The following is a 144179-nucleotide window of genomic DNA, read 5'->3' as shown; positions in this document are numbered from 1 at the left end:
TTATATAAAGGAAAATTATTTCAAATGGACGGAAGACTCGGATAATTGTGACAACCTGCTTGATGTTCCGGGAATGACACCTTGTACTTGTGATGGTCCCGAATGTACACCTAGTACCCGTCATGATCATCGAAGTACATTCATCCAAGGCCGCTATATTTTCCTACAGTTCACCACCCAATGTCAGTTTATACCAAGAAGTGCTATCAATTTACGTGTTTAGGAAATCATAGTGTTAAGTAAATAGTGTGGGCTTTTGAGATTTGCGAGCGAGACCGAAAGCGCATTCAACTGATAGATGATTTCAGTTAAGAAGTAATTTCATTGAAATGTATATCGACTGGTTTATTCAATATGTCAACTTGAAGGGTTGAAAGAAACATTTGTCTATTTGATGTGTTTAATTGTGAGGAAATCGGTGATAATGTCATCAGCGAATTAAATTGTTCAAAGTAATCGTTTGAACGCATGCTAAATATCATTTATACAACTTTTTCAATCGGGATGGACACATGCTTATGTAGTCTTACAACCCGTGGTAACACGTGACTCTGGTGGAGCGAGCATGGCATTCCAAACACAAATTGGTGATGAAAGGCACGTCACGAAATTGAAAAATGCCCGGTCACGTGATAGCATGACGTCCAGCTGCGTGGACAATACCATGATGTAATAAGGAACCCACAAGCATCAATACTACTATGACAACTCCAATAAACTCCATTGTTCGTGAGGTGTCGGTTAAAATACTTGGCTTCAAATGTATTACAAATTTGGTTTAATTTAGCGTGGTTAAATCTACAGGTAACAGAGATTTACATTGAAAACACTGCATGGTTATCTCCTTTCTGCCATGACGAAATTAAATGTCAACTGTTTAGGGTTAGCGAAGATAGTGAGTGAAGCGGCGTAGGTCAAGTCCAGTGTTATGAGTGGGTTGTCCAACTGAAATTAGGAAACACCCATGAGGTCTCTGTGCTCACCTCACGAAGGAAGAATAGGTATAAACACTATCTATGCTCATTCCACGAAGAAAGAGACGGTGTAACACTCTCTATGCTCTTCCCGTTAAGGAAGAGAAGATATAAACACTCTCTATGCTTACCCCCTGTAGACACGCTATATGCTTCCACCATGAAGGAAGGGAAGATGAAGACACGCTGTATGCTCCTCCCATGAAGGAAGAGAAGATTTAGACACGCTATATGCACCTCAAGTTAAGGAAGAGAAGATTTAGACACGCTATATGCTCTTCCCGTTAAGAAAGAGAAGATTTAGACACGCTGTATGCTCCTCCCATGAAAGAAGAGTAGATGTAGACACGCTGTATGCTCCTCCCATGAAAGAAGAGGAGATGTAGACACGCTGTATGCTCCTCCCATGAAAGAAGAGGAGATGTAGACACGCTGTATGCTCCCCCCATGAAGGAAGAGAAGATTTAGACACGCTATATGCACCTCAAGTTAAGGAAGAGAAGATTTAGACACGCTGTATGCTCCTACCATGAAAGGAGAGGAGATGTAGACACGCTGTATGTTCCCCCCATGAAAGAAGAGGAGATGTAGACATGCTGTTTGCTCCCCCCATGAAGGAAGAGGAGATGTAGACACGAAATATGCTCCTCCCATGAAGGAAGAGAAGATTTAGACACACGGTATGCTCCTCACATGAAAGAAGAAGAGATGTAGACACGCTGTATGCTCCTCCGATGAAGGAAGAGGAGATGTTGATTCTCTATGCTTCTTCCATGAAGGACAAGAAGACAACACAGAGACGCACCCTTGTGGCCCAACCTTTCAAATATTCAGAATGTAAAAGAAAACCCCCAGAAAATAATGCATTAATGATATGGGTGTAGGTTGCGTTTTGTGCTTGCTGATGTAATGTCAATACTTTGACGTCTGAGATTGTCCATTTAAATGTGAACATTTATATACAAATATGTCTCGATTAAATAATATCTATTCAAAACTTAATAATGTATTTGATCTACTTATAGTTAATTAACTCGTGCCATTGGAAACAGAAAAGGTTAAGCATACTTTCAGACTTCAACCTTATCACTAAAGGATGTAAAACGGGAGTTCCAAAACCATCTTTAGAACAGAGCTGAACATGGTCATTAACTCGCGCATAGTATCCATTTGCTTACCCTTTCACCTATACAAGCAATTAAGTCGTAATAAATGTTTAAACGGAGTACTGTAAAGTATTTTATTGCTCATTAAAATGCACAAACAGAAAGGTGGTGTTTCACAATGTCCGCTGAGCCACGTGTTTAGGGTTCAGAGTTTGGTAATCTTGTATTGAAGAACAAAGACGACATGGGATATTTCAGGGCGAAAAGTGAGTCGAATTTTATGAGCCCAGATTTACATCTCCTTCCAAGTGCATAATGTCTTCATACCAGTCTTCAGTGCAAGGTGTGCTTGCCAGATGGCGTTTTATCGGCACATGGTCACGCGCTAGTGACATCATAATAGAGCAACGGTTCTGCTTGGTCGGAGTCGAGGACGGTGGCTGTTGCGTCCCCGATTTCCACCCAGTGGGGGTTTATTGTTTGACAGGAGCCCGCGATAAAGCGGCTACATGATCACGTGGGACTGCTAATGATCTCCGTCAAAATGCAATGTTGATTATCTTTATGTCTGATAGCGAAAATGTGCTAATATCGCTTGACTGCTAGAAGCGGATCTGGCTGGTTTTCCAGCTATGCGTCCCTGTTCGGGCAGCAGATATGATGTGTTTATCACGACACATGTAATGTTGGGATGCACGTGGCTATCTGTGTTTACTGCAGTTTGAGCAACACATCACCTGGCTGATTTCAAGTTGATGCCCATTTCGTTTCTCATTGATCCAGCGTAATAATATCACTGACGTATTGACTCTGGTTGGAGATTGAAATGAGCTGACTATGGATGAAGTTACGTCTGCTTATGGACAACGTCTGTATCGCAGAATCTATTGTCCGTCTCAGAGAGTGAGTGAAAGAAAGTTGTGAGCCGCCGTAGTCAGTAGTATGATGGCGAGTCTGGACTGGGTGATTCAGTGGTTGACAGCATGGGCAACGACCCACCCAGTCAGGGTACGGTGATATGCAAATCGGGTTTTGAACCCTTTTCTCAGGCACTGGAAAGTTTGTTCGCGTATTAAATATGATATTTTTTTCTGGAGGCATGGCTTCTACCTCTTGAACTGAGGGAGAATAACTTTTGACCATGCAGTATAAGATATACGTAACTTCCCACTAGTACAACCACTATTGGGGTCTTGTAAGGGAGATGGTCTTACACTTAGTCAGTACATTTGTACTTGAACCAGTACACAGGACTTGAATCTGGATCTGGACCATCCCCGTCGCTCTCCAATCCCCACCCCACCCCACACTAACTAGAAATGTACCACCTATTGGTGAATATGAACGTTGCAGTCTGAAACATCTGATCTAAAACAGTGTTAGAATAAATGTCATGAACTAAATTGTACGTTGAGGATCGTTCCTGTAGAGTGTCCTCTCTTCGGAAAGCCTATTATTGACGCGAACAACTATGTAGTGCATATGAGGCTTTGCATAACTACTTGTTCTCGTTGTTGGATTGTCTACCAATGATGTACGGTCTCAAAAACATCATGAAAAAAACCCAAAGCAACTTTACAAAATGAACTTTTATATCCAACTTTGTATGAGTTACGCATTATATGTATAGTGAGTTTGGCGAACATGGAATGGTTAATGCAAGGTGACAGGTAGACATTGCGGGGTGGCGTATGACGCAGGTAGACAGTGCAGGCTGACGTATGATGCAGGTAGACAAGGAAGGGTGACTTATGATGCAGGTGGACAGTGCAGGATGACGTGAGATACAGAGAAACAGTGCAGTGTGACGTATGATGCAGGTAGACAGTGCAGGGTGACGTATGATGAGGGTGGACAGTGCAGGTTGACGTATGATGCAGAGAAACAGAGCAGGGTGCCGTATGATGCAGGTAGACAGTTTAGGGTGCCGTATGATGCAGGTGGACAGTGCAGGGTGACGTATGATACAGAGAAACAGTGCAGTGTGACGTATGATGCAGGTAGACAGTGCAGGGTGACGTATGATGAGGGTGGACAGTGCACGTTGACGTATGCTACAGAGAAACAGAGCAGGGTGCCGTATGATGCAGGTAGACAGTGCAGGGTGCCGTATGATGTAGGTAGACAGTGCAGGTTGACGTATGATACAGAGAAACAGAGCAGGGTGCCGTATGATGCAGGTAGACAGTGCAGGGTGGCGTATGATGCAGGTGGATAGTGCAGGGTGACTTATGATGCAGGTGGACAGTGCAGGATGACGTGTGATACAGAGAAACAGTGCAGTGTGACGTATGATGCAGGTAGACAGTGCAGGGTAACTTATGATGAGGGTGGACAGTGCAGGTTGAGGTATGATACAGAGAAACAGAGCAGGGTGGCGTATGATTCAGGTGGACAGTGCAGGGTGGCGTCTGATGAGGGTGGACATTGCAGGGTGACGTATGATGCAGGTAGACAATGCAGGGTGGCGTATGATGAGGGTGGACAGTGCAGGTTGACGTATGATACAGAGAAACAGAGCAGGGTGCCGTATGATGCAGGTAGACAGTGCAGGGTGACTTATGATGAGGGTGGACAGTGCAGGATGGCGTATGATGCAGGTAGACAGTGCAGGGTGGCGTATGATGCAGGTGGACAGTGCAGGGTGACGTATGATGCAGGTGGACAGTGCAGGGTGACGTATGATGCAGGTAGTCAGTGCAGGGTGGCGTATGATGCAGGTGGACAGTGCAGGATGGCGTATGATGCAGGTGGACAGTGCAGGGTGACGTATGATGCAGGTAGACAGTGCAGGGTGACGTATGATTCAGGTAGACAGTTTAGGGTGGCGTATGATGCAGGTGGACAGTGCAGGGTGACGTATGATGAGGGTGGACAGTGCAGGGTGACGTATGATGCAGGTAGACAGTGCAGGGTGGCGTATGATACAGGTGGATAGTGCAGGGTGACTTATGATGCAGGTAGACAGTGCAGGGTGACGTATGATGCAGGTAGACAGAGCAGGGTGGCGTATGATGCAGGTGGACAGTGCAGAGTGACGTATGATGAGGGTGGACAGTGCAGGGTGACGTATGATGCAGGTAGACAGTGCAGGGTGGCGTATGATGCAGGTGGATAGTGCAGGGTGACTTATGATGCAGGTGGACAGTGCAGGATGACGTGTGATACAGAGAAACAGTGCAGTGTGATGTATGATGCAGGTAGACAGAGCAGGGTGACGTATGATGCAGGTAGACAGTGCAGGATGGCGTATGATGCAGGTAGACAGTGCAGGGTGGCGTATGATGCAGGTGGACAGTGCAGGGTGACGTATGATGCAGGTAGTCAGTGCAGGGTGGCGTATGATGCAGGTGGACAGTGCAGGATGGCGTATGATGCAGGTGGACAGTGCAGGGTGACGTATGATGCAGGTAGACAGTGCAGGGTGACGTATGATGCAGGTAGACAGTTTAGGGTGGCGTATGATGCAGGTGGACAGTGCAGGGTGACGTATGATGAGGGTGGACAGTGCAGGGTGACGTATGATGCAGGTAGACAGTGCAGGGTGGCGTATGATACACGTGGATAGTGCAGGGTGACTTATGATGCAGGTAGACAGTGCAGGGTGACGTATGATGCAGGTAGACAGTGCAGGGTGGCGTATGATGCAGGTGGACAGTGCAGAGTGACGTATGATAAGGGTGGACAGTGCAGGGTGACGTATGATGCAGGTAGACAGTGCAGGGTGGCGTATGATGCAGGTGGATAGTGCAGGGTGACTTATGATGCAGGTGGACAGTGCAGGATGGCGTATGATGCAGGTGGACAGTGCAGGGTGACGTATGATGCAGGTAGACAGTGCAGGGTGACGTATGATGCAGGTAGACAGTTTAGGGTGGCGTATGATGCAGGTGGACAGTGCAGGGTGACGTATGATGAGGGTGGACAGTGCAGGGTGACGTATGATGCAGGTAGACAGTGCAGGGTGGCGTATGATGCAGGTGGATAGTGCAGGGTGACTTATGATGCAGGTGGACAGTGCAGGATGGCGTATGATGCAGGTGGACAGTGCAGGGTGACGTATGATGCAGGTAGACAGTGCAGGGTGACGTATGATGCAGGTAGACAGTTTAGGGTGGCGTATGATGCAGGTGGACAGTGCAGGGTGACGTATGATGAGGGTGGACAGTGCAGGGTGACGTATGATGCAGGTAGACAGTGCAGGGTGGCGTATGATACAGGTGGATAGTGCAGGGTGACTTATGATGCAGGTAGACAGTGCAGGGTGACGTATGATGCAGGTAGACAGTGCAGGGTGGCGTATGATGCAGGTGGACAGTGCAGAGTGACGTATGATAAGGGTGGACAGTGCAGGGTGACGTATGATGCAGGTAGACAGTGCAGGGTGGCGTATGATGCAGGTGGATAGTGCAGGGTGACTTATGATGCAGGTGGACAGTGCAGGATGACGTGTGATACAGAGAAACAGTGCAGTGTGATGTATGATGCAGGTAGACAGAGCAGGGTGACATATGATGCAGGTAGACAGTGCAGGGTGGCGTATGATGCAGGTGGATAGTGCAGGGTGACTTATGATGCAGGTGGACAGTGCAGGATGACGTGTGATACAGAGAAACAGTGCAGTGTGATGTATGATGCAGGTAGACAGTGCAGGGTAACTTATGATGCAGGTGGACAGTGCAGGGTGGCGTATGATGCAGGTGGACAGTGCAGGGTGGCGTATGATTCAGGTGGACAGTGCAGGTTGACGTATGATTCAGGTGGACAGTGCAGGGTGACGTATGATGCAGGTAGACAATGCAGGGTGGCGTATGATGAGGGTGGACAGTACAGGTTGACGTATGATACAGAGAAACAGAGCAGGGTGCCGTATGGTGCAGGTAGACAGTGCTTGGTGGCGTATGATTCAGGTGGACAATGCAGAGTGACGTATGATGAGGGTGGACAGCGCAGGGTGACCTATTATGAGGGTGGACAGTGCAGGATGACGTATGATGAAGGTAGAGAGTGCAGGGTGACGTATGATGAAGGTAGAGAGTGCAGGGTGACGTATGATGAAGGTAGACAGTGCAGGGTGACATATGATGAAGGTAGATAGTGCAGGGTGACATATGGTGCGGGTAGACAGTGCAGGGTGACGTATGATGAAGGTAGAGAGTGCAGGGTGACGTATGATGAAGGTAGACAGTGCAGGGTGACATATGGTGCGGGTAGACAGTGCAGGGTGACGTATGATGAAGGTAGACAGTGCAGGGTGACGTATGATGAAGGTGGACAGTGCAGGATGACGTGTGATACAGAGAAACAGTGCAGTGTGATGTATGATGCAGGTAGACAGAGCAGGGTGACGTATGATGCAGGTAGACAGTGCAGGATGACGTATGATGAAGGTAGAGAGTGCAGGGTGGCGTATGATGCAGGTGGACAGTGCAGGGTGACATATGGTGCGGGTAGACAGTGCAGGGTGACGTATGATGAAGGTAGACAGTGGAGGGTGACATATGATGAAGGTAGACAGTGCAGGGTGACGTATGATGAAGGTAGACAGTGCAGGGTGACATATGATGCAGGTAGACAGTGCAGGGTGACGTATGATGAAGGTAGACAGTGCAGGGTGACGTATGATGAAGGTAGACAGTGCAGGGTGACATATGATGCAGGTAGACAGTGCAGGGTGACGTATGATGCAGGTAGACAGTGCAAAGTGACATATGATGAATGTAGACAGTGCAGGGTGACGTATGATGCAGGTAGACAGTGCAAAGTGACATATGATGAATGTAGACAGTGCAGGGTGACGTATGGTGAAGGTAGGCAGTGCAGGGTGACGTATGATGAAGGTAGACAGTGCAGGGTGACATATGATGCAGGTAGACAATGCAGGGTGACGTATGGTGAAGGTAGGCAGTGCAGGGTGACACATGATGCAGGTAGACACTGCAGGGTGACATATGATGGAGGTAGACAGTGCAGGGTGACGTATGATGAAGGTAGACAGTGCAGGGTGACGTATGATGCAGGGAAACAGTGCAGGGTGACGTATGATGAATGTAGACAGTGCAGGGTGACGTATGGTGAAGGTAGGCAGTGCAGGGTGACATATGATGCAGGTAGACAGTGCAGGGTGACGTATGATGCAGGGAAACAGTGCAGGGTGACGTATGATGAATGTAGACAGTGCAGGGTGACGTATGATGAATGTAGACAGTGCAGGGTGACGTATGATGCAGGGAAACAGTGCAGGGTGACGTATGATGAATGTAGACAGTGCAGGGTGACGTATGGTGAAGGTAGGCAGTGCAGGGTGACATATGATGCAGGTAGACACTGCAGGGTGACATATGATGGAGGTAGACAGTGCAGGGTGACGTATGATGAAGGTAGACAGTGCAGGGTGACGTATGATGCAGGGAAACAGTGCAGGGTGACGTATGATGCAGGGAAACAGTGCAGGGTGACATATGGTGCGGGTCGACAGTGAAGGGTGGCGTATGATGAAGGTAGACAGTGGAGGGTGACGTATGGTGAAGGTACACAGTGCAGGGTGACATATGGTGCGGGTGGACAGTGCAGGGTGACGTATGGTGCGGGTCGACAGTGCAGGGTGACATATGATGCAGGTGGATAGTGCAGGTTGACATATGATAAAGGTAGACAGTGCAGGGTGACGTATGCCGCATGGAAAGTGTGCAGTGTGACGTATGATTCAGGGAAACAGTGCAGGGTGACATATGATGAAAGTGAACAGTGAAGGGGGGCATATGATGAAGGTAGACAGTGCATGGTGAGATATGATGCAGGTAGCAAGTGCAAGGTGAGATATGATGCAGGTGGACAGTGCAGGGTGACGTATGGTGACGGTAGGCAGTGCAGGGTGACGTATGACGCAGGGAAACAGTGCAGGGTGACGTATGATGCAGGTAGACAGTGCAGGGTGACGTAAGGTGCAGGTAGACAGTGCGGAAGGTGACGTATGATGCAGGGAGACAGGTACGGTTTAACGCCATGACCTGATCAGCATGTTGACACTACGGGACGATGGATTTTCCGTGTATTAACTAACCTACAAAGCTTCAGAAGTTTGTTATTTCAACACAGGATAAGGGCCTCCCTCTCTCCTCTCTCTCTCTCTCTCTCTCTCTCTCTCTCTCTCTCTCTCTCTCTCTCTCTCTCTCTCTCTCTCTCATATATATATATATATATATATTAGTTGGGCCTCGCGTTCATGTCAGCTGGCAGTGGCGAAACTTGCCATGGCGGTAGTCCATCTGAAGCAGACGGTGTTCCAGAGGTTTTTACACCCATTTCTTAATTCATGTCGACGTCTTTTGGTAAGCCATGGATATTGTAGCATGGCGATGTCTGTATTTATGATCATGGCTTAGGATTAGACAACGAAACAGAAATGTCGTCACTTTGATTTTGTTCACTTAACCAAGTCACCAAACTTTTAAAACAGTCAGTGACTGGTGAATCATGGTATCTGAAAGTAGAACAATTACAGCAGACATAACACACACGACAAGGTGCAAACCATTCTGGACATTTGGTGAAACAAGTCAAGCCTAGGCCGCATCCAACGTGATGACATGATGATCCCGATGCCTTAATTTCCCAATGACAGCGAGGATATAACAGGATTTGACGCTACAGCAACATGTACATATGGTGAAGTTTATTTGCTTCGTCTGGACTTTTATGACAAAACGCGACTCAACATTATTCAGAATAGTTTCCTCCTAACCAACTGGCGAGGCTAAGGGAGCGTTAATTAAGCAGTTTTTAGGGTCTGTTTTGTGTCTGCTGGAGCGCCATATTCCAACAATTTGTAACGTGAAGGAGTCTTGATGTCGCAATCAGCTCCTGCCGTATGCCGGCACGGTACAGATAACGGTGTCCGATATGGCAGGCACAACGCTTTTAATTTGAAATGGTCTGTAAACAGATAAAAAAGAATCGGCATCGCGTTGGAGAAGATGTGCTTGGGATCAGCGTTTCTGAGATGAAGCGGGGATATACGCGTCCCTCTTTAAGATCAATGTCAAAATGTGGCGGTACCAGCATCTAACCATTAACTTTGATAAATCGGGACTAAGAGTTATGCGGACTGTGGAGAGGCCTCGTGTAGATGAAGGCGGCGAGTGTAACACCACCCCCGAGTGGTTATCGCACACAGACGCGAACTCGTCACGATAAGTCAACCTGGCTTTACCAGGCTTTAGTTGTGTCTCATTATACTGATTAGCAGATATTGATAAACGCTAGATAATAGCGACAGAGAACGTTACATCTGATGAATATCTATAATAAGGTAAAACCAACTGTGAAATTGGTAATAAGCGTCCACGTGACATCACGTTATATGCAATTTGCGAAATTTCTCGCAAAACATGCACCACACATTTCCAACAGAGAGAAATGAGAGAGTCAGGTGACATTTACTATGTAGTTTCATTCAGTTAGTGTGGTCAGTTTGGTGTGCAGACTTCATAGCAATAACACCACACAAGTCTGAAACTGTTTTCGCGTGATTGGTAAAAAATAAGGGTCAAGGCTATTCAGTGTGAAGTTAACGTCAGAGTATACTAATATATACAATATATTGTGTATTTAGGATTAGAACTTAACGACATTTTACGTAATGTTTTTTTAGGAGATTACCAGTATCTTCCGATGAAGTTCAAGGTCACAAGAACCTTTGCGTCAAAACATGGAAGACTTCATTTCGATTCATGAAACGACATAACTGCCGAAGTTGGGTTTTTACTGCTGTGTCTGATCAATACGACTGTGATGGATTATTATTACTGCCGTGTAGGGATATCACTGCTGTGTAGAGTTATCACTGCTCTGAGAGTTATTACTGCTGTGTAGGGTTATAACTGCTGTGTAGGGATGTCACTGCTGTGTAGAGTTATCACTGCTGTGTAGAGTTATCACTGCTCTGAGAGTTATTACTGCTGTGTAGGGATATCACTGCTGTGTAGAGTTATCACTGCTCTGAGAGTTATTACTGCTGTGTAGGGTTATAACTGCTGTGTAGGGATGTCACTGCTGTGTAGAGTTATCACTGCTGTGTAGAGTTATCACTGCTCTGAGAGTTATTACTGCTGTGTAGGGATATCACTGCTTTGTAGAGCTATTACTGCTGTGTAGGGATATCACTGCTGCGTAGAGTTATCACTGCTGTGTAGGGTTATCACTGCTCTGAGAGTTATCACTGCTGTGTAGGGTTATAACTGCTGTGTAGGGACATCACTGCTGCGTAGAGTTATCACTGCTGTGTAGGGTTATCACTGCTCTGAGAGTTATTACTGCTGTGTAGAGTTATTCCTGCTGTGTAGGGATATCACTGCTCTGAGAGTTATTACTGCTCTGAGAGTTATTACTGTTGAGTAGGGTAATTACTGCTGTGCTGGGTTATTACTGCTGTGTAGGGTTATTACTGCTGTGCTGGGTTATTACTGCTGTGTTGGGTTATTACTGCTGGTGTAGAGTTGTTACTGCTTGTGTAGAGTTGTTACTGCTTGTGTAGAGTTGTTACTGCTTGTGTAGAGTTGTTACTGCTGGTGTAGAGTTGTTACTGCTGGTGAAGGGTTATTACTGCTGGTGTAGGTTTGTTTCAGCTGGTGTATGGTTATTTCTGCTGTGCTGGGTTATTACTGATTGTGTAGGGTTATCACTTCAGGTGTAGGATCATTACTACTGTTATGTTTCTAGATTTGTCAGCACCATACCCGTGCTCGTGGGTTTCACCGAAGTGGTAAACGTCTGAGACCTGCATCACTTCGGGCTTTCCTCCCACATTAAGCTGATACGCCGTGATATAACTGGAATACAGTAAAAAGTGGCGTTTAACCCAACTCACTCACTCACTCACTCATTACTACTGGTGTAGGGTTATCATTGCTGGTTTAGAGTTAAAACTGCTGGTGTAGAGTTATTTCTGCTGGTGTAGGGTTATTACTGCTGGTGTAGTGTTATTACTGCTGGTGTAGAGTTATTACTGCTGGTGTAGAGTTATTACTGCTGGTGTAGAGTTATTACTGCTGGTGTAGAGTTATTTCTGCTGTTGTAGTGTTATTACTGCTGGTGTAGAGTTATCACTGCTGGTGTAGAGTTATTACTGCTGGTGTAGAGTTATTACTGCTGGTGTAGAGTTATTACTGCTGGTGTAGGGTTATTACTGCTGGTGTAGAGTTATTACTGCTGGTGTAGAGTTATTACTGCTGGTGTAGAGTTATTTCTGCTGTTGTAGTGTTATTACTGCTGGTGTAGAGTTATCACTGCTGGTGTAGAGTTATTACTGCTGGTGTAGAGTTATTACTGCTGGTGTAGAGTTATTACTGCTGGTGTAGAGTTATTACTGCTGGTGTAGAGTTATTACTGCTGGTGTAGAGTTATTACTGCTGTGTAGGGATATCACTGCTGGTGTAGAGTTATTACTGCTGGTGTAGAGTTATTACTGCTGGTGTAGAGTTATTACTGCTGTGTAGGGATATCACTGCTGGTGTAGAGTTATTACTGCTGGTGTAGAGTTATTACTGCTGGTGTAGAGTTATTACTGCTGGTGTAGAGTTATCACTGCTGGTGTAGAGTTATTACTGCTGGTGTAGAGTTATTACTGCTGGTGTAGAGTTATCACTGCTGGTGTAGGGTTATTACTGCTGGTGTAGAGTTATTACTGCTGGTGTAGAGTTATTACTGCTGGTGTAGAGTTATTACTGCTGGTGTAGAGTTATTACTGCTGGTGTAGAGTTATCACTGCTGGTGTAGAGTTATTACTGCTGGTGTAGAGTTATTACTGCTGGTGTAGAGTTATCACTGCTGGTGTAGGGTTATTACTGCTGGTGTAGAGTTATTACTGCTGGTGTAGAGTTATTACTGCTGTGTAGGGATATCACTGCTGGTGTAGAGTTATTACTGCTGGTGTAGAGTTATTACTGCTGGTGTAGAGTTATTACTGCTGGTGTAGAGTTATCACTGCTGGTGTAGAGTTATTACTGCTGGTGTAGAGTTATTACTGCTGGTGTAGAGTTATTACTGCTGTGTAGGGATATCACTGCTGTGTAGAGTTATTACTGCTGGTGTAGAGTTATTACTGCTGGTGTAGAGTTATTTCTGCTGTTGTAGTGTTATTACTGCTGGTGTAGAGTTATCACTGCTGGTGTAGAGTTATTACTGCTGGTGTAGAGTTATTACTGCTGTGTAGGGTTATTACTGCTGGTGTAGAGTTATTACTGCTGTGTAGGGATATCACTGCTGTGTAGGGTTATAACTGCTGTGTAGGGTTATCACTGCTGTGTAGGGTTATTACTGCTGGTGTAGGGACATCACTGCTGTGTAGAGTTATCACTGCTGTGTAGGGTTATTACTGCTGTGTAGGGTTATTACTGCTGTGTAGGGATATCACTGCTGTGTAGGGTTATCACTGCTGTGTAGCGCTATTACTGCTGGTGTAGGGTTATTACTGCTGTGTAGGGTTATTACTGCTGTGTAGGGATATCACTGCTGTGTAGAGTTATCACTGCTGTGTAGGGTTATTACTGCTGTGTAGGGATATCACTGCTGTGTAGGGTTATCACTGCTGTGTAGGGATATCACTGCTGTGTAGGGTTATCACTGCTGTGTAGAGTTATAAATGCTGGTGTTTGGTTATTACTGCTGGTGTAGGGTTATTAATTACTGCCTTTGTATGGTTATTACTACTGGTGTTTGGTTTTTACTGCTGGTGTAGGGTTATTAATGCTGGTGTTTGGTTATTACTTCTGGTGTAGGGTTATTAATTACTGCCTTTGTATAGTTATTACTGCTGGTGTTTGGTTATTACTGCTGTGTAGGGTTATCACTGCTGATGTTTGGTTATTACTGCTGGTGTAGGGTTATTAATTACTGCCTTTGTATGGTTATTACTGCTGGTGTTTGGTTATTACTTCTGTGTAGGGTTATCACTGCTGGTGTTTGGTTATTAATGCTGGTGTTTGGTTATTACTGCTGGTGTAGGGTTATTAATTACTGCCTTTGTATGGTTATTACTGCTGGTGTATGGTTATTACTGCTGGTGTTTGGTTATTACTGCTGGTGTTTGGTTATTACTGCTGGTATAGGGTTATTAATTACTGCCTTTGTATGGTTATTACTGCTGGTGTTTGGTTATTACTTCTGTGTAGGGTTATCACTGCTGGTGTAGAGTTATTAATGCTGGTGTTTGGTTATTACTGCTGGTGTAGGGTTATTAATTACTGCCTTTGTATGGTTATTACTGCTGGTGTAGGGTTATTACTGCTGGTGTTTGGTTATTACTGCTGGTGTTTGGTTATTACTGCTGGTATAGGGTTATTAATTACTGCCTTTGTATGGTTATTATTGCTGGTGTAGAGTTATTACTGCTGGTGTAGAGTTATTACTGCTGTGTATGGTTATTACTGCTGGTGTTTGGTTATTAATGCTGTGTAGGGCTATAACTGCTGTTTAGGGTTATCACTGCTGGTGTAGGGTTATTAATGCTGGTGTGGGGTTATTACTGCTGTGTTGGATTATTACTGCCGGTGAAAGTGATGTACACAGATTTTAGTCATTGTATGTAATGCCAGAGGAATGTTTGTAGCGATTCGTGCCTGATGTTACCACGTCCTGAATCTTCCTTTAGATTCGATTCACTGGTCCGGCTATTACTAAATGAATGACTGCCTTCGTGTGTGTAATTGGGCACTGATGGCCCGGTCGTCTTATATGTAAAACAAAAGTTATAAACGTCTATTACTAACATCACTTAAGGCTCTCCCCAACATCAAACTTCCACGTCATCATAAAACTGAAATACTGTTTGGAGCGGCGTAAAACCCAATTCATTCACACACTCTTCGCCTGTGTAAGTATTTTGAAAAACACGATTTGTGCCTTGATACAGCTGTAATACAGGTGTGATGCAATTTTTTAAAAACGCACAAGTCTACACGTTTATTTAACGACGCCGGACCCCATACCAACTACTGTCTAGCACATTAAACATTTTGAAAACACATCCCCTCTCTCTGTTTTCCTAGTTTATGTATCAAGTTTACGTATGTCAAAGTAAATTGCCTTCCCCCCAGGATATGCAACTGAACCAAGTCGACCCCCGTCTTCTAACAAGCGCGGTGCTAGCCTATGGCGCCAGTGCTGCACGTGCCCATGTGCAGAGGCAGCGAGGTGGGCGGGAGCAGCCGAGACGAACGCGGCCCACTTTCGTCTGTGGCAGGAGGTTTCTAGAAAACCTAACTCTTCAAGATCCCGCAAGGCCATAGCACAGTTTCTGTTCAGATTATTAACATTCACACGTTTATCATAAATCATGTTCGTAATAGACCGTATTGTTCACTGATCTAGTCATTTATAAAGATTGTTGTTATTGCATTAAAAGAAAGGTGTAACAGACAATAGATGGAAGATAGGGTCATTCCTGAGATGGCGACAGTGGAAAGATTTATCCACGGCAACAATACTGGAAATATTAAAATGTGAGATACAAACTTCACAATAATTGTTACACTGTTCATACAATGTGGTAGTCAATAAGAGAGTGAACATGTTCTATAGGACAGAAACAGCCGACCATCATTATCACAGCTGCAAGTTCTAGTCATGAATGAAATGATGGAAATGTTACATGTGGCAGATTCATTCGGTTATTCTTGAGCTATTGTCACAGTTGAATGGGACGCAAGAATCTCGTAATCCCAAGATGAGTGATACTGATAAAAACATTAATGATGCTTACAAGTGTCATCAAGAAAGTAGCCACGTTGTGAGAGCTTGACGGCAACACATGGTATCAATATGTTTGGATAACAAAATCGAAAAGATAATGTGTCTGCACTTCCGTTCTCAATTACATCCGGTAATACTTTTCATTTTAACAAGGAATTACTTACTTCACGTTCTCAGTGGTTTACGGAGTGAATGTCATATTGGTTGAAAGGTAGAATCCCGTCTTGATCAGGACCTACGCAAGGACACAACTACAGCTATGCTGTTCAACCTAGAATCTAATCCATCATTTACCACCTTACCGAAGTCACTTGTACTCCTTCATTTACGACCATTAGCTGATTCATTAACACATTTATTTGCAGGGCATCCAGTGAATAAATAAATGTGTTGGGAAACAGTACAATCTACTCGACAATGGTAATATCCATGAACCGGATAACAACAGAAATATATCGCTCGTAGACTTATGTTGTAAAATACTTTGTGCAATTTTGAAGAAAAGGCCACAAATTGAGTGTGATCAACATACCATTTGGCTTCAGACCAAATTGTTCAACAACATTGGTCCAAGCTTCTGATAACAGACTCTGGTCCAGAAATATGTGCCCAAGGAAAATGGAAGACTCCACTGCATATTTATTGATTTCTCCAAAACATTTAATAGCCTTAACCATAAAGTTTTGTTCCAGAGTTTTACTTAACATGGGTATTAGAGGTATATTTTTACACTCAGTTATATCAATGTATTATAAATTGACTGCCTGTATGGCGAACGGATAATGGATCAACCACTTTTTCAAATAGCACATGTAATATTTGGGATAACACATACAAATACAAAATTCGTGTACTTTTTAGAATTGAGTCCCCTGGAAGACTCGGTGGCTGAGTGGGTTAGATCGCTGACCACTTTCTCAATGGCAACGTGTGTTCAAATTTGTTCATGTTTATCATTGGCACCCGGCAAAGATGTATTTTCAATCTAAAGATATTTGTCATTTTCATGAACATATTGTCTAATACGTCTAATAAAAATGGTGGAAATGGTATTTATATTTCAAATTAGTTTCCAAGTTTTGCAGCTGTCTTTTTTTGCGGATAATGTGTCTGGGGTATCTGATACCATTCAGTTACAAAAATAATTAATGTTCTTGAACAGATTTGTGACAGTAATACGTAAAACTAACATAATGGATTCCGTCCAGGTGGGCGTCATCGCCAGTATGAGAAGTGGTACTTCAATGGCGAAAAAATGATATCGTCAACTTCTGTAGCTATTATCTACTAATACACTCACTTGGAGTAAGACACAGTATTTTACTGCTCACGCACACAAATGATGTTAATGATGTCTTTGTATCAATATCATCGAAATTTGGAAATGTTACATGTGCAGATATATTTAAGATTTTCGATGCAATAATTGTACCCATACTTTATTATGGATCTGTGATTTGGGGTACAGTAATCGAAAACGTGCAAACATATTTTTATGACATGTTTTTGAAACTAAGTGTACCAACAATGTTACGGCGCTTGGCACTTTTGAATGTGGGAGAGTGTATTTGTTAGTCAATTCCGAGTCAAATTCTGGTGTAGATTGGTCTGACTAGATACTTCTAGATAACCCATACATGTTATATAATGATCAAATCACTGGGCGTGGGCTGTACTTAGCTGGCATATGCATTTTCATTAGAATTTGGTGTGGTATGTCTCTGTTATGACATTGGAGATGTAAATATTTTTATGTACTAGTATTTATTTAGGCAATGATTGTATGATTGTCCTCATCTGGATCGGCTCTATGCGGGGGAAATTTCTTCTAAATGTAATTTATATGGACAGTTTAAATCAACGTTAATTGTTAAAAGACAACTTTCTTCAAACCTTCCGTCATGCTTTGTCTGGGTTTAGGTGTAAGTACTTTGACATTGGCTGTGGAAACAGGAAGGCACAGTAATACCTGATGGGATGTGTGCCCACATCTTGACACCATGTCTTTTGTGGAGGAGGAATTCCATGCATTAATGGTATGTAAACGGTATGAAGCTGTTGGACAAGAAAGTTTCCAATCATATGTAACACAAGGTCGTATGCTTGCACATAAAATAAAACACGTGAGTACATATACAGATAAATGACAAATAGCTACAAACACATTAAAAACACACAACTATACATAAACTGTAAAATGTTGTTGACCGTGTCTGCAATGTTATATCCAAGAGGGGGCGGTCGGGTAGCCTAGTGGTTAAAGCGTTCGCTCGTCACGCCGAAGACCCGGGTTCGATTCCCGACATGGGTACAATGTGTGAAGCCCATTTCTGGTGTCCCCGGCCGTGATATTGCTGGAATATTGCTAAAAGCGGCGTAAAACCATACACACTCACTCACTCACACTATATCCAAGAGATCTGTACATTGCCATGAACGATTGATACCACGTGCAACGTCCCCTGAAGTCGAGGTGGGATGTCGCGCAACTAACACCACCGACCCTCCCTACCCGACCAATACAACAAACAACGCATTATTACATATTCAGTATGACTACACAACTTGATCAAAATACATCAAAGCACACAAAATCAACAGAAAAAAACACAACAAATTTCACAGCACAAAAATCACGATGCATCTATTTAATAGAACACAACGTTGTTACTAGTACATATATGATCCAATACAAGTACGGTTTGTCAAACACCAACATATATAATCAAACATTAGGAAATGTGATCAAACAACAACATATATTAAACACGCAGATATCTGCACCTACACAACATTGGGCCAAATAACCATGCTGACGTTTTTGTTCTCTTCCTAAAAGCAGAATCCGTAATTAAGCCGTACTCACAACTCACATGGCATGACGGTGAAGTATGCTGAAGTGCGCCCATAAAGCTCTGTCTTAATCTGCTCCGTGCATTTTTCAGGTGGGGGATGGGGAGTGGGCGTGTCAGCCGGGGTCTCAGCGTTCAGGGGGATACAACACTCGGAAATTAACGCAAGTGTTGATATTTACTTCGTTTTAGTAATTTGCGGCATCTACCTATAGCAGAAAGAAGTATTTGTTTTTTAACCGTACAATGAATGTCAACATTTGTTTGAAAGCTTGCCTCTCTCTGGCATTTCCTTCTGGGGCTGTTGGTGATTAACTACCCGTGTAGGATGCTTATAGCGATTAAAGGTAGTGATCGCCACTAATTGTTTATTAACATCTTTCACAACATGCCTATCCAAGTCCGTGTAGAGTGGCCACATCTAAGCAATGTAAAAAGTCGGGTTAAAGCATCATCACAGTGTACTTATGATACACGTTTTTCATTTCCGAAACAGATTTAAGTGAAAAAGGAACCTTCAACACCATCTTGTGTTTTAAATTTAATTCAGGGTTTGTGATATGTAGATACGCTTTCAATTAAAAAAAACATCGAATGGTATTCGCCTGTTTGATTCTTCCACTGCGACGTATCGGAACAGGTGCTGGTGCCTTTATCCATTTGTTTCACATCCATAAGTCAAATTGCTTTTGTTTGGGCCGAGACATTGTATTGTATACTTTTTATAAAATGTACTTTCGTGTTTGCAAAATTTTAAAAAACATAAACAAAAGTAAATTTTCTAAGACCACAAAAATTCTGTATCATACATATGATTATAAACAAAATCATCTTCAACTTAAAATATTCTTGAAAACTACGAGGCCGCTGTTGGAAGCGAAACAATACACGCTGTTCGAGTAAAAAAATGGCGCTTAGCGAAACGAACAGTCTCAATTGACGAGTTCAATAAGAAATTCGTCACGATATGGCTGAAATATTGCCGATTTGATGACGTAAAGCATAACCTCACTCACTCAGTGAGAACGACATGAAGCGATATTAACTCCATAAATGACCATCTGTCATTATTTTGCCCTGTCAATGTGGAACTAATGTAAAAGGTAGGCAATAGTTTGTCGTGCGGGCTTTCAAGCACTGTTTCCTATTTGTTTGTACATAATTACTTTATAGTTACTCAGCCCATATGAAGAGTAAAAAGAAGTAGGAATGGTTTACTTATTTGAAAACGCCTGTTTTCTATACTGGCGAAGTATTTAAACAGCCCCATAGAAAATAATGATATGTATGTATATGTGAAGTAGAGGGGCAGTGAAAAAAACATCTGAAGCTCGTAGATTACATGAAATTGGTGATCAACAGTTTGAGCGGAATATGTTTTATGTTATTAGTTTGATCAATGTTCTTCCTTCGACCAGATTCTGCAGGCCAGGATGCAATATGAGAACATAAATAACGTACGCGATGTGACCATGTAAAGGTTGAGTACAGTTCGTTCTGCCTCCCAGTGTAATTGATTATAAGTTAGTCACTACATCCAATGGCACCAACATCGTTGATGTCATCAAAGCTTCACGCATGAGGAGAAAACCTTCCTGTAGTGGTCCTGCCGAGGAAAAGGAGAGTGACAAATTCAACGTCAAAGGCTCAACGTCTCGACCATTAATCAACGTCATATGTAATTAGGCGAGAGAGCGGTCAACTCGTTTCCATGGTGCCGGGTAGTGTCAGCAGACTCGCCTATCACTGCCAGCGGACGCCCCGGGGTGGGGGTGTGGGGTTTGGGGGGGGTGGGGGGTGGGGGTGGGGGAGCACTCTGAGGGGAACATTTCTTACCCTATTTACAACCAGAAAGGGGCGTTACACATTTTGAACACCAATATTATATGTCTCTGTTGTGATTAATAGGTTAAGAAACACTGAAGCGATTCCTCTTGCAGCTTTATGGCGCTTTTTATGCCTTGTCTTAAAAGCCAAGCAGACTACTCCGATCTCCCCTGGTGAGTGGTAGCCAATGCAATAACCGAGCACGCAACCTTCAGTACTTCTGGTGTGCCATACGCAGCCTATGAGGTCCAGTTTTTCACAGCATACACATATCACTGAAATGTTACAGGAGGAACAATGTATGATAAGGGCCCTGTTCGGACAGCATGAGCAGAAATGGTGTGAAAGTAATAGCTGTATTCATATGCGTGAAAATTTTAATAACTTTGTTCAACATTTGCATGCTTTGTACTTGTATTAACACTGAATGTAGTGGTCAGGCTAAATGTGTCGAAAAGACAAATTTCAGAGGTATCGAGAATCTCTTTTCTAATATTTAAAACATGAGCATATCTTTGATCAAAGCTGTTTTAAAACATCTATGATCTACCCACAGTTAGATTTTCTCTTGAGGTTTAAAACATTTTTCATTATTTTAGCTATACCTGTGTACATCACTACGTCCAAAGTAAAATAAGTTGTGAGAGAAAAAGACATGTTGTCATAGGAACATGGCCGATACTTCTAAACGATATTTCAAATTCTTCATACCTTAAAATTTGACATTTCAAGCAGGCAAAGAAAGGGCCCTTACCCTACGTATACCTGTGACAAATGTTCTTGACAACATGTTCCTCGTGTAGTATATAGTGAGTTTGTAACGCGGATGAGCACATGTAGCCATCACTTCACACGAATATGTGCAGAGCATGAGGTTCGCTTGCTTGTAATTAATGTTGCAACGACAGCTTCGATCGTAATTTGTTGACGCTTTAACAGTCTTAGTAACACTGGCACCCCCCTTCCCTGAAAGAAATACACATCTTTCTATTTCTGCTTGAACCATCCATCCCTCCTGCACCAGCGCAGACAAACTCGGCAAATATCTAATTCTAAAAGATTAACAAATAAATTGAGAACACACGTTTTAATCGAGCACGTCGAAATCATTTTACAGTAACACCAATTTAGAAATCAAATTACAGCTTTAAGTGGGCAATTTTTCTCATAGATGCGAATAATTAAGCCAAGAGGTAAATAAATTTGTTTCAATAACAAGGCGGCCGTGTTTGTAAAGGTGTTGCTTAAGTAACAGACACAGAGTGGGATAAATTCGCTTTCCTAAGTGTGGGCGACATTTGGGGATGCGTCGTCCCGATACACCAGGCTATAGCTGATCGCGCTACAGCAAATACCTTTTAGCATCTACAGTACGTGTATCACTGGGGCAGTCTCAACGTCACCACTGATTTATACAAGGTAAGACGGGGTAGATTTGAGACATGGTCTTGTATGCCCGGCACAGCCAGGTTCATCACGGTGCAGGGCGGGCCGTGTAGGGGGTAGGGCATCACGCCAAAGCCAGGTACATCACGGTGCAGGGCGGGCCGTGTAGGGGGTAGGGCATCACGCCACAGCCAGGTACATCACGGTGCAGGGCGGGCCGTGTAGGGGGTAGGGCATCACGCCACAGCCAGGTACATCACGGTGCAGGGCGGGCCGTGTAGGGGGTAGGGCATCACGCCACAGCCAGGTACATCACGGTGCAGGGCGGGCCATGTAGGGGGTAGGACATCACGCCACAGCCAGGTTCATCACGGTGCAGGGCGGGCCGTGTAGGGGGTAGGGCATCACGCCACAGCCAGGTACATCACGGTGCAGGGCGGGCCGTGTAGGGGGTAGGGCATCACGCCACAACCAGGTTCATCACGGTGCAGGGCGGGCCGTGTAGGGGGTAGGGCATCACGCCACAGCCAGGTACATCACGGTGCAGGGCGGGCCGTGTAGGGGGTAGGGCATCACGCCACAGCCAGGTACATCACGGTGCAGGGCGGGCCGTGTAGGGGGTAGGGCATCACGCCACAACCAGGTACATCACGGTGCAGGCCGGGCCATGTAGGGGGTAGGACATCACGCCACAGCCAGGTACATCACGGTGCATGGCGGGCCGTGTAGGGGGTAGGGCATCACGCCACAGCCAGGTCCATCACGGTGCAGGGCGGGCCGTGTAGGGGGTAGGGCATCACGCCAAAGCCAGGTACATCACGGTACAGGGCGGGCCATGTAGGGGGTAGGGCATCACGCCACAACCAGGTACATCACGGTGCAGGGCGGGCCATGTAGGGGGTAGGACATCACGCCACAGCCAGGTTCATCACGGTGCAGGGCGGGCCGTGTAGGGGGTAGGGCATCACGCCACAGCCAGGTACATCACGGTGCAGGGCGGGCCGTGTAGGGGGTAGGGCATCACGCCACAGCCAGGTACATCACGGTGCAGGCCGGGCCATGTAGGGGGTAGGACATCACGCCACAGCCAGGTACATCACGGTGCAGGGCGGGCCGTGTAGGGGGTAGGGCATCACGCCACAGCTAGGTAAATCCGTCTTTGTCGAAGATTTCATTTAAGAAACTAATTTTGCTTATTTACATGATTATTCCGTGAAACGCCTAAATCGATCATCGAAGAAACTGTTTTACAACTAATACATCTCTCTTAGTTGTTGCATTTACATATGTTTTATTGTTAATTGTAAGCGTTGTTGGTGCTCATTGTGTGGTTGGAGAGAGAGAGATACATTGTTGAATGAACAGTTCTTTATACAAATCTTTTAGTTGTACATACATGTATATAATGTTGTACTGCCTTAAATATAGCTTCATTTTCTGTAACAACGTGATCTGCATTGCCGTATAACAGTAAGTGTACATCAACAGGTATGTTATGAACAATATTTTTAAGGCTGTTTAACATAATTTCACGCTGATGACTAAACAATGTACATTCCATGAGATAATGATATGCATTTTCACATGTATTCGAACATGTACAGTTCGGGTGATCTTTTATACCAATTCTATATAAATCATAATTCAATTGACTGCACATGTATCTCAGTTTTGTGTGTAAGATATTATATTTTCTTTTTCCATAAGCGAAGTACGCAGGTGACGTGAGGTGGTGCTTTTGTAACGAATTTTTAAAACAAGAAATCGTAGAATTTCGATCTGATAACGGAATAGAGTTCCACAATCGGATAGACGATGGGTAAAAGGATTCACACGAATGTCTAAGTCTTGTGAGAGCAACACTGATGTTTTCAGAGTTTCTGAGACTGTATGAGGTTTTTGCAGCAACGGTTTTGGGCAGAATATCTGTTAGATAGGAAGGGGCCATGTTATGATTAATTTTGAAGAAAAGACAAAGTTTACGTTTCTTTCTACGCTCAACTAAGGGTTCCCAACCGGTTTTGTAATATAATGAATGCCTGGGGACATATTTAGGTAGACCAGTTACAATGCGTGCAGTTTCTAATTGTAATTGTTCTAATTTCTCACTTTGTCCTTCGGTGCAACCATCCCAAACCTCACATGCGTATTCAAAGTGTGGTCTTATGAACATTTTATATATATTGTTATTATTATTTCTGTGAAGTAGATGTTTTAGTTTTCTCATTTAGTAAATCATCTTGGAAGATGTTTTAATTATGGTATCTATATGACAAGACTATTTGCAACTGGCTTCAAGTATAACACCCAAGTGCCTACGACTGTTTACAGAGCTGATTTCTTTTCCGTTGAAATATAGTTTTAGACCTCCATTGTTGTCTTAGCGAGAGAATAGAGCCGATTTAGTCTTTTCGGGATTGTAAGTTATGAGCCAAAGTTTCGCCCATTCACTTAAGATTGCTAAATTTGTGCTTAAGGAACGTTCCAGTACACTGTTATCATTGGATGACATGCCAATCGATGTATCGTCGGCAAACAGTCTTGTCATACAGTCTAATTTATCAGCAATGTCATTTACATAACAATAAAGAGTAAAGGACCAAGCACGGACCTCTGTGACACGCCAGCCTTCATGTATCTTGGTTTGGATATTTCCCCATTCACAAATACGCTTTGGCTACGATTACTTATGTAACTGGTAATCCATTTTAACAATTGGCCTTTTATACCATACCTCTCTAATTTGTACACAAGCCCTTTGTGCCATACACGATCAAAGGCTTTTGATACATCACAGAATACAATACAATAGTTTTCTTTGTTATCTAACGCTGTACAAATTTGGTGGTAAAGTTCTATTAGTTGATGGACAGTTGAGTGACCAGCCTGAAACCCAGATTGGTACTTATACAACAATTTGTTCTCATGAAAGTAATTATATAAATGTTTGAACACTACTCTCTCAAACAATTTTCCTAAACAGTGATGTAGTGATGTGATAAAATGCCCTGAGTTTGATGACATGGTTATTAGAACTACTTGTAGTGATGGGATACAAGGCCCTGAGTTTGATGACATGATTATTAGAACAACTTGGAGTGATTGGATACAAAGCCCTGAGTTTGATGACATGGTTATTAGAACAACTTGTAGTGATGGGATACAAGGCCCTGAGTTTGATGACATGGTTATTAGAACAACTTGGAGTGATGGGATACAAAGCCCTGAGTTTGATGACATGGTTATTAGAACAACTTGGAGTGATGGGATACAAAGCCCTGAGTTTGATGACATGATTATTAGAACAACTTGTAGTGATAGGAAACAAAACCCTGAGTTTGATGACATGGTTATTAGAACTACTTGTGTTGATGGGATACAAGGCCCTGAGTTTGATGACATGATTATTAGAACAACTTGGAGTGATGGGATACAAAGCCCTGAGTTTGATGACATGGTTATTAGAACAACTTGTGGTGATGGGATACAAAGCCCTGAGTTTGATGACATGGTTATTAGAACAACTTGGAGTGATGGGATACAAAGCCCTGAGTTTGATGACATGGTTATTAGAACTACTTGTGGTGATGGGATACAAAGCCCTGAGTTTGATGACATGATTATTAGAACAACTTGTAGTGATAGGAAACAAAACCCTGAGTTTGATGACATGGTTATTAGAACTACTTGTGTTGATGGGATACAAGGCCCTGAGTTTGATGACATGATTATCAGAACAACTTGGAGTGATGGGATACCAAGCCCTGAGTTTGATGACATGGTTATTAGAACAACTTGTGGTGATGGGATACAAAGCCCTGAGTTTGATGACATGATTATTAGAACAACTTGTGGTGATGGGATACAAGGCCCTGAGTTTGATGACATGGTTATTAGAACAACTTGGAGTGATGGGATACAAGGCCCTGAGTTTGATGACATGGTTATTAGAACAACTTGTAGTGATGGGATACAAAGCCCTGAGTTTGATGACATGGTTATTAGAACAACTTGTGGTGATGGGATACAAGGCCCTGAGTTTGATGACATGGATATTAGAACTACTTGTGGTGATAGGATACAAAGCCCTGAGTTTGATGACATGATTATTAGAACTACTTGTAGTGATGGGATACATGGCCCTGAGTTTGATGAAATGGTTATTAGAACAACTTGGAGTGATGGGATACAAGGCCCTGAGTTTGATGACATGGTTATTAGAACTACTTGTGGTGATGGGATACAAAGCCCTGAGCTTGATGACATGATTATTAGAACAACTTGTAGTGATGGGATACAAGGCCCTGAGTTTGATGACATGGTTATTAGAACTACTTGTGGTGATATGATACATGGCCCTGAGTTTGATGACATGGTTATTAGAACAACTTGGAGTGATGGGATACAAGGCCCTGAGTTTGATGACATGGTTATTAGAACTACTTGTGGTGATGGGATACAAAGCCCTGAGTTTGATGACATGATTATTAGAACAACTTGGAGTGATGGTATACAAGGCCCTGAGTTTGATGACATGGTTATTAGAACTACTTGTGGTGATGGGATACAAAGCCCTGAGTTTGATGACATGATTATTAGAACTACTTGTAGTGATGGGATACAAGGCCCTGAGTTTGATGACATGGTTATTAGAACAACTTGTAGTGATGGGATACATGGCCCTGAGTTTGATGACATGTTTATTAGAACTACTTGTAGTGATGGGATACAAGGCCCTGAGTTTGATGACATGGTTATTAGAACTACTTGTGTTGATGGGATACAAGGCCCTGAGTTTGATGACATGGTTATTAGAACAACTTGGAGTGATGGGATACATGGCCCTGAGTTTGATGACATGATTATTAGAACTGCTTGTGGTGATGGGATACATATATTTATGTATCCAGGAAACATCTTTGACCTATGAAGCAGAATACACTTAATGCTCGCAAAGAAGAATATAAACTGTAAGGTTTTAATCAATGACAGATATACTGATTTTTTTATTTTTTTAATGTTAGCGTTTGGAAATCAGTTGTGTCCATTTTTACAATAACTATATAATCATACAGATATGAAACTGCGTCCACGATATGCGTGTCGAGATGTCGATGAGGACACTGCTCCCTCCCTCACACACGGCATGTACCGAAGGGTACAGCCGGGCTACACAAGACGGTAATGAAGCCATCTCAGGCTGGACTCCCCGGGGAGCTCTGCCTTCATCATTTCCGTTCCAATATTATTTTTCAATATTTGATTTCAGGGAGATAAAGACCCCAAAAAATTTCCCGCAGCCGCCGAAGAACTGGGACAAACGCATAAGCTCCGTTATCCTCGGGTTTCATGCACTTTGTTCATATATATAATTAAATGTGATGAAGTTTGGACAGTTTGGATATTACATGAATGCAATTATATGTGAAGACAATTACGATTTTTATATTTTTACGTAACAATTCGAATAACATATTGATAAATAGTTTTTGTGGAAAGTCCATGAATAAAAACAGACTGAAATTAATTAATTGTGCTTGTGATACGATTAAACAAGAAAGAAGTGCTTTGCACATAAGATACTGTAACAGCAATATTCAGTCGGTATAGACAAAACATTGCAAAAGTTTCCCCAAATATTCCTACTTCAATATTTAGTACATTTTGTATCTAGACAACACCCGTTCTGATATTAAGGTAACAACTCGGACACAAACATTGGGTTATCTGTATTAGTCTTTTGTATTGTCTCTTTAGTAAAGAGACGTTGGGGGCCGGTTTAGTCTCAGGTAGCGAAGAAACGGGAAATGTTATTTGAAATGTATCAGGCTAAACAATGGCCATGGCAGTAGCGTAAGGCTCCATCTCCCCCTTTTGAAAATCTTGATGTCAACTATTCCACCCTACAAAAACATGGACCTTATCTTTTAAAGAAAAATATAACTCGCCATTTTCATCATACTGTGTACAAGCATCATGTACGTATATCGTTGCAGTATCACTCCTGCTTCCCCGTCCTGTGTCCTCGGGGCGGGGGGCGGAGGTATTGGGGGGGGAGGGGGGGGGGGGGGGGGAGGGGAGGTGACTTCCTGCAAGTCGAATGTAAACATATCCCCTGAAACGAGTAAAGAAAGAAATTTCACGGAGATACATCACCTTGGCAGTTTGATAAACCCCACCGAGGGGGAATCTTTACCCGTAGGAAGCGATCATTTAAACAACTCACTTTTTATCCCCCTTAAAGTCAATTTCCAACGGGAAGCTCTCCACAGGAGTGAGGGTTTGATAACATGTTTATACACGAGACGGGAAATTTGTGTCATTTATGGACGTTATGTATTTTTATTAGCAAAGGTTACTCCCCTATTTTCCGTCTTGAACTCGAGAATAGATAGAGCTGAAACCAAACAAACACATTGGAGTTAATATCACTAATACATTTTACTTTAAAACACTTTTTCTGAATTGTTGATACATTGAACAAAGTAACTTCTATTTTACAGAAGGATATTCAGTTTCACGCCTCCCATACAGTCGTGCAGATTACAATGTAGCAGATTGCTATTAGCGGGCACTGCAGCACTGGACAAACACAATAGTCATTGCAAATCTCATTGTAGAAAACTGGTGATAACATATCCATCTCAACATACTTCAAGTATTATAACGATGTGTCGATACCAGGTTATGACGAATATTTTACATTTGATTGATAATTTACTCAATATGTAAACGAACTTATTTTATGATATCTGTTATGTGATCTAGATGGTGTTTCTTCTATATAATGTCCTTTTGGAAATGATGAAAATATATCAACAATTAAACGTCTTAAGGGTGTTAAATCCCCCGGTCATGGGGGTATTGTAAAAGAGCATTTATTAAACACTCTGGCAGGTCACTAATTCGTCATCATGTAACTTATTTTAATGCAAAAGTTATATATACATACCTGTAGTGAAAGTTGATATGATCAATTAAATTATTGTTGGATAGATAAGATGAGCGGAAAATCAAGCACAGTTTCAAACACTCCATTGGTATTGACGGGAAGTCATGACGACTTGTACACACCAAATACTTTTCAATGCAGTCCTTTGTAAGCATCGTAGGTTTCATGTATATGTTTAGATGCTTAAACGGGGTGTTAGCCAAGGCCGTGTTTTATCTGCATATCTGTATACATTGTACATTTATGATTGATTCTATTCACATAAAACAAAAACATGGGGAAAATACCCCTAGTGTATTATTAACTGACGTCAAAACATTGTTGAGTTGTACACCTGATGTGGTACATTGTCTACTTAATAATAATCAGGATTATGGCACCTAAACTATAATACCACCAATCGTGTTTGGAAATTCCCGCAAAACTATATGCCATAACTTTTACATTTGATTACAACTTACTTCCTCTGGACTAGGTATAAGCAGAAATAAGTCTACACTTGAATGTACTCTTGTGATAAATTAAACACACATATAATTAATAAATGCCAATCACAGTCATGGATTATGCTGGTGGGAAGTGTAACTTCGCCATGTGGATTATATATTCAATATATTCGAAACTATCAGTAATGAAGTGCTTGAAATGGTACAACGATATTTCTGAAAGGCAATTCAAGGATTATCCAAGCGTGCATCTTCAATAAGTGTCAGAGATTGTCTTGGACTTACACATATTTACTTGATCGGAAAGCTCACCTATTCTAATGAAGACTTTGTAATAGTGACACCGCTTTTGTCTTAGAACAACCTTAGCCCGACTTGTACATCATAAATCTGATGCCTATGAAGATACAATATACATGGATAACATGTATATATGAGCTAAACAGTGACATCAATAAGTATTTCTGCAGGTCTGTGTTTTTGCAATTGTTAGAATGAATGTGCAAATAATAAGAAAGATAAGACAAATGAAGGAGAATCTGAAGACTTTATCTGAAAGCTACATTCCAGACAAAACCTGTCTCTATACGTACGCTTAATGTTAACAGGTTATGGGTACTAACTTTTAGAAATTACAGGCACTTTCATGATATTGCTCGCGTGTTGCGTATTAGCACCAATGTTATCCACTCAAAAGAATGTTTATGTGGCCTATGGCGTTGTAGGGCATGTATTGAAGTAACTAAAGAAATACTCTCTTGACATTTACGATTGTGATACGTTCTCCAGTCTCTGAAGCAGATTAATATACCTGACTACTGAAGTAACATAATCAATTGTTAAACATGTTAACGCATCTACTTACTGAAATGGCATAAGACATTAATGAACTTATAAAAGAAACCTACATACTGAGGTAAGACATTGGTTAATATACCTACTTACTGAGGTGACATGATCAATTGTCAAACAGATGAATATACCTACTTACTGAGGTGACATGATCAATTGTCAAACAGATGAATATACTGACATAACACATTAATAGACAGCTTGATACACCTTCTTACTGAAGTGACATTAAACATTGATAAACAGATGTATACACCTACTTACTGAAGTGACAATAAACATTGATAAACAGATATATACACCTACTTATTGAAGTGACATTAAACATTGATCAACAGATATATACACCTACTTACTGAAGTGACATTAAACATTGATAGACAGCTTCATACACCTACCTACTGAAGTGACATTAAACATTGTGAACAGCTTAATACACCTACTTACTGAAGTGACATTAAACATTGATAGACAGCTTGATACATCTACCTACTGAAGTGACATTAAACATTGATAAACAGATATATACACCTACTTACTGAAGTGAAATTAAACATTGATAGACAGCTTGATGCACCTACTTACTGAAGTGACATTAAACATTGATAGACAGCTTGGTACACCTACTTACTGAAGTGACATCAAACATTGATAGACAGCTTGGTACACCTACTTACTGAAGTGACATCAAACATTGATAGACAGCTTGATACACCTACTTACAGAAGTGACATTAAACATTGATGAACAGATATATACACCTACTTACTGAAGTGAAATTAAACATTGATAAACAGATATATACACCTACTTACTGAAGTGAAATTAAACATTGATAGACAGCTTGATACACCTACTTACTGAAGTGACATTAAACATTGATAAACAGCTTGATACACCTACTTACTGAAGTGACATTAAACATTGATAAACAGCTTGATACACCTACTTACTGAAGTGACATTAAACATTGATGAACAGATATATACACCTACTTACAGAAGTGACATTAAACATTGATAAACAGATATACACACCTACTTACAGAAGTGACATTAAACATTGATGAACAGATGTATACACCTACTTACTGAAGTGACATTAAACATTGATAAACAAATCAGTATACCTACTAACTGAAGTGACATTAAACATAAATAAACATATCAGTATGCTTATACCTACTGAAGTCTTTGACTTTTATTAACTGATTAATATACCTAGTACTGAAGTTACACAACGCATTGCCATGGACATCAATATACCTACATACTTCGGTAATGTTAGGCAGTGATAAACATATTACAATAGAGATGCTCTCTTTACATTTCAGATGTTGATACGTTCTCCTATCTCTGAAGCAGATTAATATACCTACTTTCTGACGTAGCATAATGAATTGTTAAACATATAATTATATCTACTTATTGAAGTGACATGAGACATTTATAAACAGCTTGATACATCTACTTACTGAAGTGACATGAGGCATTAATAAACAGCTTGATGCATCAACGTACTGAAGTGACATGGGGCATTAATAAACAGCTTGATACATCTACTTACTGAAGTGACATGGGGCATTAATAAACAGCTTGATCCATCTACTTACTGAAGTGACACGAGGCATTAATAAAAAGCTTGATTAATCTACTTACTGAAGTGATTTACGGCATTAATAAACAGCTTGATCCATCTACTTACTGAAGTGACATGGGGCATTAATAAACAGCTTGATCCATCTACTTACTGAAGTGACCCGAGGCATTAATAAAAAGCTTGATTAATCTATTTACTGAAGTGATTTACGGCATTAATAAACAGCTTGATCCATCTACTTACTGAAGTGACACGAGGCATTAATAAAAAGCTTGATTAATCTACTTACTGAAGTGATTTACGGCATTAATAAACAGCTGAATACATCTACTTACTGAAGTGATATGAGGCATTAATAAACAGCTTGATACATCTACTTACTGAAGTGACATGGGGCATTAATAAACAGCTGGATACATCTACTTACTGAAGTGACATGAGACATTAATAAAAAGCTTGATTAATCTACTTACAGAAGTGATTTACGGCATTTATAAACAGCTTGATACATCTACTTAATGAAGTGATATGAGGCATTAATAAACAGCTTGATACATGTACTAACTGAAGTGATATGAGGCATTAATAAACAGCTTGATACATATACTTACTGAAGTGACATGAGGCATTAATAAACAGCTTGATACATCTACTTACCCAAGTGATATGAGGCATTAATAAACAGCTTGATCCATCTACTTACTGAAGTGATATGAGGCATACATAAAGAGCTTGATACATCTACTTACTGAAGTGATTTACGGCATTTATAAACAGTTTGATACATCTACTTACTGAAGTGATATGAGGCATTAATAAACAGCTTGATACATCTACTTACTGAAGTGACATGAGACATTAATAAAAAGCTTGATTAATCTACTTACTGAAGTGATTTACGGCATTTATAAACAGCTTGATACATCTACTTACTGAAGTGATATGAGGCATTAATAAACAGCTTGATACATGTACTAACTGAAGTGATATGAGGCATTAATAAACAGCTTGATACATATACTTACTGAAGTGACATGAGGCATTAATAAACAGCTTGATACATCTACTTACCCAAGTGATATGAGGCATTAATAAACAGCTTGATACATGTACTTACTGAAGTGATATGAGGCATTGATAAACAGCTTGATACATCTACTTACTGAAGTGATTTACGGCATTTATAAACAGTTTGATACATCTACTTACTGAAGTGACATGAGGCATTGATAAACAGCTTGATACATCTACTTACTGAAGTGATATGAGGCATTAATAAAAGCTTGATACATCTACTTACTAAAGTGACATGAGGCATTTATAAACAGCTTGATACATCTACTTACTGAAGTGATATGAGGCATTCATAAACAGCTTGATACATCTACTTACTGAAGTGATTTACGGCATTTATAAACAGTTTGATACATCTACTTACTGAAGTGACATGAGGCATTGATAAACAGCTTGATACATCTACTTACTGAAGTGATATGAGGCATTAATAAACAGCTTGATACATCTACTTACTAAAGTGACATGAGGCATTAATAAACAGCTTGATACATCTACTTACTGAAGTGACATGAGACATTGATAAACAGCTTGATACATCTACTTAATGAAGTGACATGAGGCATCAATAAACAGCTTGATACATGTACTTACTGAAGTGATATGAGGCATTAATAAACAGCTTGATACATCTACTTACTAAAGTGATTTACGGCATTTATAAACAGTTTGATACATCTACTTGCTGAAGTGATATGAGGCATTGATAAACAGCTTGATACATCTACTTACTGAAGTGATATGAGGCATTAATAAACAGCTTGATACATCTACTTACTGAAGTGACATGAGGCATTGATAAACAGCTGGATACATCTACTTACTAAAGTGATATGAGGCATTAATAAACAGCTTGATACATCTACTTACTGAAGTGACATGAGGCATTGATAAACAGCTTGATACATCTACTTACTGAAGTGACATGAGACATTAATAAACAGCTTGATACATCTACTTACTGAAGTGATATGAGACATTAATAAAAAAAAGCTTGATTAATCTACTTACTGAAATGATTTACGGCATTTATAAACAGCTTGATACATCTACTTACTGAAGTCATTTACGGCATTTATAAACAGCTTGATACATGTACTAACTGAAGTGATATGAGGCATTAATAAACAGCTTGATGCATATGAGGCATTAATAAACAGCTTGATCCATCTACTTACTGAAGTGACCCGAGGCATTAATAAAAAGCTTGATTAATCTATTTACTGAAGTGATTTACGGCATTAATAAACAGCTTGATCCATCTACTTACTGAAGTGACACGAGGCATTAATAAAAAGCTTGATTAATCTACTTACTGAAGTGATTTACGGCATTAATAAACAGCTGAATACATCTACTTACTGAAGTGATATGAGGCATTAATAAACAGCTTGATACATCTACTTACTGAAGTGACATGGGGCATTAATAAACAGCTGGATACATCTACTTACTGAAGTGACATGAGACATTAATAAAAAGCTTGATTAATCTACTTACAGAAGTGATTTACGGCATTTATAAACAGCTTGATACATCTACTTAATGAAGTGATATGAGGCATTAATAAACAGCTTGATACATGTACTAACTGAAGTGATATGAGGCATTAATAAACAGCTTGATACATATACTTACTGAAGTGACATGAGGCATTAATAAACAGCTTGATACATCTACTTACCCAAGTGATATGAGGCATTAATAAACAGCTTGATCCATCTACTTACTGAAGTGATATGAGGCATACATAAAGAGCTTGATACATCTACTTACTGAAGTGATTTACGGCATTTATAAACAGTTTGATACATCTACTTACTGAAGTGATATGAGGCATTAATAAACAGCTTGATACATCTACTTACTGAAGTGACATGAGACATTAATAAAAAGCTTGATTAATCTACTTACTGAAGTGATTTACGGCATTTATAAACAGCTTGATACATCTACTTACTGAAGTGATATGAGGCATTAATAAACAGCTTGATACATGTACTAACTGAAGTGATATGAGGCATTAATAAACAGCTTGATACATATACTTACTGAAGTGACATGAGGCATTAATAAACAGCTTGATACATCTACTTACCCAAGTGATATGAGGCATTAATAAACAGCTTGATACATGTACTTACTGAAGTGATATGAGCCATTGATAAACAGCTTGATACATCTACTTACTGAAGTGATTTACGGCATTTATAAACAGTTTGATACATCTACTTACTGAAGTGACATGAGGCATTGATAAACAGCTTGATACATCTACTTACTGAAGTGATATGAGGCATTAATAAAAGCTTGATACATCTACTTACTAAAGTGACATGAGGCATTTATAAACAGCTTGATACATCTACTTACTGAAGTGATATGAGGCATTCATAAACAGCTTGATACATCTACTTACTGAAGTGATTTACGGCATTTATAAACAGTTTGATACATCTACTTACTGAAGTGACATGAGGCATTGATAAACAGCTTGATACATCTACTTACTGAAGTGATATGAGGCATTAATAAACAGCTTGATACATCTACTTACTAAAGTGACATGAGGCATTAATAAACAGCTTGATACATCTACTTACTGAAGTGACATGAGACATTGATAAACAGCTTGATACATCTACTTAATGAAGTGACATGAGGCATCAATAAACAGCTTGATACATGTACTTACTGAAGTGATATGAGGCATTAATAAACAGCTTGATACATCTACTTACTAAAGTGATTTACGGCATTTATAAACAGTTTGATACATCTACTTGCTGAAGTGATATGAGGCATTGATAAACAGCTTGATACATCTACTTACTGAAGTGATATGAGGCATTAATAAACAGCTTGATACATCTACTTACTGAAGTGACATGAGGCATTGATAAACAGCTTGATACATCTACTTACTAAAGTGATATGAGGCATTAATAAACAGCTTGATACATCTACTTACTGAAGTGACATGAGGCATTGATAAACAGCTTGATACATCTACTTACTGAAGTGACATGAGACATTAATAAACAGCTTGATACATCTACTTACTGAAGTGATATGAGACATTAATAAAAAAAAGCTTGATTAATCTACTTACTGAAATGATTTACGGCATTTATAAACAGCTTGATACATCTACTTACTGAAGTCATTTACGGCATTTATAAACAGCTTGATACATGTACTAACTGAAGTGATATGAGGCATTAATAAACAGCTTGATGCATATGAGGCATTAATAAACAGCTTGAAACATCTACTTACTGAAGTCATTTACGGCATTTATAAACAGCTTGATACATCTACTTACTGAAGTGATATGAGGCATTAATAAACAGCTTGAAACATCTACTTACTGAAGTCATTTACGGCATTTATAAACAGCTTGATACATCTACTTACTGAAGTGATATGAGGCATTAATAAACAGTTTGATACATCTACTTACTGAAGTGACATGAGACATTAATAAACAGCTCTATACATCTACTTACTGAAGTGACAAGAGGCATTTATAAAAAGCTTGATACATATACTTACATTAAGTGATATGAGGCATTAATAAACAGCTTTATGCATATGAGGCATTAATAAACAGCTTGATACATCTACTTACTGAAGTCATTTACGTCATTTATAAACAGCTTGATACATCTACTTACTGAAGTGACATGAGGCATTAATAAACAGCTTGATACATCTACTTACTGAAGTGATATGAGGCATTAATAAAAAGCTTGATTAATCTACTTACTGAAGTGATTTACGGCATTTATAAACAGCTTGATACATCAACTTACCCAAGTGATATGAGGCATTTATAAACAGCTTGATACATGTACTTACTAAAGTGACATGAGGCATCAATAAACAGCTTGATACATGTACTTACTGAAGTGATATGAGGCATTCATAAAAAGCTTGATACATCTACTTACTGAAGTGATTTACGGCATTTATAAACAGCTTGATACATCTACTTACTGAAGTGACATGAGGCATTTATAAACAGCTTGATACATCTACTTAATGAAGTCATTTACGGCATTTATAAACAGCTTGATACATCTACTTACTGAAGTGATTTACGGCATTTATAAACAGCTTGATACATCTACTTACTGAAGTGACATGAGGCATTTATAAACAGCTTGATACATCTACTTAATGAAGTCATTTACGGCATTTATAAACAGCTTGATACATCTACTTACTGAAGTGATATGAGGCATTAATAAACAGCTTGATACATCTACTTACTGAAGTGACATGAGGCATTTATAAACAGCTTGATACATCTACTTACTGAAGTGATATGAGGCATTAATGAACAGCTTGATGCATATGAGGCATTAATAAACAGCTTGATCCATCTACTTACTGAAGTCATTTACGGCATTTATAAACAGCTTGATACATGTACTTACTGAAGTGATATGAGGCATTAATAAACAGCTTGATACATGTACTTACTGAAGTGATATGAGGCATTAATAAACAGCTTGATACATCTACTTACTGAAGTGATATGAGGCATTAATAAACAGCTTAATGTATCTACGTACTGAAGTGACATTGGGCATTAATAAACAGATTAATATACCTTCTTATTGAAGTAGCATTAGTCATCGGAAAATATACTAATATATCTACTAAATGAAGTTACATAAAAGATTAATGTTCTCAACTTACTTACTTACTTGGGGTGGTTTGGCCTTGGGGTGGTGCAGCTGGGAGACTCTGGTTGAGGTGGTACCCTGTATCTCGACTGGAGGATTGGTCGTTACATCATTCATATCGTCAATGTTGGTGGTCGATGTTATAGTTTGATCGCACGGTGTATGGGGCTAAGTCGTTAGGGTTGGTGGGTTGGGATTTGTGTTCTCACTTGTCACTTACTCACCCGCGAGACTGAGGGAACAACTCGCTAACCAAAGGATCTACTGTATACGACGAATCCGCACAATATCACAAGACCGGGGTGAATAAACAGGAATTTATTAGTCAGCCACAGTGTCTATTAGAAATCGCCACAATCAATTGCACAATATATGCATGCATATATGAGAACATATATATATGGAATATGGTCTAAAATGAATAATACATAGCACGATCATAATCTGCATACGATAATTTGCATAGTTGGTATTCACACAATATACAGTATATGTTACCATTCACATAAAATACAGGATATATCATCAGAACAGGGCTGGTAGGGAGACATTACAATGTAGGGAGATATAGTGATGCTGGGAGATATGGTGATACTGGGAGATTTGGTGATGCTGGGAAATAATGTGATGCTTGGAGATATGGCGATGCTTGGAGATATGGTGATGCTTGGAGATATGGTGATGCTTGGCGATATGGTGATGCTTGGAGATATGGTGATGCTTGGAGATATGGCGATGCTTGGAGGAATGGTGATGATGGGAGATATGGTGATGCTTGGAGATTTGGCGATGCTTGGAGATATGGTGGTGCTGAAAAATATGGTGATGCTTGGAGATATGGTGATGCTTGGAGATATGGCGATGCTTGGAGATATGGCGATGCTTGGAGATATGGTGGTGCTGAGAAATATCGTGATGCTTGGAGATATGGTGATGCTTGGAGATATGGCGATGCTTGGAGATATTGCGATGCTTGGAGATATGGTGATGCTGGGAAATATTGTTATGTAGGGATATATGGTGTTGCTGTGAGATATGGTGATGCTTGGAGATATGGTGATGCTTGGATATATGGCGATGCTTGGAGCTATGGCGATGCTTGGAGGAATGGTGATGCTTGGATATATGGCGATGCTTGGATGAATGGTGATGATAGGAGATGTGGTGGTGCTGTGAGATATGGTGATGCTTGGAGATATGGTGATGGTTGGAGATATGGTACTGCTTGGAAATATTGCGATGCTTGGAGGAATGGTGATGATGCGAGATATGGTGATGCTTGGAGATATGGTGATGACTGGAGATATGGTGGTGCTGAGATATATGGTGATGCTTGGAGATATGGTGATGATTGGAGATATGGCGATGCTTGGAGAAATGGTGGTGCTGAGATATATGGTGATGCTGGGAGACATGGTGATGCTGGGAGATATGGTGATGCTTGGAGATATGGTGATGACTGGAGATATGGTGGTGCTGAGATATATGGTGATGCTTGGAGATATGGTGATGATTGGAGATATGGCGATGCTTGGAGAAATGGTGGTGCTGAGATATATGGTGATGCTGGGAGACATGGTGATGCTGGGAGATATGGTACTGCTTGGAGATATTGCGATGCTTTGAGGAATAGTGATGATGGGAGATATGGTGATGCTAGGAGATATGGCGATGACTGGAGATATGGTGGTGCTGAGATATATGGTGATGCTTGGAGATATGGTGATGATTGGAGATATGGCGATGCTTGGAGATATTGCGATGCTTGGAGGAATGGTTATCCTGGGATATATGGTGATGCTAGGAGATATGGCGATGACTGGAGATATGGTGGTGCTGAGATATATGGGGATGCTTGGAGATATGGTGATGATGGGAGATATGGTGATGCTTGGAGATATGGCGATGCTTGGAGAAATGGTGGTGCTGAGATATATTGTGATGCTGGGAGATATGGTTATCCTGGGAGATATGGCAATGCTTGGAGATATTGCGATGCTTGGAGGAATGGTGATGATGAGAGATATGGTGATGCTAGGAGATATGGCGATTCTTCGAGATATGGTGGTGCTGAGATATATGGTGATGCTGGGAGATATGGTGAGGCTGGGAGATATGGAGATGCTTGGAGATATGGAGATGCTGGGAGATATGGAGATACTGGGAGATATGGTGATGCTGGGAGATATGGTGATGCTTGGAGATATGGTGATGCTGGGGGACTTGGTGAAGCTGGGAGATATAGTGATACTGGGAGATATGGTGATGCTTGGAGATATGGTGATGATCGGAGATATGGGGATGCTTGGGGGTATGGTGATGCTGGGAGATATGGTGATGATGGGAGATTTGGTGATGCTTGGAGATATGGTGATGCTTGGAGATATGGTGATTCTCGGGGATATCGTGATCCTGGGAGATATAGTGATGCTTGGAGATATGGTGATGCTGGGAGATATGGCGATGATTGGATATATGGTGATGCTGAGAGATATGGTGATGATGGGCGATATGGTGATGCTCGGAGATATGGCGATTCTTGGAGATATGGTGATGCTGGAAGATATGGTGATGCTGGGAGATATGGTGATGATGGGAGATATGGTATGCTTGGAGATATGGTGACGCTGGGAGATATGGTGATGCTTGGAGATATAGTGATGCTGGAAGGTATGGCAATGCTTGGAGGTATTGCGATGCTTGGAGGAATGGTGATGATGGGAGATATGGTGATGCTTGGAGATATGGCGATGCTTGGAGATATGGTGGTGCTGAGATATATGGTGATACTGGGAGATATGGTGACGCTGGGAAATATGGTGAGGCTGGAGATATGGTGATTTGGGGAGATATGGTGATACTGGGAGATATGGTGATGCTGGGAGATATGGTGATGCTGGGAGATATGGTGATGATGGGAGATGTTGACATCGTCGACATTAAACCAGTCATGTCACCAAGTGGACATTAAACCAGTCATGTCACATCGTGGACATTAAACCAGTCATGTCACCATGTGGACATTAAACCAGTCATGTCACATAGTGGACATTAAACCAGTCTTGTCACCAAGTGGACATTAAACAGGTCATGTACACTCACTAACACATGTGTTCACTACAACAGCTGGTAATACGTACGAGTATATCCCAGCGTCGTCAATCCAGTACTGTATAACACTCGACACAGGCTGTGGAATGACACACCAAAAGCCAGTGTGTCAGTAACGAACTTCAGAAAATAATGGTTTATAAGATTGTAATTTGAGAATGTCATTTTTTTTGTTTTCATGCCCAGGTAAACAGTGTTTTTGAAACTTTAACCAATGGAGTGTTGTTTGTGGAGCGTAGCATATAGCCTGTGGAAGGAGGTGCCTATAAAACACTCAGTCCGTGGTCCATGTCGAATACCTCTGTGGGGGGAAATGGGGCTGATTTGTGGTCACATCGCTCTATATCTGCATCTCCCGCTACTGGTGCAGTCCAGGAGTTCCAAGTATTTCAAATAATGTTTCTAAACAGCACGTTCTGCAAGCAAGCGCGGCGCACGAGACTTTAATAACACATTTCTTACATTTTATTGACGAGAGTATTTGCTGAGCCACCTGGAGTGAGAGTATCAATATCGAAGGAAAAGCCCCGCGGTTAATTGACTGGAAGCAGACGACAGTTTGGTTGTGGTCATAAAACAGGCATAACATGGTTAGTTGGCAATCTCAGACACGGGTGTTCAATGGCCGCCTTGGCCTGCTGACTTGGGGTGGGGAGGGGGAGTGGAGGAGAAGGGAGATGTGGATTAACGGATGGAAAGCCGAAGGGGTCGCTGCCGCTACGGGTACTACAGATACGTAAATGTACCCTTGCCAAAACCAGACTACAGAAAGGTACATGGTACTCTAAACGGCGGACGAGTCCACATTCCTCAACCCGAAACCAGCTCAGTTGTAGTTCTGGTTCGCATGATGATGAGTGTGTGCTGGATAGTGCTGTGTTTGCTCGCTTTTTGTATAGCAGATTGGAATACATATCATACAACAGTATGACAGTTCCGTTCCTTTATGGTAAGGATATACCGAGAGAATATACAACGCCTACTGTCATGTTGAGTTTTACCGCGGTTTGGCACCCATGACATGTCGTGTACGTAAGCGGCAAAGGTACCGTTTCAGCGCACTGCGCAAAACGGCCTGCGAAATGCACCCACCCTTGGGTACATTTCTGCAGTCTGATTTTGGCTAGGGAGCCTTTCTGTATACTGAAACGTACCAGAGGTACATATCTGTAGTACCTGTGACGACAACGACCCTTTCAGCGCTACTCCCCCACTCCCCCTACGGTGATCCTACATAAAATATTCTTCACTAATAATGTAAATCATGAAACTTGTCACAAAAATAATGCGACTGCAGACCGCTGGCCTAAAATGCGTCACGAAATAAATGCGATTAACATTGCCTTTGCACTGTAACAGCTAATCAGCACACGAAAACACCAAGACTGTAGGCTTCCATTATATAGTATCATTTATTATCTTCTAAGTTTAACTTTAACTGTTGATCTAATTTGTATGGAATCAAAAGCAAGAAAGTTTATCCTAATCTTTCAGAAAATATAATATGCATTGAATGGAAATGCGCTTGTCCATGTGAAAATTTTACTTGTCAATTAGGTGATTCTTCTCTCTACTGGAGGTAGTGACATGTGTTCTCTTTTCTTGCTTGTCTATAGTGTCCCAAGAAGCTAATGTACTTGATATACTCCACTGTTTCCTGAAATGGTTCCACAATATTGATAAAACCTTAATATGGTCATAGCTTTCTTCACTGAATGTATAATGTAGGGGACCACTTTAGTTAAAGATTAGTAATATAAATTTAATTGGGCTGATCTCATCTGACAGTGTTGTATTGACATCATGGCTCTGGCGTTAAGCTCAACTGACAGTGTTGTATTGACGTCAGAGCTCCGGCGTTAGGCTCAACTGACAGTGTTCTATTGACGTCAGAGCTCCGGCGTTAGGCTCATCTGACAGTGTTCTATTGACGTCAGAGCTCCGGCGCTAAGCTCAACTGGCAGTGTTCTATTGACATCAGAGCTCTGGCATTAGGCTCATCTGACCGTGTTCTATTGACATCAGAGCTCTGGCGTTAAGCTCAACTGACAGTGTTGTATTGACGTCAGAGCTCCGGCGTTAGGCTTATCTGACAGTGTTCTATTGACGTCAGAGCTCTGGCATTAGGCTCATCTGACAGTGTTCGATTGACGTCACAGCTCCGGCATTAGGTTCATCTGACAGTATTCTATTGACGTCAGAGCTCTGGCATTAAGCTCAACTGACAGTGTTCTATTGGCATCAGAGCTCCGGCATTAGGCTCATCTGACCGTGTTCTATTGGCATCAGAGCTCCGGCGGTAGGCTCACCTGACAGTGTTCTATTGACATCAGAGATCCGGCGTTGCCTTGTCAAATACAGCAGGAAAACATAATTACAGCCTTCCATATGGTAATTGCTTGTATTTGTCTGTATTTATAATATTAGTCATGGTTTTTGCCCTGTCGTTTCTCCATGTGTAATCTGGTAGCGCATACCTACTAAATAGCATGTAGGATACATTGCAATCCTATTATTGTATCAACACGCTGGATTGGGCATAAAGTCGCTCAGCAGTGGTACCACTGTACACGACCAACACACACAACAACACAAGAACTGAGTTTATTAGTCAACGACTATTAATGTTTTCCAGCCAGTTGTAGAATATTTGCAATACATTGTAGACATCAAGACATACGAAGAAATGTTTTGAAGAGGTTATTACCCCAGTGTATTTTTGTATCGAAAATATAATATTAATTATCTAAACTTACAATGAGAGTCTTTGGCGAACGTAATACATATTTCTGATTCCTAATACTTGATATTCTTATAATAGTCGATGTTAAAGTCGTAATTTCTCTCAATGAAATAACTTTAGAAAGCACATATGACTACAACGTGTGATAGCGCCAAATGACTTGCAGCCATCCTTGTCTGAAGAAACACCCCCTCATCGGGGGACAAATATGGTCCCTACTTCCAAATGTATTAGCATACTTGTATACACTGCTGGGCAAAAGTAAGTATGCACATGTGTGATGGTGGTGAGAGAGGAAAAACAGAAGAAATTGTTATTCGCTGGTGATGTATTTGATACGGGTATCATAGTTGCGATTTGGACCTTATGGTTGCAGTGTTTCAGCGACTATTATCAGCCTGGCAACGTTTTCATAACGTTTGTAATTCTACGGTCAAATCCAATGTTGAGGTGCATACTTTGTGTTGCCCGGGAGTTTAGTGAAGATTAACACAGTGAAGGTCTGTGAACGCTGCCCCCTAAGTGAATAAACAGTAAGCTTATTGGACAGCCACAGAGTGATGTATTTATACCTGTACTAGCGACCATAGAATCAAATAGTTGTTACTGTGAACTCTGGTTACACGAATCTCTTCAGAATTTATAATTTAATTGACCGAGGCTTTTGAGACAACGGCGGTTACGAATGAAGTTCAGTATGAAGAGATCTAGGTGACTGGGTGTACTTGTTTAAAAAGGGTGTATACGTGTATGTATACTTCGTATTAACATTTTAGATGTTTCGTTATAAAACAATGTTCAATTTCCCATGTTGACAATTGTTAACGTGTGATAACTACTAGTATTTAGTAGCAAAGTGACTCAGATCCCAGTCAGGGTCAGGGTAGCGACCCTGGATTCCATGTTGGTTGCATACGTTCGATGTTTCAGAAGACAATTGCAAGGTTTTCACAGTTCCATGTCTGCACCAAGCAGCTCTGATATATGACTGCTTCGCGACACTGTGCAACCCCGATCCCAATAAATAAATCCTAAAGACGTTTCAGATGTTTCCTATACACAATGTGTCGAAGTTCACACTAATTCCTCCGTGTATGACGTCTTTGCCGATGTGGATGATGTTGATCAGATGATATTAACCATAAGGCCCTCCTCCATACTGCCGCGGTGGTGAAATGTTGTTGACATATTTAATGACATTGCTTGTGGATGTAGTATCTTGGCTGCTATGTTGATGGGGTGTCAATGTTCATATTCACCAGGTAGCTCCTGGAGTGATGCACGTAGGCGAGCCATCTCGCCATGTATAGCCGTGTATCGCTATGTGCAGTTGTTACCTGTGTGGCTATGGCTGTGTAGTTTTTCATAGTTCACATTTGAATTGTAGCCGACATGACTACTGTTATAATATGATTATAGTTCGCAGTAGGGGGACGACGAAGTGCAAACATGTCTTTGTTTTACGTGTGCAACATGTCCTAGCGTCTCACATCTGTAGTAAGTGTTACCAACACTGAAGATGGATATTGAGAGAAAGTACGAGGAAGTTATAGACATGACCATTACTCCATCTACCTTCTCTTTGTATCGACAGCTTGCCAGGACTGCTGCCAACAGTCGATGTCGACCAGTTGACTCGCGGCCAGACAGCAGTGTCCAACAATGCAACATGGTCCTCCAGACGAAATGTTTTAACACTTAGCATTTCAATAGAAACATGTAGCCATTATCGTTATGTAATTAATGGGCCAACAATGAATGTATTTTTGAAGGACCAAACTTGTCTTGCCGTTGTTATTTGAGCATCTGGGCATGCAATGCTAGAATGATGTCAGCACCTAAATATAGACGCTCACATCTCCCGGGACTGCTTCTGTGTGATGAGGGATATGCACCTGCGTTTCGCTCATGTTTTCACCTTTCCAACTCGACTATAACTACTGACTTACCATATCTCCTGCGAGTACGTCTCCTACAAGCAGTGGTAATTAGCAGTGACACCGATGCTATCCACTTTGGCTGCATACTAGTCTATGTCCAAATGTCCCTTTATGGTTCCCTTTGATTTCATATCAAACCCATGACTCGTATTAATATGTTTATCTGTATATGCTACCGTGCCGCCTTATGCTAAGGGTTGGTGAACATTGCCAGAAACATAGTTCATGTTTTTTCCCCTTCACTTTACTCCTGGACGTAGACACAACGCAACAATACAAATTAAGTAAGAAAAGAACCATCCTTGAATCTATGTCATGCCCAGATACATATAAGTTATCATATGGAATGTAGGTATGTCCTGTCATGATACAAATGAGTGAGTGAGTGAGTATGGTTTTACGCCCCTTTAAGCAATATGCCAGCAATATCACAGCGGGGGACACCAGATATGGGCTCCATACATTGTACCCATGTCGGGAATCGAACCCGGGTATTCGGCGTGACGAGCGAACGCTTTAACCACTAGGCTACCCGACCGCCCCTGATACAAATGAGCTTTCATATCATGGAATCTATGTCATGCTCTGATACAATGAGTTATCATATTATAAACATCAGCTGTTCTGTAAATAGAAGCTGTTCTATAAACATCAGGTGTTCTGTAAATGCAAGCTGTTCCGTAGAATACAAACTGTTCTATAAACATCAGCTGTTCTGTAAATACTAGCTGTTCTATAAACATCAGCTGTTCTGTAAATACAAGCTGTTCTATAAACATCAGCTGTTCTGTAAATACAAGCTGTTCCGTAAAATACAAACTGTTCTATAAACATCAGCTGTTCTGTAAATACCAGCTGTTCTATAAACATCAGCTGTTCTGTAAATACAAGCTGTTCTATAAACATCAGCTGTTCTCTAAATACAAGCTGATCTATAAACATCAGCTGTTCTCTAAATACAAGCTGTTCTATAAACATCAGCTGGCAACATGGGGAGAAACATGTATCTCGAGATAGATTGCAGATCTTTGAGTTGGGCTACACACCCAACTCAGTTTGACATAACAATGAGTATATTGAAGCAATGTTACTTTTCAGTTCACTGCATTATGGGTCTCATGATATAGTGGACATCCGAATAAATGTTAGTCTACAAAGTTTCCCATTGAATTGTATGTGTCTGGCTCCAGAACTGTCGTCACTTGCTATAGAGTTGTTACTTCACATTAAGTCTCTGCTGACGCAAGCCCGGAGATACAACTCGCTGATGTGTTGGCTATTCTAATATAAACATCCTGGTAGTGGTGGACAGGTTGTATACTTCACTTGCCGTCGCACTCCTGTCATCTGTCGACGCGTCACTTCCCCACCGTCACAGCAAACTGAATCCTGTGGCCGAATGTTGTTGAACCCACTGGACCTCTCCAGGTGACTGTCCTATGTGGACCTGTGTGCTTGCATATGTTGTGTCCGGTTGTGCATACAAATAGAACTCCACGCACATTCTGAGTCATGAACAGTGACTTTGGGACACTGGGTACATCGTATAAATATGTTGTTTTGTTCTCTGCTTTCACTGAGAAGTGAGGGTATCGTATTAATGACACACGTGATACGTTCACCGTCAATATCTGACACGCTGTCCGCGTACGGAATTTAACTGTCGGGGAAAAGAAAGGAGAAGAAACCCGCCCGTAAGCCACAAATGCTAAAATGTTATACGTCATATAACTTAAGACAGAAATCAGGGAACTAATATAAGATAAGATAAGATAAGATAAGATAAGATAAGATAAGATAAGATAAGATAAGATAAGATAAGATAAGATAAGATAAGATAAGATAAGATAAGATAAGATAAGATAAGATAAGATAAGATAAGATAAGATAAGATAAGATAAGATAAGATAGGAATTATTTATTATTTTATTCCATCGTAGACATGCACACAATCAATTGACATAAACATACACGTAAGACAGTTGAAAGCTTAAAAATGCCTCCGAGACGGTATCTCAATGAACAGACAAAATGACGAATTGTGGGTGCTGTAGAAGGGGAGGGGCGTCACTGACCCGAGTACCCGAATGCTTGGCAACTCACTGGACTGTGGGGCAAGTAAAACAGGTGGGCTGCAATGAGACCTGTCGTGGCAGGCCTAAAGAAACGACACCTAGACAAGATCGACTAACTGGCATTAATTGCACTACTTAATAGATTTAAATCTGCTCCTTTTGTCAAAAGAAAATGTAATAACAGGAAGGCGAATCTCAACATCTACCATTAAAAACCGCTTGTATGCAGCCTGCCTGAAAGCAAGGCGTCCTGTGGAGGGTGTGACCCAAACAACTCACCATAGGCGGCAACGATCGGGGTGGGCTAGGCAACACCAGGACGGTCTGTGCGCCATAGCGTTACCCCAAGTTTACATACAAAGCAAGGTTTTGACTCCGAATCACTGATGGCAGAAAACGTGGCGACGTAGCGACGTAGCGGCGAGCGGTATGCCAGGGCAAAGTTCTTGACCATGATCAGTATGGGGGCAGTAGCATTATGCTGTTGGGTGTATCACACGTGACAGGCGAACTGATTTTGTTATTGTGAATGGACATTTGACTGGCCAGTGATATGTCAACGACATTTCGCGTCCTGTCGCGGTTCCATTGGCTAGGATTATAGGCAGAAAAAAGATGACGATGCCAGACCAAATCGTGCCTTGGTCATCGCTATTATCCTCGACAGGAAGGCTTACAGACATTGGACTGGTCCCTTGACATTGACTTGGCATGTGCATTGCTCATCAGCTTATCTGGTTCCTTTTGCTATTTTGAAATTTGTCCAAATTATATTATTATATTATGTTTTCATGGAAATCAATTGCGACTTAGTCCCAAACGAGGGTTTGGATCATTTCCGGGCCATAACTTGAAAACCGTTCCACATTTTTCTACGAAACGGCACATATCGTTGGTCATCAGCTTTACTGGTGCCTTTGGCTATTTTGAAAATTAGCAAAGTATATTGTTTTTATTTTCCCATGGAAACAATTTTGACTTGGTCCCAATTGAGGGTAAGGTTAATTCCGGGCCATAACTTGAAAACCGTTCCACATTTTTCTACGAAACTACACATATCGTTGGTCATCAGCTTTACTGGTGCCTTTGGCTATTTTGAAAATTAGCAAAGTATATTGTTTTTATTTTCCCATGGAAACAATTTTGACTTGGTCCCAATTGAGGGTAGGGTTAATTCCGGGCCATAACTTGAAACCGTTCAACATTTTTCTACGAAACTTGGCATCAGCTTCACAGGTACCGTTTGCTATTTTGATTTGTTTCTAAATTTTATGTTGTTAGATTTCCATGGATGCAATTTAGACTCAGTCTCAACTTTGTTTTCCGAGCCATAATTCTCAAACTAATATATATTTTTGCAGGAAACTATACACGTGCAATGGCCATATGCTCAATTATTGCCTTTACATATGTTTCAAGTTTTTAATTTGTTGTGTGTCCATGGAAACAATCTGGAGTAAGTCTCAAACAAGTAGCATTTATTTGCCGCCCAAATTCTACAGTTAATGACTATTTCTGCATGAAAACAGTATCTTTCTTTGCCAAGTTTGTTCTTATTTGATATTTGCAAACACGTTTACAGTGACAACTTGAAGTAATGTCTTAAAATGGGGGAAACATATGTTTTTGAATAAATCCCATTCTAGTTGTATAATGTATCCGTAGACAATAGGGGCAACTCATGCCAATATGTTCTTTAGTTATTGTATGATGTGTCTGTAGACAATGGAGGCTACTCCTGTCAATATGTTGTTTAGTTATTGTATAATGTATCTGTAGATAATAGGGGCAACCCATGTAAATATGTTGTTCAGTAATTGTTTGATGCATCGGTAGACAATAGGGGAAACTCCTGTCAATATGTTGTTCAGTTATTGCATGATGTATCTGTAGACAATAGGGTCAACTCCTGTCAATATGTTGTTTAGTTATTGTATAATGTATCTGTAGACAATAGGGGCAACTCCTGCCAATATGTTGTTCAGTTATTGTATAATGTATCTGCAGACTATAGGGGCTACTCCTGTCAATATGCTGTTCAGTTATTGTATAATGTATCTGCAGACTATAGGGGCTACTCCTGTTAATATGCTGTTCAGTTATTGTGTAATGTATCTGTAGACAATAGTCGCAACTCCTGCCAATATGTTGTTCAGTTATTGCATGATGTATCTGCAGACTATAGGGGCAACTCCTGTCAATACGTTGTTCAGTTATTGTATAATGTATCTGCAGACTATAGGGGCTACTCCTGTCAAAATGTTGTTCAGTTATTGTATAATGTATCTGCAGACTATAAGAGTTACTCCTGTCAATATGTTGTTTAGTTATTGTATGATGTATCTGAAGACAAAAGGGGCAACTCATGTCAATATGCTGTTCGGTTATTGTATAATGTATCTTGAGATAATAGGGGCAACTCCTGTCAATATGTTGTTCAGTTATTGTATTATGTATCTGTTGAATATAGGGTCAACTCCTGTCAATATGTTGTTCAGTTATTGTAAGATGTATCTGAAGACAATAGGGGCAACTCCTGTCAATATGTTGTTCAGTTATTGTATGATGTATCTTGAGATAATAGGGGCAACTCCTGTCAATATGTTGTTCAGTTATTGTTGAATGTATCTGTAGACAATAGTGGCAACCCATGTCAATTTGATGTTCAGTTATTGTTTGATGCATCGGTAAACACTAGGGGCAACTCCAGCCAATATGTTCTATAGTTATTGTATGATGTATCTGTAGAGAATAGAGGCTACTCCTGTACATATGTTGTTCAGTTATTGTATGATGTATCTGTAGACAATAGTCGCAACTCCTGTCAATATGTTGTTTAGTTATTGTATAATGTATCTGTAGACAATAGGGGCTACTCCTGTGAATATGTTGTTCAGTTACTGCATGATGTATCGGTAGACAATAGGGGCTACTCCTGTGAATATGTTGTTCAGTTACTGCATGATGTATCGGTAGACAATAGAGCTAACTCCTGTCAATATGTTGTCCAGTTATTGTGTAATGTATCTGTAGACAATAGGGGAATCTCCTGTCAATATGTTGTTCAGTTATTGTGTAATGTATCTGTAGATAATAGGGGCAACTCATGTTAATATGTTGTTCAGTTATTTTGTAATGTATCTGTAGATAATAGGGGCAACTCATGCCAATATGTTGTTCAGTTATTGTATAATTTATGTGAGGACAATAGGGGAAACTCCTATCAATATGTTGTTCAGTTATTGTATGATGTATCTGTAGACAATAGGGGAAACTCCTGTCAATATGTTGTTCAGTTATTGTGTGATGTATCTGAAGACAATAGGGGAAACTCCTATCAATATGTTGTTCAGTTATTGTGTAATGTATCTGAAGACAATAGGGGAAACTCCTATCAATATGTTGTTCAGTTATTGTGTAATGTATCTGAAGACAATAGGGGCAACTCATGCCAATATGTTGTTCAGTTATTGTGTAATGTATCTGAAGACAATAGGGGAAACTCCTATCAATATGTTGTTCAGTTATTGTGTAATGTATCTGAAGACAATAGGGGCAACTCATGCCAATATGTTGTTCAGTTATTGTGTAATGTATCTGAAGACAATAGGGGAAACTCCTATCAATATGTTGTTCAGTTATTGTATGATGTATCTGTAGACAATAGGGGTAACTCCTGTCAATATGTTGTTCAGTTATTGTGTAATGTATCTGAAGACAATAGGGGCAACTCCTGCCAATATGTTGTTCAGTTATTGTATAATGTATCTGCAGACTATAAGGGTTACTCCTGTCAATATGTTGTTCAGTTATTGTATAACGTATCTGCAGACTATAGGGGCAACTCATGTTAATATGTTGTTCAGTTATTTTGTAATGTATCTGTAGATAATAGGGGCAACTCATGCCAATATGTTGTTCAGTTATTGTATAATTTATGTGAGGACAATAGGGGAAACTCCTATCAATATGTTGTTCAGTTATTGTATGATGTATCTGTAGACAAAAGGGGTAACTCCTGTCAATATGTTGTTCAGTTTTTGTTTAATGTATCTGTAGACAATAGGGGCTACTCATGTCAATATGTTGTTCAGTTATTGTATAATGTATATGTGGACAATAGGGGTTACTCCTGTCAGTATGTTGTTCAGTTATTGTATAATGTATCTGCAGACTATAGGGGCAACTCCTGCCAATATGTTGTTCAGTTATTGTATAATGTATCTGCAGACTATAGGGGCTACTCCTGTCAAAATGTTGTTCAGTTATTGTATAATGTATCTGCAGACTATAAGGGTTACTCCTGTCAATATGTTGTTCAGTTATTGTATAACGTATCTGCAGACTATAGGGGCAACTCATGTTAATATGTTGTTCAGTTATTGTGTAATGTATCTGTAGATAATAGGGGCAACTCATGCCAATATGTTGTTCAGTTATTGTATAATTTATGTGAGGACAATAGGGGAAACTCCTATCAATATGTTGTTCAGTTATTGTATGATGTATCTGTAGACAAAAGGGGTAACTCCTGTCAATATGTTGTTCAGTTTTTGTTTAATGTATCTGTAGACAATAGGGGCTACTCATGTCAATATGTTGTTCAGTTATTGTATAATGTATATGTGGACAATAGGGGTTACTCCTGTCAGTATGTTGTTCAGTTATTGTATAATGTACCTGTGGACAATAGGGGCAACTCCGGTCAATTTGGGTTTGTGTTATACCAGTTTCCATTCAGCAGTTTGACACTACCCAGTCTTGTAAATCTCCTGTAGGCGACCTCTCCGTGGGTCAATAACATGAGTTAACACAGTGCTAACACACTCCCAGCTGCCAACCCCAAGCACACGCTGTGGGGCGGAAGTGACGTGGGTCATGCGCGTGTCATGACCCTCTTCGCATCTGACACGTCGGGCCTATCACCCATGACGCAGGGTTCTGCTCGGGCTGGGACACTATTTCCAATATACTATTTTCTTACCAGTTCATAAAGTACAAACAGTACATCCTTGACACCTATGTCAGCGCCACCACGGCGTCCACCCAAGGACCAGTTTGATATGAACAACGTAAACCGCAGCCGGGGTACGATGACACGTAATCAACGCAGTCTTTGTTTGACTATCCATGTCGTACCCTCTGGCATACGTTGCTGGGTATCTATTCTAAACAGTGATCACCACGGATCAATGATAGAGCGCAACTATCCGTAAGTGTACACAGTTTGTGTTGAGAAATAAGAAGAGACAGATAGTGTAACTAGTATCTTGGCATATCTAATCTCAGTTTATCGTTGAGGAAATTGAATCGCATGACCGAATATTGTTGGACCTCTCACAAGTGACTGTCCCATGTGGACCTCTCACAAGTGACTGTCCCATGTGGACCTCTTACACGTGACTGTCCCATGTGGACCTCTCACACGGGACTGTCCCATGTGGACCTCTCACACGTGACTGTCCCATGTGGACCTGTTTGCTTGCAATAAGTGTTCTATCATTCGTAAATTGTCAGGGCTGTTGATACAGGTAAAACTATCAAATGGTCGTTCCCTAAGATGTATATATGCGCTACATTCATCCCGCTTCCTAACATGTAGAAATGCGCTACATTCATCCCGCTTCCTTACATGTATATATCATTATATGCGCTACATTCATCCCGCTTCCTAACATGTATATATGCACTACATTCATCCCGCTTTTCTAACATGTATATATGCGCTACATTCATGCATCCCGCTTCCTGACATGTATATGCGCTACATTCATTCATCCCGCTTCCTCACATGTATATATGCGCTACATTCATATCGCTTCCTGACAGGTATATATGCGCTACATTCACCCCACTTCCTCACATGTATATATGCGCTACATTCATCCCGCTTACTAACATGTATATATGCGCTACATTCATCCCGCTTCCTGACATGTATATATGCTCTACATTCATCCCGCGTCCTCTCATGTATATATGCGCTACATTCATCCCGCTTCCTGTCATGCATATATGCGCTACATTCATCCCGCTTCCTCTCATGTATATATGCGCTACATTCATCCCGCTTCCTTACATGTATATATCATTATATGCGCTACATTCATCCCGCTTCCTTACATGAATATATGCACTACATTCATCCCGCTTCCTAACATGTATATATGCGCTACATTCATGCATCCTGCTTTCTGACATGTATATGCGCTACATTCATTCATCCCGCTTCCTGACATGAATATATGCCATCCATCCCGCTTCCTCACATGAATATGTGCGCTACATTCATCCCGCTTCCTGACATGTATATATGCGCTACATTCATCCCGCTTCCTAACATGTATATGTGCGCTACATTCATCCCGCTTCCTGACATGTATATATGCGCTACAATCATATCGCTTCCTGACATGTATATATGCCATCCATCCCGCTTCCTCACATGAATATGTGCGCTACATTCATCCCGCATCCTCACATGTATATGTGCGCTACATTCATCCCGCTTCCTGACATGTATATGTGCGCTACATTCGTCCCGCTTCCTGACATGTATATATGCGCTACAATCTTATCGCTTCCTGACATGTATATATGCCATCCATCCCGCTTCCTCACATGAATATGTGCGCTACATTCATCCCGCTTCCTCACATGTATATGTGCGCTACATTCATCCCGCTTCCTGACATGTATATGTGCGCTACAATCATCCCGCTTCCTGACATGTATATATGCGCTACATTCATCCCGCTTCCTGACATGTATTGGGCACTACAATGTTATCGCTTCCTGACATGTATACATGCCATCCATCCCGCTTCCTCACATGAATATGTGCGCTACATTCATCCCGCTTCCTAACATGTATATATGCGCTACAATCATCCCGCTTCCTGACATGTATATATCCGCTACATTCATCCCGCTTCCTGTCATGCATATATGCGCTACATTCATCCTGGTTCCTCACATGTATATATGAGCTACATTCATTAAGCTTTCTCTCATGTATATATGCGCTACATTAATCCCGCTTCCTGACATGTATATATGCGCTAAATACATCTCGCTTCCTAACATGTATATCTGCTACATTCATCCCCCTTCCTGACATGTAGATATGCGCTACATTCATCCCGCTTCCAAACATGTATATGCGTTACATTCATCCTGCCTCCTGACATGTATATATGCACTACATTCATCACGCTTCCTGTCATGTATATATGCGCTACATTCATCCCGCTTCCTAACATATGCGCTACATTTATCCCAATTCCTTACATGTATATATGCGCTACATTCATCACGCTTACTAACATATGCGCTACATTCATCCCGCTTCCTGACATGAATATATGCGCTACATTCATCTCGCTTCCTGACATGTATATATGCGCTACATTCATCCAGCTTCCTAATATATGCTCTATATTCATCCCGCTTCCTGACATGTACATATGCGCAACATTCATCCCGCTTCCTAACATGTATATATGCGCTACATTCATCCCACTTCGTGACATGTATATATGCGCTACATTCATCCCGCTTCGTGACATGTATATATCCCCTACATTCATCCAGCTTCCTAATATATGCTCTATATTCATCCCGCTTCCTGACATGTACATATGCGCAACATTCATCCCGCTTCCTAACATGTATATATGCGCTACATTCATCCCACTTCGTGACATGTATATATGCGCTACATTCATCCCGCTTCGTGACATGTATATATGCGCTACATTCACCCTGCTTCCTGAAATGTATATATGCGCTACATTGATCCCGCTTCCTGAAATGTATATATGATATGTATTGTCTTCGATCAAAATTGAAATTGTTGACAACTCTAAATTTTGTAATTTAGAAATTTGCACTATCGGAAATGACGTTCTTGATGATGGACACATAACTAAAACTTTTTCAGTATTAATTTTGCCAGTTTTCATTCTATCATCATTACTTTCTACAGGATTATTTTGAAATCAGTACCAACAACATGGAGTTCAAAGGAAATGTTGGCATCATTGGGGGTCGCATCGGTAATCGGTCATTTGCTTGGTATTCTGCGATTTACACAATTTTCACTTGTAACGCAAACTAATGATTTCACCTGAGCATTGCCTATCATATCGTGCGTATATGTTACAGTCAATGTGTAAATTAACTGAATAATTTTTTACTTAGGCAATTAATTTATTTGTTTTTAGAAATGGACTGAAAAATCTTTCTATCTATTTTTAAATGATAACAGTGCCAACCATTTTGATGCTTAATTTCATCGCCGAATGACTGAAAATGATATGATTAAAAGAAAATGAAAGTCAATATACAATTATATATTTTTTAGTTTCTACTTCTATCATAATTAATCTCATGAGATGTTTTTCTCTTGAACTTTTTAGTACACCGAACATCCCAAGAGAAGGGATTAGAAGAAAAGCGGTGGAAGCTCACAGTTACAGTCAACAATTACACGTGATCAAAAAGGTTAATGTGTCTCTACGAGAGGCATTTAGGTGATGGAACAGTATTATTTATTCTGTGTTTCTATTATCTACTTAAAACAAAACATTGATGAGAAAGATACATTAAATAATTCAATTCTTGAAGTGGAAGTGGCAAGGGATTAGGTGTGCACTGGACTATCCTGATGTTTTAAGCTGTAATTTTGGGAGACAGATATTGTATTTATCTCTAATGTACATAGCCAGAAATGAGTATGAAAGAAACAATACCCTTTTTACATGACAGTAAAAATATCTGTTTAATATAAGTGCGTATAAAAGTCACTAAGACACTAGAGATACATGTCTATCAATGATACATCAATGCGCGACGGCGACATAGCATATGGTAGAGGGTTTGGGGCAACGTTGAAAAACGTGTTTAATTTGACATTATAAATCCGTATTTGTTTGCATTAGTCAAAAGACACTTTTTGTAAAACAAACTAAATATTCAAGATTAGAAGATGGCAAAGTGAGGACAAACCGGATGTAGAAACCTGGTCCGTCCTTCACGTTTCGTTTCCGAAGCATAACTCACAAACAATTCACTATTTGTCCATGAAACTTTGTATATACATCAGACATGACATACACTGAACTGATGCCGTATGCTATTCAAGAATTTAAAGATTATTTTGTGCGTTTCCATGCCAAAACACTAGACTTCATACGAGGGTAGGGATCGTTTCCAGGGCATAACTTCTCATTTCTTTGTATAATTAAAGTGCTGAACTGGTTGGTTTTTACTATTGAGGTGGGTCTTTTTAAGATTTTGCGCTACCATGATAAACTAAGGTTCAAATGAAGGTTTCACTTTGCGGTTTGGTCATCTGTCACAATGTCAGTTGTACTAACAAACATGTTTGGGTATAATGGTGTATAAGACATATACAATGTCAGTTGTACAAACAAACATGTTTGGGTATAATGGTGAATATGACATATAAAATGTCAGTTGTACTAACAAACATGTTTGGGTATAATGGTGTATATGACATATACAATGTCAGTTGTACTAACAAACATGTTTGGGTATAATGGTGTACATGTATATGACATATACAATGTCAGTTGTACTAACAAACATGTTTGGGTATAATGGTGTACATGTATATGACATATACAATGTCAGTTGTACTAACAAACATGTTTGGGTATAACGGTGTATATGACATATACAATGTTCGACCTGAGTGCATATTTGAAACGTGGATGACTTTATCTATTTGTTTAGTTTACATCCGATAGTCGATAGCATATACAATAACCACATGGAATGGCAAAATGCAGTTTCATTTACAGCCTCAAATAAATCAAATGTGTATTTGTTATACATGACATTATTATCTAACATAGGATTAAATATCAAGCCATGAAACACAGAAATGGGATCCAAATCAATCTCAAACCGAATCTTTTTTCCACGCAATGAGAACTCAAAAAGGGGGTAACCTTTTTATCAAGCTATAACCATCAGGGGTATTTCCAATGACGGCATCCGACGAGGTTCCACAGTTCTTTTTGTCTTTTTGTTCATGTTGAAGAAATTAAATAACGTGTGCCCTTTGTTATATCGATATCTTCCTAGATGACTTGTAACTAATCAGTGTTCAGAAATGCGTATGGGGTCATCTCCCATTTGTCAGACAGTTTAAAACAACAACTTTTATGGTTGAGGGCACATCAGGTGTGTGATATATACTCAACAACAAAAGTTCCTGTGACACCAATATTTTAGTGTATTTTTCAAACAAGGAAAGTTTGGTTTTCAATATTGTAGTACATGTATGGAATCAAGTCACAAAAACGCAACTACTACATAAAAGCATGCATTCCATGCAAAAGTGGACTTTTATGCAAGCCCTATGCATTTCACTATCCAAGAATGGGTATAAAAAAAATGTGCGTTAACGAAAGTCCATATGCATTGTTTAGCATCGTGCTGACAACAACCACTCAGAAAAACAACAAAATTACTCAATTATTCAACATTACGAAATGCCACGCCCGTCCGAAGATGAGCCATTGGTATGCCTGAAGCAAGACAATTTAACGTCCACAGAAACACCATTTGGTGTTTATGGCAACGTTGGCAATAGACGAATGCAGTCAGAGACCATCCTCGGAGTGCCAGGCCACGCGGAACCAATAATCGACAAGACAACTCGATTCGAACAACACACTTACGAAATCGATTCCAGCCAGCAACAGTGACTGCAAGAAGCATCCATGGCCTTCGACGAATATCTTCACAAACCGTCGGTCGTCGCCTCAGATGTGCAGGGATTGTCGCCAGAAGACCCACCAGACGTCCCATTTTGACAGGAAAACACCATCAAGCACGTTTACAGTTGTGCAGACAGCGTCTACGCTGGACGGCCATGCTGTGGGAACAAGTTCTATTCACTGACGAGTCTCGTTTTCCCCTCAGCCACAGCGATGCACGGATTCGAGTGTACCGACGTCGAGGTGAACGTTACGTCAGTCATTGTGTCATGGAAGAGGATCGGTTCGGGGATGGCAGCGTTATGGTATGGGGTGGGATTACAGCAAGACAGAGGACCCGTTTGATAGTGGTAGAGGGAAATCTCAATGGACAGCGCTACCGCTACCGCCCGGTTGTTCTACCGTTTTTGCGTCGTCATGGCCCAGGCGTTACCTTTCAACATGATAACGCCCGGCCTCATATTGCTCGACTTGCTCAGGATTCTCTTCAACAAAACTACGTGAATGTCTTCCTCTGGCCGGCTCGCTCCCCTGATCTCTCACCAATCGAGCACATGTGGGATGAGATGGATCGGCGCCTTTGACGTCAACCACGTGTTCCACAGACACTCCAGGATACTTTGGAACATGCTCCAACAGATATGGACAGATATCCCACAGGACTTTGTGCGACGCCTGGTCCATTCCATGAGACGAAGATGTGTTGCTTGCATCGCAACCAGAGGTGGACATACACGCTATTGATATGTCAAGTGACATTTTGGCATGTTCATAATTATTTTTTATGAAATCACGCATTTTCTGAAGTCAGTATGGCAAATAAAACCATTTGAACACTTACAGGAGTCTTTTACCTGTTGCAATCCGAAATAGTTTCAGATTTGGTAAAAAACATAACTTTGCATTAAATGTTAATATTCAATGTCACAAGAACTTTTGTTGTACAGTATATTCCCTGAAATCCGAATCGGCTAGTCCTGTCGTCAACAACTGCCTGACAACTGGTACAAAAGAAAACAAAATTTACACAAATCACTTTTTGTTCTAGATTTATTATTGCTCTATACTTTGGAATATATTGCACAGTTAAAGGAGTTTTACATTATTTACATGAATATAATACATAACATATACATAATATATAGTGATCATCAATAATTAAGAATATAGAAATATATATACTTCCACATCAATGTAAATGACTTCATTCAGACGATAGATGTTGGGGTGTCCATGAGGAAGAGTCTTGTTCAGCCGATAGTGGAACCTTCCAGATGGTGTGTCCTGGCGCCTCAGTATCATGGTGGTACCCGGAATCTGGCATCATCGTCGACCCAGTTGACTACCAAGCAGTCGTTGAACTGGCGTATTTAGCTATGAGGCTAAAAATATCTGCTCAGTGAACATATCAGTGACAACAGTGGATATTGCCTCAAAGCTTATTCCTCTGTCCTCACGTCTCTTGTCACGCTCAGTTTCGTTAGCCAGCTCACAGCTGCTAATGAGTCCTAGCGGGCACGTACTGCCAATAAAAGCGACACAGGCGCTAACGGAAGGCGCATGACAGGTTGAAAAAAGTCGTAGAGTATTGAAAATCCCGAGGCCGAAGCAAGCAGATTGGGCGTCCTGATCGTTGAAATTTTGCAGCGCGTCAAACACCGGGAACCCGTTTTAACCCCAGTAGGTGGAATCCCCTCGGTGGCGGTTTTTTTGTTCGGGGGCAAATTCACCTGTCGTTTTTTATCGTTGTTTTACGCTATTTCCGTTTTTCCAATGTAATTTGGCTCAAACGTTGGTGATTAAGTAAGTTCTAAAGTATTAAAATCTGCAAAGTTGCTATGTTGACTTTACTTGCCTATCAAGGTAAAATATCTAAACGTGGAGAAAATCAGGTTTTGATGAAATCTAAAGGTGCGTTATAACACCTTGATGCCAAGACTGCAATTAGAAAAGCGAAATTAAGAAATTTGTTTATTTTTGGTTAAGGGGAAACTTTTGAGTGATTGCGTATGAAAGAATAGTCAGAAAGTTTTTAATTGAAGAAGCTGGAATTAAAATTCAAAAGAGAGAAAGGGAGACAAGACAGCTAAAATTGAAAATAACAGAATTAGAATTGCAAAAGGAGAAAGAGAAGGAGAGAGAAATAGGAGTTAAAGAAATAAATAATATTAAAGCATTATGATTTCAGAGAGAGAGAGAGAGAGAGAGAGAGAGAGAGAGAGAGAGAGAGAGAGAGAGAGAGAGAGAGAGAGAGAGCTCACATTAAAAGATTGGAATTGCAAACACACATAATTACTCCCAACATGATAAAAATTCCTTTGATGTGAGACATGTCAAAATGGTCCCTCCTTTTCAAGAAAAGGAAGTAAACAATATATTCTTACACTTTGAGAAGATCGCAACGAATTTGAAAAGTCAACAGGATCATTTATATTAATGCAATTCTGAAGGACAAGCTCAAGTAGTTTACTCAGCACGACTTGTTGATATTAGTTCAAACTATACTCTTTGAAACAAGTATGGGAATACTCAGGTATGGGATACAAAAAGACAAAATACAATCGATAGAAAATGATCATCTTACTAGAATTCATCCAATAGCGATCAAGCCTTGACATCAGTGGTCACATCTATGAACAAGGTAATCCGAATATCGCCTTCAAAACCCGTAGTGTCATTCATAAAAAGTCTCAAGAATGACAAGCGGTGTCAATAAAGTGTATGACAGCCCCTAGGATTGACCCAGTCTCAGCACCGATCTCTCGTGGACCTGACAAGAGTCCTTAAAGTTGCCCGAGGTATTGCTGGCTACTCAACTTGCAGGTACTGGATGAGTTGTTGTGGGCTGACATAAGGGAGGGTGATTTGCATGCAGACCGTTGCCAGTTCTCGGGAATAGGCAGGCCACTGCGTTCTGACGATCCCATTTCGGATGATGACGTTGATGGTCACACGGGCCCGGTGAGGTCGAGCATTATCATCCTGGAGTGTGGCGCCAGGTCCAATGGCAGTCAAAGCAGTGAGAACAAGTTGCCGAAGAATCTCGTCCCTATAGCGAATACCTGTGGGATTTCCATTGACATGATAAAGTGGGGTTTTGTGAATCAAGCTGAAGCATCCCCATACCATCACTGAGCCACCAAGAACCGGCCCTGTTCCTTGACTTTCAAAATACTCTCACTCGACCATCATTGAACTGCATGCAGAAACGTGACTTGCCTGTAAACAAAACAAAACAAAACGACCACTGCTGCCTATTCTAGCGCAGATGAGTTCGACACCATGCATGGCGTGCAGTTCTGTGACATACTTATAGAGATGGTCTCACAACTGGACGCCTGGAGTGATATCAGCAGCTCTGAGACGCAATGCTTCTGCTGTTGTGAACCTGTGCCGTAAAGCAGTCCGAATGACGTAACGGGCCTCACCACTGCTTGATCCATGTCTTGTGCAGAATATCCACAGACATCACAGAAAGTAAATGCATTTTGCATTTGTTGACTTTGACATTTGCCAAATTTTAACCAAAAACTGTTCTTGGGTCCAGTCTCCCAAACACAACCAAAACGTTGACCAGTCAAAAATTATATTGGATTTTGAGGCACAGGGACAGTCCAATCTTTGTTATTAGGGGATGTCTTGACATTTTCTGAGGAGTCTTCTGCTGAAAAAATGTTTTATTAGAGAGTATTAGAGAGTCACTGATGCATCGCTCCATTCTGACGATTTTCAGTCAGATTTGGTGTCGGTTTGGTGAAAGTTGGCCGCAAGAAAACTCTTGAGGAAGACATTCAGGTATATTTCTCTCATGTGCTGTGACACTTTCTCCGGCTGACCAGATATACCATGAGACGACTGCAGTCGAGCATGATGCTATTTATGATCTAAAGGGTACTTTCATCAATCCTTCTCTTCAGGATAATTACAACTGAGAGCGAGCTGGCCCTGTAGTCTCTGGTATACAGTTAATTTCTTCACATGCTGATGATCCTGAAATTCTAGAGCTCTCTACACGAGCACTGTCGAGGCCGCCTGTTTATTTCTGCTATCGGCGTAAAACTAAACTCCTTCCCGGTATAGGAAGTTGTCGATTCACTATATGATTCAAGACGTTTCAATATAGCAGTTTCTGGAAGGCTAGGTGTACATATAAGAGAGCGAGACGACGGTGAGTCGATGCCTCCTTCAACGATATAACTTGCAGCTTATTTATTTGCCCAGTGCGGTCAGTGCCTGCTCACTTTATTTTATCTCACTTCCTAGCATTTACATAGGTGCTACATCCATCTCACTTCCCGGCTTGTACATATGTGCTACATCCATCTCACTTCCTGGCTTGTACATATGTGCTACATCCATCTCACTTCCTGGCTTGTATATATGTGCTACATCCATCTCACTTCCTGGCTTGTACATATGTGCTACATCCATCTCACTTCCTGGCTTGTATATATGTGCTACATCCATCTCACTTCCTGGCTTGTATATATGTGCTACATACATCTCACTTCCTGGCTTGTACATATGTGCTACATCCATCTCACTTCCTGGCTTGTACATATGTGCTACATCCATCTCACTTCCTGGCTTGTACATATGTGCTACATCCATCTCACTTCCTGGCTTGTATATATGTGCTACATCCATCTCACTTCCTGGCTTGTATATATGTGCTACATCCATCTCACTTCCTGGCTTGTATATATGTGCTACATCCATCTCACTTCCTGGCTTGTACATATGTGCTACATTCATCTCACTTCCTGGCTTGTATATATGTGCTACATTCATCTCACTTCCTGGCTTGTATATATGTGCTACATTCATCTCACTTCCTGGCTTGTATATATGTGCTACATTCATCTCACTTCCTGGCTTGTATATATGTGCTACATTCATCTCACTTCCTGGCTTGTATATATGTGCTACATTCATCTCACTTCCTGGCTTGTATATATATGCTCTCCATTCATCTCACTTCCTAACTTGTATATATATGCTCTGCATTCATCTCACTTCCTGGCTTGTACATATGTGCTACATCCATCTCACTTCCTGGCTTGTACATATGTGCTACATCCATCTCACTTCCTGGCTTGTATATATGTGCTACATCCATCTCACTTCCTGGCTTGTATATATGTGCTACATCCATCTCACTTCCTGGCTTGTATATATGTGCTACATCCATCTCACTTCCTGGCTTGTACATATGTGCTACATTCATCTCACTTCCTGGCTTGTATATATGTGCTACATTCATCTCACTTCCTGGCTTGTATATATGTGCTACATTCATCTCACTTCCTGGCTTGTATATATGTGCTACATTCATCTCACTTCCTGGCTTGTATATATGTGCTACATTCATCTCACTTCCTGGCTTGTATACATGTGCTACATTCATCTCACTTCCTGGCTTGTATATATATGCTCTCCATTCATCTCACTTCCTAACTTGTATATATATGCTCTGCATTCATCTCACTTCTTAGTTTGTATATATGTGCTACATCCATCTCACTTCCTAGCTTGTATATATGTGCTCTACATTCATCTCACTTCCTGGCTTGTATACATGTGCTACATTCATCTCACTTCATAGCAGGGATGGTGGGGTAGTCTAGTTAAAGCGTTGTCTCGTCACTCTGAAGACCCGGGTTTGATTCCCTCACATGGGTACAGTATGTGAAGCCCATGTCTGGTGTCCCCCGTCGTGATATTACAGGAGTATTCCTGAAAGCAGCGTAAAACCATAATCACTAACTAACTTCCGGGCATGCATATGTGCGCTTCATTATCTCATATCCTTGCGTGTATATATGCGCTACATCGATCTGACGTTATCACATACAAATGTGTGCGAATTTCATCTCACTGCCTGGCATGTATATATGTGCTACATTCATCTCACTTCCTGGCTTGTATATATATGCTCTCCATTCATCTCACTTCCTAACTTGTATATATATGCTCTGCATTCATCTCACTTCCTGGCTTGTACATATGTGCTACATCCATCTCACTTCCTGGCTTGTACATATGTGCTACATCCATCTCACTTCCTGGCTTGTATATATGTGCTACATCCATCTCACTTCCTGGCTTGTATATATGTGCTACATCCATCTCACTTCCTGGCTTGTATATATGTGCTACATCCATCTCACTTCCTGGCTTGTACATATGTGCTACATTCATCTCACTTCCTGGCTTGTATATATGTGCTACATTCATCTCACTTCCTGGCTTGTATATATGTGCTACATTCATCTCACTTCCTGGCTTGTATATATGTGCTACATTCATCTCACTTCCTGGCTTGTATATATGTGCTACATTCATCTCACTTCCTGGCTTGTATACATGTGCTACATTCATCTCACTTCCTGGCTTGTATATATATGCTCTCCATTCATCTCACTTCCTAACTTGTATATATATGCTCTGCATTCATCTCACTTCTTAGTTTGTATATATGTGCTACATCCATCTCACTTCCTAGCTTGTATATATGTGCTCTACATTCATCTCACTTCCTGGCTTGTATACATGTGCTACATTCATCTCACTTCATAGCAGGGATGGTGGGGTAGTCTAGTTAAAGCGTTGTCTCGTCACTCTGAAGACCCGGGTTTGATTCCCTCACATGGGTACAGTATGTGAAGCCCATGTCTGGTGTCCCCCGTCGTGATATTACAGGAGTATTCCTGAAAGCAGCGTAAAACCATAATCACTAACTAACTTCCGGGCATGCATATGTGCGCTTCATTATCTCATATCCTTGCGTGTATATATGCGCTACATCGATCTGACGTTATCACATACAAATGTGTGCGAATTTCATCTCACTGCCTGGCATATATAATATGCCACATTCATCTCACTTTCTAACAAGTTTATATGCACTGCATTTATCTCACAACCTGGCACGTAAATGTAAATATGCACCATGTTTTATGCTATTAACGGCCACAAATATCACAACATTTCCGAAAAGATTTGATTTTTTACGACCGAAAATTCGCTCAATTGTGTCTCTAAGGCTACAAGGATCCGCATTCCCTGAGTCCATATTTGCCACGATTGTGATCTTTTGTTCGCCAATCATTCACATCTAAAACATCAAAACATTTTTTATTGTTGCGATAACCTGTCGACGAAGTTCTGCTCTGCATATAAACTGTTTTGTAATATTTTCTTTTCTGTGTTTATGCTTTCTTCTTCGGAGTTTTTCAGAGTAATATTTCGTTTCTCTTGAAGGTAAAAATCATAGTTTCTGAAGTTGATACCTATTAAGACCCAGCCCTCCTGGCCCCGCCACTCTCCCTCCCTCTCCCGACCCCTCTCTCACCCACCCGCCAGAGTGGCGTCAACGCCACGTGGCCCTGATCGCCCATCTTGCAGGTCTTCCCTAATTACCTCCGAGCTCCATCCTCCGTGCCTGTCCACTCTACCCCCACGCCCTCAGGCCTCCCCCGTACTTATCTTGTTGCGTCCTCAGCAGATAACATTAGCCTTTCTTCTTCCTATGTTTATTTTCTTAGACTGTAGCAGAATTTTATTGTTTCGTGCAGCGGATAAGAAGGATTCCAAATACCGATTGAAGTCCACCTCAGTTATTCAATTGCTGCTCTTTAATATGGTATTTGGTTCCACCTCTGTGTTCCACTGTAGCCAGCTGCCCACCGGTTCCCGTCTGTAACTCCGCCCACAGTCACTGTCTCGAATGAAGCACTTTGTCAGGTTTTCTCAATAACAGAAAACGCTTCTGTTGTTATTGTGAGAAGCAGATATTCTGTATTTAGTACTGACGACTTCCGGGAAATAGTACGTACCTTCATATGTATGTCGCATAGTTATAGCTGCACTTACAGGGGGAACATTTAGCCCTTATTTCCTTTTTGATATTTAGTTTAATATACAGAGTACTTATATGTTATTTATTTTATTTTTTGTCTTATTATGTCTGGTTGTTCAATATATGTTTTTATTTCTAGATCTATAAACATCTTTAGGTTTAAAACCTACTCGGGAACACAAACATACTTGAATACCGGCTATCATGCTTCACACCAGAGTGACAAGATATGCCACTTGCCATGTCAGGGAGTTGTTTAACAGAACCAGCAAGTTACCTCGCATTACACTAGTGCTTCATCATTGAATTATTTCATTTTTAATTTTGAGATTTTTCTGTGCTCTCTTACATTGTAAGTCATTTGTGCGATCTTTGAATCACTTGTTGACGAGATATTGCCTGGCAGGGAACACTTCCTAAGCCTTCTTTCCTTGAACTGACGTGGCTTTTGCCCGAGACAGCCGTGATAGAAATGCTATATCAGTATACTTATTAAAGGTTATTTATACCAGTATTTTAGTTCTGTAAAAACATGTCTTTTGTAGATAACTTCCATTATGATATATGTTCTACTTGTTTACTCACCAATTTTTGCTTTCATGCCCCACATCACAAAATACGTTCTCTGCAACTCCAATAGACACTCACCAATATTTGCTTACATGCCCCACATCACAAAATACGGTCTCTGCGACTCCAATAGACACTCACCAACATTTGCTTTTATTCTCCACATCACAAAATACGGTCTCTGCAACTCCAATAGACACTCACCAATATTTGTTTTTATTCCCCACATCACAAAATACGGTCTCTGCAACTCCAATAGACATTCACTAATATTTGTTTTTATTCCCCACATCACAAAATACCGTCTCTGCAACTCCAATAGACACTCACCAATATTTGCTTTTATTCCCCACATCACAAAATACGGTCTTTGCAACTCCAATAGACACTCACCAATATTTGCTTTCATGCCCCACATCACAAAATACGGTCTCTGCAACTCCAGTAAACACTCACCAACATTTGCTTTTATTCCCCACATCACAAAATACGGTCTCTGCCACTCCAATAGACATTCACCAATATTTGCTTTCATGCCCCACATATGAAAATGCCGTCACTGCAACGACTCCAATAGACACTCACCAATATTTGTTTTTATTCCCCACATCACAAAATACGGTCTCTGCAACTCCAATAATCACTCACCAATATTTACTTCCATGCCCCACATCTGAAAGTACGGTCTCTGCAACTCCAAAAGACACTCACCAATATTTGCTTTTATTCCCCACATCACAAAATACGGTCTTTGCAACTCCAATACACACTCACCAATATTTGTTTTTATTCCCCACATCTGAAAATACGGTCTCTGCAACTCCAATAGACACTCACCAACATTTGCTTTTATTCCCCACATCACAAAATACGGTCTCTGCCACTCCAATAGACATTCACCAATATTTGCTTTCATGCCCCACATATGAAAATACCGTCACTGCAACAACTCCAATAGACACTCACTAATATTTGTTTTTATTCTCCACATCACAAAATACGGTCTCTGCTACTTCAATAGACACTCACCAATATTTACTTCCATGCCCCACATCACAAAATACGGTCTCTGCAACTCCAAAAGACACTCACCAATATTTGCTTTTATTCCCCACATCACAAAATACGGTCTTTGCAACTCCAATAGACACTCACCAATATTTGTTTTTATTCCCCACATCACAAAATACGGTCTCTGCTACTCCAATAGACACTCACCAATATTTGCTTTTATTCCCCACATCACAAAATACGGTCTCTGCAACTCCAATAGACACTCACCAATATTTGTTTTTATTCCCCACATTACAAAATACCGTCTTTGCAACTCCAATAGACACTCACCAATATTTGCTTTTATTCCCCACATCACAAAATACGGTCTCTGCAACTCCAATAGACACTCACCAACATTTGCTTTCATGCCCCACATCTGAAAATACGGTCTCTGCAACTCCAATAGACACTCACCAACATTTGCTTTTATTCCCCACATCACAAAATACGGTCTTTGCAACTCCAATAGACACTCACCAATATTTGCTTTTATTCCCTACATCACAAAATACGGTCTTTGCAACTCCAATAGACACTCAAAAATGGGAATGATCAAAAGATAAAAGCAGTTTGATTAGAGGTAATATTTCCTTCACAACAATTCTATTTGATGAACTACTACTTCTGTAACAAAGCTACATGAAAAGTAAAATGCTCAATGACTCAAAATGAGACCGTGCCCACTCAACTTGTGGGTGGATACAAAGTGTTCTTATCGCATAGCTTTTGTTTGATCAAAAGGCAAAAAGGTCATATCGCCCTCTTCCATTTTAAGAAATATATGCCCGAGGAACATTTTGTCATTTCCTGAAGCAAAATCTGAAGCACGAATGCGTTATCAATTGTTGAGTGCACTTTCGTAATAGGCATTGTTATTCAGCTTTGTGTCGTTCATTAATACACAATATTTCAGCCTCATTTCAGTACAAACTAACAACAAACAAATATTGGGATGTGAATAATCACCTTTTCTATAAGGTGTTATAGCTGCCCAACGTTCACATGTCAGGAAAACGCTACTCAACAAAATAACATTGAATATCAATCCATGTATAGAAGAACACTGCGTGCGTCTTGTGGTATATCTCCGGTGGTCTTTCCATAGTAAACAGATTTTAATGCAATGTATATTTCCATTGATAATATGTAACAATTGTAACGAACTATTTAGCTGCTCTTACTAGTTGACAAAGAACATTCCTGAAAGTTTTTTAACATAGTTTTAACCTCCCTGCTCCACAACTTACCATCGTCTTTATGAAACACCTGAAATTGCAAATCTTCCAAGCAGTAAGTCAACACAAGTAAGGTTTGGCGTCAAGCACGTTTCATTATTTACCCCACGCCACAAGAAATCAGAATTAAATACTATTTTCACCGTTCATATCTTTAGATTGATTCGGTTTGAGAAAACATGTTCTTGTGCTGTATCACAAACACCCACCCACAGTGTTCATGCAAAGTATTTCTGAAACTGATTTCTATCATACAGAAATAAAGGCTTAATAAATAAAATATGTCATTTATTTGGAAATGAACGGGTAGACTGACTTCAGAGACTCACGGGTGTTCGTGTTCTCAGTAACCAGCTGCTTTCTTGTGGGACTCAGTGGTCTGTATAGGAGATATACATGATTAGTGTCAGTGGTCTGTATAGGAAGATATAAATGTTTAGTGTCAGTGGTCTGTATAGGAAGATATAAATGTTTAGTGTCAGTGGTCTGTATAGGAGATATACATGTTTATTGTCTGTGGTCTGTATAGGAAGATATATATGTTTAGTGTCAGTGGTCTGTATAGGAGATATACATGTTTATTGTCTGTGGTCTGTATAGGAAGATATATATGTTTAGTGTCAGTGGTCTGTATAGGAGATATACATGTTTATTGTCTGTGGTCTGTATAGGAAGATATATATGTTAAGTGTCAGTGGTCTGTATAGGAGATATACATGATTATTGTCTGTGGTCTGTACAGGAAGATATATATGTTTAGTGTCAGTGGTCTGTATAGGAGATATACATGATTATTGTCTGTGGTCTGTATAGGAAGATATATATGTTTAGTGTCAGTGGTCTGTATAGGAGATATACATGTTTATTGTCTGTGGTCTGTATAGGAAGATATATATGTTTAGTGTCAGTGGTCTGTATAGGAGATATACATGTTTATTGTCTGTGGTCTGTATAGGAAGATATATATGTTAAGTGTCAGTGGTCTGTATAGGAGATATACATGTTTATTGTCTGTGGTCTGTATAGGAAGATATATATGTTTAGTGTCAGTGGTCTGTATAGGAGATATACATGTTTATTGTCTGTGGTCTGTATAGGAAGATATATATGTTTAGTGTCAGTGGTCTGTATAGGAGATATACATGTTTATTGTCTGTGGTATGTATAGGAATATATATATGTTTATTGTCAGTGTTCAATATAGGAAGATATATGTGTTTATTTTCAGTGTTCAGTACATGAAGATAGAAGTGTTTATTGGGCCGTTGTATTGAGATGCTGGTAACTTTGACATCTGGCAGACAGAGAAGTGATGTATGGGAAACTAGCAAGCACACGCTCAGAAGCTAAGGGAAACCTATCACATAAAGTTATGTTGCGTCAAATGATTAGTCAATAAAGTTCGAAAAACCTATTTTGATATATGATATCTTCACTGTGCACATGATGAGTAGTTCATCCTCGAGCAAAGGTTGAGCAGATCAGAACACAGCTCCCACCCTCTCCTGTGTAGAGGGTCCCCAGATTACTCGTATGTTACAAATAGAAAACGCACACCAGACATATAGTTTGTTGACATCTAGCAGAATATACCCGTAAAGGAAAGTAAAGAAATACAATATAGTCTTCATTAACTGACAAAAGCTTATACAGTCAATCCTGTCATACAAGGTTTCGACCCGCATTAAGATTTCGTGTTTTCTGATCAACAACAGTGCCTAAACATTAGAAAGCGTGCAGTAGCAACACACGTATTGACGAATAACTAAGGTATTGGTCCATATGTTCCACAGGTGTAATAACCTTCCTTTGTGGGATAGTGTAGGTAGTGAAATGTAAACCACCTTAGTTGAGTGGGGAAAGGGGACGCACCATCTCCACGTACGATAGAGACAATGTAACACTATGGCAAGCCTACAACTTGAGACCAATGTTAGAACATACGAAGGTCCTAATTCATAACTAAATCATCTTTATATTCGATGTCTTACTTACTTCATAAATCGTGTTTTACAACCTTTTTCGCTTGTGCCATCGTATGTAGCAAGTAACACAGGCGAGTTAATTAGAATGAGAGATGCTGGAATCTGCCCTGACATCATCAGGAATTTGGAGATAGGTGCATGGTAGGATATGATGTGGAATTGCCTGGAGAACGTTTCCATGTCAAAACCCATCAGTCAAGTGCTCATCTCTCCCACTCTTGCTGGGGGGAGCACGGCGTAAACAATATCCTACCAACCAAAATCGTGGGACCCAGAAATGGTACCACCCCCTTAGCTGTTCTCAATGGCACGGCGGAATCCTGGCGCCTGTCGCTCAACAAGCGGGGAATAACTGGCAAAAAACTATGCCTGTTTCTTACAAGGACCAGATCAGTTTACAGCAGATTCATTTCGTCCCCACTTTCCGTCGGGGAGTGCATTCTAGCTAGAGGACTGTATGTTGGCACTCGTGTTTACTCGTCTACTCCCTTGTGTATAAAGGGACATCAACTGCTGCACCATTGGTTAGGCTGCAAGTGGTCAGTATCTTCCACATAGGGGCGGTCAGTGGTCAGCAGCAGGTGCGCCGCGAGAATTCAGAACACGCAGTGTGAGAGATCGAGGGAAGAAGTAAGGAAGGAAGGAAGGGTGGAAGATGAGTAGTTACGGTATAGCTCCAACTCCGGATCACCAGTTTGGCAGTAATTTTGACAAAGTTCACCACTACACTGCGGCAGCATTACACAACAACAAAGCCAACTTCAGTGTCAGCCATTTGTTGGACTTGGAAGAATTACCAAGTGAAAATTGTGCAATGTTTGCTAACACCGATCCCTCACAGCACGGACTACCCACCCCACAGGGGTGTTCCCCGACCTTAAATGGCAACATTCCCCACCCCCCGGGCAGCAGTCCTGAGGGTCATCACCACCAGCCAGAGAGGAACAATAGCTGTAAGTTGACATTACCCTTATTTCCTATCCCATGTTGTATACACCCCTATTTCACGCAGACCATATGTCGGAGACTACACTCAACACTCGGCAACCCAAATGAACCAAATGATCACAGACAAGAGCTTATATAAAACATAGATGGGAAGGCCGCTGCGTTAGTTTCCCGTGATCTGTTAGTGAGAATTTTCACAAGTACTCTCTTCACAAATTAGCGCTAATGTGTTCACACTTTCCACTCGGCTTGGCGCAAGTTATTCTTTGCTTGTGGATCACATTTGTTACGGCTGGTCATCAAGTCTATAATATAATTAAGATCCTTCGCACTAATTTGCAGGCCGGAAGAAGAAAACATAGCGATTCTTTTTCTTAAGATTTTACGGCTATTAAACCGAATGAAACTCTACCAGGGTCAGGCAAGAAATAAATTGAGTGAGTTCCGTGAGCGTATCAAGAGCTTCATTAATGAGGGTGATAAGGAAAGAAAATAAATTACGAATCAATCGTGCTGCTGGAAATGAGATACTCCAGCGATAAAATCTGACTATGCGAAAACTAACCTTCCTATCGTTTGAACTTTTCCCATTTATTTTCTATATTTCTTGAAAGAGATTTTTCTTATATGATTTATGGGTATGTGTAAACAGCACTGCTGCTGCCCAGTCGGCGACAGTGTCAGTTTATCCAAACGGATATAACTCCAGGAATTGTAGAAAACTCTCATCGCTGTCATCGCGTTTATGTTAGGTCAAAGTGTGCATGCTTGTTTGTTTATTATAAAAATACCCCTACTTTGAAGGGGTTTTATCTCAGCATTAAGGTGAGAAACTTCACCCGTCGAGTCATGTAAAATTTCATAACATTTCTTAAATATCTAAATGATAGCATAACAAGCGTATATCTGAGAGATATATCAAGTTCGTGTTTATTTTCATGGTGGATTTCGAAGCTTTCAATTTGTTGATATTTTCTTATATCGCACACAGACTGTTTTGATTGTAGCAATACACTATAACTAGTTTTGACAATTTTGCGTGCATGGATATTTGGGGAGAAAATAAATGCGACAGAATCCTGCTCTGTACATGATGCAGATTAGGAACGACAAGGACAACCAAGGGGGGAGGGGGCAACATAGGGGAGTTATTGTTTTGTTGGAAGATAAATTGTCTCAACACATGAAAAGGGTTGAAAGTTAGAATATTGTAATCAATTAATGATGAAAAATATACAATTCCCAACTTGACAAGCCCCCACATATAATGTAAAGTATTAAACATATATTGTCTGTATGAGAAATCAATCACATTTCGATCAAATGTTTGGTTCCATATAAGTACAGGACTTGTGGTGTTAAATTGTCACGTAACTTGAAAGAACCTATATATTTTCCTAAATAACATTATTATAACACGAGATAAGTGAATGCTCTTCAACAATTGTGTAATAAATTCTCGAGTACTATAGCTAGTTTGCGTTCACTGTGTTGGGGGGTTATATTTCACATATGTGTATTTTCTTTTAAGGAGAAACAGACCGTCTCATGTTTGTGTTGGTTGTTTTGAATGGTAATTGAGTTTACAGAGGTCCGCCCCCTCAGAGTAATAAAGATATCACTTTACAAAAGCAATGGGTAATTAACGTATTAGCTAAGCTTGTTTAAATCTGTTCGTATTGAGTTTCAATGACATGCATGTATATTTTAGGAGTGTAATGAATGCATGTTGAGAACCGATGTCATATCTGACACTGTTGTAACATGAAGTACATGACCACGTGCTCTCCTTATTCCCGTGTGAAACAACGACGTTTGATACCACGTGCCGGAATTTACACACTATATCAGGCAGACCCACCTTAGGTACTAAGAGTATATCTGCATAAATGTTTTAATTGTATTAATGGTTTCATTACTAACATACGTCTATTTTAAGCCAGTATAAAATTGGCCTATTTCAAATAATTTCATAAATTTCATAATTTCTTGCAAATGTTGAGCTCCAAATATGTGTTAATCTGTTCCGCCGTACCCAATAGCTTACAAACATAACGAATATGTTATCAGTTAAACGGCACCATAAATGCAACAAATTTCTTTCAAGATCGATTGCATATGAATTTGGCAGTGTCGCTCAACTGAGTAAATTGGCCGGCATGTGTATCTGCCCCCGATATCGTCCCTGTGGGACGCACAATCAGTTGCTTTATTACCTGATAAGCCCTTTTGCTCACTGTTTGATCGGACTTCTTAACAAGAACGGTTTACTTTTCAAATTAATTATACTCTTGGGTATCAGCTGGGGACGGTACTCTGCTATCTAGTTGCCGCTAAACAGTTCACGAGATGCTCCACAGATCGGCGCGTGACTTTCAGACCAACTTCTTCTCAAATTGGTGCCATTGATACATCAGTTTTCTTACATTATGAGATTCTTTTTTTTTTGGGGTGGGGGGGGGGGGGGGGGGGGGGGTGGGGGGGGGCAATTATTTTTAAAATATCATTTTTCCGATTTCTGTATGATTTTAATGTAAATCGCCAACTATTTCTTTGAATATGAATTGAATTGAATTGAATGAGCATTTACTCACAAATGAAAACGTTGGCACATTTTCCTTGTATTCAATTAAATATAAAATATCTTATTGTGCTCATCAGTATGGCAACAAAACCAAGCCCATGTGTTTGATATATTTGGGAATTTGTAATTTCATAGAATATCAAATTATATTCGCTATCAGTGTTTCATTAAAGATCTAGCGATATCCACTGGGTATGACTATTGCGCTCTTACAGCTATTATTGTATTTACTTATTTATTTATTTATTTATGTGTCCATGTGTGCCTATGTACAGTGTTTGGTTTCAGACGGGCTAGTAATGAGATGTCAAAGGGTGCTGTACGTCACGTATACCTAAATAACGGTTGTATAACGGCTTAGCGCGCTATGTTCATCAACGACAATTCCACCAACGTTGCCGTGATAGCTTGGACGTACCTGTATTTAGTCACGACGCAGTCTCCTCCCGTGCTGCACTTGCCCACATTCAAAGATAATAGGATTTAGTGATGATTTACATTTTATGTCATTTGAAACGTTTTTGTGCGGTACTTAAACAGGTTTCACGAGTATCAAAACAATTGTATACCAAATATATATAAAAAACAATTAATGTACCAAATAGAATTATTTTTGCCGTATATTTTCCGAGTAAATGCTGAATGTGCAAAGTCCTGTATACTGACGTGTGTTGTGGCACAACCCACTCAGCAGCACTGTGTTGGAGGACACCCTTATGGATGCATATTACCAGAAACTACCCTGCACATAGTCAGCGTTGTATCGGCTACTGCCATTCTTACGACTGCCTACATTCGACAAGTTTTTAGAAAGCACAAAACACGAAGACGTGTTTACCGAAGCTATAATTCCATGTTAATTATGAAATTGCAGCAGCTTGTTCCGCGCGTAAAACAACATCGCATGTTTACCCACCTGCCTGCCTCCTGTCAACCGCCATGCTCATGACTGACATTGGGAGATAGTTGACAAGAAAAAAATATATCGCCAGATGCTATCGTCTTTCGATCCTATACGCAAAACAAGCTGACTTCCTACTAAAATGACCCGTTCCCCAAGGTTCAATGGGGCAACTTGAACTGTTGTATCTCCAAGCTCTGATACATATAGCATTGGTAAGCCCCGCTCCCAGATAAGAACGTTTAATGTTCTTTAAACTATAATAATGATGGTCAAGTTCTCTCCGATCTACTTGTAGCGAAGACTGGCATATTTGCATTCATCCGAGCACTGCCCACAAAGAGAGGCTGTTGGCGTGGACGGGATGGCCACTGCCGTATGTTCAGGGCGGATTGGTTACTCAAGCCACTGGCCATATGTCTGTCTCTTTCAATTAGCTAGCCAAACGGCTACAAGTGGTCACCTTGGCGGGGGCCGGCCCTGATAGCGCTGGGCCAGATCGGTCATCCTCCTGATAATATAGACGCGCGACCCCTGATCGACATTGCCTCTCCGTCATAGAGTGAGGGCTAAACATTGTATGGACGTCCATACTTTTATAGACTCGCACAATGTGAAAGTCAATGCTTATTAGTTGTTCATTCCCTTGTTTGTACCTCGATGGATGTATACAAATTTCATTTAGTAGTGTGACTTTCAGGTTACACTGAGACGTATCGTGGAATAATACAGTTCCTCAAAACGAGAGGTGACATGAGCGTATGTATGTTGAAAATGCTCTACAAATAACATATTTGTTTCATTGGTTACAACAAATAACGTTAAGGATATCAGCTTTGGATGGGTAATCTGTATTAAGAACCGCCAGTGACAGTGCGTTGTAATACTTTTACTTCAAGTTACAGGACGTCAAAATGTTTCACTAGGCCTATGTGATATCTAGTACTGTCATGTCCATGTCGGGGAAAGTGTGCACTACATTCTCCATGCCCTAGTCAACGTGTCCCACCCCCAAACGCTCCTCGCCCCTCACCCCTCATTACCACCACCCCTTCCCAAGGAGGTGCCTGGACGGAGGAAGGAAGACCCCCGCTGTTGCGATGATGACAACATTTGGAATGCATTTGGAAGTGACTGATTTAGTGCCATTTCTGCCCGTTTAATATCTCTCATCCTGGCATTCTGATTTGTATTTGGAGTCTGTTCCATACTTACAGTGAAATTACTTACAGTGTTTTTCTTTTGACGTCTAACCAGTCCTCTTTGTGTATTGACTCATTGTAGTTAGAGGTGGCAGGTGGCACGAAGCGGCCGTGTATAGCCTATCTGGGACGTAGTTCAATCCTGGGACCTTGCCATGGCGTAGCGATATTCACCCTTCTAGTTTGACAACAACCATGACTATGTGTGTAGCAGCAAGGCCAACATGTAGAGACAGTCAGGTCCAACTATGTGTGTCTGATCCATCACAGAATGTGATGAGAGCCACCTCGCTTCATTAGTCCGTCGTGTACCCGGTCACCCTCCCAGGGTAAGATTAACTCCTTATCGCCGACACTTTGTATCCGATTCTTGTATTGCTGGATGTGGTGGCATCATTATTGGAGCTCGTGCTATGTACACAATATGTTTAACTGCGTACCCCATACTGTGGTACACGCTGACTAGCTGGATCGTGTCACACAGCGGAACATAGACGTTGATCATATATAGACGTAGACTGGGCCCAGACAAGGTGCACATTGACACCTCCATAGCACAGGATATGTCATGATTGCAAATATACGCAAACGAAAGTTTTCAAAGACGAGTATAACAGTAACGTTATTTTTATAGTATTGAACTGACCTCAAACAAACTGTAGACGCACAGAGTTGGAGTGACATTAAAATACAAATACTACATATATGTGTGTAAAAACTGAAGTTGTCGCCACCATCTTCTGCTTATACTTTCTGTAACCAGTATACGTTATTTTTATCAGTGAGAGTTATCGTGCTCCTCTCTACATACTGCCCGGTCATGTGTCATGTGTCATGTCGTCAATATAGCATCATTCAAGAAGCACGGACAAGTCCACCTCGTGCCTGTCCGTGACCACCTCGTGCCTGTCCGTGACAGGGATGTGCTCTGTCTGTCAGCCCACTACACAGTCTAGGCGATGATGGAGGAATCTATCTCTACAATGGACAAAAGCTTTTATGACACGAGAGTCTAAAGACAGCTCATCGCTCAACAGGCATAATCACAAAATAATTAATGATGAATGATAGTTTTTTTCCGACAACTTCTTGTGTTTCTATGTCACTTAAAACACCTTTTATCAATCGCCATTATGACGTTGTTCGCCCTTTGATTCTTCTCAGTTTATGAGGAAGAGAGATTTCATGGCTGTCACTTTTCTGTCAAAGGTATGTTTAGAAGAGAGCGTCGATATTTTACTGTTTATGCGCCTTTCTTCCTTTGCTCATCGGTAGTCGGCAGTTTTCCCACATTTGCGCACAAATAATTGTCAGTTTCCTAACGTGGTAGATGATGCAATCGCCTTCTGCTGGGGCACACTGATCCATCGACGTGAAACCTGAACATCCCCCAAACTCCGCCTGAACATCCCCCAAACTGCGCCTGAACATCCCCCAAACTCCGCCTGAACATCTCCCAATCTCCGCCTGAACATCCGCCAAACTCCGCCTGAACATCCCCCAAACTCCGCCTGAACATCCCCCAAACTCCGCCTGAACATCCCCCAAACTCCGCCATCAGTTTACAGAATATTTACTTGACAAATAATGTCTCAATAGAACACGCTGACATATTGAAACTTCCTATGATAATCATAAACTCCCAAGTTCGCCCTGTTCCACTATCATATTCCATTGTGATTTGCTCATGGCTTTAAAATAAACAAAAACACAAATTATTCAAATAGTTCGGAACCTTCTTCCAGGAAACCACAATACACAGAGAGCTGAAAGTTTATGAAGATGTGTAGGGCATAATGTCATTTGTGGGATTTATTCACGGTGTGGAATTGAGAAAAGTAAGGGTTTTAATTGTAGTTTTGTAAGAACCCCAAGTTCGGATTTGATGTGCACCAACTTAGTGATTGTCCAGATTTGTTTTTGCACGAGGGTTTTCATTTGTTCCAAGGACAGTCTGAAACTTTGTGCAGATGATGATTATTAGTTACTGCTCTACCAATAGTAATTTTTCACCAAGAAAACACACGGCTCACTTTGAATGTGGAAACAATATGATTTGTCCTTTTTGTTCACACACGCCCGCTGGCAAACATGGGACAATGTACTTAAAACATTGCGATGGAGAATTTGCTTAGAATGCAAATCTCATAATAGAAGATCGTGTTGAGAAATCTTGGCCATCTAGTCTCCTCTCAATAATAGTTCAAATTCCTGCCGATTATCTGTGATCTCCGAGGCAGTGATTAATATGCCATGCTACAACGGTGACAGCCAGACTCGGGGAGATATGTGGCCGTGCTCACGAACCACTCACCACAGTTCCGGGCCAAATGAAGACGAAGATTTTGTCGCTTATGATATTGCCTACATGGAACAAGGTTGTCGCCCCTGCTGGAGTCACTCTGATGCCCAAGTTCTACCATGTTCTCACGGGCTGGCCTGACTCGGAGTTCAGTTGATATACGTACCCGCAAGTATCAGCAGATCATTCATATGCTATGCACTGTCTTTGGTTTCGTTATTTGCCTTCGGTAGGGAGTTTTGCTTTAAACTTGGTTTATGCCTACATACTGTCACAAATATGCTGGCTGAGGACACCAGTTTCCGCTTCCCTTCAATGAACTGAATCAATCAACGATATAATATTATCAGCAGCAAACGGTTATTTGAATTAAGGCACTGCTAAGTAGAGAAGCTCAGTGTCGATGTGTACCCCTTCATCGATGTGTGTTCAGGAATATACTGTATCATATGTCCTTCAACTTCTCTTTTGGGTGTTTCACCGACATTGTTCAAAGACAAAAGGTCTTAAGAATGATTAATGTTCAGTATAGTCATACGTTATGTTATGTAGTCAAAAAGTATTCAGTTCATACATCAATCCTTATTCCCCACATTTATATAATTTATTCTCATGTATGTTTATCGTAACATAAAATACCTCTGCGCCCCTTATTGTATATTCTCCTTGCAGTGTTTCATTGTATGTTAAATAACGACCATCAGTCGTATATTTCTTATTTGAGATATAAACATTACGCACAGCCTCTTAAGGACGTTAATAAAATGTACAAGCTTTACAAATATTTGCCCGTATTTAAATAATGATGACTCATTGAATACAATCCGACCTCGACGATGTCGGACAAGTCCATTTTATGAGGGGGGGGGGGGGGGGGGGGGGGGGGGGGGTAAGTTTGGTATTTCCAAGATAGTGTCACAATTTTCAAGTGGATTATCTGTACCTTTTCTCCCAATACCGATTGTCATATCTCTCCCACTTTTGGATGTTGTCCTTTTGCTATTGCTCTTATTATTGCACACGTACATCTATGGCGAACCACTCGCTAGATACTTCCATCTCCAAAATAACGTCGTCCAATTTATTACCAACGAGGGCAAGGATATCGGGGTTCAGAAAAGTAGTATGTGCCCTAGGGTCATTTCACGTCACGAGACAACTGTGAATTGTTTTCGTCATCCAGACGGCATTGTTGACGTCATTCGAATCTTATTGTGACATGAGGTCGGAAAGACGTCACAGTAGAAACGACGTCATGGCTTAAGATTGCTGACGCCATTCGACAAATTGTGGTTCTGCTGCTGTTGCGACTTTGCTTTCCTTAAATAGAACATTATATGAGTGTTCATGTCATACTATGTTTTAGACACTCATGTCGTTAAAATAGTATGACATGAACACTTATATAATATTCTCTATATACGATGTCTTTATGTTGCGAGCGCATGTTTGAATCTCCAGAAATGACGTCATGACGTTATCGTGAAATAAACCACTCTTCGTCCTTAATTTCCTGCGATCTATCTATATATAGCAAAAGATGTTATGAATATTTTTACTGTAATTACGTTTTTGAATCTATTATATATCATTGCGTATATGTATAGGAAATCAAGTACCTATGGCCACTACTGGATATATAATATACAGTAGGTTGTATTGGTACATGGCATGGTGGGCATGAGTGGACTTTGCATACTCGGTAAACTGTCTCTCGGTTACGCAGAACACAATCGCAAGAAGAAACATTGGGATATGTACTTAAACCTACCTATGAGTAGTAATGAATGAATACCTGGTATCCTTCAATAGCACATAGATCCCATCTGTCACTGTGGGAGTGACACTGGTTCCAAGTCTGACCCTCCCCGTTTTGCCAACTTACCCAGATCGTTTATTCTTGGATGAAATATGTTGATACATGTAAATAAATCAAAAGGTGAAAAAGTTTGTGAAAGAATTGCATCATACTCATCTATGAGCACGCGTGAAGCAGAATACCAAGACGTGTATAGAGTCTTGCTGTCATCTCCGCATCATTCTACCTTTGTCATCTTTAACTATGTTCATAACGGTCTACTGTATTCCTTCAACTATGTTCATATCAGTCTCCTGTATTCCTTCAACTATGTTCATATCGGTCTACTGTATTCCTTCAACTATGTTCATATCGGTCTACTGTATACCTTCAACTATGTTTATATCGGTCTACTGTATTCCTTCAACTATGTTCATATCGGTCTACTGTATACATTCAACTATGTTCATATCAGTCTACTGTATTCCTTCAACTATGTTTATGTCGGTCTACTGTATTCCTTCAACTATGTTCATAACGGTCTACTGTATTCCTTCAACTATGTTCATGTCAGTCTACTGTATTCCTTCAACTATGTTCATATCGGTCTACTGTATACCTTCAACTATGTTCATATCAGTCTCCTGTATTCCTTCAACTATGTTCATATCAGTCTACTGTATTCCTTCAACTATGTTCATATCGGTCTACTGTATTCCTTCAACTATGTTCATATCGGTCTACTGTATTCCTTCAACTATGTTCATATCAGTCTACTGTATTCCTTCAACTATGTTCATATCGGTCTACTGTATTCCTTCAACTATGTTTATATCGGTCTACTGTATACATTCAACTATGTTCATATCTGTCTACTGTAAACCTTCAACTATGTTCATATCGGTCTACTGTATTCCTTCAACTATGTTTATATCGGTCTACTGTATACATTCAACTATGTTCATATCAGTCTACTGTAAACCTTCAACTATGTTCATATCGGTCTACTGTATTCCTTCAACTATGTTCATATCGGTCTACTGTATTCCTTCAACTATGTTTATATCAGTCTACTGTATTCCTTCAACTATGTTCATATCGGTCTACTGTATTCCTTCAACTATGTTCATATCAGTATCCTGTATTCCTTCAACTATGTTCATATCGGTCTACTGTATTCCTTCAACTATGTTCATATCGGTCTACTGTATTCCTTCAACTATGTTCATATCGGTCTACTGTATTCCTTCAACTATGTTTATATCGGTCTACTGTATTCCTTCAACTATGTTCATATCGGTCTACTGTATTCCTTCAACTATGTTCATATCGGTCTACTGTATTCCTTCAACTATGTTCATATCGGTCTACTGTATACCTTCAACTATGCTCATATCGGTCTACTGTATACCTTCAACTATGTTTATATCGGTCTACTGTATACATTCAACTATGTTCATATCAGTCTACTGTCTACATATATACACGTGTGTATGTATATTGTGTGATGTATTCTGCGTGTAATTAGTGTGACATACCCTGTGTGACATACCCTGTTTTTTTTATCTGTGACCTATCCTTTCTCCTAACGACGTCTAGACGCAAGGGGAACCTCTGACATGGGTGCATCAGTCCAAGGACAACACTGTATTGCTCCAGTTGAACGTGACACTAACGGGGCAAGACAACGTACAACTCTAATATGATATACACTTTCTAGGTATGTTCCCGGGGCCTCCCGTCGTTTAGGTCCACTTCAATTGTACTGTTGATGAAATCAAGTAATTCATCTTTCTATATATTTCCAGCAGCATGCTATGATGTTCGAGCTGTGTTTAACACTGACTGGATGTGTGTAGAGGCGACATTCACGTCCACATGCACGGCTTCTCTCCGCCGAGGCTTACACTCCAACCCGTGTCATTATTTTCTCTTTTTCCAGATCAAATTGTCGATGTTTGTAAACGACTCCACGCAACATGTAGATGTGTGTTCGCGGAATAAGCACCAAAACAAACACAGATGGAAACATCATTAGAGGCTATTTAGAAACCGTTAGACGCAGTAATAGAGACATTAGCCCGTCGCCGAGAGGGCCAGGCCTAGATACGTATAGAGACTGCTATATTACTGTTTACGTGTACTTGCATTTTAGCCCTCTTTTTCTGTCTGGTATTTATCGTCTGTGTAAATCCCGGGTATAAATCATTAGCATTGCATCACCATCTCCATCAAACATAATCGCTTCCAGACGTGCCAGAAATATTGACAATTTCTCTGTGACGTAGCTTCAGTATACCGCGATACGCGGACACCGCAGAGAAAGAGGTATGTTGTCACCACGACACATAGGCTACTTTGAAGTATGCTGCCACCACGACACATGGGCTACTTTGAAGTATGCTGCCACCCCGACACACGGGCTACTTTGAAGTATGCTGGCATCACGACACATGGGAAACTTTGAAGTATGCTGCCATCAACTCACATTATCTACTTTGAAGTATGCTGCCACCACGATCCATGGGCTACTTTGAAGTATGCTGCCAACACGACACGGGCGACCTTGTAGAATGTTGTCGCCACGACACATGGGCTACTTTGACGCATACTGCCACCACTACCCATCTGCTACTTTGAAGTTTGTTGTCACCACGACACGGGCGTCTTTGAAGTAGGCTGCCACCACGACACATGGGCTACTTTGAATTATGCTGCCAACACGACACGGGCGACTTTTTAGAATGTTGTCGCCACGACACATGGGCTACTTTGACACATACTGCCACCACTACCCATCTGCTACTTTGAAGTTTGTTGTCACCACGACACGGGCGTCTTTGAAGTAGGCTGCCACCACGACACATGGGCTACTTTGAAGTATGATGTCACCACGACACATGGGCTACTTTGAAGTATGCTGCCTCAACTTCCCATTGGGTACGTTGAAGTTTGTTGTCAACACTACGCATAGACAACTTTAAAGTATGTTTCCACCACGACACTTCGGCTACTTTGAAGTATGCTGCCTCAACTTCCCATTGGGTACATTGAAGTTTGTTGTCAACACTTCCCATGGGCAACTTTAAAGTATGTTGTCACCACGACACATTGGCTACTTTGAAGTATGATGTCACTACGACAAATGTGCTACTTTGAAGTATGTTGCCACCACGACACATGTGCTACTTTGAAGTATGCTGCCACCACGAAACATGGGCTACTTTGAAGTATGTTGTCACCACGACACATGTGCTACTTTGAAATATGATGTCACCACGACACATGGGCTACTTTGAAGTATGATGTCACCACGACACATGGGCTACTTTGAAGTATGCTGCCACCACGACACATGCGCTACTTTGAAGTATGCTGCCACCACGACACATGGGCTACTTTGAAGTATGTTGTCACCACGACACATGGGCTACTTTGAAGTATGCTGCCTCAACTTCCCATTGGGTACATTGAAGTTTGTTGTCAACACTTCCCATGGGCAACTTTAAAGTATGTTGCCACCACGACACATTGGCTACTTTGAAGTATGATGTCACTACGACAAATGTGCTACTTTGAAGTATGTTGCCACCACGACACATGTGCTACTTTGAAGTATGTTGTCACCACGACACATGGGCTACTTTGAAATATGTTGTCACCACGACACATGGGCTACTTTGAAGTATGTTGTCACCACGACACATGGGCTACTTTGAAATATGATCTCATCACGACACATGGGCTACTATGAAGTATGATGTCACCACGACACATGGGCTACTTTGAAGTATGTTGTCACCACACCACGATCAGTGATAAGTTTTGAAGTATGTTGTCACCACACCACGATCAGTGATAAGTTTTGAAGTATGTTGTCACCCTGACACATGGGTTATATTGAAGAATGTTATCACCATGACGCATGGGTTTCTCTAAAGTATGTTCCACGTGACAAGTAACGTACTGCAAACATGACATAACGGTTTATATAGGTAGATTTAAAAACATCTTTAGACGCGACACAGGGTATTGTATTGCTGCAGTGCCAGTTCGTTTCAGAGATAGTTAGAGATAGATAGTATAATGGTATATAATATTTAGTATATAACTATATTCATATATAACAATGACGATAACGTATAATGAGGAAGTCAAGGGTATCATGTTATTGTGTAAACTAATTGCACGATGTATATTGGTGATACAGTATGTTTGCTTGTCTGAGTTTTCTCGGCCTGAGAGGTCTCAATTTAAACATATCATCCAGGGCGAAAACAGCATGCGTCTAGTCTGCATAAACACATGTCCAATACATGCGCCTATCGCACGACGTATCGGGGAAATTAACGCATCTGTTTTTCATTAACTGTCTCAGCTTTCCCCACGCGTGGTGAGTACTTGCCGGGACACGTGCAGGGCACCACTCTACTCCGGCCCTACTTCGCCCTGTTTATTTTACCTAAAGCCTTAAAAAGCGCAACTGCAAATACACATTTCCATTAAGGTCTGTGTAAGGGAATATTGTTAAACCAATGTCGCTGTGTTTGTAGTGTAAATTACATCGATAACGAATTATCATTACAGCCTTACTGTGTCAGTAAGGTGTGCATCAGTGTTACTCTCTGTAGAGTAGATTAACTTCAAATGATTTTAGTTTACAGTTAATCACGTCTTTTAGATGTATCTCGCTGTTCACCCTAGCTGAAGGTGTAACGTAGGACACTGAGCGATATCCATCCGGCTGGTATTATTAAAACAAACATGTTTCAGGAAGTTGTTTTTCGAAACTAAAGGAATGACATGTTGGTAGGTTGTGTAGCACCACGCCTTGACTGAAGTTTGATGTACTGGTGTGTGACTTTAGAAATCGATGGCCGTGTTTTGATGAGTCAGTACAGAATTAATCAAATATATGGTCTCGAGAGAGGACATCACCAAAGCTCCCCGATCAAGGCCATCGCCAAAGTTCCCCGAGATATCCACACGATATCATTACACAGCGATAGTAGGATACAGCCACAAACGACAGCAAGTAGAAGGGATAAGACGAAACGATGTGGCGATAGTCTCACACGATATGGCGATATGGCGATATCATAATACGACATGGCGATAAGGCGATACATAGACATGGCGATACTGCGATATTGTTCAGTCGCCATTTGTAAAATAAAGCAAAGCGTGTACATAGTGTCATACTGAACATCTATTGATTAGATATCCATTTCTTTTCATATACAGAAATTGTTTTGACTTAGTGGTAGGTAAGTGTGATAACCGCACATATAAACTCATGTACTAAATTAGCGAGCACGAAGACACAGTGCACCTAACTAAGGCCTACTTCTTACAATTCTATAACAACATCAATCCATTCTAGCCTATGTATATTTAACATGATTCTAAATAGGATATGTAGACAGTAAGACATGTAACCTCAGCGACACAGGCAAAGATTCGACTGAACACTTGTTTTCGGATAGCAGCAAATATGAAATGATCTGGACATCATAGAAACTTGGTCTAAATACCAGCGCTGACAGTCAATATCACCAAACGACATGTTTTGCCTTGCTACCAGTAAGGATTCACTTGGTCTTATAATTATTCTTTGCGAAAATGTTATTGTTGACGTAAAGATACAAAGCATATTCCATCGTTCCAGATCTTCCATAATGAACAAAGGCAGTATTATTTCATTTCCAAATGTACAGCAATTATGAGTGGGAGTTCAGACAGATTCTATACATTTTGGTCACATGTCATCCACTTTTTCTGTAACGTGGAAGGCATTATGTTCTGTTTGTAAAAAGATATAAAATGCAACAAATACAAAATTATACAAACTTGTTTGTGTTTCAATCTTCATGTCTGATAGTCTATAATTTTAGCACATATTTGTAGAAAAATATATTTGTGTTCTAAATGAAACCGAAATTATTTATAAGTTTATATATTGAATGCTACATAATGAAATATGTTCGAAATTAACGTTTAAGTAAGCATGTTATAGTCGTTGTGATAATAGTCATAAATCTGTTAATAACGGTCAGTTTATTGAAAATATATATATAACATATATAATTCTGACGCATTGTATTGCATAGCAAGAGTGTAGAAGTAAGACAGATTTACTGCACATCTGAAGGCTTGATGTAGACACAGTGCCCATAATGAGGACTCGGACCGAACAAGACAATTTCAACTCAATATCTCTTGTGTCAATTATTAGCCTCAAGTACTGCCTGACACCTCCTGTCCATTGACAAACTGAGAGTACGGATCATACGTTGGGCATACGTACAGTTTGGCTCCATACGGCTGTGTTTGTTACGGATCCGCTGTATGAGGCATGACATGATCGTGTTGAGCAACGTGCGGCTACAGGATTACGTCACAATAGCGTTATGCCGTTTAAAGTTTGTTCTACCTGTGGCTAGAATCATCACCCACATAGTTACGCTGCCACCACCAAATCTGTCGTTGATATATATATATATATATATGTATATATTTTGCCCCAAATGATGAAGCCGTATGAGGCGGTCATGGGCAGCAGTTGTATTTAATTGGTCGAGTTGATCTTGGTCAGTCATGTGATGTACCATGTTTGTGGTACCGATAACAAAGGCAAGAGATTGTGCTCTTGGACATATCTGGAATAAATATATATAACTGAATAACGGACAGATACTGGCTGAAAGAATACCGCCATGAAATACCAGATAGATTTTCGGGTGAGTTTATCATTGATGTATTGAAGTTGGTTATTACCAATAACATGTTTTATTTTGATGGATGTTATTATTCACAAAAGAAAGGAGTAGCCATGGGTACTAAGGTAGCCCCAAACTCATGCAACCCATGTTTTGTGATTTTAAGAGAATATGTTTTATGATAAGGTGAGAGATACTCTTGGTGAATCTATGAAAGAACAAATTGAATATTCATGGAAAAGGTTTTTAGACGACTGTTTTATCATATTAAAAACCAGTGAAAGTCAGCTTACAGCTGTTCATGAAATTCTAAATTCACTTTATGCGTCACTCAATTTCACTATGGAAAAAGCGAATCCAGTTTAACCTTTCTCGATGTAAGAATCAATTTAACATCTGGGAGATTTGTACAAACTGATATCTTTTATAAAGATACTGATACGCACCAATACATGGATTTTGGATCATGTCACCCGTATTATACAAAACGTAATATCCCTTACTGTCTCGCAAGACGTATTTGTACCATTGTTTCCGGGAATGATGTCAAACTTCCTGCCTTACTGAACTTAAGAGTTTCCTACTGCATCAAAATTATCCCGCAAAGCTAATTGAAGATAGCATACAGAAGACGCTTAGTATTGAGCAACTAAAACTGAGAGAAAAGTCTGAAGAAAACAATATGGGGAATAATTTAACTCTAGTATCTACCTTCAACCCTTATCATGAAAAAAACATTGTCTATGGTTCAACGATATCTGCCCCTTTTGAATCAAAGTATTGAAATGGAGAAGATTTTGAGCAAATACAAAATTATCAAAAGCAAAAGACAACCTAACAATCTTAGAAAGATTTTGACAAATTCTAAATTTGATTCTGTTGTCATCACTCCACAGGTTTCTAAGTGCGGTGACAAACGTTGCCTTACTTGCAGCAATATAATTGAAGGTTGTTCAGTCCAAATTCCAAAGGACACTAAATTTACTGTAAAACAAAATATGACTTGTGATACTAGAAATGTTCTTTACTTGATTGTTTGTAGTGGATGTAATGAAAAGTATATCGGAAAGACAGAACTTAAATTAAAGAGAAGAATGAATCTTCACCGTTCACAAATAAAGCAGCCACACAACTGCACGATTCCACTCAGTGAACATTTAGATACATGTGGAAGCGGCAACCTTTTAGTTTTCCCGCAATATAAGCTAAATTTTCATCATTAACCTACCTTGTTTCTACAGGAGCAACATTTCATTCATAAATACACGCCTTACAAGTTAAATGTAAAGCCCCCGTTACACTATCAAAAACTTTGATAAAACACTTGGTCAAAGTCCATTTAGACCAAGTTTATGATTGTGTATGATAGTTGATGGAATACAAACCGATCCTATTTCTCGTCAAACTTTGATTAAAGTTGATTTATTTTAGCCAATCAGACTGCAAGGAACATTTACCCCTTTTCAACCGGAAGTGCATATAGTCAAGTCAAAATGACTCAATTACTTTGGACTGACGAGATGTTGGAAGAATTGATTTGTTTCAACAATAAGCAGCCATTCTCGGGACCAAATATGCCTTTGCCTACCCCGACGCCGTCTTCTCAACATGGCAATAGACAAAGTACATATGACAACGGCAAACTATTCTTCGTCAGTTGCATCCACCTTGGCAAGATAATTCACACCAAAACTTTGACCTCCTGTCCAAAACTTTGATGAGTGTAAACAGTCCAACTTGAACCTAGAAAACTTGGTCCAAGTTTTCTTTGACCAAGTTTTTTATCAAAGTTTTACATTTAACTTGTAAGGCGTGTATTTATGAATGAAATGTTGCTTCTGTGAACTTTGGTTGTGTGTTTGAGTCATACTACGGCTGCTGATGACGGGGATTACCGCTTGAGGCGGCGCGTTTGGATTTCCCGAAGCAATATAAATACACGACAGTGTGGAGCTCGGTGATTTCTTTTGGTAAGTCGAGCATTCTCTGTTATAGGTTCGAATGGACGTTTCATTTCGGTGACCCGACATATACATGATGTGTCTGGCCTCAAAAGCCTGCATCATTCATAACCTGAATTGACGTCGTCAGTTTCCCCTAATGATTTTTATTGTTATTTTAAGACATTGAGGAATTCCCTAAAGTAGTTCTGTATGTCTCCGCTGGATTGACAACGTAATCCGGAAATGAACGACAGTCAGCTTGGTAGTGTTCATCTAGGCGGGGTCACCCGCTACTGTCAATACAACTTCATGTCCGTTATTCAGTTATGGCCTGATGAGACTCGTTGTGGTACGAGTTGAAAGCGCTTGCCAATTAAAACTGTATTCAATCTTACTCCACTTATTTAATTATTACTATATATATATACACGATATATGATTATATGTAATCAGCTTTTCACTTACGGCTATGTTCAGCGTTTACCATATTATATTGACAATAAAGGAGACAGGTGTTCAGTTGCGTTGCATCCCGACGCCTCACTACTCCCCTGAGGTGTACACTGCCTGCCCAGTAACATACGGCACTTCACCACTGACGGCTCCGGGTTCATTTGGAAATGTGGCGGAAAAATGTGTCTCGACTAGAATACTACCTCGGCTGCGTGCTGTGGGGCCAGACTTTGGGGATGTAGTGTGGGCGAGGAAAAGGGAGGGTGCGGTGCAGGGGTGCGTGAGGGTAGTAGTATTGACGTAAGGGGTAAGGTTTGTGTGTTTCAGGTTAGGGATACATATAAAACGTCAATGCCAGAGAATAACCAGTCTCCATATGCGACGAAACAGATTCCATTGGGCAAAACAGCGGTGAAGAGTATATGCATCCACCACCAAATCAGTGATGGTTAGCTTGTTTGAATGGAGGGGATAGGGTAAGCAGAAGGCGAAGTGTGTTTTGATTTGTGACGTAAGGATAGATTGTTTGATGTATGGGGTAAGTATAGTTCGTTTGAGGTATGATGTAAGAATAGTTTATTTGAGGATTTGAGGGAAAGATTGTTTGTTTGAGGTATGAGGTAAGGGTAGTTTGTTTACGGTACGAGGTAAGGATAGTTTGTCTGTGGTATGAGGTAAGGATGGTGTGTTTGAGGTATGAGGTAAGGATAGTCTGTTTGAGGTATGAGGGAAAGATAGTGTGTTCGAGGTATGAGGGAAAAGTTTTTTTCAAGGTATGAGGGAAAGATAGTGTGTTTGAGGTATGAGGGAAAGATAGTGTGTTTGTGGTATGAGGGAAAGATAGTGTGTTTGTGGTATGAGGGGAAGATAGTGTGTTTGAGGTATGAGGGAAAGATAGTGTGTTTGAGGTATGAGGGAAAGATAGTGTGTTTGAGGTATGAGTGAAAGATATTGTGTTTGAGGTATGAGGGAAAGATAGTGTGTTTGAGGTATGAGGGAAAGAGAGTCTGTTTGAGGTATGAGGTAAGTATGGTGTGTTTGAGGTATGAGGGAAAGATAGTGTGTTTGAGGTATGAGGGGAAGATAGTGTGTTTGAGGTATGAGGTAAGTATAGTCTGTTTGAGGTGTGAGGTAAGTATAGTGTGTTTGAGGTATGAGGGAAAGATAGTCTGTTTGAGGTATGAGGTAAGTATAGTGTGTTTGAGGTATGAGGGAAAGATAGTGTGTTTGAGGTATGAGGGAAAGATAGTGTGTTTGAGGTATGAGGGAAAGATAGTGTGTTTGAGGTATGAGGGAAAGATAGTCTGTTTGAGGTATGAGGTAAGTATAGTGTGTTTGAGGTATGAGGGAAAGATAGTGTGTTTGAGGTATGAGGGGAAGATAGTGTGTTTGAGGTATGAGGGAAAGATAGTGTGTTTGAGGTATGAGGGAAAGATAGTGTGTTTGAGGTATGAGGGAAAGATAGTGTGTTTGAGGTATGAGGGAAAGATAGTGTGTTTGAGGTATGAGGGGAAGATAGTGTGTTTGAGGTATGAGGGAAAGATAGTGTGTTTGAGGTATGAGGGAAAGATAGTGTGTTTGAGGTATGAGGGAAAGATAGTCTGTTTGAGGTATGAGGTAAGTATAGTGTGTTTGAGGTATGAGGGAAAGATAGTGTGTTTGAGGTATGAGGGGAAGATAGTGTGTTTGAGGTATGAGGGAAAGATAGTGTGTTTGAGGTATGAGGGAAAGATAGTGTGTTTGAGGTATGAGGGAAAGATAGTCTGTTTGAGGTATGAGGTAAGTATAGTGTGTTTGAGGTATGAGGGAAAGATAGTGTGTTTGAGGTATGAGGGAAAGATAGTGTGTTTGAGGTATGAGGGGAAGATAGTGTGTTTGAGGTATGATGTAAGTATAGTCTGTTTGAGGTGTGAGGTAAGGGTATTGTGTTTAATTGGATGGGTAGGTAGGATATGAAAGTTGAAGTGAGAGGAATCAAAGTAATAGAATTACCTCGCCAGGATGATTTTTAAGTGTTGGGTTGTCGAGAGAGTGGTTTTACCAGGGAGTGCAGATTACCAGATTATTGCCTGAATTTTGCTACGAAGTCAGTTCCGAAACAGTGCGGTTGTGTGAGTTGGGTTTGTCATAGTAGGATTATAGTGTCATAGAGTGGGATTATGAGGGTGTAGGGTTATCAGAGGTGGGGTTGTTAGGGTGTGGGGTTATCAGAGGTGGGATTATGAGGGTGTAGGGTTATCAGAGGTGGGGTTGTTAGGGTGTGGGGTTATCAGAGGTGGGATTATGAGGGTGTAGGGTTATCAGAGGTGGGGTTGTTAGGGTGTGGGGTTATCAGAGGTGGGATTATCAGGGTGTGGGGTTATCAGAGGTGGAATTATCGGGGTGTTTGGTTATCAGAGGTGGAATTATCAGGGTGTTGGATTATCAGAGGTGGGATTAAAAGGGTGTGGGGTCATCAGAGATGGGGTTGTTAGGGTGTGGGATTTTCAAGAGATTGAGCTGGCAGAGTTGTTTTTCCTTCCAGTGCCCAATCATTTTCTACCGCTCAACAATACCACCGGACCTTCGAGTTGTGGCTTAAGATGTCTGAGCCAAACCACGCAGGATGTATAGTACACTCTCAACAGTTTGCATGTATTAAGTACAATACTGTCTGTGCTCACAGGCTGCATTTCAACCATGTATACAACCAGGCAGCATATATCTGCAAGGGTCAAAGTGACTTGGTATTCGTAGTAGATGAAAATGGATAAAAATGGCTACCGTGCTGTCACCAAGTAACTCATATTCCATCCATGTAGACATGGTGTGAACTCTAAGGAATGATGCTCTCTCTTTTGCCTCAGTGGGCAGTGGAGGTGGGCAGTGGAGGACAAGGGGGTAAGAGAGAGCCTCGAAGATGATCCAAGATCAGAGACACCTTTAACTGCTACCACTTAAAACTCCACCACTCACCACTCCCCACTCACCACTCACCACTCGTCACATAGCCAATACAGTAGGCATCTCTCACGATCGAGTTGATAACATTCAAAGGAATGAACTTGGCATGACAAAGATTTGAATATGATGGGTTCCAAAGCTTCTGACTCCTGATCAGAAACGCAACAGGTCCATCATCTGTTATGGTTACCTTCTGATAGGTCAGACCATTTATGGCAAGTATAATGCTTATCTGGGTGCCGTTGTACAGAACGATCTTAGCGCTAAGGTGATCGTAACTCCCATGCCTTAACATAGACTTACGACAGTCGTAGCGCTAAGGTTGGTTTGTACAACGGTACCCTGCTTCCACTTGTAGCCATTCAGTGAGCAACTCCCCTCATACACAAATGTAACTAGTTACTAGTGACCTTCCACATGTAGCCAGTCAGTGAGCAACTCCTCTCATACACAAATGTAACTAGTTACAAGTGACCTTCCACATGTAGCCAGTCAGTGAGCAACTCCCCTCATACACAAATGTAACTAGTTACTAGTGACCTTCCACATGTAGCCAGTCAGTGAGCAACTCCTCTCATACACAAATGTAACTAGTTACTAGTGACCTTCCACATGTAGCCCGTCAGTGAGCAACTCCTCTCATACACAAATGTAACTAGTTACTAGTGACCTTCCACGTGTAGCCAGTCAGTGAGCAACTCCTCTCATACACAAATGTAACTAGTTACTAGTGACCTTCCACATGTAGCCCGTCAGTGAGCAACTCCTCTCATACACAAATGTAACTAGTTACTAGTGACCTTCCACATGTAGCCCGTCAGTGAGCAACTCCTCTCATACACAAATGTAACTAGTTACTAGTGACCTTCCACGTGTAGCCAGTCAGTGAGCAACTCCTCTTATACACAAATGTAACTAGTTACTAGTGACCTTCCACATGTAGCCAGTCAGTGAGCAACTCCTCTCATACACAAATGTAACTAGTTACTAGTGACCTTCCACATATAGCCCGTCAGTGAGCAACTCCTCTCATACACAAATGTAACTAGTTACTAGTGACCTTCCACGTGTAGCCAGTCAATGAGCTCTTTGGAGTGGAGTGTCTTTTGCAATGATTTCTTATTTGACCACTGATAGAAACAGTGACATAATGTTTGTTATTTATTCACCGCATCGGTCAAGCACGGATGTGCTTAACCATAAAATACTTATTGTTATTAATTCACCGCATCGGTAAAGGTCGTATGTGCTTAACGATGAAATTATGTTTGTTATTAGTTCACCGCATCGGTAAAGGTCGGATGTGCTTAACGATGAAATAATGTTTGTTTATTAATAATTATTCACCGAATCGGTAAAGATCGGATGTGCTTAACGATGAAATAAGTTTAGTAATGACAAATTGTTGTCCATTCGTGTAACCAACCTCAGTATGTCTGCCTCTAACACGCATATGTATTAAAGTTTCCCTGTGAAACAATAGGAATTCCTAGCAATGTGATGTGAGCGGCCCATGTGCACCACGGGCGGCCCGGCTTCGCGCCTGTCACTTCTACACATATGTTTCATTTGCTGCGGAATTAACTTGACAAATTGTGCATCTTCCGGCCCCCAGATGTCAAAACATATCCATTGTTTGTTTTGCTTTTCCCGGCAATTTTTCATGTCCTATACAATACAGAACTTGTTCAGTACGTGTTGTTTTAGCATGGAGTCTTTTATGAGCACAATAAAAAGAAATTATGTCTTGGTTGTATTTTGTGAAGTAGCAACACAACTTGTAGTCGCGCAAGTAGACTAACAGCGAAATAGGAGAAAATAGGAGTGATACACTTTAACCACAACAAAGTAACTAAGTATTAAAATATGATATATTAATAGGACAGAATATCCATCTCAGCCAAGTCCCACATACACACTGAAAGGTACTATCAAACCAGTACAGCATGTACACACTTCTATTTGCCAAACGTTTTCCGATAGTTCCGCACATCATGCAACCCGCCCTCTCCGTCAAATGTACTCATTTTGTCATAGTTTGTCTGTTTAGAATAAAGAACCTCCCTGTGTGAGATACAAATTCCCTCCAGCGATTCCCGAGATGAATGTAGATATGTCTTCAGTAATGTTGTACACATCTAAGATGGGCTAGACATTATTACTGTACTCTTGTTTTTCCTGATACACATATCCGCTTGACAGAGGAATTTGCCAAATAATCTGCTTGGCAGCTGACATGTTCCCAAGTACTTTTTCAGCGAATTCCCACCGTGCCAAAGGGAAATGTCTGAAGTTGTTCTTACTGTGACACCCCGACTCCGTCGCCATGTCAGGAAAGGCTCCAAACCTTTAAGCAAACCGTCTTCATTCACGTTTGACGCTCCCGAGATCTCACAGACTCAAGTGACAAGTGCAGTGTCAGTGATACGTGTATGTTTCATATGATTATATTCGCGTGGAGGCACCTTGCCACAACATACTGCATCAAACATGCTTTTTAACGGGGACAAGGCTGTCTACGTCACATATTTTCGGTAGATCTTATTTCCCATGAAATACGCATCTAATGTCTAGGTATTAAGCTTACATACATTTTGTATATGGACTCTTTCGATTCGTAAGTGACTGCCTAAATAAGGCAACACGAGCAGGAACACGGTGCAACAGCCCTCTTACTTCTCAATGTACATGGCGTGTTACCGTGCATGTCGAGACATCGCCTAGACAAACACATCAGACATCGGAGACTGGCCTCCAACACGGACCTTAAGGACAGGCTAGACTATGACTGGCCTCCAACACGGACCTTAAGGACAGGCTAGACTATGACTGGCCTCCAACACGGAACTTAAGGACAGGCTAGACGATGACTGTCCTCCAACACGGACCTTAAGGACAGGCTAGACTATGACTGGGCTCCAACACGGACCTTAAGGACAGGCTAGACCATGACTGGCAGCCAACACGGACCTTAAGGACAGGCTAGACTATGACTGGCCTCCAACACGGACCTTAAGGACAGGCTAGACTATGACTGGCCTCCAACACGGACCTTAAGGACAGGCTAGACTATGACTGGGCTCCAACACGGACCTTAAGGACAGGCTAGACCATGACTGGCAGCCAACACGGACCTTAAGGACAGGCTAGACTATGACTGGCCTCCAACACGGACCTTAAGGACAGGCTAGACTATGACTGGCCTCCAACACGGAACTTAAGGACAGGCTAGACGATGACTGTCCTCCAACACGGACCTTAAGGACAGGCTAGACTATGACTGGGCTCCAACACGGACCTTAAGGACAGGCTAGACCATGACTGGCAGCCAACACGGACCTTAAGGACAGGCTGGACTATGACTGGCCTCGAACACGGACCTTAAGGACAGGCTAGACTATGACTGGGCTCCAACACGGACCTTAAGGACAGGCTAGACCATGACTGGCAGCCAACACGGACCTTAAGGACAGGCTAGACTATGACTGGCCTCGAACACGGACCTTAAGGACAGGCTTGACGATGACTGTCCTCCAACACGGACCTTAAGGACAGGCTAGACCATGACTGGCAGCCAACACGGACCTTAAGGACAGGCTAGACCATGACTGGCCTACAACACGGACCTTAAGGACAGGCTAGACGATGACTGTCCTCCAACACGGACCTTAAGGACAGGCTAGACTATGACTGACCTCGAACACGGAACTTAAGGACAGGCTAGACCATGACTGTCCTCCAACACGGACCTTAAGGACAGGCTAGACTATGACTGGCCTCCAACACGGACCTTAAGGCCAGGCTAGACCATGACTGGCAGCCAACACGGACCTTAAGGACAGGCTAGACCATGACTGTCCTCCAACACGGACCTTAAGGACAGGCTAAGCCATGACTGGCAGCCAACACGGACCTTAAGGGCAGGCAACCATGACTGTCCTCCAACACGGACATTAAGGGCAGGCTAGACCATGACTGTCCTCCAACACGGACCTTAAGGACAGGCTAGACTATGACTGGCCTACAACACGGACCTTAAGGGCAGGCTAGACCATGGCTGTCCTCCAACACGGACCTTAAGGACAGGCTAAGCCATGACTGGCAGTTAACACGGACCTTAAGGACAGGCTAGACCATGACTGGCCTCCAACACGGACCTTAAGGGCAGGCTAGACTATGACTGGCCTACAACACGGACCTTAAGGGAAGGCTAGACCATGACTGTCCTCCAACACGGACCTTAAGGACAGGCTAAGCCATGACTGGCAGCCAACACGGACCTTAAGGACAGGCTAGACCATGACTGGCAGCCAACACGGACCTTAAGGACAGGCTAGACAATGACTGGCCTACAACACGGACCTTAAGGGCAGGCTAGACGATGACTGTCCTCCAACACGGACCTTAAGGACAGGCTAGACCATGATGGCCTCCAACACGGACCTTAAGGGCAGGCTAGACGATGACTGGCAGCCAACACGGACCTTAAGGACAGGCTAGACGATGACTGGCCTCCAACACGGACCTTAAGGGCAGGCTAGACGATGACTGGCAGCCAACACGGACCTTAAGGACAGGCTAGACCATGATGGCCTCCAACACGGACCTTAAGGACAGGCTAGACCATGACTGGCCTCCAACACGGACCTTAAGGACAGGCTAGACGATGACTGGCCTCCAACACGGACCTTAAGGGCAGGCTAGACGATGACTGGCCTCCAACACGGACCTTAAGGACAGGCTGGACGATGACTGGCCTCCAACACGGACCTAAGGAACTGCCTGGAAACCAATCTGTGTTACATGAGCTCGCTATCAATCTTTCCACATCAGTATACTGGACCAGTATGTTCAATATGTCAGGAGACGAATTCGTATAGTTGACTAGATGGGGAGTCATGCTTGGTAATGGTTTTGATTCGAATTGTGAATACATTGAATCCTGTTTAGGCAGCACATATGATTACCCTTGCCATGTCAATGACGAAGTTCTGTAATGTGGTCCCGACTCCGAAATATTAGAGTGTAAACAGTTGTGTCGCTCGCCAGATGATTGAAAGCAATTTCCACGCTCTCCTAGCGGCACGACCATCTTTCCAATCTCTTTTCCCGGCCCATTTCTGCCTCGCATTCAGACGGTGCACTTAATTAATAGTGTGCCAACAGCGCTTTTTAACACGCCCCTCGCGAGAAATCTATTCCCTTAACGTCATAGCGACGCCGCAACGTCGGCCACAACGTACTCGCCGTGCCACGCCGCCATTTGAACGTCGCGATCGCCCGCGTAGAGAGTCTGTGTCAGCCGCTAAGCACGTAAACGTTGTGGACGTGGACGACCCCGCAAGGGCACTACATCATCATTCTGCCGGTGGATGTCTGCAACCGGGTTTAATAGGGGAGGGGGACCGGGTTACAACAGAGTGCACCATTTAAAGCTCATAGATTTCACGTTGCTGGTTAAGTTTCAAAGGTGTGCCCTTGCTACTTTAGTGGGATGTTGTACTCATGGTGAATCTTGAACACGTCTTTGATCATGACCCAAATAATGACCATATACATATGAAATCTGAACCGTTACCCAATATAAATTCCCCGTTGCGGGATTCAATACGATAGTCGGCTCATCTTCATGCATGGGCTAGTCTTTCACGGATAACACTGTTCTGTAAGGCATAATTTTCCGAGTCTCACAAGTAAGACTTGGCTTAAAGACATTAAAATATCCGGTAGGATGAGATGGTAATGTGACTTTTAATCTTCCAGTGCCTCAAAGGCAGCTTTGGTTGTATACTCCTCAGGGAGCTGAGAATGAAAACCGATTATTACTATTATTATTACTATTATTATTAATATCATTATTATTGGTATCATTATTATTATTGTCATTATAATGATTATTTTTAATATGATAATATGTACAGATTGAAATATAAAATATAAAATGCAGCAAAGAGGGTTTGGGTGATCCTGGCACAGTCAGGCTGTTTAGGCTCATCATCAGCTCAGGGCCCTTGCCCCCCTCTACACGCAGCCCAGACAGCGAATGGGACTTCTCCCAGGGGGCCTCGCCCAACTCACAACTTTCTGCATTACCCAGATTGTCAGAAGAGCTGTATTTCTGGTTGCAAACCCGGGTACTCTCCCAATGTCAGTCAACAGATTGGAAGGTACCAAACCTAAGGCACCGAGAACAATGATGAGTCGGAAACTTGGTACTTGGGATGCAAGCGCGACATTTCGAAATCGAGGTCTGCATATTTGCCATGTTTTTCCTGAATTTCGTCAATCACATTAGTGTCAAGAAGATACAGAAAATTCAATAATATGAATGATTTCATTGGATTTATCAAAAAAGGACAAAATCAGGTTTGTTGGCATTGAAACGTCTGAGGCTGTATTCCAAAGAATTTTGTACTTTTCCATGACGCCCTCTATCTATTCTGGGTCGTACCATGGATGGACCTCAGTGTCAAAACCACCAGCATGGCGAAGACGGCGATACAATGATCAAGCCACTCCATCATGTCACTTAGGCTACTGTGTTTGTGCCAAAGCTGGGCATCCACTGACAACAGTATCCCCTATCACACGGACACAATTTTGCAAACGATTTTATAATAGTTTCGTAGAAGTAATTTTCTTGGCTGTCCAAACAGACGCTATGATGTCATCGTTCGAGTCGATTTTGGTTCCTCTTAACGCTTTTTTCATGTATAGTAACAGAAGTCTGACGGAGCCAGATCAGGAGAATAACGTGGGTGCTGAAGGAGTTCAATGCCACAGTCGTGGACTGTAGCCATGTCCGTGACTGATTAAATGCACTTGCGCATTGTTCGTTGGAAGAACACACCTTTGTCTCATCTTAACTCGACATTAACCCGTTTAATGTCTGGCATTTTGGAAGATACTCCGCCATGATGACACCGCGGCGTCCCAGAACACAGAGGCCATAGCTTAGCCAACTGATGGGACAGTCCCTGCCTTCTTTTGTGGTGGCGATGTCAAAGGCTTCCTTCCACTGTTTTGAATGTTGGCTGGTCACATAATATATTATCACGAGACATGTTGTGACTGGTGCAGTTTTTATTAGATGTCAATTTTGTTCAACTAAATGAGCTGATACGGTCTTCATTGCGAACATCTCTGTGAATATGGAATGTATCCACTCCTGAGAAATGCTAACACAGTCGCTGGTCGGTCATTACTATATTGCGTACTCTCTCGATCATTTCGCGGACAATATATTATAATCGATGAAAACTCATGTCAAATGGTTGATCCCTTTGCCTTTTGTCTGCAAGTACTTGATCACCGCACATTCTTAAAATTTGTCCATTTTCCAAAGCTCACATACCCCTGTCATTTCACCGACTGGTCACAGCGAAACAATGTGCTCAACACATGCGAATATGCCTAGATGGCATCATGTCATGTCCACAACAAACCATTTCACCAGTACGCACTTCTTTCTATGTGAGGCTGAGAACTTATCTATCACCCCTCGTAGTTATTTAGGATGGTCATACAGCGCACATACCACATGAAGGCATATGGTGTGAGAGATTTCATTTGTGGACATTAAGATGTAGAGATGACACAAGGCGATCATTTCCTCACAAGTTAATTAAAAACGTAACTCAATATTCGACACTCGCTGAGACCTATCGGCTGAGCAGGGGAGATCATGTTGTCAACTTCATGTTCTCACACAGGACACCGCAGCCTGCTGCTCGCTCCCCCTACTGCGTGGTACAACACGGGGAAGTGGAGAGTTACCACTTCTATTTCCTATTCTAAAGCTAGTCACCTAGTGAATACAGTATGACACTAACTTGGACTGCAATGCATAGAAATATTTAAGAGTGCGCGAAATGATTTGCTGTTGAGTAGTGGCAGACGTTCTATATAATTGTTTTTTTGTAGAGCGACATGAAACCTTCTTCATAATTCCTTCTGATGGGGCGACAGAGGACTTTCTTCTGTTTTAGAGCGAAAGAGAATGATTCTATTATTCCTCATTGTATGGCGACATGAAACTTTTTTATACTTTAAATATTTGCAAACTTCGTGTGGTTGTATGTGCTAAAATGCAGAGGCTGGATTCAATGGGTTAAGGAATTGTTCTTAGTAATTGTTGTACGCGGGTAGTCAGTCCTAAATTATTTTTATCAATGAAAATGTAACATGTAATAAACAGATGCCACAACATGTAAGGAACACAATACGTCATATCCAGTCTGTTCCCATTGATTTTCTCCACGCTGACATCGCTGTATCTAAACTTTCCCCACGCTAAATCGACCTTTTCGCTTTGACATTTGAAGAAATGGCCCTTGGTACTTTAGTTTTTATTAACTAGTGCACCTCCGCGCAACACAATACGCCATTGTCAATACCACGAGAATAATGGAAAATAACTTCATTATCATGTAGTTTAATGCATTGTTAACAACGGGAGTTGTCCACACACACACACACACACACACACACACCACCACCACCACCACCACCACCACCACCACCCCTCCTACCACTCTGTATTGTTCAACTCATTGTTACTCAATGTTTACTCAATGTTTACTTAACAGACCCTGCAGCCACGACCCCCTGCCACTGGTCAGCCATCCCTCATCCAGATGGACCAAGTGGTCAACGCTCCCCCTCCCTCACACACTCTTACATATGGGAAATGCCAATTGTGCATGCCTCGCATTACGAGTAATGATGTGGTATTCACATAAATATTAGTCAGTAAATTACCAGCTTGCGTCAGTGATGCGGGGGATGCAAGTTTGAGTGACAAGACGACCTGTCACTGCGTGTTCTTGAAGTACTGATTTGGTTGTTTGTCTTCTTGGTGATCACCGAGTATAGTACAACCTGTCATTCTGTCTACAAAAGAATATATAGAATCACAAACTTGTCATAAACATGTATTTAATTCTAACGCCTGCGTAAAGTAAAGGGATTTAACCCTATCGATGATTATTTAAAGACAGAATGCGCCTACTTCTAAGTACACCAGGCAATGAATTGCATTACACAACAAAGACAATACAAATTATGTATCTCCAATCAAGAATTGCAAACAGATGCCTTTTGACTTACACTGTCCCGCCTTTTAGTGATGACCGTTCTAAAAATATATTACATATATCACTGGCCACTAACGGCCTCTGAACAAATAGCTTGCCTCATCTACGGCTCGCAGACAGCGATGCGTGAAGCTGCTTCCCTCGCCTGTACCATGGCAAGGTGGGGCGAGTGCCAAGCTAGGCTACCTGTACATGTAAGGTAGGAATTAAGTGATTTAGAATACCTTCTCTCAATTCACCACAGCTGACTCGACAACGTCGCTACAAGTGAACCTGACTCATTACAACCAAATTTCAAGCATGATAAAGATATCAGTGTTTGTCAAATTAAACAGGGTAATATTTCCTCCGAATACTAATTTACTGAAGTTGCATTTCATTTTAGCACATTCACGCACATCCGAACACTTTTAAAACTGATAACTGCAGAACGCAGTCTGGAGTCAACAACTTATATTTCCTCTGTGCTTTGTGGAGGATAGCAGAAAGGTTATAAATCATTTCAATTACCTAACTGGTCATAAATTGAGCATTTACGGGACAGAATGAACGAGTCATTAATAACTGTAGGAGCAGGCGAGCGATACCTGCTTTGATAAACATACGCGGTAATGTTTATAGGACAAGTGTTTCTCACACGTCGGAAGTGAGAAGAAAAAGTGAAGTTAGAGCGACACTATCACAGTGATTTATATAGGTCACACGTAATGATGCATAGTCCACTCCTCTCAACCTTCATGCAAACTTGCAACTTCCTCCGAGGGAGAAAAAAATAGGATGAAGAACATAAAAACAAGAAAAAAAGTCTACTTGAAATATTGGTCTGATGTTTTCAATCAAACGGAGTCTTATCTTATGTCACAAGGTGTCCCTTGTCAATACAGGGCGACACAACACCCTGACCAGCCGACATCATTGCTCAGAGTGTGGTGCTAACTGACATCATTGCTCAGAGTGTGGTGCTAACTGACATCATTTCTCAGAGCGTGGTGCTTACTGATATCATTGCTCAGAGTGTGGTGCTAACTGACATCAATGCTCAGAGTGTGGTGCTTACTGATATCATTGCTCAGAGCGTGGTGCTTACTGATATCATTGCTCAGAGTGTGGTGCTTACTGATATCATTGCTCAGAGTGTAGTGCTTACTGATATCATTGCTCAGAGTGTAGTGCTTACTGACATCATTGTTCAGAGTGTGGTGCTTACTGATATCATTGCTCAGAGTGTGGTGCTTACTGACATCATTGCTCAGAGTGTAGTGCTTACTGATATCATTGCTCAGAGTGTAGTGCTTACTGACATCATTGCTCAGAGTGTGGTGCTTACTGATATCATTGCTCAGAGTGTAGTGCTTACTGACATCATTGCTCAGAGTGTGGTGCTTACTGACATCATTGCTCAGAGAGTGGTGCTAACTGACATCATTGCTCAGAGTGTGGTGCTTACTGACACCACTGCTCAGATTGTAGTGCTTACTGACATCATTGCTCAGAGTGCGGTGCTTACTGACATCATTGCTTAGAGTGTGGTGCCTACTGACATCATTGCTCAGAGAGTGGTGCTAACTGACATCATTGCTCAGAGCGTGGTGCTTACTGACATCATTGCTCAGAGTGTGGTGCTTACTGACATCATTGCTCAGAGTGTGGTGCTTACTGACATCATTGCTCAGAGTGTGGTGCTAACTGACATCATTGCTCAGAGCATGGTGCTTACCGAAATCATTGCTCAGAGTGTAGGGCTTACTGACATCATTTCTCAGAGTGTGGTGCATACTGTCATCATTGCTCAGAGTGTGGTGCTTACTGACATCATTGCTCAGAGTGTGGTGCTTACTGACATCATTGCTCAGAGTGTGGTGCTTACTGACATCATTGCTCAGAGTGTAGGGCTTACTGACATCATTTCTCAGAGTGTGGTGCTTACTGTCATCATTGCTCAGAGCATTGTCCTTACTGACATCATTGCTCAGAGCGTTATGCTTACTGACATCATTGCTCAGAGTGTGGTGCTGACTGACATCATTGCTCAGAGCGTTGTGCTTACTGACATCATTGCTCAGAGCGTTGTGCTTACTGACATCATTGCTCAGAGTGTGGTGCTTACTGACATCATTGCTCAGAGTGTAATGTATAAGCTGCCATTATGTCTGAGAGTTTCTTTAATAGCGGACACCATCGCTGAGAGAACACACAAGCGGACAATATTACTGAGAAAACATACAAACGGAGGACATTATTGCTGAAAAAACACGCAAGCGGACATTATTGCTGAGAGAATATACAAACGGACATTATTGCTGAGAGAACACAAAAGCGGACATTATTGCTGAGAGAACACAAAAGCGGACATTAATGCTGAGAGAACACACAAGCGGACATTATTGCTGAGAGAACACACAAGCGGACATTATTGCTGAGAGAACACACAAGCGGACATTATTGCTGAGAGAACACACAAGCGGACATTATTGCTGAGAGAACACACAAGCGGACATTATTGCTGAGAGAACATACAAACGGACATTATTGCTGAGAGAACCCACAAGCGGACATTATTGCTGAGAGAACATACAAACGGGTCCCATACTACTGGGCTACAAGGCTATCGGCTTGTATTTAGACAGGCATATCGCATAATCTTCCCTTTGTAAATCCGAATAGTGACTTTCCTCAGATCCCCATACCGACTTCCTTTACTAAAAACTCTGGTCCAGATGGTGGTCATATATTTCTGCCAACTAATTACGGTGCTTTTGAAATGAGACTTGTTGGGTGATAAGCCTCGGAATTTGTGGCTAAGGGGCGGGCGTAATCTCAGTGATTTAAATGTGCTATCGTACAGTGGAGCTTCGCCGCTGAAAAGGCGAGTTTATGACGATTGAAATTTGTTCACTCTTTGTTAAGAAGCAGTTCAGAAATTCCAAACCACTTATTGCAGTGAATCCGACGAGGTAACTTCAACATCAACTGTACAATCACTTTTCCAGGCGTTTTAGTGTGTGATATGTTTTGGACCAAGGGTAGTCAGGCATGTCGCGAGTAGTATGACGTCCCCAGCCGTCTCAATGCAGCAGGGAAGACGTAACTTGCTGTGAAAGGGAGAGAAGGATGTTGTGTTCTCGGGCTGAGCTTAGACACTAGAGTAGTTGGAGTCACGGCTTGGCACAGTGTCATGGCTGCCTCTAGAGACCGATAGCTTTCACTGTACACTATCTTCATCTAATCGCACTCATGCCAGACGTCAAACTACGTCGGCTCGTATAGTCGAAGGTGCCACGACTTTTTTGGTTCTCTAATTGTCAGTCAGTCCTGCTCTTATCTCTCAAACAAATTCGTTGTTCGCACATCGCATCAAGATGGAAACAATAAGATTGATATTACCTCTTCAGGAACTCCACCGCTCCAATGGCAGTGGTGATAAACGGCGGAGTAATTTTGTCACGTACTCCAGAGGTGATAAGGCTCTTCATATTCCGCTAGATTAATTACTGCTCGCCCCCAGGTCGAGAGTTAAACAAATGATAAGATCCTGGACAAGTTGTATCGGTCCCGTCTACATTTGTCAACCTCATGTGTTTTCTGTGGCCGAGTAGCAGAGTTCGTCTGCTGTATCTTTGTCTGGATAAAAGAGGCGATATTTAAGCGCTTCTATTACACATGGGGTCAGACGAGTGTGAATGAAGCGGCCAATATGAGCAGTGCCTGTACAAACAGTGGTTCCACCTGCACAGTGTTCAAGAAGTAGTCGCAGTATGTATATTCCTAATACACACACCAAGGTATACCCCCTTCACACGTCATGACAAGAGAAACTGATCCCATTGTCTTCAGTAGTGTTACTGTTTACGCAATAACGTCGAGGCAAAATATTTGCGTGATCATTCGACAAGAAATGTAACACTATTTTATTCTGCGTAGTAGCATGGTGTTTTTGTTTTATGTTTACACCAATGTATTGTCTGATCTTTTTTATGCATATGGACAGATTACGTGTTTAGAACCTGACCCATCTGGCAGCCTGTCTCCTTATGTGAACGCGGGACGCACACTCCACCTTCATTTCTGCTATATTTTCATCTTGGAAACCCCATCGTCTGAATGTTGAACCACCGCCAGTTCGTCATCCTGTTCTTGGTGTATATTCTCATGTGTTGACTTCACCGTCGGTCAGCCAGACCTGTTCTTGGTGTATATTCTCCTGTATTGACTTCACCGTCAGCCAGCCAGACCTGTTCTAGGTGTATATTCTCCTGTGTTGACTGCACCGTCAGCCAGCCAGACCTGTTCTAGGTGTGTATTTTCCTGTGTTGACTGCACCGTCAGCCAGCCAGACCTGTTCTTGGTGTATATTATCCTGTGTTGACTTCACCGTCAGCCAGCCAGACCTGTTCTTGGTGTATATTATCCTGTGTTGACTTCACCGTCAGCCAACCAGACCTGTTCTTGTTGTATATTCTCCTGTGTTGACTTCACTGTCAGTCTGTCATCCTGGTGTTTTTTTTCAAATTTTGAAAAACATCTATACGTTTTTTGTTGTTGTTCATGCCTTGGCAGTTTGTGCTGATTATTTGTATATTGTCAACAATTATCTGATCTTGCATTGTCGTAATTTTGCATGTGAACTCGATAGATGAGAGTATGTTGTGTACACGGTATATTCTGTAACAAGAAAGGAATAAAAGAACAAGAATGTAAGAAACAGATAGGAAACCAAAAATACATTTACTCACAAGTTAATATGGTCTACCATGATGCGTAATTGGTGGTTTTCAAGAGTCTTTGACATTTCTTCATATGATAAACTTTTGGACACTAGGAAATAGGCGGCGTTGTTGTGACAGTTGAGTGCAGGCTTAGTGAGAGTGGAGCGATCAGAGCATCCTGTTCTTGATGTATATTCTCCTGTGTCGACTTCACCTTCAACCAGCCAGTCCTGTTAAGTGAATCAGTCAAACTATCTCTTTTGTGAAGTACTGCAGTTGCACTGATATTGGACGGTAGTAACTGAATTGTTTGGCATATATTCTGAACTGGTGGGTACCCGGCGGACACAAGGACATATACATTATTTTAGCAAAGCAGTCAACATTAGCTTGCCATGTCAACCCACATGTCTACAACGCAATTATGAAATGTTCCACTTGTTGAAACAATGGCTGCTATGTGATCAGCACGGTGACTATGGCAAGTGAGATAAAACGATCAGCAATCAGGCCACTTGGTCCACGGGCTGACCTCGTCTTGTAGGAAGTGGCGTGTTTTCTAAACATTTGGGGACTTTAGAACAGGGGATGAGTGATGGGTTGACCTCAAATACTAAACAACGTGGCCAATTAAGCCCGGGCTTCCGCCAGCGCCATCAACGGCTCCGACAACGACGCGATAAGCCGCGTCTGCTCCCCACGATCAACGGTGCCGGGGACCGCCGTCTTCTGTGAGAAGTGTGCAACATACATCCTTCCACGAGGACCTCGCCATTTCACGTCAGACGTTTGTTGAAATTCACCATTATATTGCAACAAAATCTGATGCCCGAATACGACCTCGATTACCTGTATGTGTTCTGATACAATACCAGGCAGCACTATGTGACTAGATCGGTTCAAACATAAGTGGTATCACAACAGGGTGCATTTCCATGATGCGAGCTTCATCCAGTCCTTGCTGACACACGACCGCCAACCTTATTATAAACTTCATTACGCGTCCCATGTTTTTTTCATAGATCACGCCTCCTCTTTGAGACTTCATTTTTTTCTCTTCAAAGAAACGGATTTTTTCCCGTATTGCTAAATGAATGAATGCATGTCTCAATCCGAGAGAGCGCCAGTGTGTCTACAGCAGCTTGTATGCGCCCGGGCAGGGAGGCAGCGCTCTACAACACTAAGATGCGCTCCCGCCACAGAGTTCTAATTACCATCATCATCATACATGGAGATACAGAGGCACGTCGGTGGAAGGTGCTTGTCTGTGTGTCCCTCATTGCTCCAATATAAAGTGGTGACAACTTCATAAGTAGAGCATGTGACGCCACTTAGAGGTGGCAATACCTCCACCTGTAAGCGAATGGGATGCCATCTAGAGGTGACACGTGATGCAAAACCTTCACGGGTAGACGGATGTGATGCCATCTAGAGGTGACACGTGATGCAAAACCTTCACGGAGAGACGGATGTGATACCATCTAGAGGTGACACGTGTTACAAAACTTTCACGGGTAGACGTATGTGATGCCATCTAGAGGTGACACGTGATGCAAAACCTTCACGGGAAGACGGATGTGATGCCATCTAGAGGTGACACGTGATGCAAAACCTTCACGGGTAGACGGATGTGATGCCATCTAGAGGTGACACGTGATGCAAAACCTTCACGGGTAGACGGATGTGATGCCATCTAGAGGTGACACGTGATGCAAAACCTTCACGGGTAGACGGATGTGATGCCATCTAGAGGTGACACGTGTTGCAAAACCTTCACGGGTAGACGGATGTGATGCCATCTAGAGGTGACACGTGATGCAAAACCTTCACGGGTAGGCGGATGTGATGCCATCTAGAGGTGACACGTGTTGCAAAACCTTCACGGGTAGACGGATGTGATGCCATCTAGAGGTGACACGTGTTGCAAAACCATCACGGGTAGACGGATGTGATGCCATCTAGAGGTGACACGTGATGCAAAACCTTCACGGGTAGACGGATGTGATGCCATCTAGAGGTGACACGTGTTGCAAAACCTTCACGGGTAGACGGATGTGATGCCATCTAGAGGTGATACGTGTTGCAAAGCCTTCAGACTGAGTCCTCCGCTCTAGATTCGTACAATATGTAATTAGAACTGTTAGAACTGTTTCGTTAGGGATGGAGAAATAGTCATTCTGCATCTGAGTTATTTCAAACCAACTAGTATAGAAATACAACTTCAAAATAACAACAATACTGTGATTTAATATGCTTTTCGGGAAATATATTCGTTCAACGTTTTTTGTCATGATTTCTATGACCTGGTACCCCTGCAGTGGAACATGTCATGTTGACTTCCTTGAAATGACTTGGTTGAGTCCAAACAGTGCAAATATGCATCAGGTTGCGGTAAAGTTGAATATATGCATTAAAACGAGAGTTGGGGAATCAGCTCGCTCAGCATAGCTACCACTTTACACGACCAACCTACTCAACAACACAAGACCTGAGTGAATAAACAGTGAATTATACATAATAAATAAACTGTTTACAATCAATTATTACCGTCAATTATTGGAGCATGTTGACAATCAGTTGTAGAAGTACATATATGGGAGGAATACTAGATGAACGTGATACAGAATCATTACACAAGATACATACTACATTAGGCTCGATACATGTTCCAAGGTACACAACGTAATACAACAGTTTACCTATGATTAAATATAGTATACCCGACACACTCTAGCTAATACATTAGTGAACCTTCAAATAAGATACAGTCAGTTCAGCTCAATACATTGTCCAAACGGCAAATAACGTAATGCAGCTAACCGAGGTGGCATTATCTATTTCAATTTCTTTATTCAACGTACTGAGGAGGCCACAGGCCTATAGTACAATCATGATTACAGGAGCAATTGGTACAATCATATAATTTCCAAACTTGATTTTCTTTGTATAAAAGCATGATATATGTACATAGAAAGATTTCTTATGGTTTCAATGTTGCTAGTGGTCAGTAATAGTTTAAACTTAAATGTACAATGGTTTATATGAACATATTTTGGTAAATATACTTTTCTTAGTTCATCATAATGCGGACATACTAGTAAAAAGTGATACTCGTCCTCAATTAATCCTAGGTCACATAGTGGACAGAGTCTATTTTCTCTCGGAATATTTTGATATCTACCTTTTTCAATTAAAAGATCGTGTGATGAACATCGGAATCTTGCAAGTGCTACCCTAAATTTTCTAAGACTAACACTGAAAAGGTACTGCTCTGCAATGATATATGACTTGAAACTGCTATATAACAGGGACTTTGGTGAACGCGTTAGAGTTGCCTTCCATGAATGAAAATATAAATCTTTTAATCTTTGTGTTATAGCATTTATGAACAACTTCGGATAAGCAATTTATTCTAATTTAAAAATGTAACCAAAACCACAATTATTCTGCAAGTTCCTTAAGTCGGTTACCCAATTTGTTTTGCCATTGCTATCATACAAACACATCATATTGTAACAATTCTTAGGGAATCTTGAGGAGGGCATATTAAGTAGTCTTATCCAATATTTTATTATTTTCAGACGTGCTTCTATACACAAAGGGACTCATCCACATTCACCATAAACCATCACGTTTGGGGTATTCATTTTAACACCTAAATATTTCTTACAAGCATATAAATGAACTTTTTCAAGAGCATCTATTTGTGTAAATCCCCAAATTTCTGCATTATCTATACACAGACGTAGTACAATTGGATAAAGGGTATGACATTTTCAGTTACCAAACAGACTTGCAGGTATTGCCGGTATACAGCGATCATCACGTTCGTCCGTCCGACCGTCAGCCGTCTGTTTTCCGTTTCAAGAGCTCCAAAACCATTTGTTTTTCTTGTTGAAACATTCTAATTAGATCAGTCCAATGGGGAACTGGTGCCTTTTGATGATTTAGATTTTTATGATTTTTTCATGATGAAAACAAGTTGTTTTCCGTCTCCGGGACAAAACACCCGAACCGTAAAATATTTCTTGTTAATACTTTCTTAATAGATTTGTCTAGTGGTGAACATATTGTAGTACCCTTTGATGATATGGGAATTTTTATTTATATTTTCGTGAAGTTGGACTCATACTGAAAATGAGGGTAGCGCTCGTTTCTGGAGCAGAATTCCAAAACCGTTGAATAATTCTGAATGAAACTTGCTATACAGATAAGTCTAGTGGTGAACTGGTGCTTTTTGATGATTTGATGATTTGGGATTTTGAAAAATACCTAAGAGCATTATCTTTTTCTTCACTGAACTGAAGGCATCCAATGGCAGTGAACCTAAAGTAGGGTAGAAGTAGCCAGACTCCATTTCTGATTTACACCAGACCAGGGGATATGTCATCTCAAAAACTATTCAACTCAGAGAAATGAAATTTGATACGCTGATGTTATTAGTTACACAAGTGCCTATATCTTCTTAAGGGTTTATAGGGTCCTTTTTATAGTTCATATTCTCTACAATATGAACAAACAAAATTCTTATGTGCCTCATGTCGAGGGATAGTGATAACGCTGTTTTCTTGTTAATCTTGATCTTGAGTAATATTTTTATTATTTATATTATTAGAAGCCACAACAAAATAAGTATACTTTTTGTAAAACGTGGCTATTTTTTCGTTTGAGAACGGACGTAGTGACATAACTTGCCGATATCTTGTGCCTAAACATCCCCCGAGTGTGATTATTACCGACACCGGGACACGGGAATGCCTTTACGTTTTTATCCAGCAACCTGTGATTATTCTTACTACTACTCCCAAAAGATTATTCACATTAAAAATCATACTTATACCCCTTCCAAATGGCCCTGTCGTGAAATTTCATGAAAAGGTCAAGGTCACTAAAACGTTTGTGGCTACTTTCGTGCATGATCATTAAACTGCATACCTTCTCTGGGATGTAGCCCTACCTTGAAAAGGTTTTGGTCAAGATGAGTCAAAGGATCTTTTTTTACTAAGGAGTTGTATTAATAAAGAAATGTTTTTAATGATATCTGACAGGGCTGCTTCTGACTTTTGCAAGTACATGCCAACTTATCTTGTTCATTGAAGTGCCAATAGCTCGCCACACCGTGTGGCAACAAGATGGCGAGGACGACACTGGCAAAGATTTACAACCAAGCTCAATGATTGATGTCATTCCGCCTTTCGCTGTTGACGGGATGACTCACAAGTCTCCATGAAAGCAATATTTATTTCAGTTCTTAATCCTTTCCTATACGGCAAATGTGATCATGAAATTGGTGTTAGATAACCCCATACTATCTCACCAATGTCTGTTCCTGCTATGTGATTACACATCTGCAATGCTCTCAAGTACTTGTTGAGGGTGAAAAGGTGTCTTGGGATGTTTAGGTGAAAATGCTTCTGTATACAAGACTTACATAATATGAAGGTCTTCCTCTCAATTAATCTGAGGGATTCAAGTGAGCGTGTTGTGCCTTGTTCCCCGTCCAGCCATATTGAAAATGTTATTTTTTCCTATTACTCAAAATAGATGTGGATTTATAAGCTAGGATAAGCCTTAAGACCATAATCTTATGAAAGTGTGACAAATCTTTTAATTTCAAAGCTATGTTTGAGGTAAACGGGAGGAGAATGTTATGATGAAGCAAGCTATGTGCATGTGCGTATGTGTATCTGCCTGTGCAGGTGGTCACTCTAACATTAGTGCCCACCTGGCTTAATATGGTAACCTGTTCCCTGCCGAAATCCAATCACAATGTTGATAGGGATTCTGCCGGGCATGCACGTATACGTAATACAAACTGTAAATATCTGTAGATATTATTTACAGGGAATGAAGATTGGATGATTTAACCGACATATGACTAGGAATGTACCCTCTTAGTTTACAAATATATATGTCTATGTATAGATATTACCAGCGCCTGAGTGACCTGGAATATGTGACAGGCTCTTATTTGCTGCGTACTAAGAGGATATTCTCTTGGCCTCACCAAAACTGTCCTGGACATCCGCTATCAAATATATGATGGCACACCTACTTCCAAAATCCAACAGTTTAAATGCCCCTTGCTCCAAATTCTATGAAGCTCTTCAAACAAAATTTAGAAATATATTTCTCATTGAAAGTGACCAAGTGAACACTGATAACCTAAATAAGATAGAAGATGAAAAACGCTTCCTTTTGTACTGTCCAAATTATCAGTATGAAAGGCAGATACTTCTTCGAACACTAGACTTACAAAACCGCCAAAATGATAATAAAATCTTAGCAAATATCCTAAACCCCTGTCCTGAAAAAGCAAAAGATGTTTCACAAATTATCTCCGACCTGTTTTTTAAAAGAACCTCTCTTATAGACATCATCTAGAAATGATTATTATGTCTTATCAATACAGTATCTGCCTCATTAAAGTACACGCTGCCAGCCACCACATGATATATATATATATATATACTGATATAAAGAAGATGATGGACTAACGTGGACTTTATTATTTTATTATTTATTACATATATATATATAAATGTTTATACACTATGAAGGAAAATAATATGCAATATTTATATGTATAATGTACATTATGTATATCTCCCTCTCATGTTGATAGTTATATTTATTCCATATGTAGATAGTTTGTACCCTGCCCTACGAGGGTGTTCTGTACAATAAACATTCTTGATTCTTGATTCTTGATTCTATGACAACATATAAGCGATATACAAGGAAATAGATGGAAAAAACAAACAGCACAAAATAAAAAAGAAACTGTTAGTGTGGTTAATATTGTTTACTACTTTGAGGTATGACAACAATATCACGGCACTATGTGTACCAAGCAATAGCAAATTCATATCGCGTCTACTTCGGCTCCATGAATGGAGACACAATGCCATTATTTCAAACGGTAGAAAGCGATTGAAGTGTGTTTACAGAGTAATGATACAATACTCCGTTATGGCATGTATGCAGTGAATGAAGAAGAAGACGCTGTACGACTCTCTCCGAATACGTTTTACCTTTTTTCAATTTAAACTGTGTAAACCTCGGAAACATAAAAGAAGAAGAAGAAATTCCAGACCAGGAAAAGACGCCATTACAAGCTTTACCTGATGTAAATACATAGTTTCACGACGATCAACGAACCATACCTTCTTTTGAACGTGTGGCCTTAGAAATATAAATAGCACTAGTTCTGCACTGATATCTATATACAATTCGCAAAGAAATATTTCACAGTTAGAGATATATGTTCGCTAAACAACATGTGCGAACGAAGCCCGTTTCTCTATCCCCTGTCCAACTTGGGGTTCGTAAGGGGATAATGATTGCATCTCTAAACACGTGTTGTAATGTAAACAATGGTGGCCGTTTGTATCATTGTCCACCGTCCCTCTTTAAATTTATTAAAATTATGTGTATTACCTATGCAAAACGAGCTTCGGCGTTTACAAAAGCCGGGTAGGACAATTTCATTGGGTATTGTACATGTAGAAGTTGACGGAATCTAGGCTCCATAGCGCACTCTCGGATGAGTTCAATGAAGGCACATTACCGTGTGGCTTCCTTGGGGCCGTGTTCTGTGGATGCTGGACGATATGCTAGCAGCCATCTCCCCAGATTCCCCTCACTTAACGCAGAATAAATAGTTTACTTACTATCGTATTGATCAATACAAGCAAGGGACTAAAGCATGCTCAGAAATGCTTTTTAATGTAATCTGAGTGTAGATTTCCTGTGTTAGCGACTCGTATGTCCGCGCGAATTGAGATGGCCGCTGAGGATTGCTAGATAACATCGCAAACACTGCCGTCAGGTTTTTGTCATAAATCTTTTAAAAAGGTATGTCAAAAATCTGGATTGGCCATAATTCATCGTAGTCTGTCTAATACAAGTACACAGTTTGTATAAAACATCAATCCCCTTGCCATGCTCCTTGATGAAAACAGATCTTACTGACGGTGAAGAGCTTGGCATTTGGAAACACACATCAAAGAGAGCCGGGCATTAATTACACCTCTTGAGTGTACTCAGTTTTGCTTGTTGATGTCATTTGGGTCTCAACCAAGCTACAATCAATAGCCGGCACCTACTGAGAGCATCATTATGTTTGGAGAGGGCAGCCTCTAAAATAAGGAGAGACACTGGAATGATTGATGCTTAATGAATAAGTTACTTTGTGAGTAGACGGGTCTAGAGGCTGGAGATACATACCGTCTATCTTGAATTCGTTAAACATGCTCTGTGACGTCATTTGGATGTCGGGGACAGCGTAAACCCATGTCCATAGCGGAAGAGAGATGAACCCCAATACTTCAAGACGCCCTGATGGCGAGGGGAGGGAGATGACTCCAACACTTCAAAACGCCCTGATGGCGGAGAGAGATGATCCAAACACATCAAGACGCCCTGATGGCGGAGAGAGATAGACACAAACACATCAAGACGCCCTGATGGCGGAGAGAGATGATCCAAACACATCAAGATGCCCTGATGGCGGGAGAGATGACCCCAACACTTCAACACGCCCTGGTGGCGAGGGGAGAGAGATGATCCAAACACACCAAGACGCCCTGATGGCGGAGAGAGAAATGACCCCAACAATTCAACACGCCCTGGTGGGGAGTGGAGGGGTGAGAGATAGACACAAAAACATCAAGAGGCCCTGATGGCGGAGAGAGAAATGACCCCAACAATTCAACACGCCCTGGTGGCGAGGGGAGAGAGATAGACCCCAACACTTCAAGACGCCGTGATGGAGGGAAGAGAGCTGGACACCCAACACTTCAAGACGCCGTGATGGTGAGGGGAGACAGATAGACCCCAACACTTCAAGACGCCCTGATGGCGAGGGGAGAGTGATAGACCCTAATACTTCAAGACGCCCTGATGGCGAGGGGAGAGAGCTGGACCCCAACACTTCAAGACGCCCTGATGGTGAGGGGAGAGAGATAGACCCCAACACTTCAAGACGCCCTGATTCACAACAACTGACAACACAGGACACATTGTTATCTGCGTTGACGGAGGTGTGGCGAGGTGCGCTTTCATGGACATTTTACGGTCGCTTCAATATTTTCTTGACAAACCACTAATTTACCATCACTGTATCACACCGTTGACCGTAGTTTCTGGGGTGGATCATTATCACTGTGTAGGTGGGATCTATCCACGCTATAGGTGAACGTGCATCACTCTGTACATCATGTATAGTTGTGGGATGTGCATCACTCTGTACATCATGTATAGTTGTAGGGTGGGGATCACTCTGTACATCATGTATGTTGTGGGATGTGCATCACTCTGTACATCATGTATGTTGTGGGATGTGCATCACTCTGTACATCATGTATGTTGTGGGATGTGCATCACTCTGTACGTCATGTATGTTGTGGGATGTGCATCACTCTGTACATCATGTATAGTTGTAGGGTGGGGATCACTCTGTACATCATGTATGTTGTGGGATGTGCATCACTCTGTACATCATGTATGTTGTGGGATGTGCATCACTCTGTACATCATGTATGTTGTGGGATGTGCATCACTCTGTACGTCATGTATGTTGTGGGGTGTGCATCACTCTGTACATCATGTATGTTGTGGGATGTCCATCACTCTGTACATCATGTATGTTGTGGGATGTCCATCACTCTGTACATCATGTATGTTGTGGGATGTCCATCACTCTGTACATCATGTATGTTGTGGGATGTGCATCACTCTGTACATCATGTATAGTTGTGGGATGTGCATCACTCTGTACATCATGTATGTTGTGGGATGTGCATCACTCTGTACATCATGTATGTTGTGGGATGTGCATCACTCTGTACATCATGTATGTTGTGGGATGTGCATCACTCTGTACATCATGTATGTTGTGGGATGTGCATCACTCTGTACATCATGTATAGTTGTGGGATGTGCATCACTCTGTACGTCATGTATAGTTTTGGGATGTGCATCACTCTGTACATCATGTATAGTTGTGGGATGTGCATCACTCTGTACGTCATGTATGTTGTGGGATGTGCATCACTCTGTACATCATGTATGTTGTGGGATGTGCATCACTCTGTACATCATGTATGTTGTGGGATGTGCATCACTCTGTATGTCATGTATGTTGTGGGATGTCCATCACTCTGTACGTCATGTATAGTTGTGGGATGTGCATCACTCTGTACATTATGTATAGTTGTGGGATGTGCATCACTGTGTACATCATGTATGTTGTGGGATGTGCATCACTCTGTACATCATGTATGTTGTGGGATGTGCATCACTCTGTACATCATGTATAGTTGTGGGATGTGCATCACTCTGTACGTCATGTATAGTTGTGGGATGTGCATCACTCTGTACATCATGTATGTTGTGGGATGTGCATCACTCTGTACATCATGTATAGTTGTAGGGTGGGGATCACTCTGTACATCATGTATGTTGTGGGATGTGCATCACTCTGTACATCATGTATGTTGTGGGATGTGCATCACTCTGTACATCATGTATGTTGTGGGATGTGCATCACTCTGTACATCATGTATAGTTGTGGGATGTCCATCACTCTGTACATTATGTATAGTTGTGGGATGTGCATCACTCTGTACATCATGTATAGTTGTGGGATGTCCATCACTCTGTACATTATGTATAGTTGTGGGATGTGCATCACTCTGTACATTATGTATAGTTGTGGGATGTGCATCACTCTGTACATTATGTATAGTTGTGGGATGTGCATCACTGTGTACATCATGTATGTTGTGGGATGTGCATCACTCTGTACATCATGTATGTTGTGGGATGTGCATCACTCTGTACATCATGTATAGTTGTGGGATGTGCATCACTCTGTACGTCATGTATAGTTTTGGGATGTGCATCACTCTGTACATCATGTATAGTTGTGGGATGTGCATCACTCTGTACGTCATGTATGTTGTGGGATGTGCATCACTCTGTACATCATGTATGTTGTGGGATGTGCATCACTCTGTACATCATGTATGTTGTGGGATGTGCATCACTCTGTATGTCATGTATGTTGTGGGATGTCCATCACTCTGTACGTCATGTATAGTTGTGGGATGTGCATCACTCTGTACGTCATGTATGTAGTGGGATGTGCATCACTCTGTACGTCATGTATGTAGTGGGATGTGCATCACTCTGTACATCATGTATAGTTGTGGGATGTGCATCACTCTGTACATCATGTATAGTTGTGGGGTGTGCATCACTCTGTACGTCATGTATGTAGTGGGATGTCCATCACTCTGTACATCATGTATGTTGTGGGATGTGCATCACTCTGTACATCATGTATAGTTGTGGGATGTGCATCACTCTGTACATCATGTATGTTGTGGGATGTGCATCACTCTGTACATCATGTATAGTTGTAGGGTGGGGATCACTCTGTACATCATGTATGTTGTGGGATGTGCATCACTCTGTACATCATGTATGTTGTGGGATGTGCATCACTCTGTACATCATGTATGTTGTGGGATGTGCATCACTCTGTACATCATGTATAGTTGTGGGATGTCCATCACTCTGTACATTATGTATAGTTGTGGGATGTGCATCACTCTGTACATCATGTATAGTTGTGGGATGTCCATCACTCTGTACATTATGTATAGTTGTGGGATGTGCATCACTCTGTACATTATGTATAGTTGTGGGATGTGCATCACTCTGTACATTATGTATAGTTGTGGGATGTGCATCACTGTGTACATCATGTATGTTGTGGGATGTGCATCACTCTGTACATCATGTATGTTGTGGGATGTGCATCACTCTGTACATCATGTATAGTTGTGGGATGTCCATCACTCTGTACATTATGTATAGTTGTGGGATGTGCATCACTCTGTACATCATGTATAGTTGTGGGATGTCCATCACTCTGTACATTATGTATAGTTGTGGGATGTGCATCACTCTGTACATTATGTATAGTTGTGGGATGTGCATCACTCTGTACATTATGTATAGTTGTGGGATGTGCATCACTCTGTACATCATGTATGTTGTGGGATGTCCATCACTCTGTACATCATGTATGTTGTGGGATGTGCATCACTCTGTACATCATGTATAGTTGTGGGATGTCCATCACTCTGTACATCATGTATGTTGTGGGATGTCCATCACTCTGTACATCATGTATGTTGTGGGATGTCCATCACTCTGTACATCATGTATGTTGTGGGGTGTGCATCACTCTGTACATCATGTATGTTGTGGGATGTGCATCACTCTGTACATCATGTATAGTTTTGGGATGTGCATCACTCTGTACATCATGTATGTTGTGGGATGTGCATCACTCTGTACATCATGTATGTTGTGGGATGTGCATCACTCTGTACATCATGTATAGTTGTGGGATGTGCATCACTCTGTACGTCATGTATGTTGTGGGATGTCCATCACTCTGTACATCATGTATAGTTGTGGGATGTGCATCACTCTGTACATTATGTATGTTGTGAGATGTCCATCACTCTGTACATCATGTATGTTGTGGGATGTGCATCACTCTGTACATTATGAATAGTTGTGGGATGTGCATCACTCTGTACATCATGTAAAGTTGTGGGATGTGCATCACTCTGTACGTCATGTATAGTTGTGGGATGTGCATCACTCTGTACATCATGTATGTTGTGGGATGTCCATCACTCTGTACATCATGTATGTTGTGGGATGTGCATCACTCTGTACATCATGTATAGTTGTGGGATGTGCATCACTCTGTACATCATGTATGTTGTGGGATGTCCATCACTCTGTACATCATGTTTAGTTGTGGGATGTGCATCACTCTGTACATCATGTATGTTGTGGGATGTCCATCACTCTGTACATCATGTATGTTGTGGGATGTGCATCACTCTGTACATTATGAATAGTTGTGGGATGTGCATCACTCTGTACATCATGTAAAGTTGTGGGATGTGCATCACTCTGTACGTCATGTATAGTTGTGGGATGTGCATCACTCTGTACATTATGTATAGTTGTGGGATGTGCATCACTCTGTACATCATGTATGTAGTGGGATGTGCATCACTCTGTACATTATGTATAGTTGTGGGATGTGCATCACTCTGTACATCATGTATGTTGTGGGATGTCCATCACTCTGTACATCATGTATGTTGTGAGATGTCCATCACTCTGTACATCATGTATGTTGTGGGATGTCCATCACTCTGTACATCATGTAAAGTTGTGGGATGTGCATCACTCTGTACGTCATGTATAGTTGTGGGATGTGCATCACTCTGTACATCATGTATGTTGTGGGATGTGTATCACTCTGTATGTCATGTATATTGTAGGATGTGCATCACTCTGTACATCATGTATGTTGTGAGATGAGGTGAGGTGAAATTGGGTTTAACCTTCGCGTCCAAGATTATTGCACTTATATAGCGACGTGCATGCACGTGTATGTGTGTGTGTGTGGCTGCTTGTACTAGTCCGGACTGATGCCGATTTATAGTGCTAGCTCACTGAGATACCATGCCGCAGTTTAACATGAATACCCCACTCAGACACAGTATACTGACTCCGAGCCGACCAGTCCTTGTTTTAGCCCCTTAATGCCGAGCGCCAGACAGGGTAACAACAAGTACAATCTTTTAACGTCTTTTTGTATGACGCGGCCCGGGATCGAACCCTGGACCTTCCGCTTTCCGGGCGGACGCTCTACCACAAGACCACGGAGGCGGTCGTGATGTTGTGGGATGTTCATCACTCTGTATGTCTTGTATAGTTGTGGGATGTGCATCAGTCTGTACATCATGTATGTTGTGGGATGTTCATCACTCTGTATGTCTTGTATAGTTGTGGGGTGTGCATCAGTCTGTATGTCTTGTATAGTTGTGGGATGTGCATCACTCTGTACGTCATGTATAGTTGAGGGATGTGCATCACTCTGTATATCATGTATAGTTGAGGGATGTGCATCACTCTGTATGTCATGTGTTGAGAAGATGAATCACTCGATATGTTGAACAAAGAGTCTCTTTCCTTACAGCCGACAACGATGACGACAAGAAGGATGACGGTGACGGCAAACGGCGGCGGAAACAGCGACGTAACCGCACAACGTTCAACAGCACCCAGCTTGCGGCGCTTGAGCGAGTGTTCGAGAGGACACACTACCCAGATGCCTTTGTTCGGGAGGAATTAGCCAGGCGGGTCAATTTGAGCGAAGCAAGAGTTCAGGCAAGTTATCAATGTGTACTGTGCATATGCTGCACATCATTTGCACTGGTGGCAGCAGACATTCATGGCAGAAACAGGTTGTAACAGGTGTATAGGAAATAAATTTCTATGACGACAAAAGTTGCCATATTAATTGAAGCATGCAGGAGAACAATTCTAGCTTATATCCACTGCGTTCAGTGTATGCTCCTCCATGTCTGGTAAATGTCACAAGTCTGAACGTGTCGCTCAATGTCTGCGTCATAAACACGTTTTGGTCATTTCAGGTGTGGTTTCAGAATCGACGAGCAAAGTTTAGAAGAAACGAACGAAATTTGATGGCTCAGAGACAAAGCATATATGGCCGAAGTCCCGAAAACACCCCCATTGAACAACCAATCACCCCTCGGCCGTCCCCTATGAACTCCGATTACCTGTCCTGGCCAACACCACCCAGTTACAGCCCAGTTACCACCTCGTCAAGTTGTGCGCTGGCAAATCATTCTTACTCTCCCCCGCCCAATGTGGGCTCGAGTATAGCGTGTTTACGTCTCAAAGCGCAGGAATACAACACGATGCATCACACCCCCTACGGGCACCAAATGTCGCAGTGAGACAGGTGCCCCTTCGTAATGGACTACACTTTGAACTATGTCATCACTTCATGCGCACATTCATAATGGCGGCACAGTGAGTTGCTCAATTGGGGACAGTTGTGAGATCTTGGTGCTATTCGGAACGATCTGTAAACACTGTTTATGTGCTTGTGTCTTTTGATATCACAGGCCTCACTTATTATATGGTAGCTCGAAGATCATATGTTGAATAAATTTGCAAATGGTGCTCTTTAGAACGTTGTTGCCGTAACAGAGTGTGTCTTGCTGAGATATGCTTGATATCATCCAGGTTTCAGCACCAGGTGCTAGGTAGGGTCTTGTACATATTGTCACATCACGTCACTGTATGTGTTCTACTGTATTTAAATCGATCATCCGTCCTAGCCTTGCCTTCATGCCAGATTCAACTGAACCCAGACTGTTCATGCATCATGTCCACGCCAGACAACAGTCCAATGTCGGTGCCTTGCGCTTGTTGTTCAGTGTACACCAGTGGCCTATATGTACTCCTCACAACGACCCTCGGAGCGAAGTATGCATTCTGGTACGATTTGAAGCATGGAGTGTACATCACTGAAGGAAGGCTACCCGCACATGCCGACAGCACCAACCGCCCTCTATCAATGGATATTATGGACAAGTTCAGTTTGATACCCCATGTGTTAACATCGCTCATTGTTTATTCATGTATTGAATATATGTCATGTCAGTTTATGCCATCCAACTCAACCAGCTGTGTGTTGATTCTACAATAGTGTCATCTTCATGCATGAATATATACGTATTTGTTTTTATTGTATTTCGAGAGATATGTTATTTTTCCACAAATGATGACTCTTTAGTCACCATGAAACCCCGACGTATACACCGTAAGGCGGCATTTCGCTGTTTAACCTCCTCGTTCAGTCATAAACGTCTTTAGCAACTGTCAGTGATGACGGCAGCCCATGTGGATGGCTTTGTGAAGCAGACAAAGGGACAGGACAATGGACAGACCAGCTGCAACGTTGTCATTAGCTTATTTTGACACGCGTCTTTCTCCGCCTGTGTCACATACCATGACAAACTACGTAATAAGGGCAACTTTGTCGCCAACTTAGTCGTATGTTTGTTTATTTTAACCTATTGTTGACAAGCCAAGAGATCCCCGCGGATCGTTACCGTTTATTGAGTCATCAAAATCTGACGTCCTAAAACTGAGCCATTTCGAAAACTCAATTTATGTAACTGACAGATCAGTTATAATAACGAGAACTCATGTTTAATATGTTATCGAATTCATTATATGATCAGTGTCAAATATTAAAACTCAATTTGGAGCCACTTCTCACAAAATAAATGTTTTAATGGGTATTTAGATCGTGGTTGTCATCATCTACGTCAGTTCGTCATAGGAATTACACATGAAAGTGCCTTTCTGTTGTCGGTGTCCGTGTTTAATTAGAATTAACAGATCTTGTAAAATAACGTGGTTCTCTCGTCGAGTGATTTGACAAAGCATATACTGGCACTAGTGGTCGATTATCACGAATTGTCTGCGGAGGAAGCAATGTAAGTTTCCATGAGCGAGCCATAAAGAGTAAAAGATGAAGTCCTGGGTTAATCCCCTTTAACCGCGTGTTTCACACCATCAACAGGTCATGCTCCTGTTGTTAATAAGGGTTGCATATCCTTCTCTACCAGTTCTTTGCCCACTGCGTACGAATGATACACAGAACTTAAGATGCTTTTGCAATTTCTTTTCTCTACTTCAGGCTACTTGGTAGCGTTTCTAGGGTTTTAGGAATCAGAATAAACTGCATCTGTGTTGTTTCTCTTTGGTATGTGTACATAAAACAACACAATCTATTGCAAATGATAATATATACTTATTTCAAACATCCTACTGTACTGTCTAGCGTATTATATACAGAGTCACATCCCAGGGTGACGTCTTATAAATCTGTTTTTAACCCGTCAGGGTTGTCAGAATAGCGTGTGGGTGGGTGATGTGATGGCTGCTGCATCATGTAGAGGATGCCTCCCACCCCCCACCCCCCACCCCCCACCCCAACCAGGTGCTAGCTCGTACACAGATGCACATAGTGTCACTTCATTGGTATGTACATGTATGTTTCTGGAGAAACATAATTCACAAATAAAGTATTCAAATCCCCGACGGTTTTGCGTTTTGTGTTTAATGCCATATGAACTGTAACCAAAGCCTGAGGTATAATATAATTCTCCATCTAAACATTGGAAGATGTTCTGCTGCTTAACACACTCCTGGATAAAAGGATATCCTGTGACATGGCTACTAAAGTTTTGTCGGATTTGACCGTCACTAATGATAGATTGGCAATGCAAAAACTATTGGTTTTATTGAGGGAACCTTCCCATTGTGGAAATCCCTTGGTACAGCATCATAAGAAGGTCAAATTTCACGAGATAAAAAAATATCACTGATAGGTACACTTCCTAAGTACATGGATTCACTGGGGCTGGCCCGAAAGTCAGCGTTCAGGGGTTTAAAGACATGGTTATGTCGTTGTTAGTTGTACCTCTGTAGACTTGGAAGTGAATATTTGGACGCATTGTATCACCCATCTTGGTTTAAACCTTTTCTAGGATGAGGCAATGCTGTGAGAAAGTCTTCGTGGAAACTTATCCAAGGTAAAATCTTGCAATATGCATGTACATGTATCTGCCAAAACCTTCACCCGTTACTTTAATAAATGTCATCAGTGGTGGGTCCGTCAAAGGTCAATGTCATTGTCAAAACAAATATTCATTGCCAGTTATTGTACATTTACTTGGCACATGGTGAAGGCCAAAGGCGCGGTCAAATTCAAAGCAAGGTTGAACTCGTTAAAATCATCGCAAAGGGTGTTATGCATGCAGTAGTTATGCAGCATACTGCATTGGGAATGTTTCGTATCAGGCTGGTTTGAGTCACGATACTTGAATCGTGTTTGATGCTGTATGGTAGCAGGCATATATTTCACCAAACCGAAGGTACTGACATCAGACTCGAAGTGCATGATGGAGGACTGATTCCTGAGGCCTTTAAGTGTCCGCTCTGTGAGCACTTTAACCAACAAACGTTGTAGCTGACCATGAAGTAGACGTACAGGTAACATTAGGTGACAAAGAAATTCTATTCATCACTTTATTATGAGACATGTCTCATCACTCCCTCGAATAAGTAGGATCGGACGCTCAGATCCTTACAATATGTTGGGATGCAATGAGTACCTTCCAGTAATCAATAATGATGTGAATACGTACATTAAATCATCCTATAGTGCATCGCTTCCAAACGTAACAGTACTGGTCTAGCCAGTCATGTCCTGATGCTCAACAATAATGTCGCGACCAGTACAGTCGACATTACTCGTAGTGTTGCACTGATTGCTGGTCGTGTCAAACAGCAACCCTTCGCCACAGAAGTAATGTCCCTGAGGCATCCCGTTTCCACACATAATAAATTGGTTGCACACGTTTGGAAAGGCAACAAGGTATGATTCCCCGAACTGCTCCGGTCCGACACCGTCATCGCATGGGTTGTTAACGTTGACTGCAACAAACAAAACACTGTGTAGCTTTTAATGCAAATGGCAACTTTCCCAATCCAATGCCTTGTGTGAGTACGACAGGTATGACGTGTACCCATTCAACACATTGATGGTAAGCATTGGACATACTATTGTCATATACTATGAGTATAATATTTGAGCGGTAGTTAAGAAATGTAGTGAGATCCTTACCCCTTTCGGTGTGTTTAGACGCTTATTAAAAACATGTTTGGACATTTTTATCGTTTAGGATTGTATGACAATGCAGTAAGAAATTGTGATTAAAAAAATGATAAGAATTAACTTTCACTCAATTATTAAATATCCACATAGGACAACTGCAAAGACACTTTTTTTTAAATCGAACAGCTTTATATGTTTGGTCTCGGACCTAAGACGGTGATTGACACCGCCGGTGTTTCCGCTCGACAATCAACACTTGGTGGATGTATCGGATATTCATACCTCGCCGTTTACAAATAGAAAGTATCGTAATCGTCAAGGAAAAGTATAAACCTACACGAAGTGGAAATCAACAAAACTGTATATGAAGGCTGTAAGAACAAAAAGTGGGGACAGATGTTGGCGCGCTGCAGCAGATATGATGATGGCGTAGTTCGGATGTTTAATGACCCAAGCATGTTGTTATGAAGTTTATCCTGATCAGGTTATCTGTATCGTTAATAATCACTATCGGAAACAGAGTCACAAACGTTGCTTCACAGCTGAAACTGATGGCACAGATTCGGCAACCAAAGATCTATATCGTGCAAAGTCTTCTAAACTGGTTTCGCCTCACCACGCACAATTCTTATATTAGGAATTTAAATAATCCAATTAAAGTCGGAAGTGATTGCATTACGATGCGCCTACATCTGGACATAAGCATACAGCCCGATCTTATGTCTGATCTAAGATACAATTGCTTGAATTTATGTGAACGACGAGTGAGTGAGTGAGTATGGTTTTACGTCGCTTTTGCAACATTCCAGTGATATCACGGCGGGGACACCAGAAAAATGGGCTTCACACATTGTACCCATGTGGAAATCGGACCGAGGCCTTCAGCGTGACGAGCAAACGCCTTGAGCTACCCCGCTGCCCCACTTCCAGCATGAACTTTCATGAATGACATCTTGTGGGTTTACGTCTACATTTTGTAGGCTTTCATCTCTATACAGTGGGGTTACGTCTACATATTGGGGGCTTACATTTCCATATTGTGGGTTTACGTCTACATATTATGGGCTTACATCTCTATATAGTGGGGTTACGTCTACATATTGTAGGCTTACATCTCTATATAGTGGGTTTACGTCTAAATATTGTGGGCTTACATTTCCATATTGTGTGTTTACGTCTACATATTGTAGGCTTACATCTCCATACTGTGGGTAACGTCTACATATTGTAGGCTTACATCTACATATTGTGGGGTTACGTCTACATATTGTAGGCTTACATTTCCATATTGTGGGTTTACGTCTACATATTGTAGGCTTACATTTCCATATTGTGGGGTTACGTCTACATTTTGTAGGCTTACATCTCTAAACAGTGGGTTTACGTCTACATTTGTGGGCTAACATCTACATATTGTGGGGTTACGTCTACATATTGTAGGCTTACATCTCCATATTGTGGGTTTACGTCTACATATTGTAGGCTTACATTTCCATATTGTGGGGTTACGTCTACATATTGTAGGCTTACATCTCCATATTGTGGGTTTACGTCTACATATTGTGGGCTTACATTTCCATATTGTGGGTTTACGTCTACATATTGTAGGCTTACATCTCCATATTGTGGGTTTACGTCTACATATTGTAGGCTTACATTTCCATATTGTGGGTTTACGTCTACATTTTGTAGGCTTACATCTCTAAACAGTGGGTTTACGTCTACATATTGTAGGCTTACATTTCCATATTGTGGGTTTACGTCTACATATTGTAGGCTTACATCTCCATATAGTGGGTTTACGTCTACATATTGTAGGCTTACATTTCCATATTGTGGGGTTACGTCTACATTTTGTAGGCTTACATCTCTATACAGTGGGTTTACGTCTACATATTGTAGGCTTACATTTCCATATTGTGTGGTTACGTCAACATATTGTGGGCTTACATTTCCATATTGTGGGTTTACGTCTACATATTGTAGGCTTACATCTCCATATTTTGGGGTTACGTCTACATATTGTGGGCTTACATTTCCATATTGTGGGTTTACGTCTACATTTTGTAGGCTTACATCTCCATATTGTGGGTTTACGTCTACATATTGTAGGCTTACATCTCCATATTGTGGGGTTACGTCTACATATTGTGGGATTACATTTCCATATTGTGGGTTTACGTCTACATATTGTAGGCTTACATCTCCATATTGTGGGTTTACGTCTACATATTGTAGGCTTACATTTCCATATTGTGGGGTTACGTCTACATATTGGGGGCTTACATCTCTATACAGTGGGTTTACGTCTACATTTGTGGGCTTACATCTCTATATAGTGGGTTTACGTCTACATATTGTAGGCTTACATCTCTATACAGTGGGTTTACGTCTACATTTGTGGGCTTACATCTCTATACAGTGGGTTTACGTCTACATTTGTGGGCTTACATCTCTATATAGTGGGTTTACGTCTACATATTGTAGGCTTACATCTCTATATAGTGGGTTTACGTCTACATATTGTAGCTTTTCATCTCTATATTCTGTGGTGTAGTCGCTGTTTATATAACATCGAATCAAGCCACGGCCATGATCCAGCCACTGCTCTGACCACTGATCACCGAGATCACAGACACGCATCTCTACTTCACCGCGTGTAAGTCCTGTGTGTGAGGATAAGGAGAAATGTAATATAGAGAAACCCGTGAAGTACTGACGTTGTAAACTAGCTTGTAAATTACGGTATTGGCTCTATCCTGCTTGTATACACGCTAAACTGTTTTCCAATTGGCAAGATGAAAGTTCCTAAAATAATGATAGTCATTGACGTTATTTCGGACATTGCGTTTTGACATTCTTATGGCAGTTGGTGATAGTCATTATATTTGCGGCACGAAGTTTGGGATTTTCTAAAATATGTACATAGAGGCAAAATTCACACATTTTATACGTGGCTATCTTTTCACTACAATAGCCTTTTACCATTTCACTATCACATCCAACCCCTTAGGGTCAATGCAAAGATGGTTACAAACACAACAATAGAGAGGTGATTTATATTATTTGAATTATTATTCAAACTAATTTCTGTATTACCTAAACTAAGGTATTTTGAAGTTTATATAATGAGGTGCATGATCTTACCCCGAGCAGAAGGGTCGTCACAGGGGGCATCGAATTCACATTGGTTGGTATCGAAGCTGTAGGATGTTCCGCCCAGACACCGAGTTCGTCCCAGGGAAGTGCTGTTCTCGCAGCTTACGAAAGCACGGCAAGCTGACCCGGGCACCAATACCACATCCGACCGGGGATTTGCACGACACAGCTCTAAATAAAATAAAACAAATAAAAATCTCTTCTTTCCAGTGACGACCACCGTATCCCACACTTTCTCTATACCTACATTATTAATCCACGAAGAAACATAGAAATATCTACATCGTACCATACCACATTCCTCCCACATAGACCCGCCTCTATCTTTATACAATATCACGTATTTTTAACATAGATCCGCCTCTATCTCTATACTCCGATAAAACACGTATTCCTCACATGAGGCAAAGCTCTATTTCTACCCTCTACCATATCATGTATTCCTCACGTAGGCAAACCCCTATCTCTACCCTCTACCATATCACGCATTCCAAACACAGACCACCCTCTATCTCTACACTCTACCGTGCAACGTGTTCCCACATAAACCCACCTCCACCCTTGCACCCCACTACGTCACGTTAGCCCCACATCGTCCAACCTCGTATCCCTACACTCTACTATATCGCGTATTCCCCAAACAAACCACCCTCTATTCTATCTCTACCCTCTACCATATCACGTATTCCTCACAGAGACCTCCCTCTATCTCTACCCTCTACCATATCGCGTATTCCCCAAACAGACCAACCTCCATCCCTACCCTCTACCACATCACATATTCCCAAAACAAACCACCCTCTATCTCTACCCTCTACCATATCACGTATTCCTCACAGAGACCATCCTCTATCTCTACCCTCTACCATATCACATATTCCCAAAACAAACCACCCTCTATCTCTACCCTCTACCATATCACGTATTCCCCAAACAGACCAGCCTCTATCCCTACCCTCTACAATATCGCGTATTCCCCACAGAGACCACCCTCTATCTCTACCCTCTAACATATCACGTATTCCTCACAGAGACCACCCTCTGTCTCTACCCTCTACCATATCACGTATTCCCAAAACAGACCACCCTCTATCTCTACCCTCTACCATATCACGTATTCCCCATAGAGACCACCCTCTATCTCTACCCTCTACCATATCATGTATTCCCCAAACAGACCACTCTCTATCCCTACCCTCTACCATATCACGAATTCCCCACAGAGACCACCCTCTATCTCTACCCTCTACCATATCACGTATTCCCCACAGAGACAACCCTCTATCCGTACCCTCTACCATATCACGTATTCCCCACAGAGACAACCCTCTATCCGTACCCTCTACCATATCACGAATTCCTCACAGAAACCACCTCTATCTCTACCCTCTACCATATTGCGTATTCCTCACAGAGACCACCCTCTATCTCTTCCCTCAACCATATCACGAATTCCCCACAGAGACTACCCTCTATCTCTACCATATTGCGTATTCCCCCCAAAAACAGCCTCTATCCCTACCCTCTACCATATCACGTATTCCTCACAGAGACCACCCTCTATCTCTACCCTCTACCATATCACGTATTCCCCAAACAGACCACTCTCTATCCCTACCCTCTACCATATCACGAATTCCCCACAGAGACCACACTCTATCTCTGCCCTCTACCATATTGCGTATTCCTCACAGAGACCACCCTCTATCTCTACCCTCTACCATACCACGTATTCCTCACACAGACCACCCTCTATCTCTACACTCTATCACGTGATCTATTCCATACAGAGACCCACCTTTATCTTTATACTCTACAATGTGATCTATTCCCCACACAGACCCACCTCTATATTTATACTCTACCATGTGATCTATTCCCCACAGAGACCCACCTCTATCTATATACTCTACAGCGTGATCTATTCCCCACACAGACCCACCTCTTTATTTATACTCTACCGTGTGATCTATTCCCCACAGAGACCCACCTCTATCTATATACTCTACAGCGTGATCTATTCCCCACACAGACCCCTCTCTATATTTATACTCTACCGTGTGATCTATTCCCCACACAGACCCACCTCTATCTTTATACTCTACCGTGTGATTTATTCCCAAAACAGGCCCACCTCTATATTTATACTCTACCGTGTGATTTATTCCCCACACATGCCCACCTCTATATTTATACTCTACCGTGTGATTTATTTCCCACACAGGCCCACCTCTATATATATACTCTACCGTGTGATTTATTCCCCACACAGGCCCACCTCTATCTATATACTCTACCGTGTGATCTATTCCCCACACAGGCCCACCTCTATCCATATACTCTACCGTGTGATTTATTCCCCACACAGGCCCACCTCTATATTTATACTCTATTATGTGACGTATTTCCCAGGGCACTGGCCCTTCTCACAACCATGGTAAAAATATTCAGCGTATGTGTGACAATACATGTTCGTCAGAAAGCATTGACAATCGTCTGCGAGAATGTATTAGACATGATAGAAACCTTGACGATTCTTTTCCTCTTCAGTTCCGTTTTATCAAAAGCATCTCTTATCTTCATCAATATAAGTTATCGACGGGAATGTTTAGACCAATGTTATGAAATAATTACCATCATCACGTCCATTTTGACCTTGGTTATTGTTTCCGCCTCCATTGCGTCCATTGTCATTGTTTCCATTGCGTCCACGCTGACCGGAAGCCAGCACCAAACACGCCACAAGTATTGTACAACGGAGCATCTGAAACGAATATGGTCTTGCAGTGAATGGTCTAGCGTGGTCCCTCGGATTTTTTTGGAGGACGGTATTTTGCTTTTTGTAATACAAACAAAGTAGAGATGGTTGCAGTGCATCAATTGTTCCCCGCCATATAATGTCACGTGAAGAGGAAGGAAGTGTAAGCTATGGGAGGAGAGGATTGGTGCCAAGTACAAATTGGTTGTTATTAATGTAGTTATCTTTGGAAATCACAATAAAAGAAACAGTGTCTTTAAATGGTCAGCACAGGGAAAACCAAGGCAAGGAAACATATAACTGTGCCCAACAGGCAGAACATAGTATATACCCACTATTAGTTCGAATAATATAAAAAAATAACTGAGTACAAGTCCTATATAGATAGCATAACAAATCTCATTCTTAAACATGTTTTGACAGCAAATATCAATCTTGCTGGTCAACATGTTGGCTGGGTTAAATAAAACAAACTTTTGAAATATACTACCCATCAAAAGTTTAGACTCACCAGTGTAAATGTAGCCACTCACTATACTCAACTGTTTCAAACCAGATAATGCCAAATATTCTAAACTTTTTACAGGTACTGTTAGCACATGAACTGATGTGGCGTAAAACCAAATCTGTAACGGTGAAAAGATTAGAGTTTTTCGTTCATTAATTGATAAAACTCTGTGAAATGTCGCACATTTTTAAACAAAATTCGCACCAAAACGCAGGTGTTCACATGCACGATAATGCACGTGTTTTAGCAGCAATTTGACGCGGGATACTCGTGCAATTCATCTTTATAAGGATTGCAGTTGGCTCTTCTGAGTTAGTGGAGAAATTCTTCTTTGATGCAAGCATGGGTAGAGGGAGAAGTCTCCGTATTGAGCAACGACATCAAGCCTTGGCACTGCTACAAGATGGCAGATCACAACGGTAGGTTGCCAGACGTCTTGGCGTATCCAAATAGGCAGTTTCCAACCTCTGGGTACGCTTTCAACAGACCAACTCCGTCCAGGATCGACCCAGGTCGGGTAGGTCAAGGGTAACATCACAGCAAGATGACCGATGCGTCTTTTTGCTGTTTCTCAGGGGCAGACACATTACAGCCACAGCAGCCAATAATGCTTTCCAACAAGCTACAGGACGACGTGTATCTGTATCAACAATACGCCGCCGATTACGTCACTACGGACTGCGGGCACGTCGTCCAGCTGTAAGACCCCCTCTTACACCACGCCACCGTCAGAACAGACTGAATTGGGGAAATGGACATTTACGCTGGGGTCCCCGCAGATGGGCAAGGGTACTCTTCTCCGACGAATCAAGGTTCAATCTGCATTTCAACGATGGTCGGATCCCAGTCTACAGACGTCAGGGAGAGCGGTACGCTGACGTTGATGTTGTGGAGCATGATCGATTTGGAGGTGGATCCGTTATCGTCTGGGGAGGTATCACCCTGACTGGAAGAACTGATTTACTGGTACAGGATGGAAATCTGACTGGCCAGAGATACAGGGACGAGATCATCATTCCTGTTGTGCTTCCATTCTTAAGGGCCATGCCAGGTCACGCGGTTTTCAAAGATGATAATGCCAGGCCTCACAGAGCTCGCATCGTGTCAGCCTGTTTACAACAAAATGGGGTGAATCGAATGGATTAGCGAGCATTATCGCCCGATATGAACCCCACTGAGCATGTTTGGGATCTGCTGGGACGGCGTGTTTATGCCAGAGTTCCTCCCCCTGCTAACCTTCGCCAACTTCGCAATGCATTGTTTGAGGAGTGGCAAACATTCCCCAGCGGCAGATTGAACTGTTCTTTCGTGGTATGCAACGTCGATGCAATGTCTGTGTTAGAGCCAGGGGTGGTCATACCCGTTATTAAATTTTTCAATTTCACTTTTGTATGGTACTAGCCAATACGGCATTCTGGTTCACTAATCATCAATGCACACGTCCTTGTGAACAAGGATATGAAGACCTAAATGAATGATTTTGTTATTTTTTATCGGTAGCTTTCACAAATACGATTTTCTTACGAGATATAGTGAGTGGTTTCAGTGAGTCTAAACTTTTGATGGGTAGTATATAGTAAAGACAAACAAAAGTAATGAATCCAATGTAAATAAACTTCAGTCCAGATGTAAAAATGTGTTCACGCATTCATTCCCATTCCCATTTATCCAACAGCAAGTTAAGAACATACAGCTTGGTGAAGGTATCTATAAATATTGAGAATTTACTTACAAATCGGAAAAACAAAGCTCATAGGTCACATTTCTCCAAACTTCGTTTAAGTAATCACAAACTAAAAATTATAACTGGTAAATATTCAGAAATACCAACCCCACTGGAACAATGTCTCAGTGAAAAATGTGATGTCTTAGAAGATGAGCAGCACTTTGTCTTGTAAAAAATACAACCAAAAAAAGAAAATCATTTCTACAAATTATCCTCAGTCACGATAAAGAATTAAAAGGAACAATTCTTAATAATTTTTACCAACTGTTATCTAGAAACAATTTCCAAGATCTGTTATCATATCTACAATTATAAATAAATTCATTGTATGTGCAACATTACCATAGTTTTGCTCAATTCTCATAGTGTTTCCATATCATTATAATACACTTGTTTTGAAACAAAATTGTTCTAATGTACCTCCTTTGTATGTTGAATGAACCTGCCTGTTTTGCACTTACTGTGCATATATTTTGTAGTTTTTAGTAGTGTAATATTGCCACCTTTTCTTCATTGAACGTTACGCAATACATATCTCATCTCAAACATCTTTGTTGTATGATAGTTTGTTTCAGTTGTGTACGGGGGCACGGTTGGCCCAAACGCTTGTTAAAGGCGCTGCAATTCGCTATGCAAAGTTGAGTCCCTTGGGCACGTCGGAAACCTATGACAGTGTGTTCGAATCCCGGTTTGACGCGATTATGTTTCAAGGTTTGTCAGCACCATACCCGCGCTCGTGGGTTTCACCAAAGTGATAAACGTCTGAGATCTGCATTATTTTAGGTTTTCCTCCCATATCAAGCTGACACGCTGTGATATAAGTGAAATACTATTCAAAGCGACGTTAAACCCAACTCAGTCACTCACTTTATACTCTTGTGTTCAGTTCCCTTTGGTTAACTGGTTTTGTGTTGTGAATACTTCCGTTTTAGATTTGAAGTATGTTTAGAAGAATCCTACTGCGTTTAGGCCAAACTCAGCGAAAAAGTTAAAGATTGTTCGTTTCAAGATTGGCATGCACCTCTAGGCAGCAAGACCCTTTCATTCTATAATCTACATAAATCTTATATCGTTTGTGAAAAATATTAAGCATTGTGAATATAGATGGCTAATAACCGAATTTAGATGGCGACAAAATACTCTTGGTATTCAACTTATTCGTAGGGGTGTTTCTAAAATTGAGGATGATGCCGTCTTATGTAAATACTGTCATGTAATTGGGGATGAACTTTATGTTATATACAGTTGTCCTCTTTATGCAAGTCGGTGGGAAATGTTTATCCCAAAGACAGTTAATCATAATTAGTTTTGTTTAGAAAGACTCTGTCAACTATCCAACAACGATACAAGATCAAATTTGCAAAATGTCTAAGGTACGTGTTCTCAACACACACAAAAAAGTATCAATTAGGTAACTCTTAGATAAATCTAATGTAAATGTATTTTGTACAATGGGTCAAATGGTCTTGATACAAAAAGAAATGTCTGTCTGTTAACCCAAACATCATGAATATTTCATGCAACCGCATTATCTTTTAGGAAAATAATTGCAAGCTACATACCAACCTGTTGATTTCCTATGTACCTAGAGAAGCAAAGAACATATACGGGTGTTTAATCTCTGTCGGGAGTTACAAGAACTGTTAAAGCAATAAACCATGCAGAACCGTAAACCGCCGCAAGAAAGGGTATGAATAATACATTTCTTCTTAAAACAATACTGCGCTCAACTATGCACGGCAAACACCATACGAAGACAGCTAAATACAAATTTCTCAGATCAAACCCGTTGTTTTACATGTGTTGTTTATTGGACAAAGTCATAAGCCTGGTTTTTAATCGTGCTGAACAATAAGTTGCAATAGCAGTGTGAAGGGAGACAGATTGAGTGCGTGTTACATGTTTGACCTGAATTCCTCCATGGAATTTCTCACTGTCTGTCTGAATAACATACGATACATTGCAAAGGTTATGCGCAATAGAGTGATACGGCTTGAATAAGATACGATGTACAGCATTGCAAGGTCATTGCGTGGTGAAGCTATATACTTCGCCTATAGCTAAATGAGGTAATCGCTCAATTCGCAATATATATTTCCCCTAAAAATGTTTAGCTCTTTTAAAAACAAAATGAACAAATTGCATGGGTTATCTACATTACGAAACAAGGGTAAGTTACAGAATGTGGCACGCGATTAAATAAAACATGTCAAGATTAAGTCACCCTCATTTTACAGACTCCATTTTTTTAGAGAAACAAAAATGGCGCTCTCCTTCAGTCAAAAACAAACTAACCCTTATACTTCCCCGCCTAATATCGCTCCATGTCGTGTGTTATTCTCTTGAAAATGGTTCGGTATAAACTATACGTTTCTCATATAACTACTTTTTTAATCGCAAATACAAGGGGTGGTGAACTGCCACTGTGTGTTAGTTAATGAGAATCTCGTTTCAAGGTTTTGCATTTGTAATGAAATAATTTAATTTTCCGGTAGACAAGAATACGAAGAATATATAATAAATAAGATATCCCATGTGTCGAGTGAAATATCATGTTTTCGAGTGGCGTAGACACAAGTGAAAATATCCCCTTTTCCCCCGTCACGAGATATCCTCTAATGTTATTCTCTACCTGGGTTGTTCCATCACCTACCATTGCTAAGGTTCCTTAGCCGTGCATCCATTTGGAAATGTTGTCTTACACATAGGAGGTTATACCTGAATACGTTAATAATTTCAAAAGGACACTCCTCTTGTACTTCGATCAGTACTTCGATCTAAGCCACATGGATTATTACAATCTGCACGTTGTCTACACAATACAATGCTATGTGTAAGGTGAGTGTGCCGAGATTGCGCTACACACAAAATACGTAATACCATGCAATTAGTACACGCAAGTTCTGGTGGTGTTCATATTGACTATTTAAGGAGGGAGCGTCTATTGTTCCTTGCTCACTCATCCATCATAATCATATCCCTATTGTTCCGTCCTCACTCATCCATCATAATCATATCCCTATTGTTCCGTCCTCGCACATCCATCCTAATCATAACCCTATTGTTCCGTCCTCACTCATCCATCATAATCATAACCCTATTGTTCCGTCCTCGCACATCGATCCTAATCATAACCCTATTGTTCCGTCCTCACTCATCCATCATAATCATAACCCTATTGTTCCGTCCTCACACATCCATCATAATCATAACCCTATTGTTCCGTCCTCACTCATCCATCATAATCATAACCCTATTGTTCCGTCCTCACTCATCCATCATAATCATAACCCTATTGTTCCGTCCTCACACATCCATCATAATCATAACCCTATTGTTCCGTCCTCACTCATCCATCATAATCATAACCCTATTGTTCCGTCCTCACTCATCCATCATAATCATAACCCTATTGTTCCGTCCTCACACATCCATCATAATCATAACCCTATTGTTCCGTCCTCGCTCATCCATCATAATCATAACCCTATTGTTCCGTCCTCGCTCATCCATCATAATCATAACCCTATTGTTCCGTCCTCGCACATCCATCCTAATCATAACCCTATTGTTCCGTCCTCACTCATCCATCATAATCATAACCCTATTGTTCCGTCCTCGCACATCGATCCTAATCATAACCCTATTGTTCCGTCCTCACTCATCCATCATAATCATAACCCTATTGTTCCGTCCTCACACATCCATCATAATCATAACCCTATTGTTCCGTCCTCACTCATCCATCATAATCATAACCCTATTGTTCCGTCCTCACTCATCCATCATAATCATAACCCTATTGTTCCGTCCTCACACATCCATCATAATCATAACCCTATTGTTCCGTCCTCACTCATCCATCATAATCATAACCCTATTGTTCCGTCCTCACTCATCCATCATAATCATAACCCTATTGTTCCGTCCTCACACATCCATCATAATCATAACCCTATTGTTCCGTCCTCGCTCATCCATCATAATCATAACCCTATTGTTCCGTCCTCGCTCATCCATCATAATCATAACCCTATTGTTCCGTCCTCACTCATCCATCATAATCATAACCCTATTGTTCCGTCCTCGCTCATCCATCATAATCATAACCCTATTGTTCCGTCCTCACTCATCCATCACAATCATAACCCTATTGTTCCGTCCTCGCACATCCATCCAGTTGGTTAAGGCCATCAATTACCAGATTCTCATCCCCGCTCAGCTTCTCGAAATATCCTGCCTCAGCACATTTCACTTCAGGTGAACGAAGAGAAGATATCAAACTTGGTTAATGAAAATGTGAAATGTGCGTAAAAACATCACTTGATAGGATGATTTACCATTTCAATTACGAGGGGCGATTGATAAGTTGTGAGCCTACCTCTGAAGGAGTGTGGTACGGATGAATTCCGTTGTGGTGGTGATAGACTGATCAAGTACAGGGACATACACAGGAGGATTGTTGTATTGGACACATTATTTAGTTTAGTATAAGCTATTGACTGCAAGGGGGGTTATGAGATGACTTAAAATGGAGAAACAGGAAAAGCGAGCTGTTATCAAATACCTTTACAAGAAAGGCTTAACACCCAATGCCATATATGAGGATATGTTATCCACACTAGGGGAATATGCCCTGTCATATGCAACAGTGAAAGATGGGTGGCAGAGTTTAAACGTGGGCGATCGAGCACTGATGATGAACCCCGTCCTGGTCCACCTGTTGTGTCTTCAACACCTGAAATGGTACAGCGAATCCTGGACATAGTCATGGACGACTGACGAGTGACACAGCGACAGATAGCCAACTTAGTGGACATCTCTCAGGAGCGAGTGCATTTCATTCTGACAGATATTCTAGGAATGCACAAGGTTTCTGCTCGATGGGTCCCCAAATTGTTGACAGCTGATCAGAAACGTCAAAGAGAGAATCTCTCAAGGGAGAACCTCAAGCTTTTTAAGGTGATCCAGATAACTTTCTCAAACGATTTGTTACAATTGACGAAACATGGGTCCACCACTTTGAACCTGAATCAAAACAACAGTCAAAACAGTGGAAACATGTCACATCTCCTACTCCAAAGAAAGCAAAGTATGTGCCTTCAGCTGGGAAAGTCATGGCATCCGTGTTTGGGGGTTCTGAAGGTGTGATCATGGTGGACTGGCTTCCTAAAGGCCGTACTGTTACAGGGGCTTACTATGTGGAACTTCTGAGACAGTTAAGAGAGAAAATCAAAGTTACGCGACGTGGAAAGTTGACGAAAGATGTGCTTTATCATCACGACAATGCTCCAGCACACACATCACTGATAGCAATGGCCAAAATCCATGAGTGTGGCTTTGAACTTCTCCAACATCCACCTTATTCACCTGATTTGGCTCCGTCGGACTACCATCTGTTCCCACAGTTGAAAAGGCATTTAGCTGGCACTCATTTCCAGTCAGATGATGACGTCATTACAGCGGTCAACAACTTTTTGAGTGACCAAGAAGTTGACTTCTACAAAAGTGGCATAATGGCATTGCAACATTGCTGGCAGAAGTGTGTTGACCTTAAAGGGGACTATGTCGAAAAATAAAAAGCTTTGGTATCAAACTGACTCTGTTTTCTTTGTTAGGCTTAGAACTTATCAATCGCCCCTCGTATATGTCCTGTTCCCGGCATTGTCGTAAATGCAGTGATTAAGGTTACCGTGTGTTTTTTCTCGTAAACTAAGCCGGAAATAGAAATCAGCTGTCCACACAGTTTCTCCAAGATTTACGGATGATTCAGTAAACATACGCAGTAATACAACTAAAACACATTTTGATGAAATTGTATCTGAGTCAAATTATGGCATTTATGATATATATATATATATATGTGTGTGTGTGTGTGTGTGTGTGTGTGTGTGTGTGTGTGTGTGTGTGTGTGTGTGTGTGTGTGTGTGTGTGTGTGCGTGTGTGTGTGTTCTCCATGAAAAAAATGACTCCCGCCTCACTTTTTCACATCTGAGAATCTGGTCATTAATTTGTACCGGCATAAGGGAAGAAATGATACAGGTTCATAATCACGTGACAGGACGTACACCGTGACCGAATGGCCAATGTTCCGACCCGATCTGTCACTAACACACATACATCGTCGACGTAGTCGTTGGTGATGCGGCGTCCGTAGCCAGCGCCACGACTAGACCTGCAATCCCTCTGCTCTTGTCGATGTATTGGGCCGGTCTCTCTGATTGACGATCAGTCCGCTTTAGTAGATAGAGGATATTATGTTCGTTTTCATGTGATACCATGTTAACGAGACGAGTGTCTCAATTCCGGTATTCCCCGAACGAAAATAGAACGGTTTCGGAACCAAAACCTAAAGCCCTACACACCCGAAACATTGTACGTGGACCAGCAAGATAACAATCTGTTAACGAAAGGCTTGAGGTACACCAGTATTCTGTGTTAAGGGAGCAAGAGGTATACCAGTATTCTGTGTTAACGGGGCAAGTGGTACACAAGTATTCTATGTTAACGAGGCAAGAGGTATTGCAGTATTCTGTGTTAACGAGGCAAGAGGCATACCAGTATTCTGTGTTAACGGGGCAAGAGGTATACCAGTATTCTGTGTTAACGAAGCAAGAGGTATACCAGTATTGTGTGTTAACGAGGCAATAGGTTTACCAGTATTCTGTGTTGACGAGGCAAGAGGTATACCAGTATTCTGTGTTAATGAGGCAAGAGGTATACCAGTGTTCTGTGTTAACGAGGCAAGAGGCATACCAGTATTCTGTGTTAACGAAGAAAGAGGTATACCAGTATTCTGTGTTAATGAGGCTTCAGGTATACCAGTATTCTATGTTAACGAGGCTTGAGGTATATCACTATGATAGGGACCTGTGTTAACGAGTCTAGCGGTAAACCAGTATGACAGATGGCTGTATAACGAAGCTTGTGTTATATCAGCATGACAGATGGCTGTATAACGAGGCTAGCGGCATACCAGTATGACAGATGCCTGTGTTAACAAGTCTAGCGGTAAACCAGTATCACAGATGTCTGTATAACGAGGCTAGCGGTATATCAGTATTACAGAGGGCTGTGTAACGAGTCTAATGGCACGGCAGTATGACAGATGGCTGTATAAATAGTGTAGCAGTAAACCAGTATTACAGATGCCTGTATAACGAGTCTAGCGGTAACCCAGTATGACAGATGGCTGTATAACGAGTCTAGAAGTATACCAGTATGACAGGTGGCAGTATGACGAGTCTAGCGGTATATCAGTATGACAGATGCATGTGTTAACGGGTCTTGCGGTATACCAGTATGACAGATGCCTGTGTTAACGAGGCTAGCGATGAAAAAGTATGACAGATGGTTGTATAACGAGTCTAGCGGTATGCCGGTGTTTCAGATGCCTGTGTCAACGAGGCTAGCGGTATACCAGTATGACAGATGACTGTGTTAACGAGGCTAGCGGTGAACCAGTATTACAGATGTCTGTGTTAACGAGGCTAGCGGTAAACCAGTATAACCGATGGCTGTTTAACGAGTCTGGCGGTATACCAGTATGACGAGTGGCTGTATAACGAGTCTATCGGTATAGCAGTATAACAGATGGCTGTATAACGAGTCTAGCGGTATACCAGTGTGACGGATGCCTGTGTTAACGAGGCGAGCGGTATACCAGTGTGACGGATGCCTGTGTCAACGAGGTTAGAGGTATACAAGTATGACAGATGCCTGTGTTAATGAGGCTAGCGGTAAACCAGTATCAAAGATGTCTGTATAACGAGTCTAGCGGTATACCAGTGTGACGAATGCCTGTGTTAACGAGGCGAGCGGTATATCAGTATGACAGATGGCTGTATAACGAGTCTAGCGGTAAAACAGTATGACAGAGGCCTGTGCTAACGAGGCCAGCGGTATAACAGTAAGACAGATGGCTGTATAACGAATCTAGCGGTAGACCAGTATGACAGATGGCGGTGTTAACGAGTCTAGCGGTAAAACAGTATGACAGATGGCTGTATAACGAGTCTAGGTGTATAACAGTATGACATATAGCTGTATAACGAGTCTAGCGGTATACCAGTATGACAGATGCATGCGTTAACGAGTCTAGCGGTATAACAGTATGACAGATGGCTGTATAACGAGTCAAGCGGTATACCAGTATGACAGTGCATGTGTTAACGAGTCTAGCGGTTTAACAGTATGACAGATGGCTGTGTTAACGAGTCTAGCGGTACACCAGTATGACAGAAGGCTGTATAACGAGTCTAGCGGTATACCGGTATGATAGATGCATGTGTTAATGGGTCTAGCGGTATACCAGCATGACAGATGCATGTATAAACGGGTCTGGCGGTATACCAGCATGACAGATGGCTGTATAACGAGTCTAGCGGTATACCAGTATGACAGATGCCTGTGTTAACGAGTCTAGCGGTATACCAGTATGACAGATGCCTGTGTTAACGAGTCTAGCGGTATAACAGTATTACAGATGTCTTTATAACGAGTCTAGCGGTATAACAGTATGACAGATGCATGCATGTGTCAACGACGCTAGCAGTATACCAGCATGACAGATGTCTGTATAACGAGACTAGCGGTATACCAGTATGACAGATGCCTCTGTTAACGAGTCTAGCGGTATACCAGTATGACAGATGGCTGTATAACGAGTCTAGCGGTATACTATTGTGACAGAAGCTCGTGGGGCTGCTGAGAGGGAGATAGTGAAAGCACCTACCTTGTCCCTGTAGTTTGGGCGACATCGACAGTAGCACACTTTTATACTGCAACCATGACGGGCGCACTGTTGGAAACATCAGGAACACACAGGCTAATATTTACTTAGGATCACCGTAAAATTATCACTTTGGTTTTTACTTAAGTTGACTTTTTGAAAACCTATAGGAGTGAGAATCAAATGTCATGGTGCTGTATCAATGTAGGTACAGCTCGACGCGGGGCTCTCTTGGAGCGAGCTCTGACATTATCGACAACTGGCAGTCGGAGGTGACAAGTCGACTTCACACAGGACTTCGGCTTACAACAATGCACGTTCATAAGGCTTATCATATTGTACAAACGTGGTCTATGTCAAAGATGTTCTCACATTGTTTCGAATTACCATAATCGTCAAAGATATACTCTGCAGCATACCATATCAAACATGAGTATGAACAACACTACGCCATCGTGGAAACTGTTAAAATTAAGGATAATCGTGACACCTCCAGCCTTTATGAAAAATACCGATATGTATAGGACTATTTTCAAAACATATTTATCGAGTACTCTATTGCACCCTCACTTACCAATTGTATGTAAAGAATGTATTCATGTGATTGATAGGATTATGACCTGAAACCGCATGTGTATACATGTCTTCCAGGCAAGTGCCTATTTTCTGCTCTTAGTTGCAATATTATGTCTGTGAGGAAAGAGGGGAGAATCTGTGATATAATTTCATTTATTTACTTCAACGCTGCATTACATTAGCATAATACAGAAAAAAACGTTATGACGAACGTGCTTATAACGAACTGACGGATTTCTTTATTTCGAATACGATACTCACAATAGTCATAACAATATAAGAGTTAACCGCAAATTGTAAATTTGAAATTCAGAACCGAAAAGACACTGAATCATTGATTATGTAATATATGTTATGAGACAGACGATGTAAACCCTGGAATAGTTGCTACACCCGAAACATTCCAGACCACGCAACAGTCGACAGACAGTGAGAAAGAACACTACTCGGAAGTCAATATTTACTGTTATCTGACACGCCGGAGGCCCGCCGTGTTCGATTCCCAAAATGTGTGCAATGTTTTGTCACTTATGCCATGTTCTTATCCTTAGTGTACAGTTAAGGGAAATATTGACGTCCATCATCAGGGCTCTCTCTCTCTCTCTCTCTCTCTCTCTCTCTCTCTCTCTCTCTCTCTCTCTCTCTCTCTCTCTCTCTCTCTCTCTCTCTCTCTCTCTCTCTCTCTGCAACACTTATATACCAATGGAAGGCAAGGCAGCGGCATCTAATCGTGGTGAGACAAGAATGCCGGGCAGGGGAATCTATTCATGTATGAGACAGTCTACTCATTGTGAGAGAGGAATGCAGCGGATGGGAATCTATTCATGTATGAGACAATCTACTCATTGTGAGAGAGGAATGCAGCGGAGGGGAATCTATTCATGTATGAGACAATCTTCTCATTGTGAGAGAGGAATGCAGTGGAGAAGAATCTATTCTTGTATGAGACAATCTACTCATTGTGAGAGAGGAATGCAGCAGAGGGGAATCTGTTCATCCATGTGACAATCTACTCATTTTGAAAGAGGAATGCAGCGGAGGGGAATCTATTCATGTATGAGACAATCTACTCATTGTGAGAGAGGAATGCAGTGGAGAAGAATCTATTCTTGTATGAGACAATCTACTCATTGTGAGAGAGGAATGCAGCAGAGGGGAATCTGTTCATCCATGTGACAATCTACTCATTTTGAAAGAGGAATGCAGCGGAGGGGAATCTATTCATGTATGAGACAATCTACTCATTGTGAGAGAGGAATGCAGCAGATGGGAATCTATTCATGTATGAGACAATCTACTCATTATGAGAGAGGAATGCAGCGGAGGGAAATCTATTCATGTATGAGACAATCTACTCATTGTGATAGAGGAATGCAGTGGAGGAGAATCTATTCATGAATGAGACACTCTACTCATTGTGAGAGAGGAATGCAGTGGAGGAGAATCTATTCATGTACGAGACAGTCTACTCATTGTGAGAGAGGAATGCAGCGGAGGGGAATCTATTCATACATGAGACAGTCTACACTACTGCCTAAAAGTTCATTCCCCCAACACGCGTTGAGAACGCGTGTAACACGCATGTGCCACGGGTGCTCAACGGGTTGCACACGGGGTGAGCACCCGTTGGACACGGGTGTGCAACGGGTGTGAATCGCGTGTGCAACCCGTTGCACACGCGT

General features: G+C 41.4%; 2 protein-coding genes across 2 annotated transcripts; one reads left to right on the top strand and one right to left on the bottom strand.

Annotated features, from left to right (window-relative positions):
* Positions 1 to 71225: 71225 nt before the first annotated feature.
* On the top strand, positions 71226 to 123460 carry LOC124113770 (paired mesoderm homeobox protein 2-like). Its single transcript, XM_046474288.2, has 3 exons — positions 71226 to 71791; positions 120516 to 120706; positions 120973 to 123460. The coding sequence occupies exons 1-3, from the start codon at positions 71494 to 71496 to the stop codon at positions 121297 to 121299; spliced, it is 816 nt and encodes a 271-aa protein (XP_046330244.1). The 5' UTR covers positions 71226 to 71493; the 3' UTR covers positions 121300 to 123460.
* Positions 123461 to 124436: 976 nt separating this feature from the next.
* On the bottom strand, positions 124437 to 130999 carry LOC124113759. The gene is made up of 3 exons (XM_046474270.2): positions 130833 to 130999; positions 128187 to 128369; positions 124437 to 124858 (listed from the first exon to the last, which is right to left on the bottom strand). The coding sequence occupies exons 1-3, from the start codon at positions 130960 to 130962 to the stop codon at positions 124617 to 124619; spliced, it is 555 nt and encodes a 184-aa protein (XP_046330226.1). The 5' UTR covers positions 130963 to 130999; the 3' UTR covers positions 124437 to 124616.
* Positions 131000 to 144179: the final 13180 nt, after the last annotated feature.

The sequence above is a fragment of the Haliotis rufescens genome, unplaced genomic scaffold (genome assembly GCF_023055435.1).
Source record: "Haliotis rufescens isolate VD_foot unplaced genomic scaffold, xgHalRufe1.0.p SCAF_8, whole genome shotgun sequence".
NCBI classification, from domain to species: Eukaryota; Metazoa; Mollusca; class Gastropoda; order Lepetellida; family Haliotidae; genus Haliotis; species Haliotis rufescens.
This window is presented reverse-complemented; position numbering and strand designations above follow the sequence as displayed.

Coding starts and splice junctions, on each gene's coding strand:
- LOC124113759 (XM_046474270.2), bottom strand. CDS start 130,962: ATGCTCCGTTGTACAATACTTGTGGCGTGTTTGGTGCTGGCTTCCGGT. Junction 128,370..130,832: donor TCAAAATGGACGTGATGATG/GTAATTATTTCA, acceptor TATTTTATTTAG/AGCTGTGTCGTGCAAATCCC. Junction 124,859..128,186: donor TGACGACCCTTCTGCTCGGG/GTAAGATCATGC, acceptor TGTTTGTTGCAG/TCAACGTTAACAACCCATGC.
- LOC124113770 (XM_046474288.2), top strand. CDS start 71,494: ATGAGTAGTTACGGTATAGCTCCAACTCCGGATCACCAGTTTGGCAGT. Junction 71,792..120,515: donor GCCAGAGAGGAACAATAGCT/GTAAGTTGACAT, acceptor CTTTCCTTACAG/CCGACAACGATGACGACAAG. Junction 120,707..120,972: donor TGAGCGAAGCAAGAGTTCAG/GCAAGTTATCAA, acceptor TGGTCATTTCAG/GTGTGGTTTCAGAATCGACG.